Here is a 140931-nt window from a genome sequence, read left to right on the forward strand (position 1 = left end):
AAAAATATAGTATATCGGTAAATTTTCAGAATTTTGATATTCGTTTTTCGACGAATAAAAATCGTAATCAGCCAGATTTGGGATTGTAATGAAATTTAGAAAAAATAAAATTATTATATTTTAATTAAATGGACAAGGAAATAATTTGAAGAGGCGGTACCTAATAAATAGGAATGGTATATAGTAAAACCCGAAGAGAATGGTGAAAGGAGAGGATTTCAAAGACAAATCTGATGACTAGAAATAAAACACATTTTAATGTGATGTCTGATAAAGGCAAATTAATAATCTGTTCATCGGTTAAATAGTAGGTAGATTATTCTTTTTTTAGAAAAAAAGTTAATGTCATAAAAATTTAATAATTTTACATATTATTTCAATTTAATCACATTTTTTAATATTTTTCATAAAATTATATCAATTTTTATTTTATTTTTTCTAAATTTATATAGGGTATTAATGTGTCACTTATTTATTGATTACAAATGATTTAAAGATCATCAAATTGCAGGAATGAATTAAAGAGTTGGCCGAAAGCAAACGAAATCAAAATCAGAAATGAACCCATGAATGAGCAACCAATATAGGCAGAGAGAATCTGTATAGAGGTCAACTACTGTCACCACTATAAACCCTAAAATATCACTATGAGACAGCAAAAACCCTGCATAATTTCTTGGGACAAGTGTCATTGCTTTATCCACGTGTCTTCCTCCATTCTCCTCAATACCTAGCTCCCATTTCCTGTCCACAGTGGAATTTTGGGCCCACATTTGGCAGACATTTTGACGAAGTTGCATTAAAGCAAAAGGTTAATAAGTGCATATACACCCTTCAACTTGTAATAAATGAACCATTTGTATTTTAAACTCTGAATTTATATAATTAGACCTTTAAATTTGTAAAACCATTACAAATCTTAATGTATAAAAATTATTTATACGCATTTACAATTTTACGAATTGAATTATATTATTAAATTTTAGAAACTTAAATTTTATTATTAAAAATATGTATTGGATTTTTTTACTTTAAAGTAAAATTAATTATATAATTTTTTTCTAAAACAAATAACACATCTGAATAACCAAAAACTATGATTTATATGTTTGATATAAAAATAAATTTTATTTGAATCAAAATATATTAGATTAAATTTTTATTTTAATAAAAATTATATTTTTTATTCAAGATACCATGTGAAATGTTATTTATAAATAAAATAATTCCAGTAATAGATTAGATGTATTAATTTGTTTGAAATTAAAATATATTAATATATATGTATGTATATTATTCAAGTGATATATGTTTTAAATATTATTAGTAATAGAAATAGTCTACTTTTTGCTGGGAAAAAATCTTTTTTTAAAATTTTAATTATAACAGTATTCATCTTTTAAAATTTTACATAACGTATTTTTTTTAATTTTAAAAATATATTTTTTTGGTATATTTTTTTTATTATTTCTATGATACCATAGAAATAATAAAAAAAATATACCAAAAAAATATATTTATGGTGTAATTATGATATATTTATAATATTTTTATGGTGTACTTACAATGAGTAAACGCTAAATAAATAAATTATATTTATAAATATTTTATGAAATTGGTAATGAGCAATTCATGACATAGGATAGTTGGAGGAAAATATATTTTTTATTATTTAAATTGTATTTAAAAAAATTGATGATAGATAATTTACATACTTTTATAGTTAAGAAATTTTATTTTGTATACACAAAAGAGAATTTAAATAAAATCGTACTGCATAGCTATGATTTTTTTGGTGCGGGACCCACATGAGGATCTTTTGAAACAGACGTCTGTTTCACTGTTCCTCTGGTTTTTCGTTTATACCTCTGCCACTCAGTCTCTCGGATTCTCTCTACTTTTTTTTTTTTTTTGCTTTCTTTACTTTAATTTGTTTGCATTTCTTTTCTTTTCTAGTTTGATGATTAGTTTATGTAGTTTTCGAGTTAAAGAGAGACTTTGTTTTCTTTTGGGTCACATTTTACCAAAATCCAAGAAATAGTTTAAAGCTTCACTCTTCATTTTCACACCATAGTGTGTTTATGTCACTACAGTTTTTATATGTATGAATTATGATCTCACTCATCAAATTAAACAACGTTTGTTTGATTATGTTTTTGTCATTGATGTCTGTTCTTTATTTTAGCCAAGTTTAGTTTTTTTTTAGTTTTACTATAAATAAGCTCTTGGAAACAAAAAAAGGCTAAATTTTTCAGTATCAAGCTTTAAACAACTTTCTAATAATGCATCAATTTTAAGTTTTGAGCCTCACCCATTTAAAATTATGCCATTTATGGAATTGGGTAGTTTCTGGTTTGCTTTTTAGTGATAGTTAAACTATTTTTCATGATGCATTTGTTATTGAGGCATTAAGGGTTTGGTTTGTAAACTTGTTTGAATTTTGGACCTTTTGGCTGCTATGGAAAAGATTGAGGAGGCAAATAAGGCCGCAATTGAGAGCTGCCATAGAGTTATTGGGCTTCTGTGTCAACCTAGGAATCAAACTCAGTCTAAGAATTTGATGATGGAAACTGGAGAGGCTGTGTGTAAGTTTAAAAGAGTTGTGTCTCTTTTAAGTAATAGTTTAGGTCATGGAAAAGTGAAAAAGATGAGCAAATTTAGATCATCTTTGCCTCAGAATTTGTTTTTAGATAGTCCTAATTGTAGAACAATTTTGGCACCTAAACCCCTGCAAATGATTCCTGCTAATTTTCTTGAAAATCCCAATTTTCAAATGGAGTCATCAAAGTCTAAATCTTTTGTTGAAAATCCAGTTCTTGAAATGAACTTAAATGTTAGGAATTCTCTTCAAATTCCCCAAATAAAACCATCTCAGCCGTTCAATTTTCTCCAACAACAGCAGCAAATACAGAGGATACAGTTTCAGCAGCAGCAGCAAATGAGGTATCAAGCTGATATGATCTATTCCAGGAGTAATAGTGGAGTTAACCTTAGATTTGATGGCTCCAATTGCACTCCAGCAATCTCAACTTCAGGATCGTATATGTCATCTTTAAGCATGGATGGTGGTACTGTGACTAATTTTGATGGAGATTCTTCATTCCATTTGATTGGTGTACCTCAGTCGTCCAATCAAACGAGACGGAGGTGTTCCGGTAGAGGAGAAGATGGTAATGTCAAATGTGGCAGTACCGGTAAATGTCATTGTTCGAAGAGAAGGTGAGACTCGAACACTCTTGAAACTCCGAAACTTTTTATGTATAACTGTTTTTTGTTTCAGTGCAGTATAGCTTATTATGTTTGAAATTACTATTGTTTCAGGAAATTGAGGGTAAAGAGATCGATTAAGGTTCCTGCTATTAGTAACAAGGTGGCAGATATTCCTTCTGATGAGTATTCATGGAGAAAATATGGGCAAAAGCCTATTAAGGGCTCTCCACATCCTAGGTATTCATCTAACTCGAGCTTTTACTATAACGTAAATGCTGCTATTTGCATTGCACACACTTCATTTAATTAGCGTTTGCATTTTGGAAATTTGGCGTTTTAGACATGAAACTTCATTTTTTAGTCTAGGAGACCTTAAAATAACACTGTCTCGCTGTGTCCTTGTCCAATTGTCATGTTTTTCATATCTGTATCAGGGCTACATATGTAAACATTGTAAGAGCTATCTACGTTTAAGTAATTGCTTAATTGCTTAAGTAGATTTGAGTTATTCGTGTTAGAGAGAGAGAGAGAATATAATTTTGATTCAATTCAAAAAAAAAATTGATGATATTAACATGGCACAAGTACATTTGCAAACAAAATCGAAGCTGATGCTTGCTGGAAGTCGTAATTGGTCGGACAACAATGTTTGTCCGATTGTATTAAGCTATGTAGCGTGAAACAGAAAAGCTGAATCAAGAAATGTTGAAACCCGAATGATAGGTTTTAGAAGAATAGATCAAAAAGTATAGAGTTGCGATGTTTCAGGAATATTTTTAGCAAAGACAAAACTATGAAATGTAGCGTTCCAAAAAAAATTGTGCAAGATAGGTAATGAGACCACTTTAATGCAGGGGATACTACAAATGTAGCAGCCTGAGAGGTTGTCCAGCAAGGAAGCATGTCGAGAGATGCCTAGAAGATCCTTCGATGCTAATTGTCACTTACGAAGGTGAGCATAATCATTCCAGATTGCTGTTGACACAATCCACCCATACATAAAATTTCGATCAATCTCAGTCGAGCAAAGCTGGAAGCCTGTGTCTATTGTGAATTACTACTGTACATATAAAATGTGGATGTGGTTCGAGCCCGAGACTTGATTTTTCGGAGAAGATTTACGGTTAAATGACAGGAGTTAGTCCGGTTAGAGCTCGTTCTATATGGAATAGGGAATTAAAATTGTAAACCTATTTCCTTATATATTGAAGATTTTGTTCTTTTCACTAGTGATGTGCTTTATATTGCCATTGTATGTGCAGTATGACAGTTCCTTGTTTGGTTTAGCCAAATTTGTTGTGTTGTGTTTCTTCAACTCTTGCACGTTCTGTTTATGGACCCAGCCACGTAACGGTCTAACCAAATTAGTCTGCGTGATGGGTTGATTGAAGTTGGGCTCTCTTTCAACCACTTCATATAAGACTCAGTCTAATTCTAATATTTCATTTTCTAAATATGGTATATATAATACCCAATAATAGGAGCTAGTTCCCTTTAGTTAATTTTAATAATTAGCTAAATACAAAATGTTCACAACATGTGGGGTAATTGATCCTGAAGATCACTGAACTTTCGAGTTTTTTCATTGCAGTCACTAAACTATTTTTTTTTTCATTTTGATCACTGAACTTTCATTTTTTTTTATTTTGGGATTTTCCGGCCAAAATTGCTTAGGTGGCAGCCGGAATTAATTTTTTTAAACTTGAAAACTTGCCATATATGCATTATTTGATCTAAAATCTCATTTTCAAAGTGAAATTATGTATATATGATAAATTTTCAAAATAAAACTTGTAAAATCCGGTTGTCATATGTCAACTTCCGGCTGCCACCTAAGCATTTTTGACCTAAAATACTAAAAAGAAAAAAAAATGAAAGTTTAGTGATTAAAATGAAAAAAAAATATAGTTTAGTGACTAAAATGAAAAAACTCGAAAGTTCAGTGATGGTTAGGATCAATTACCCCAACATGTGACATATTTTGTTAATGTGAAATGGTGCAAAATGGCTGTAATGTATAGTCCCCGTCTCATATTGACACCTTATTATTAAAAATGGCACTTCTGTTACATTTCTGTTTAACGTCGTCTGGTTTTGTGTTCTTTTATTATTTTTCACAACGTTGGTAAAAATGAAGCCCAAAACGGGCTTGGGATTACTTAGACAATGAAAAGTCTGGCAGGCCCAGTCCGGCCCGAGACCGACTCATGAACAGGTCTAACTGCCACGGAGGAAGAGAAAGGGTCAGAAGAGAAACCACTATATGGTGATCGATTTTGTTTTAAGTACAAATAAATTTTGAAAAGATAAAAATAAATTTATATAAACTCTAAGATTAGATGAAGGTTAAGTCTGGGTTGCCGTAAAATTAAAGATAAATTAAAAATTAAGTTAGTGTTGAAAATAAATCCAGGTTTCGCCACTAAAAAGGCGGAATCGATCCTTAGGCCCTGATTTTGCCTCAGTTTATAGCTAGCGAATGCTTTGACTCCATGTTGTTCTATTGAGCCCATAAAATTTCATTCGACTGTCTCAACCTGCTTAAATCTAGAGTTACTTGTTTCATGCTTAGCCTTTTCACTCCATTACCACTTATACAACATTTTGTAAGCTCTGCAGACACTTTGATATTCTCCATAAATTTTTGTTTACAACGAGATAAAGTATCTTATAGAGATCGTTACGCTCTAGTGAAGAAAGAAATTATTGAATAATGTTATTGTTGGCTCCTGATCTTGCTTAAAATTTGGTGCACCCGGCCTTAATTATGCCCCAGTTTTCAACTAGTAAATGCTTAAACTATATGTTGTTCAGTTGAGCCCATAAACTTTCGTTCGATTGTCTTAACCTGCTTAAATCTCCAGTCACTTGTTTCATGCTTGGCCTTTTCGCTCCACTAATACTTATGCAACATTTTGCAAGCTCTGTAAACACTTTGATATTTCTTGTTTCATATTTGCTTAGAGCGAGACAAAGTATTTCCGAGAGATTATTACACTTTAGTGAAGAAATAAATATTGAATAATCTTATTGTCGGCTCTTGATCTTGCATTTGGATTTGGCTTCTCTCTGGTCAAAAGTTCAACAAGCACAACACCAGAACTATAAACATCGCTCTTCTCTGTTAAAGTGTCGATCATGAGATATTCAAGATCCAAGTAGCCGAATGTTCCTTATATTTTTACAGGCAGTGGCGCAACCAAAATTCTGACTCAGGGGCATAATTTTGTCATTTGGCTATTAAAAATAATTAAGTCCCACGACTTGTTGTTCAGTTATTTTTAAAAAAATTAAGTCCGATGGTGTGTCGTTCGGCTATTTAAAAATGACATTGTCTTTGGCTATATAAAATAAATAAGCTAAACGATATGTAAATTAATTATTTTTTAAAATTTATTATGGCTTTTGAAATAAATATGGGCCAAAAGTTGTTTGGCCCAATAAAAAAAATAAGAACGCATCGTTGAGTTCAGCGCTACAACCAGTTATGTCGTAGCCACTATGGCTGCTCCAAAATCTGTTCATGGGCCAGAGTACCTGTCTAGACCCATCCTCTAAGGGGCGGGCTTGGGTAGTATTTTTGTCCTAACCTTGGTCCGAGTTCGAGAAAATTCCGCTATTTTATGGGCGGGACCAGACTTCTACTTTGTATATTTTTACACGTAAGCTCAAAAAAGTCAGGCCCGAACCTGCAATAATAGAGTGTAGGACCCGATTTAAAACCGGACCGGACTTAGGCTTACTTATAAAATAAATAAGTCTGGTAGGCCCAACCTGATCCGAGCCCGATCCATGAACTGGTATAGCTGTCGCGGAAGAAGAGAAACTGCAAGGGGCGAAACCACCCTATGGCGACTGATTTTTTTTAAGTACAAATAAAATTTAAAAAGATAGAAAAAAAATTATAGAAAATTTAAGGTTAGATGGAGGTTAAGCCCGGGCTACCTTAAAATTAAAGGTAAATTAAAAATTAAGTCAAGGCTGAAAATAAATCCAAGTTCAGCTACTATAAATGAAAGTACCGGTCCTTAGGCCCTGCCTGCTTGCAGCTAGCAAATGCTATGATCCTATGTTGTTCTGTTGAGCCCATAAACTTTCATTCGACTGTCACAACATGTCTAAAACTTTAGTTACTTATTTCATGCTTAGCCTTTTCATGCCACTACCACTAATATAACATTTTGCAAACTCTGAAAACACTTTGATCATTTCTATTTCACATTTGCTTACAACGAGACAAAGTATTTCAGATAAAACGTTACGCTCTAGTGAGGAAAAATAATGTTACTGTTGGCTCCTGATCTTGCATTAATATTTGGCGCGCCCAGTCCTGGTTCTGCCTCTGTTTGCAACTATCAAATGCTTTGACTCTATGTTGTTACGTTGAGCCCATAAACTTTCATTCTACTATCTCAACGTGTTTAGATCTTCAGTCGTTTGTTTTATGCTTGACCTTTTCGCTCCACTAATACTTATGCAACATTTTGCAAACTCTGTAAACATTTTGATATTTTTTTCCACTCATTTTTGCTTACCGCACGACAAAGTATTTTAGAGAATTTGTTACACTCTAGTGAAGAAAGAAAGTACAAAGCACTAATTACTCTCTCGATTCACTAATTAGAAAAATCCAATTAAATCAATCATTAAATAAATAAGTCAATATCGCGTAATTACTAACCTTGTTAATCAATTCAACAACATTTATTAAAATATTTATTCGTTAATTCACTCGATTAACTCCTAGATTATTGATCACGGTCTATTTCAAATAACCTTTCACGAATCAATATTGAAAACACATGACATGGTTTAAATGATCAAATTAAATAAAAGATTAAAATTAATAAACAACATAGAATTGAAGCAACCACTCATAATTTAATATAATCAAAATCACATAGTTCAAACTATTAATTCCCAGTTTAGGATTTAGTTACTCATAATCCAAGAAAAATCAACAAATATTAGATAAAAAAATACGGTAAAAATAAAACAGAAAATATCAATCTCTCAATATAGGTCGTCGTCTGTTCATCGTCTCCGACAATAATCTCGTTGAATAATTATGATTCTCTAAGTAAAACTATGTAAAAACTATAATCTAACATTAATCTAAAGTTCATGTCTAAGTAAGAACTGAAAACCCCTTACTTTTATTTAGAAACCCCCTTTTTATAGCTTTTTTTTTTCGAATTTAGAGTTCTCAATTAAAATTAGATGAAATCTCAAAATTATTTTTTTGTAATCCATTACTATATTAGGAGCAAACTCAACTTTTTCCCTTGTTGGCAGTGAGGTGCGATAAGAGGAGTGATGAAACCTCCCATCGCACCTCCTAAAGGTTGCAAAATTATGATTGCAAGCGCGATGGGAGGTTTCGTCGCACCTTAGTGCCGGTTGTGTGATCATCAATTTTAAAATTGTATAACTTAATGTGGACACCTTGAAACGAGTTGGTTTTTTGATTTTATGAAAATCTTATGATGTCTATTTTATTTCTTATAAAGAAAATAAGTTCATTAAAAGTCTTTACGAATGCTAAAACATTCACTTAATGCAACAAGGTCAGGATTATAGTCAATTCTTTTCACAACTTTCCGCTTTACTTCGACTCCAACCGCGATAACTTCCAAACCTCTCCAGTCCACATCGATTTAGGCCGAGATCCCATGAATTACGTACGATAGTACCTGAAATTCTCACACAACAAATAATATTTGAAATGCTCAAATATGTCATTAAACACATATAGATGACTCCGAAATTATATAAAATATAGAAGTGTTCCTACACATATCACATTACGACATCAAAATTTGGAAGATGAATTGATGGTGCGATGTACCTCCAAAATTTATTAATTTAGTTTAAAAAGCTTGTCACGAAGTTCGTCCAACTAAGGATCAACTTATTTTGGTCCTTGGATATGAAATGAATATCTTTCCGGTTTTATTTGTAACGCTTTTAAGTTTGATAATTATTATTTATTTATTTTGATTTAAAAAAAAACAAAGATAGTATTTAGTCATGTTATTATGAGAACAGTCTAATGGTACATATAGATATAGATGTGATCAATTAAAAATCACTAATCATATGCAATTTTTTAACTACTACATCAAATTTTTTTTATCAAAAGTAGAACTGTTCTAGATTAGGTGTTAGTGAGGGTTAGTACAAATTTTTAATTCATTTAAATCAATGCAAACAACGGATTATGGAAAGTCGAGATCGAACCCCGACATAACGTAGAGCCTTACCAACTTGGTTAAGTGCTTTAGTTCAACATCAATTAAAATTCTCAATGAAGAAATTTCAATATGATTAGCTGCATTGAACTTGAATGCATGTATTGAGCATGTTCAACTTTAGTCAGTTTGCAACCAATCTTTCAATACCCAATTCTCACCCAAATTTCATGATTCTTGAACTAATCTGCTCATTTACAATTCTAGATTCACATTTCATTAAAAAATTAATATTTTCATTTCAAAATTTATCAATAAATCCCTCAACACTCCAAGTAACTCCTGAAAAACTTCACTCTGGACCATTCTCTCTTTAAATTCAAAATTCTTCCAATTCCCTCAACTAAAAAATACAAAAAAATACTCATCAGAAAGCTGAAGTCCTAAACTAAACAACCATCAAAACCTCATCAAAATCCATCAACTATAGCCTTAATTACATCGAATACAAATCAACTAAAAAACACACATAAAAAGTATAAAATCCTCCCTTATCTAAACCCCCCTCCAAAACATTACTTCAATCCAAGGCTTCACATTCTATTAATTATCCACCGTAAATAAGTTCACAATCTAATGGCCCATATTTAAATATCTTTCAAAAAGGATACCTATCCGCGTCACACTGATTTCAACCAATCAGAGCTCACCATTCTTTCTCTATATATACAATGTCCCTCTCTCTTACCGTTACTCACACAACAGTCTCTGTTTTACAATTCAGAAACCGCTTAATTCTTCACTGATTCAACTCGCTGAGTTAACTCAAATGGCGGATACCGTAGTTGCAAGTCCACCGCCGTCAAAGAAAGTCACTAAGAAGACGGCGGCGAAGGAGGTGAAATCCAAGAAGCCAACCACAGCTGCGGCGGCGAAGAAGGCGAAAACCGCTCGTGCTTATCCTTCATTTCTCGAGGTAATTGTGTATTGAAATCAAATTCTCAATTAGAAACCCTAGAATTGAATTAAAATGATCTAATTGTGTGATTTTTGCAGATGATAAGCGATGCGATTGTGACATTAAAGGAGAGAAATGGATCGAGTCAGTACGCGATCAACAAATTTATCGAAGAGAAGCACCGGAAAAACAATTTACCGGCGAATTTCAGGAAGCTGTTACTGATTCAGTTAAAGAAATTTGTTGCTTCTGATCGGCTTGTTAAAGTGAAAAGCTCGTTCAAGCTTCCATCGGCAAAATCATCTGCTAAAACTCCGGCGGTAGTTTCTTCCAAGCCGGCGGCTAAGGTTAAAGCTGTAGTGAAACCGAAAACCGCTGCTGCTAAGCCGAAAACCGCTGCTGCTAAGCCGAAAACTGCCAAAGTTGCTGCTAAGCCGAAGGCGAAAACCGTGGTTAAACCAAAGGCGGTTGCGGTTAAACCGAAGGCGAAGAGTGTAGCGAAACCAAAACCGGTTAAGGCTGTGAAAGCCAAGGCGACTCCGGTGAAGAGTATGAAGAAGTCGAAGAGCGTGAAGTCGCCGGCTAAGAAGAAGGCGAAGAAGTGAATTGTTGTGGTGTTTGTAGGGGCAGTGATGTAAATTTGTTTGGTTTTATTTGATAGGTGTAGATTGTAACAGATATGCTTATGTTTTTTAAGTTTTTTTTTTAAGATGAATGGAAAATTTTATTATTAATATCAAAATCTTAAGTTTCATTAATGTATAACAACGCTTGGTTCGTTTTCTTTAGCTGAGATTGAAAATTGTCCAATATCACGGCCTTCCAATGGTTTGAAATCTTCGTTTAAACCTACTGCAAATTCCTCCGGACGAACTCCTCCGCTTTTTAGATAATCACCAATCTGCATCGAATCAAATTAATTTTACTTAATTTTAGCAAATTATAAGCAAAATTGTAGATAATTTTTGTACATGAAATGAAGAAAATGGGAAGTTTCGAGTAAAATTGGTACATGATTAGCAAGAGCAATGCCGCTTAAAGCTGCGGATTCGAGATTTGAACCTAGCAACCAGTCTCCGCAAATACCAGCCCTTCCATGGGGATCGAATATGCACGGTACGCCTGGAGTGTTTGTCGGAAGAGCTGCACCCCTGCATTGTTAGTATTACCAGTCATTAGTTCAACATATATTGTGTTCTAATAGTTTTTCTAATCTAGAATCATTACCATAGTTGAACTCGACTATAGAATGGCGTTTTAAGCTTTAGTCCGAGTGCAGCTTCAACGCCCTCAAGCATTGTTGTCTTTACTCTCTCCCCTGTTGCAGTCGGTATGTTTTCCTGTACAATTCAAAAGTTGTCGCGAATTTTACTTTAATGGAACTTTAAATGAAAAACGATGAGTTTATGCAGAATCAAGGGAAGATAAATTTGTTGAGGCTCACCTGTGGGACCTTGTTCTTCTTCCCGAAAGCTGCGGTACTGAAAAAAGTCCAACAGTGAGGACTGCTACTCTTGGAGAATAGCTTCATAGTGTTGTTTCCCATCCATGATACAGCATCGACGCCTTTCACAAAGGCTCCTTCGAAGGGAGGTGCGCCACTTGGGATGGGAAGGGGATCATCAAATGCTGCAAGTAGGGCCCATATAGAGCTTAAATCTAGCTTCTGCAACAATGAGTGGCAGAAAGAGTTGCAAATGAATCAGCCAGGAGTAGAAGTTACTCTAGCCACAGCACAGGCTAAGTTACGCTGATTAGACATACCTTCATTTGTCTTGCAATTAATGGCAATCCTGATGAAGAAAGCAACCGATTTGCACATTTTCCTGTCAATTAGATAGACAAATTCATTTTACACAAATCCAAATGCAAAGGTCCAATTATAAACAAAACCGGCACATGTACAACTCAAATTAATAGTACATGAACATGTATCTGAAAATGGGTGGAACAGGTTTAAACAACCAAAAAACAATTAACTTTGGTCATAAGTTCTCAGCAATCCAACATGTTAAAATTGAACAGATGTAAAATGCTATCCGCTGTTTAAGCTAGTCCTATTCGGAAAAAAAAACACTTAAAAGGTAAATCTAGAAAGATACTGACAGTACATTTAAGCAGAACCACGAACATAGTAAATCATTACAGCTTTACAGAAGTCCTGAAACCAAGTGTTGTCACAAGTAGAGTTTATATTTTCCATTAAACAGTAAAAATATAGCCATCATAACTCATTCGAGTGTTGAATAACACACGTAAAACTGCAAGTGTTCAAGACTACAGCGAAGTTTAGCCAAAATAAAGCATATAAAAGTGCAAACATAGGCATTTAGTTACCATTATGTGCTATAACAATGACATCAAACTGGCCGCGGGGTACTCCATTCTCGCTCAAATGCCACATCCCATTAAATGGTTCGAGTTTACTAATCCAGCAAGGTCTCACCACGTTAACCATGGCAGTCTGCAACAAACATCCGGGATATGTTAGCACTTAGCAGCAATCAAGGATACAAAAAATTCGACATCTCCGATGAATGCCGGATAATTTAATTTGTAAATAAGATAGTGAAATAAACATTATATAACGAAACTCCAAAATTATCTGTTACATTTTAGTCCGATATCTTAATCTCTAAACCCGTTCCAACCTAAGCCTACCATCTTAGTTGCTTCCCTATATGTAGGAGGTCTTAAATAACCAAAAAACACATCATATTTGTCCATTATTCAATGATTTTTTTTACCTCAGACAGTAACGAGTCAGCAAGAGGACGCATTCCATTGACACCGATATATCTTGGAGTCGAGGAAGGTAACGCAACAAACTGGCCACCCACTTCAAGCTCCCCAATCGTACCATTCCATTGTCGAATCAAACCTTTGTCCAACCAACCATCAACTAACTCAGAAAATTGAGGATCACTCACTGTGAAGAACTGAGCCCCATGATCAAAAACTAGTGGATGAGGATCAATCACTCTAGTTGCCATTCTTCCTCCCAAACCATGGTTTCCCTGAATTAGCACAGCCTTATCAATAACCTTCATAATTGTAAATTTTAATCCTATTGCATTAACAACATTATTTCCACAAACTAAAACAAAGTAAGTAAGCATTTCTACAAACCAAATTGAGAACTTTACTAATCCCCATTTATTAACTAATTGAAAAATGTTAGAAAGATTAGAGCTTGATTCTTAATTCCTAGCTCATTGACATAAATAAGTAAAAAGACTGATGCTTTCATAAGCAAAATTACCAAGTATTAACACACAATTTTCTCAAATAACATACTATAAATTCCTAATTCCAAACTAGTTCTAAAGATAAACCTTAAAAGCCATTGAAAAACATAAGGCAAATAACAGAAACTAACTAACCAAACCGCACGAACCGTGTCGAAAACAGTAGACTTAACCCCTCTCTTCTCCAAGTTCAAAGCACAGGCAAGACCAGCCATGCCTCCACCAATAATTGCAACATGGGGATCCTCTGCAACAGTAGCAGAGAAGTTAACTTGTTCTTGGGTGAACGTTTTCTTGGTAATTGACCTTCTTGAAGTGCCATATGATGATTTCTTGCGGTTCTTGAACATGGGTCTTTTATTGTTTGTGTTCTTGTTTGGATTTGAAGTAGTGCAAGCTAGGATTAAGGTTCTTGAAGATGATGAAGTGGTTGAAGTTAAAGATGGCAAATGAATTTTAATGGGGTTTTGGTAAGTAATTAGAGAGGAGAGAAATGAGATGGAAGAGGGAGAGTGGAGAAAGCTGCTCATTTTTTATTTTCTGGTTTTGGAGGGAGATAAGAAATTAAGAACACTATTTGTAAGCTTAATGCCAGGGGCATTCTTGTCTAGATGGATACAAAAATTCTGGTGTTTTAGTATTAATTTTGTTTCAATTGTTTGATTGAGAAATTAGAATTATGGAAAGCTTACATCTCTTAGTGATGCAAGGCACGATATTTTGAATATGTTCATCATTGTTATCATAAAGTTGAACGAATAACGGGCAAACTCGGCTTTTAAATTTGTATTTCGGGATCAAATAAGTTATTTTTAACTTTTTTAATCAATTAAATATCCGAACATGTATTTCAGGGTCAAATAGAGCACTTTAATTAATTAGATTTTCAAATTTGTGTCTTGGGGGTCAAATAAATCCGCATTTGAAATATACATATTAGAGGTTATTTGACCTAAACCAAAAGAGTTTGAGATTTCATTAACTAAAAAGGTTAAATATGACTTATTTGATTCTGGAACACAAATTTGGAAATCTAATTGATTAAAAAGTTAAAAATAAATTATTTGATCTCGAGACACAAATTTGAGGGCTGTTGACCCTTTGTTCAAGGAACTAAACCTTGATGGCAATATTGTATCTTTTTCCCACACATTTCAGTCAGCAAAAGAAAAACTTAGCTTTAGAAGCAATTGAGCCTGAATGATTAACAATTTGCTGCAGATTTCTAATGTTGTCAATTCTGCAACCATTAAACTTCAGTGTTTGTACTTTGTGATTCAATTCACTCTTTATTTTTTATCTCGAATTTTTAGCCTAAGAAGCAGAGTTCGCAGTTATGATTCTTATGAACTTGAATCCCAAGATTGTTCATGACCAACGGAAGATTTTGCAAGCATGAAGCATGCGAAACCAACACCATGAAGCGAATTCAAATCTCTCAAGTACCAAGAGCGAAGTATCTTCGTGATGGATCCTCATGCTTCACGTTCGTGAAGTCTTCCAACACGAGCAATCATACCTCACACCTACGAGATTCAAGTTCGCACAAGCACAAGTAGTTTAGAATAAAGTAGACAGTTGCTAAATAAAACTATATTACAACATCATTCAGTCTGAGCAGCAGAAACATGTCAATTTACATCCTCGCCAGCAACAAAAAATAAATAGTAGATATTAAGTTACATCCTCAGCAAACTCATAGGCCTAAGCTAATAACAGCGTCGAACAAGCGGAGCTTTCAAGTGATTAAGATGAGCAAATACCACTTAAGTGAGCATCTATATCAGATCAAAACAACAAACTTAGTCCACAAAGGTACAATTAACTCTTGTTATATATATAACTTACAAAACATATACAATTTCACATTGACACAAACTGCTTAAGATGAAAGAATAATAATAATAATTAAAAAAAAGCAGGCTATTTCGTCTTGCAACATCCGATATGGTAATTAAGAGAAATCAAGATGTTTTCCCCACTTAAAAGAGTTAGTAAAACCCAGCTGTTTTATGACTCAACTGAGATGTCTCCATTTTGTTGCTCCATGATCTTGTCAGGAACTGATTTTTCTGTAGCATGTTCCTGTTTAGATCTGTCACTGACCTTGCGCGTGCCGTTAGCAGTCTGTGGACTGTTCTGAACCTTAGTTTTGGCCGAGGTGGGGGTTGTTGGGTCTTCTTTGCGGAAACCTATGCTGTGGCGTGCAAAATGTTTCCCCACTTCTTCCCTGGATGTCTGAGTTGCATCACTGCAGCTCTTTCTCCGGTTTAGGTTTAGTTTTGGTGACACTGGTCGAGTCAACGGCGCCTGCCACCAAATGAAAACAATCAGAAAATTATATTTGTGCATCTACTATTCCGTGACTCCGTCATTCATGCATGTTCTAAGCTACTGAATATGAGAAATATTTTCATCTTTTAACAGTTAAAAATATAGAAGGCCAAAGACACTACAGCTCAACGCTCTTTTTCATTATTTTATTCATATGTCTGTCATTTCTGCAATGAAGGACGCAATGGATTTACTCTTATAAATTTTAGCCTAAGCCAAATGCAAGGTGTATCCATAATCCCTCTTCTTTCTAACATTTTTTACCAAACCTACGCAACTGCAAGCTCAAAATGTGTCTAAACTCAGTTTGGTTAAAGGACGCATCCTACTCTGGAGATGAATCTTATTACATTGAAATATTGAAATGTCATTATAAACAATCCAGAATCCACTCATGTATCTGGTCCGTCCTACGCATCTGTGCAAAGTAAAGATAGCCTTTACCAGCCCTGCTTCTTTAAACTTTAAGTTCAACCTTACATGGAGGTGGAGGTAAGATAAACTTACCTTCTTAAATTCAACCTTAGGTGGAGGTGCCTCATAGTAGAAACTAGGAACCGGTTTGGCTTTAACCACCATATTCTTTCTAAGCAGCTTGATGGCTGCTTGTTGCTCCTCCTAAAATAAAAGGGGTGAGTTTAGGACGTATACGCACAATACATAAAAGGTACAAAAGTAAGGAATATACCTTGGACCTTGCCTCAGCCTGGTTTCGCTGTTCCTCCAAAGCTCGATGTTTTTCCCCTAATTTTGTGTAAAACTGGACGATGGAAATGAGAATAAGTAGAATATGAGATACAGTACAAACTCAGATCAAAAAAATTACAAGAACATGTTTCATATGAAAATTTCATGGAGAAAAATATACCTCTTTACGTCTTTCTGCACGTACAGCAGATTTAAAGGTAGGAGCTGTTCCGATTGTTACAGATTTCATTGTTCGCACTGACGCAGCGGTGCTGCACATAGCTAAGGACTACTAATCCAGATATGAAAAATACTGACTTCAAATGTAAAGTAATAAAAATTATAAGCAAACATTTTCTTCCTTTGTTTGGTACTCCAGACCAGAAAATGCAGCTAAAAATAAAATCCGAATATAGAATACACGAACTACAAAAGGATACGAGGAAGCCACAGACCAATTATCTTCTTCATCCGCAAGCTTCTTAATATCATGTTGCAACGGCTTCCTTGCTGTTGGAGGTGAAATTGGCTGAAATGAACAAAACTATTTAAAGATCGGTACCATATCAAAACGCAACTACATAAATACTAATTGAAGCAGGCAAAATTTCCGTTTAACTTTCCAAAATACAGATGCATTCACACCAAAAAACACTTGAAATTAATTCAATTATGTGCTATTTCAAACTTCTCATCTACAAACTAAACACCCGACCCCAACCTACGCAATGTTGAAAAAGTTTTTAAGAATTCCTCTGAGTAAAAGGAAAAGCCACCTCAGTAGACAGTAACAATGCAACACAACGCACATAAAATGATATTAGAACCACAAGGGAAAAATAGGGGGAAACATTAAAAATGCATACAGTGCTAATTGCTTGATGCATGGCATATGCAGTCAATTTTACAATTCCAAAATTTACCTGTTAAACCTTAATCAAATCTTGCAATAGATTTACTGAATACAAGTCAAAAGGTCTTAAAAAATTGTAGCAATATCAACCACAAAGGTCTTAAAATTTTCAATCACCTGTAAATTCTTTGTTGCAACAGGGGAGTTTGAATTATTTGCATTTGTCACGGCAGCTCTCTTTTCAGTTGCCAGAGCAAACGGTTGTGGCACGGTGTGCTGTCTCCGTCCATTCCTGGATCCAGCAGATTTCGATGCTGGAAAGGTTGAACTTTTGTCATCACTCGACTTTTGAGCACCAGGTTTTTCATTTTTACCCTCAGTCAGCTCACTATCAAAATTAGTGCTTTTCACACCGAGAACATCTTGCTTAAGATTCTGGTTCTCAACAACTGAATCTTGTACTGTATATTCCTTCTCCTCACAGTCGTTTGCTTCCGTGCTGCCTTCTGAAGTTTTGGGAAGAGCATTAACTTTATCATGAGAAACACTAATTGGCTTCAGTACAACACCATGCAGTTTTCTCTCCATTTTTCCATCCACAAGTTCCCTCCCCATCAAACTGCATGAAGAATTAGCTATTTAGCATCTAAATGTGAAGCAGGCGTTTTCGGCTTGTTAATGGACGATAAAGAATCATTTTGTGATAAAAAGAAAACAAAACGAAAAACACCCTATGATCTCAAAGAATCTTTGAATTCCATGAAATTTCAAGAAGTCAAAAATCATTGTACTGCTCTGATGAACATATATATATAGGAAAAGTGGATACTGCCAGTATTCTCGACTTCAATAAGCAATATCAAACACTTCTATTCACATCTAGTCAAGTTATTAAAGATGAAAATACAATTTCAAGATCGGAAGTGTTGATAGGAAACGAAAAATCCAAAAAGATGTAAAAAAAAAGAAGGAACGCCATGAAGCAAATAATTCACAGAAACGCGCACAGAATATGCTGGATCATGAGAATACAAAATTTAAAATAGAAGAACAAAAAACTTATGTGAAAATCACAAAAAAGTCACAGTTAAAATTCTATTTCTGCATATCCTGAGTTAACGTACATAAAGCTGTTCATTAGCCTACAACTTGTTTAAGTAGTATCTAATTTTACATTCCATGTTATAAAAAGGTGATTACATATTAAGTTATTCCTAGAATATGCAATCTTGACTATTTTCTGATTCTCCATGATGTGAGTGCAAAGAAGATACAGATCAAACCCATATAATTAGTAAAACTGAAGCAATCAAACATTAAACCTTAAAATGAAAGGAACAAGGTAAAAACAAATAAAATAGACAATAAAAATTCGTAAAAGACCCAATAAAAGGAAAACAAGAACAGTAACCAAAAGTCTCAAACTTTATATCAAAAACTGAAAATCTCCCACCATGAACAACCCAGAAAAGAAAAACACAAAAGATAAAATCTTTTAATTTGCAGCAATGAAAAACTAAGAACCCACCTCAAAAATTACAAAAACAAATGAAGAAAAAACAAAATTATTTCATAAACAGTGAGCTTAAACAGAAAAATAAAACATACCCAGAAAGCAAAAAACATTAACAAAACAAAAACAACCTTAGAAGATCAAACAAACCACATTTCTAAAACATGTTAATAATGAAAATGTGATTAAAAGATTAGCTTACAATTCCGGTCCGATCTGGCAGGATGTTGAGCTGCTTCTCTCTCTAAAATGTGTTTTGTTTATCTAATTTTATCTATCAACTTCTGTTGTTTCTCTCTCTATCTAAAAATAAAAAAGAATGCAAACCAAAATTCTGTGATTTTGCTTTTTAATAGCTAAAAAAAGTCTTGCTTTTAAATTGTTTTGTGTTTCGGTATTTATTTATGCTTACAGCAGTTTTTTCAGTTTTAACGCCGTTAAGTGACGGATACTCTTACCTTCTCATATTCTTGTTTTTAATTTGTTGTACTTTCCTTTTTTATCATTGGATCGCGATTAATTATTTTTTCCAAATGGGTTAATATTAGTTAAGTATTAGCTTCTATTTATCTGTAAATGTTACTACTTTCTTATCATGTTTTTGAATATTTGATGTGTTGTCTAAAATTTATTTTTAGACTCGTAATTAAAGTATAAATATTTCAATTTTAGTTGTATAATAAGTACAAATAAACCTATGAAAATTTTGTATAATAAACAAAGTAGTTTATCTCTAAAAATATAATTTGGTAATGACTATGTAATGTTCAAACTAATAAAATTTGCATTTAAATGTATCTCAATGATTATAATACAAAAAAATGATATTATATTAAATTTTGAATTGAAAACGGTTTCGATAAAGGAAAATATTTTTTAGATGATTGTAGTGTTTTGCAAAGCAGTTAGTATATAATTTATTTTTATGTAAGTAAGTCGATTTACAAATCAGATAGCATATATATTAACGAAGAATGTCCGTTTTTTTTAGATCGTCGAAATCAGTTTTATAATTATTTGAATTTTTTAATTCATGTAACTGCTTCTTCTGATTAGACTTATTAATATTATTAGAGATTAAAAAAATGTATTGAAAAATATAGATTCTTTCTTATTATGATGGGACGATGAGACTTTTCTTTTCCAGGGATGATGAGACTTAATTTCATACTTTACCTACCATTTACAATATTTATGCTTACTCACACGCACCATTACCTTGACTAACGGTAGTGGTGGTTATAGGCCAAATCTCATTTAAAAGGTATTATTATTATTTATTTATTTATAATATTAATTATAAGAAAATCAAATATGAGAACTTATTTAGAATTATCCTCAAATTATTCTACTTTTAGAAAATAATTACAAAAATTTGGATCATAAATAATTAACTATGTTCGATATCCAGTTTCATTAAATATTTACAAAAATATTTTTTAACTATCATTTTTTCACTTTAAATACACTATAAATAATAACATACTATAAATAAAATATAAATATACTCCTTCCGGTTTATAATATTTATCGCATTTGAAAAAATTTCTTGGTCCATAATATTTGTCACTTTAGCATTTTAAGAAATATTAATTGCTATTTTTTTAAAAAAATTCCCCCTATTAATTTATTGAAAGGATATAATAACACAAATAAAAATAGTACTAGTAATAAATATCAATAAATTTTAAAATAAGATTAATTCAGTAAAAGTGTTTATAACTTAAGACATATTAATTATTTTCTTAGTTATTATGCCACATAAAAATGCTACAAATATTATGGACCGAGAAGAGTACCATAAATAAACTATGTATACACCATCAAAACACCAACCAAAAAAAATAACATCAGAAAGAGTATTTTTAAAATTAAAAGAGAAATTTGAAAAATTAAAAAGGTATGGAGATGTAATTATTTATAAAAAGTGGGTACCGTGTAATTATTTTCCAAAAATACGGTATCTTGATAATTATCTCAACTTATTTTCTATTAGTATCAATATCATTTGAAAAAATATAAATTTATAAATTTTTTTACTAAATAATGTAATTATACCCTCAAGTTCAAATGAACTTGACGAGTCATGTTCACTAATCTATACCATTTATTATAAAATGAACGATGTAGATTAATTTTATTAAAATTGAATTATTTTTATATAATGAATGTTGAAGATTTGTTAAACATGACCCGTCAAGTTCATTTGAACTTGAAGAAATACCAATATGAAATTCAAACATCACAATATTTTGTGTGCTTCTTAAGGAATTTATGTTTCTACTAATTTATTATTTCTGGTATAGCATATGCAAGCAATGGTGTACTCTTGTTTCCTATAGATTAAAAATGTAACAACTGCATGCATGAATTTCTTACTAACTAATTTATTTGGATCAAACATGCTCAACACTAAAACATATTAATGCACGTACCAATATTCTTTAGGTGTAAGTAATAATCATATTTAATGTCAAACATTATATGTACTATCCTTACTAATATAAGTGGTTGCATCTCATAATAAAAACAATTGAAAGATAGAATAATATTTGGAGGTAGGTTTGGTCTCTTCATATTAGCTTCAACAAATCATTAAAATCCAGCAAGTTAGAAATAACTACTACAGTATTGGGTCGATAGATTTTTTTTATTACAATGGTAGAGGGAATCGTCCGACCTAAATAAATGTATTTAATTATGAGAATCTATAAAAGGCTTCAAGTTAATTTGTAGAGGTTTTAAAACAATTTAAATGTATTTATTTTAGGATTAATTGCAAATTAAATCACAAATTTTATATTAATTTGTAATTACAGCACGAACTTTTAAATTTGACAGTATCAATAACCAACTTTTAATTCTCCTGACAGGATATATTTAATTTCCAGACGTTTGTTTAACCCCACTGTCCATCAACTTTAAAAAAAATAGGACTTTAAAAAAAATAGGATTTTATGTCTAGTGTGTTAGGTAAAGAAAATGCATAAGATTTCAAATTATAGTCAAACTTATTTGGTCAAGTGTGAAAAAGATTCTGCTGAATTGTCTCTTTGATTCCAAGAAGAAAATTTCTGATGAAATGTGTTTGGATCTCGGGAAAAAGTAAGAAAATTAAAGCTTTCTCTCATCCTTAATGAGACCGATGGAATAATTACCACTTCACCAATTTGGGAGTGAAGAATTATTAAACTTGTAATTATTAAAAGACATATCTCATCTTAAAAAATTTATACTATACGTTTTTTATTTCTCCGGTCTCAAACAAAAATCGAGATTCATAAGGTTTTTATTTTTTTTACTTCTATTTAATTCTTTAAAAATAAAGTGAATGAAGAAAATACAGCCATATGTGCCAGTCCATAACTTGTTTAATCAACAAATGATAAATAATTATCACATTTTTAAATGCCATGTCAAAACATAATCTAATAGAAAGATTATAAATTGACTTGATTTTTAATGATGTATAATTTATAAATAAAAATAAAGTGATTGTAATTTATCTATTTTTATTAAAATAAAGACTTAATAATTGAAAAAAAGAAAGTTTAATAGTTCTAAAAGGTCATTTTTTAACTTTTTATAGATCTACTCAAAACCTGTAATCCTATTCAAATTTTATAATTTTGTTGTAAATCTATATAATTTTGTACAGTTAATTTAATTGGACCATTTTTTAACTCTTAAACACTAATTTTCTATTAAATTTATATATTAGCTCTTTATTTAACAAAATTAATTTTCATAATTGCCAAAATATAACTCTCAATTGAGAAAGATTCATAAACAACAACAAAATTAATTTAAATCTATCTATTTTTTTTAATGGTTGAATAAATAAAAAAAACAATTTTGAAACTCGGAATTAATAAAAAAGGATAAATGGATATTATACCGAGGTGACAAAAAGAAATAATTAAATTGATTAAAAAAAATTGGATAGATTTGTAGTGAAATTGTCAAATTGAAATAGATAGAGAAACTTTAAAAATTTCAGTTCATAAATTTATTAAATGTCAAAATATTTTGGCATTTTTAAACCATTAGGCTAAAATATAAAGGAATAGGGACTTGATGGATGAAAACGTATAGTATGTGGACCTTGAGATGTATTTTACCTTATAAAAAAAGTAAAGAGAGTGTATGTATGTGCATGTTCATTTGAAGCAACTTTGCTATGCAATATTTAAGAGCATTGATTAATTTGTAGGCAGAAAAATGGTGACAACATTTATAACAATTCTTTGGTGTAGAATGACATGAAATTAGAGCATGCATTTGATAAAATGTCAATGAATGTGTTGTACTAAAACATTTCTTCATTGACAAAACTTTAAATCAAAATCCATGATTATTAGTAATTAACAAAAATTTAAATCAAATTCATAATTGGTTAGGCAAATTTTGTGATCTAATATTTAATTAAGCCGCTGGAAATTTCAGTCTTCCTCAGATTTTTATTATTATTTAGAACATGAAATTTCTATCGGCTTATTAATTATTAGATTTCCAGTAAATTTATATTCATGTGTCAAATGAACTTGAAAACAACATAAAGAAACAGTTTATTTAACTTTTTTTATTAATAATATACTACATTAAAAGTTAAAAGTTAAAATTTGCTTTATTTCTATATTTTTATACATCGAAAGTGTTCACCGATGGAATTTTATTCCTTTTATCATCAAACTGATCACATAAATACACATTTTATTAAAGGCAGATTTTTAATACACATATATCTTAATCGGCATCTTAATCTTATCTTAGTAGTAGGGCACCACCACCATTCCAATAATGAAGATGCTCTTTGCAAATTTCTTAAAATTAAAACATGTATTAAAAGTTATGTAAATTATTTATTACACTAAAAAGAAAATTAAAAAAAAGTCTCTGTCGGGATCAATTTTAAATAAAAAGTTAAAAACCAAAATTAAGTTCATTAAAAAAGATAGATGCACGTTCCAAACAAAAGACAAAATTCCAACCAACCAAACATTACATTTGACCAAAATAAAAAAGCAAAACAAAGTACTAAAGTTTTTTTGTTGAACAATTGTATGAAAGGAATTTGGAACAGATTTGAAAATTTGGAAGCAGCTTAAAAAAGAAAATGAATGGTCCCATTTTAACATATAAAAAAGGGGACCAAATAGATTTTACTGGTCCAGCAATGGCCTGCTTTTTCTTCGATGGCGGTGGCCGGGGGAATTTGAGCAGCAATTGGCGGCAAACATTTTTGATTAACAAAAAGTGGACTACTGATTGTGCCTACACAAAGGTAGGTCCATCCATTCTTTTTGACCAAATATCGTAAAAAAATCAAACCTTTTATAAAAGTTTCACAAAAATACTGATCTTTATCGATTTTAACCAAAAACAGATTATTTGGTTTCAATTGTGACCAACTCTCAATTTGATTTCAATTTGCCTATGTGGTGCCTACGTGACATGCACATATATTGAAAGGTCAGGACTTTTGTGAAACCAAATAATCCATTTTTGGCCAAAATCGACAAAATTGAAAGGTCAAGACTTTTGTGAAACCAAATAATCAATTTTTGGCCAAAATCGACAAAATTGAAAGGGCAGGACATTTATGAAAGGTTTGACCTTTTTACAATATTTGGCCTTTCTTTTTTGTAAAAATAGAATTTTCCCATATTATTTATAATTAAATTAATAATTAGGCACCAATATAGCTCAAATAATATAAGCGTTGAACAATAAACTGCTAAAATCATGAGTTTAATTTTTCTTATAAGCCACAAAGAAACGATCCAATTGATCAAGATGCACAATGAGGGTTTTCCTCCCTAATAACAATAAAAATAATATTCTAAAAAACAATAAAAAAATAAAAAATTGGAAGTTTTTAAAAAATTTAAATACTATTATTTTAGAAAAAAGATCAAACCATAAAATAATGTATTTATAAATGTTGGAAGGTGTCAAAAGTCGGATTGGTTTCATTTTTTTCTGCTAAGCCCATCCGGTTTTCAGGGCTTTACCCTGACTAACACGGATCCGATCCGCATCGCGCAACTGACATGGTAGATGAGTCTGCCAGTGGAGATTTTCTGCATTTATAAAATTCTGAGACCTTAATTAAGCGATAACAAACCGTTTACCATTTGAACCAACCGCATTGGTGGATTGGTTTCATTTTGATTTCACTTAAACTCCATTAAGATTTTGCTGACTTTTAGAAAGTATAGTTTCACTATTTTTTGTTGAGTTTCAGAAAAATAGCAATAATAACATTTTCCTGCGGAATTTTTGACCTACTCCGAATAAGATTTGGTTTTTTGATTATTTTAATATGTTAAAGGCAATTAAATTCTATCTCCGTAAAATAAAAGTGTGAGTAAAAATGTAATTACTTTTAGGTTACGGTTTTAATATATAAACACTTAAACACCAAATTTTATTTAATCTTTAAATTGATATATAAAAAGTTCTTTTTTAAACAATTGTCAAATCTCGTTTAATTTTTATGTTCATGAATATGATTGGTTTTTTTTATCTTTTTTATTTCGTTTGTTATTCTTATTTAAAGTATATTTTATAATTTGGCTTAATACATATTTAACCTCCAAATTTTACCACTTTGTTTCATGCGACCTCTAAACTAATTTGTTGTTCTATTGAACCTCTTAACTATTTTTTTTGTTCTATTTAACCCCTAAACCTTACCACTTTATTTCATGCGATCTCTATACTAATTTTTTGTTCTATTTAACCCCTCAAATTATACTATTTGTTCTATTTTACCCCTTAACTAAATGTTTTTCCAATGAATATCTAAATTACTTTTTTTTACCCATTTAACCTCTCACACAATCTATTAATTTTAAAAAAGATATAAATATGTTTCTTACATTTAAAATAAAGAGCGATGTATTTTATTATTTATTTAAAAATTTATTTAAGGATTAATTGATTTAAAAATCATGAATTTTAGCGTGTTTTACAATTTAAACATAAACTTAAAAGATCCGTAATTGATTTGAAAAATTTAAAATTGCAAAAAATTAAGAGTTGACATCTTAAAATTTCTAAAATTTAGAAATTCGAATTAAATTTACGAAACACACTAAAATTTATAATTTTCTAAACAATTAGACATTCATTTAATATTATCAAAGTATAATAAATTTATATGTTTTATAAATATTGTTAACCAAAAGAGACAAACTCCTTTTATCATTGTTGAAATGTAAAAAAAATATTTACATATTCAAGAAGTAATCTCATTTAATTATTTGATTAACTTTAAATATATTTTATTTATTTCTATCATTTTCTTTTTAATTTATACTGTCGTCAACAATTTACAAAAATATTATTAAAATAATATATTTAAAAAAATCATATGTCATTGTATATAAATTAATTTATATGCTTTTAAACATTTATTCTAGATATAATATGTTTGAAAATTACACAATTGTATTTTTGAGCAGGTTAAATGGGTAAAAATTAAAAGTTTAGACGTGCAATAGACAAAAAGAATAGTTAAAGGGTTAAATAGAACAATTAGAATAGTTTCAGAGGTTAAATAGAGCAAAAAAATAGTTAAAAGGTGTAATGGAACATGAAATTAGTTCAAATGTCACAAGGAACAAAATGGTAATGTTTAGGGGCTATATAGAATAAAAAAATAGTTAAGAGGTCCAATGAAAAAAAGTTAGTTTAGAGATCGTATGGAACAGAGTGATAAAATTTAAGGGTTAAATAATATATTAAGCCTTTATAATTTCTTTCTAATTAATTGTTATTGTTTCAATTGTTTGACTGCGCATATAGATCTTACACAAATAAAATTCAGACACTTCTATTGTGATTTTCTTTTAAAGATAAAAATGCCATAATTGGCAGCTTGCTTCTTTCTCTAATTAATGAATCAAACTTTAAACATAATCATCAAATTTACTAATGGTGTAAGATAACAAATGCTAATGATAACCAATAAAATTTGAGTAAAATTAATTATCTTTCTAAATTAAAGTCGGATACCTTTGTGGGGTTATTGGATAAGCACTTGGAAATGTGGATGAAGCAACTCTTTCTATTAGCAACCCTACTTCTTTTAATTAAATAAATCATAATTAAAGGAATCTAGAAGTAGGAAAATTTAATTTAAAGATGGGCCCATTATCACAATCTAGTCTTGATCATCATGAAATAAGTTGATTTCACACTTAATTATAATTAATTATTCTCAGTGTCCTAGATAAGGATGTGATTAAGAAATGTGAACAGAAGGTCAATTTCCTTAAAATAAAATTAAAAGAGCTACAAAAACATAGTTAGGTTTGGGATTTCTAGGAAGAATTATTTTGGTAATTTGATAAATATATTTAGATTACCAGCCTACGACCATGTATTGAATTATATACTTATTAGATTTCTTGATTAAGTTATGTGAAATAGATCACATGAGTATATGTTTGGTTCGGAATAGGCTAAAGCTAAACTTAATTAATGTTAATTAGCGTGCTCTAAAGAGATAATTATAGTCAGTATGAAAAAAGTAGTATACTACTTTTTATTCTTTTTCTTTTTTAAGTTTTTCTAATCGTAGTTTTTGCTATAAAGCTAGGGTTTTAGTACAATGCTTCTGAATAAAATTTTAAGAACCGAACTTAACATTTGGTTAAACCGGATAGACCATGAATCAAAAGTCAATTTCTTTCAGCTTCTTTCTTAAAATATGGTCCAATCTCTTTAAATAAAAAAATCACATAATTAAAATTGTTGAACTGGTTAAATTTTAAAAATTTGTTCAGTTATTTATTTATTAGTTATAATATGATTTACTAGTTAAAATTTTTTGTGTGTGTTTAAATTATTATTTTTGTCAAAATATGTGTTTAAATTCAAACACCTAAAATTATATATACTATTTATATTTTTTGCTATTTAACTAGCTGAGCCGTTATTAATTAATTTTGAAAAAATTGATCTCGACTGCGTTAAAAAGGGAAATGCGGTAAAAAGAATGAATCGGACGTGTGCCAAGATAATTGGAAAAATCTCATTAGCAACACATTTATCAATTTATTATTTGAGTATGTGTATTTTTGTTTATTTTAAATTATGTTTTTTTATAATTATATCGACTGGGTATTTTTTTCTAATTAAATTTCAGTGATCAGTGTGTTAAATGAACAAAATTAAGCTCCATATCCCATATTTTCTTGTATTACGTTGTCATATTCACAAAAATGAATCATAGTGTATGAAAATAACATATTATTTTACAGGTGGTATTAAAATAGTAAATTCAATCAGAAATTTTAAAATTTACTTGTGGGGTTATTAATACTCCAGCCAATGATGGAAAACCAGTTAAAATATTTATTTGATATATTTTTAATAAGCCAAAACACTAATTTAAAAAATATCATACACTCAAAATAATAAATTCGGAAAAATTCAAACATCACTTATTTCATTTCATTTCAATATAAATTTGCTAACATATTGCTCGATTAAGTTCAATCTTAATCAACAAATAAAAATGGACCATATATATGACTATATTATTTGATTAATAAATATAAGATGTCTTGAAGTTTAGTCAAAATCAGGCATCAGAAGACCACACTATGACATGGAATAATTTTGTGATTATTCTTCTCTATATATAAATTATTATTTTTAATAATAATATAAAAGAGAAGGGGACACCAAATCTTATTTGCATAGGAAACTTCATGATTTTGTTGTTCTATACATATACAAATATTAATCTATCCGCAAAATTATTTGGACCATATAAATATCCCTTTGCATTGTGGGACCTTGCAAATTAACATCTATCATACTTTTGTTATTTTATTTTTGTATTTTTGTTCACGACAACTATGTTTTTATTATCTTTTGATTTTGCATTTATATAAGTTTAATTATAGAATCTTTATTCCTCGTCCATTATCCTTACTATTCAATTATAATAAAATGCAAAATTTCATATACATTGGTCGCACTCTAAATAATTAAAAGCAACGAAAAGAGTAAAAAAGAAACTTATAAAAAATAATAAAAAACAATTAATAGTAAAAAAAATAAATGAAATAAGACGATTATACAAAATATAAATACAACTAAAAATAACATGTGATTCGATGATTTGGGCGTGACGGACACTCTCTTTCACTTGATTTCGCCTCTAGACATGTCGTTCTGAACAATCGTTAACCAATTGTAGCCGAGTTATTTTTTTCCAATTAGCGACAGTTTTTTATTTAATTTTTATCAGTAATTTATTTCTGACTAAAATTTGAGGCGGACCTTTTACTCAGTGGAAACGGTTCCGTCAAAAAGCTTTTTTCATTTTTTTTTTCATCCAACATGTTTGAGGCGGACGTGGTCCATCAAAAATCGGATTTTCCTACTGGAAAATTCGTCGGAATCCGGCATTTCCTAGTATTGAAGAATAAAAATGCAAATATGTTTGCTCGAGAATTTTGCAAACATTTTTCTATAGAAATGAAACCAAAAGGTGTTTTGGTCAGAACTTGAGAAGACACGTTATAAATTTCTTCAAAGGTTTTATTTTATATTCGCAAAAACTCAACAATACAGAAATATAATACTTAAAGCAAAAGTCATATTTTGTGATGATGTATTTTCATTCGCAGACTTTCATTTTATAAGTCTTTCTTTTTCAAACAAATAATTTTTCATTAGTAACGTACGTTTCAAGTAATCTTGATTTATTAGTTTTAATCTCAAAAGTAAGCTCATATCACAGTCTATAGTTCATCATGAAATTTAGCTCTCTTAAGTTTTTCAGTTTCATAATATATATATGTATATATGTATTTTTATAAACATGCAAATTGTTTATATTTTGAAAAATTCTCTCAACAAGCATTTCAAAGAGACAATACATTGCTAGAATTCAGGGTCTTTAAACTTCCATATTATTTTATTTTGCTTCGAAAACTCTAATCATTTTAATTTAGCCACTAAGCTTTAAAATTACAAGCAACAAGCAGCTTGTATTTAGTAATTTTAGATCAATAAATTACATGACAACCAAATTTTTTCGCATAACGGGTAAAAAATTTGTTCTAGCACTAAAATAAAACAAATTAAGAATATAATACATATTATTTATGTGGCAAGATGTGAATTCTATATAATCTCAATTTGCTTCGAAACTGTCAAGAAATTTCTTGTTACTTATAATTTTAAAATTTATTATCTAATTTGAAATAAATTAAAGTTGTATGACCACAATGATATGATGCAAAAGTTTAGTGATTTCTAAAATTTATTAGACCTAAAGAGAGGCTTTAATTTTTGAGTCACTTGTTCTCTCTATTAAAAAGGTCATTTACTAAAGCTAATATGCTTTTTTTTCCCTTAATTCTTAAGATACTATTAAAGTTCTTCTAATTATTTAAATTAATCGCAATAGCTGAATGAGAACTAAGGTTTAGAGTTATTTAATTGAAAATGTGGGTTGTATGATATTCTTTTTAAAGAGAGAAGGCAGCATTAAATTTGAAAGCATCAAAAGCCAACCACTCATTAAAAGACATTTTATGTTCATTGAAACTGGTCTAAAAGTTTTCAACCCAAAAATACTCTTTTTAATTTTTTCTTTAAGGGTGGGATATATGTCCTAAAAACGTGCATTGTTTGAAAATTATATGAATTTGTCTAAATCTCCAGTTTCGGTGTTTGATTTTTTATATTTTTTTTATATTAATATTTCAACCTTTTTTAACATACCAAACATGTATTTTTAGCTTTTTTTTTCAGTAATGTCCTAAAAAAATAAAAAATCCCGATTTTTATTTAAACATTTGCATTATATTAATTAAAAAAATTAAATAATTGAATGTGCAATGGTATACCTGAACAAGTGAAATTAAAATGATAGGTCATATTAATAAATATAAAATTTATTTATTGAAAATGACCATTCAATAATTGATTGGGGATGTCTTTCAATTATTTTTTTTGGAATATTTTCATGAGGAAATTACACAATATACCCTAATTTATATATTCTTTTCAAAGATACTTTTCTAAAACTTTCACTTACAAGCGTGCTTACTTTTTAATTTTTCTTTTCCAAATATACGCCTTTTCTTCTGTCGTCTCTTTTCAATTTTTTCCGTTCTCTTTTCAACATCTGTTTCTTGCTGTCTTGCTTCAATTATCTTCGCCCTCATCTCCTTCAACCAATTGTTTCTTTTCCTTTACTCTGTAATTGTCTTTCTCAGTTAGGTTAATTCAGTCTTCACTTAGGTAAGAAAATTAGGTATTTTTGTTGTCTTTTGAAATTTATGATTTCACGCTTTTTTTGTTCTTAAATTATTGTATTAATTAGTTTTGTTTATTGATTGTCATTAATTTCATTTGAATGAAATCTGTTGCTAAATAACAAAAATCAAAACTCAAAAAAAAGGGGAAAATAAATATATGGCTGCCACAAAAAATAAGAACTGTTGATGTTTGATCCGGACTTAGAAGCGATTTAAAGACGAGTAAGATTATTGTTGATATTAGCTATGTCTATGTTTATTTGGTAAATTGGCTAAAGCTCTTTTTTTATTATTTTATAAATTAGATCATGTTATTTTATTTTATTGATCTCTGTAATTCCATTTTTCATTTTTTATTTTTAGAATTGCGTTTAGTTGTCAAAAGAATTCATAGAATTCAAAAATAATTAGCACATATTGGATTATTCATCTTTGAACTTCTAAATTTCTGCAATTTATGTCTCATATGAAATAGCCAAATTGAAGAGCTTAATTTTGATGCATACATTTAGAGGACTGTCGCAAGTCTTTAGTTTTTTTAGAATAGATTGTAAAGTAAAATTTCAGGATTGGCTTCTCAGTCTTATCTTATATCTTGGAGCTATTATTCATACTAACAACTTGTATTTGCACTTTATGGATGAAATTGACTTTTGTGGAACTTATGTTACTAAATGTAGTATTGATGCAGCATGTTGCTTGACAGTAGCTTGACAATAACTTAACAGTAGCTTGACAGTAGTTTAGTAGTAGCTTGACAGCGGGTCGACAATAGCTTGATTTTTACTTTCAATTTAAAAATATCAAGTAACTTTAGTACTCTTTTTTCATGAATATATGTGCAACACATCCCAAAGGCGCGCACTTATACCATGTGCTATACTTTAGATGTTTTGTGCATATCAATCCATCCTTGCAGGTTTCCATCTTTGATATTATTAATTATCGTGCAATTTAATCATATTTACATGAAATGTGTTAGGTTCTCAGCTCGTGAATTTGTTATTCTTACGTTAAACTGCTTTTAACTGTCTTTTTTTTAGTTTGACAATTATATGATAATGTGTTTATTTTCAGATGTCATTATATGCTTTCTGATCAAAATTTGATATTTAGCATGGTAGAAGGTATTGAATTTGTGTAATTGGAATCAAATAAAAATTTATACTCCTTTGTTCTTCTTTTTTTTTTATCTAGATGAACGTTGAATTTTGTTTTTTTTTTTCTTTCAGATATGTCATAATGTAATTAAACTTGAAGATTTGATTCAAATCGAAAAGTCCATATTACTTTATTCGGTGATCAATGGAAGCAAAGGAATAGAGAATGAGATTTAAAATTGACAAGTGATATTAATGTTATATGAAAATATATGTTTTCACATTTTTTATGTTTTAAAAATTGAAATTAGTTGGTGTATTTTTTTTTGCCAACAATATATTATCATATATTATATCTTTGATGTTGGTGAATTATGACCTTCTTTAGAGATTTATATGTATGTATAAAATTTGATTGGATCTCAATTTTTGTTGCTCGTTAGTAGATATTTTGTGGTTTGTTAGTTGCTTTCTCGTTGCTCTTTGATTGCTTTTTATTGTTAATTTGTTGTCTTTTTCTTGTTTGGTTGTTTGTAGGTTGCTCGTTTGTTATTTTTTAATTGTTTATTGATTGTTATTTGTATGGGATATAATTTTTTATGTTTTATTGATTTTTGTTACCAAGTGATATTATAAATTTATTTGATTGACCAGATGATCGTTGCTTCTCTACATCTGAATCAAATTAAATTTACATGAAATGAATAACTATCTAATGTTGTTTTAGAACATGATTTACACTCACCTTTATCTTAATCATTATTATACAATATACTGATATTTATAAAAACTAATATTAAATAAAATTATCACAATTCAATATTAATGTGTACGGTGATTTTTTTGTTAAATTTGACATTTTGCTAGAATAATTTATAATAATTAATATTTTTGATAAAAATATAATTTGACTTATCTATTAGTTCTAAAAGATAAAAAAAACATAAAAATATATTGAAAACATTTTAAATTTTAAAAAATTAAAAGGTTTATTTGGAAATATTACAGTTTTAAAAAATAGAAAAGAATATTTAAAAAAATGAATTAATAATTTTCAGCATGTTGGGTTCGAAAAAATAAAGTGCAAAAAATAAAATGAAATTAAATGAGAGGTGTTTCAAAAAATAAATGCAATATGTACAAATATTTCCAATAGTCAATTACTAAAAATAAAATAAAAATAAATGTATGCAAAAAATATATAGAAAAAAAAGTTATTGTATCAATCATTAGATAAATTATTACAATCGGGACGTTCTCATATTTTTTTTATCTTTTAATAAAAAATTAGTTAAAAGTAGAAATAATATTTTTGAAAGAATATATTAGAACAATAGAATTTAGAGGTGGTCACCATTTTGTCCAGCTTTTCTAAAGTTTAATTTTTTTGGCAACTGCAAATATTAGTTTTATAGAAAAGAAAAGTTAATATAGCAGGGGTTGATGAAAAAGCGTATATATGAATACATATTTTATGAAAAGGCGTATATGTGCAAGTGTTTAATCTGTAGCGTATAAAAGCTAATAGCTTCTCAGAAAAGGGTATTTATAAAAGAAGCCCAAATAATAATTAAATGACTTTTATGTTATTTTTACTTTAATAAAAAATTTAAAGAGATAAAAAAAGATAGTTTATTTTATAACATGACTAAAAATTTACAATTTCTTTGATTAAATAATGTTTGAGTATATTTTTTTAAGTTATAAACAAGAAAGAGTCTAAACATATAAAGACGTATGAATATTATAAAGGTTAAAAGAAAATTATAAATTATCTTTGTAGTTTTTATTGGTGAAGTTTTGGGAATACAAAAAAATTCAAGTCTTTAACAGTACCAAGAATAAATATTAATGGACTACATTTGCCAATTCAAATATGACAAAAGCATATAAGTGCTAAAAAATTAGGTGCAGCGAATATATATGATACACTTATTCAAACATTTATGGAGAAAGCCCTTTGTTATTAGAGAAAAGGTATATTTGCTATCTTTCAATCAAAAAAGGAGTAAATGTGCTAACTTTTTAATAGGAGAGTGTTTTTAAAAAGAACAAGCTAAAATCAAGCATTTATGTACAAAGCCCTATTTTCATTAACAAACCAAATTCCTGTAGTAGTAAAAGGCAATGGCGTGTATAGATTTTGGCTACTTCATTCACCGACATTTATTTTCCTCACGTGTGATCTTCCATTGAAGCCGTCCAATTTGTTCACAAAAAGAGAAGCCAATTCAAACCCAAAAACTTAGCCTCTATAAATTGATCTCTCGTTAATATGCTTTATTTGGGACCATATCACTTTTCACTACATCACTTATATATGCATTACATATTTTCGTTACCACTATATTAAATAAAAACAAATTTAATATTTTTTATATATTAACTCATTTTATATAAAGAATCTAAATTTCTTAAAACTCTTGTTTATTCTAATTGTCTATCAATTTGGGATGTAGAGAGCAGAATAATTGAAATCAATGATTGATGATTAGAAAGACGATTATATGCTATATCCTTTAGATTTTTCCCCTTCTTTCGATTCAAATTGTAACTCGAAACTTTTCAACATGGGTACTGCTAAAATCCAACTAAACTTAAAAATTAAATCATAACATAACTCTAGTTCAGCTTAATTTAACATTATAAAAAAATTAGGTTTTATCAATACAAACAATTTGATTAAATGTTAGTGTAAATCGAGTCGAAAAATTGAAATAATAAAGTTGAACAAAGTATTTAATTTGATTCAATTTAAAAGTGTCATATTTTTATATATTCAGTTTAATTTAATTTTAAAACCATGTAATTTTAACTTAGTGTTTATATTCGAATGCACAATCCTACTCCCCAGTTCTTAAATTCATTGATTAAAGGACATGACCAGCTGGTTCAACCGACTGAACCCCAATTCAACCAACTGTTTAGCCTAAATAACCCAAAATATAAATGTTCGGTCCAACTGGGTCGAACCATGTTGAACTGGAATAGCAATATTAAATCATCGGCGTAATCAAAAGTAAACTAGTTGAAGCGCCAATTGGACTATAAACCAGATAATTATGTCTAGTATTCTTTTTAAATTTCAGCTCAACTGGTTGCATTAAAATCCGTGAGCCGTACAAGTTTGGTTTTTCAAATAATACTTGAAAAAAAATATAGTAACAATTGAATGCAAGAGCTAGTTAGAGGTGAGCATGGACTGTATTGATTTGTAAATCGATCTGCAACCAGCATGGTTAAATTTAATCTGAAATATTCAAATCATGAACTGGTTTAAACCGGTCCCAAATCAGCATGGTCAAACATAGCCCTAAACCATTCAAATCCTGAACCAGGCCTTAACCGATCCAAAACCAAAAAGAGGCCCTAAACTAGAGTTGTAAATCCGAACCCGCTAGTTTCAAACCGGTCCGAAACCGCTTTTGGAGCGGTTGAGAGCCGGTTCTAATTTTTTTTGGGACAGTGAACAGTGTAAGATACTTGATCTAAAGCACATTAGCAGTTTCTTAATGTTCACAACCCAATAAACCAGCCCCATTTAGCCTGGGCCTCAAAACTCCAAAAACCTTGCTGAATCCACAACCATTTTAGCCCAAAAAGCCCAAGGAATATTTCTGAAGATTAAGCAAGGGGACGAATCCGTCATTTAATAATTAATGAAAGAGAAACCCGTTTAAATCTCTTTACCATGTCAACAACCTCTAAAAAGGCACCACGTGTAAGAATTCTAAATAAGGAACCGAACCATAAGTCGCGCCACTTTATAAAACCCCCATTAACGGTCTCCTCTACTTTCACGAACGCTCCTCTTTTCATCACCCCAAATTTCCCGCTCTATATCTCAAAACATTTCACCATTATCTTCTTCTAATCTTTACTCAGATTACCAAAACATAACGGAAAAAATGGCTGTTGAAACAGTTGCACCAACGCCGGCACCGTCGCCAACCCCCACACACGAAGAAGAACAGGCACAAGCACAAGAACTAGCACCTGAACCTAATAATAATATTGCAGAAACAATTGCAGCTGATAATGACGTGATCGCGGCCGCCGCGGTGGTCGTCGTCACGGCCGAGAACAATGGACATGCATTACAAAAGAAGAACAGAATTCAAGTTTCTAATACCAAGAAACCGCTTTTCTTTTATGTCAATCTTGCTAAGGTTTAGTTTTATTTTCATTTAAGAAATTTTTCTTGATTGTTTTTGGTTTGAGTTCTTCAATATAATGTGTTTATTTGATGGTTATAGAGGTATATACAACAACATAATGAGGTTGAGCTTTCTGCTTTGGGGATGGGTATGTTTTTTTTTTTCATGCATTCATTTTCTAATCATTTTCATTATGATTTTTTTAAATTATTTTTAGTGTACAAAATGTGTGTTAATAATAAGATTTAATGTTCAATTGAATGCAGCAATCACAACCGTTGTCACAATTGCTGAGATTTTGAAGAACAACGGATTAGCTACTGAGAAGAGTATATGCTCCGATTTCCCATTGTTAATATTATTCTTAATTTAACTCCGACCATATCTTAAAATAAATAATTATTTTGATAGAACGTTATTTTTTCTTGGAAATTGTATATTCTTATACAATTCAAGCGATTAATTTTACTCTTTTTTATATATCTTTTGCTTATTTCTTTATCCACGATTAAATTTTCTTACAATTAAATTTTCTCGTTGAAAACACAGAAGTCTTGACATCCACAGTAGGCATGAAAGATGAAAACAAAGGAAGATTAGTTCAAAAGGCGAAGGTATATATTTATATTCAAGTTTACATTTTTTATAATGCAAATTTGTGATTATTGATTAAAATTTATGTTTTTGAATTATAGATCGAGATAGTACTGGGAAAGTCTGAGAAATTTGACAGTTTGATGGAAGCTGCAAATCCGACAACGACAACAACAACAACCACCGAGGCAGAACCAGAAACCAAAGACAAAGAATGAGCAATTGGTGTGATATTTTTGTAGTTCTATGTCTGTCCACATATTTCTAATTTTTGTATCTTCAATTAATATATACAGTTTATAATTAATTAGGGGTACTGCACATATGTATGTGCCTAATTCTATTCATTTTTGTAATTTATTATCTTTCAGAATGATTGATTTTTGTTGGGTTGATATGAACTAAAACTTTTTTTCTATCTTTAAATCCAAATCTGCAATTATCATTTTGTCTGTACCCAGTTTTCTCATTATCAATCACTATTTTTTTGTGATAATATTATTTGTTCTTAATTGTTTCATTATGTTATTATGTTTTCTAATAGTCCTGCCACTAATTATATTAATTACTGATTTAATAATCGTTTGACGCTAAAATATACTTGGTATCTCTCATATTATAAGTGGTGTCGAATAATCAATATATCAAGCTGAAGCTCCAGATATCTTATTATTTACACACATTCACACGCAAATGCGTTTTTTTCTTCTATATAAATGGAAAGGGGAAGTGCTTGTACGAGAATTTAACTCATGATCTAGCAGTTTGTTGTGTAACGCTTATATAATTTGAGTTATAGTTATTGATGTTAGCCAGATCGATATACGCATTACTTAAAACACATAAACAATTGAATTGAATACGAGATCAAGAAACGGAACCTGATTTGGAAACTTCGAGTTCTTGATCCCTAGACGCCATCTTGATCTGAAGCTATGATCTTCTTCCTTATGATCTCAATCAAGAGATGACCCTATTCTCTATACTTTATGTTTCTTTAAGACTTTATAAGAAAACCAGAGAATACTTCTTATGAGATTAAGGAAGGGACCTAGCTATTTATACTACTTAAGGAGTTGAACGGGCTCCCATCAAAGCCCGTTAACTCCAGCCCGCACTTTATCCTCCACACACAAATTAAAGCCCAGTCCCTCTTTATTTGATCACACGGACTTAATAAAACACTGGCCCATTAACAAAGCCCACACTACGGAAGTCCATATCGGAATTAAAAAATTCCAACATTCTCCCACTTGGGCGATGTTAATGGTATAAAATATTTTTAGATATTTAAAAATATTTTAATATCAAAATATCTTTTCAAAATAGTTCTAGTATTTACCCAGCTCTAATAGGACTTTAAGTGTGGTAGTACGGTAAGATATAACAATGCTCACTTTATGATCAAATTCTGAATGCATTGTTTATCTTATCGGTCACCATGATTTCTTACTTCATGCAACACAAGTACGCATCAGAAATCATCCTTTATGACTTATAAAAAGTCTGTATGTCTTAAATTCTTTAAATCTCGAGATCTTTATGTATCACAAGACATACAATTAAGGCTTTCATTTTATGCCCCAAGCCTTTGCTTAAGATGATACGTGTCTTAAGACTTTCAATAATGACATGTCATTTCAACAATGTTTGCAAAGAAATCAACATTTCATACATAATAGCAAACATTCAACTAAATTTGTACCAATGCACAAACATACAACATTGTACCCACGTACAAAAACAACATTGTACTAACATACAATAAACAACATAAGTAGAACAACATTAGCCTCCCACTAAACTAAAGTATCAGAAAACTTCGACAACCCCATGCTAGCAACATGTTTTTGAAAAACATTAGGTCGAAGTCCCTTAGTTAAAGGATCAGCTATCATGTCATCGGTGCCGATATGTTCTACAATCACGTCACCTTTCTTAACCAGTTCTTTCAGTGTCAAATACTTTATTTCCATATGCTTAGACCCTGTGATATTCTTATTATTCTTCGCAAATAATACAGCCGGCAAATTATCACAGTACAACTGGATAGGTCTATATATGGAGTCAACAACGGAAAACTCCATAATAAGATTCTTTAACCAAGTTCCTTGTATAGCTGCTCCATAGCATGCTATAAACTCGGCTTGCATAGTGGAAGAAGACACTAATGTCTGTTTGACACTTTTCCACGAGACAGCCCCACCTGCTAGTTTATAAATATAACCTGATGTGGATTTTCTATCATCTGAACAACCAGCAAAATCTGAATCTGTGAATCCCACCAGTTCTAGATGTTCAGTTTTTCTATAAGTTAACATGTAATCTCTTGTCCCTTGAAGATATCTCAAAACTCTCTTAGCAGCAGTCCAGTGATCCTTTCCAGGATTAGATTGAAATCGTCCCAGAACACCAACTGCAAATGCAATATCCGGTCTAGTGCAGACTTGTGCATACATTAAGCTTCCAACTGCACTAGCATATGGTATTGCTTTCACAGATTCTCTCTCACCTTCATTCTTAGGACACTGTGCCAAGCTCAATTTATCACCTTTAGCAATAGGCACATCCCAAGACTTACAGTTATGCATATTAAATCTTTTTAATATGCGATCAATGTATGCTTCCTGAGAGAGACCTAAGAAGTTTTGAGATCTATTTCTATGAATTTTAATTCCAAGGACATATGATTCTTCCCCAAGATCTTTCATATCAAAATGACTTGACAAAAGTTGCTTTACCTCATGCAACATGTCCAGGTCATTACATGCAAGCAAAATATCATCTACATACAAAATGAGATAAATAAATTTACTCCCACTGATCTTGGTATATATGCATCTATCAACTTTGCTTTCAATAAAGCCCAAATTAGAGATTACGCAATCAAATTTTAGGTACCATTGACGGGAAGCTTGTTTCAAGCCATAAATAGACTTTTTAAGTCTACAAACAAGATGGGCTTGATCAACCTTATGAAAACCTGTAGGTTGTACCATATAGACCTCTTCATCAAGATCTCCATTTAGGAACGCGGTTTTGACATCCATCTGATGTAGCTCTAAATCAAAATGAGCTACTATTGCCATGATCACTCTAAATGTATCTTTAGAAGATACAGGAGAAAAAGTTTCATTAAAATCAATTCCTTCCCTCTGAGTGAATCCCTTAGCAACCAACCTTGCCTTAAACCTCTCTATTTTTCCTTTGGAGTCCTTTTTGGTCTTATAAACCCATTTACAACAAACGGGTTTACAGCCTTCAGGTAACTCAACAAGTTCCCAAACGTCATTATCACACATAGATTGCATTTCATCCTTCATTGCATTTCTCCATAAATCAGACTGAGGACTAGAAACAGCCTCTTCATAAGTTAATGGATCAATTAAATGGCCAATATCATAATCCTGTTCACCTAGATAAACCACATAATCCGGAGGAATAGCAGACCGTCTTGCCCTAGTTGATTTACGCAGCGGAACTATATCCTGTGTTGGTGGAGTTACTTGAGGCACTGGTTCATGAATGTGCTCTTCCACTACTGGATCAACAACAGGAGTAATATCAACATCTTTGGGTATAGGTATATGAATAACCTCAGGCTGCTTTTCTTTATATATGGTTTCAGGATTGTTTAAATCATCAGCCACATCAAATTCCAAAAACTTAGCTGTCGGTGATTCCACAATTCTAGAACCTCCCTCTCTACAATAAAACTTGTAGCCTTTAGAGAAGTCTGAATACCCTATGAAATAGCAACGAGTGGACCTTGATTGCAATTTAATTTCAGTGGGATTATAAAGACGTACTTCTGAAGGACATCCCCATACTCGGAAGTGATTTAAACTAGGTTTCCGTCCAGTCCACAATTCAAAAGGAGTTTTAATCACGGACTTACTAGGGACTCTATTAAGAATATAAACTGCAGTCTTAATAGCCTCGCCCCATAAGTAATCCGGAAGATTAGTTCTAGACATCATGCACCTAATCATATCTTTAAGGGTGCGATTTCGCCTTTCGGCTACACCATTCTGTTCAGGGCTACCTGGCATAGTAAACTGAGTTACTATTCCACATTCTTCCAAAAACCTGGCAAATGGTCCTTTTATTTGACCATTAACACCATGTTTACCATAAAACTCACCACCCCGGTCAGACCTAACAATCTTGATAACTTTTCCCAGCTGTTTTTCGACTTCAGTCTTAAAGATCTTAAATTTATTAAGAGCTTCAGACTTTTCTTTAATCAAATACAGATATCCATATCGGGAAAAATCATCAATGAAAGTAATGAAATACTTATTATTGCATATTGTGGGTGAATAAGGTCCACTAATGTCTGTATGAATCAACTCCAAAAGGTCCAAGCTACGAATAGATCCTTTTTTCTTTATTTTGGTTAATTTTCCCCTACAACAATCAACACATGTTTCTAGGTCACTGAAGTCAAGGGTAGGCAGAATATCAACTTTAATCAGCCTTTGAACCCTATCCCTAGAAATATGGCCAAGTCTTTTATGCCATAACATGGACGATTTATCTTTAGATAAGGGCCTTTTAGCAACAACATTTTCAACATTACACAAAGTGGTACAGATGTTATCTGAATCATAACAGAGTCTATACAAACCATATGACAAAACACAACGACATACTACTTTTGAGTTATAAGAGATATTTATACAACCAGATCTTATCTCAAAAGAGTAGCCAAGTTCGTCTAGTATAGAAACTGATATTAAGTTCCGTCTAAAAGACGGTACATACAAAACATCTTTCAAAATGAGTTCAAAACCGGAGCCTAGTTTCAAAGAAACGTCTCCAACAAACTCTACATCCACTTTGGCGTTGTTGCCAACCACAAGCGCTAACTCATCCTTATTTGGTTTCCTCTTGTTTGTGAACCCCTGTAATGTGAAAACAACATGTTTAGTTGCTCCACTATCTAACCACCAAGAACCTGATGTGATATCGATAAAATTGGATTCACATAATACAAGAGCCAAAGAGTTACTTGTATGCTTGCGTTTTTCTAACCAAACTTTAAATTTAAGGCAGTCAGCTTTCTTATGACCTTTCTTCTTACAAAAGAAGCATGTTAATTCTTTCTTAAGGACACCTTTAGAACTACCCACAGCACTAGACTGACCGGTTTCTTTAGGAGCAAAAGTCTTAGATTTCTTACCTTTCCTTTTGTATTGACCCTGAGAGACAAAAAGAGCTGTATTGTTACGCTCTGCCTTTATTTTTTCTTCCTCAGCAACACATATGGAAATGAAATCATTGACATTCCATGGAACCTCCCGAGAATTATAAGTGGTTATAAGCGTTCCAAACTCATGTGGTAGAGTGTTCAATGCTTGATGAACTATACAAGCATCAGGAAGAACAATGTCTAGATTTTTCAACTTATTTTGAATGTGAACCATCGTTAGGATGTACTCCCTAATACTTCCAACACCAGTATACTTCATGGAATATAATTTCTTCAGAAAAGTACCTATTTCAGCATTGATTGACACTTTGTATCTCGAGGATACAGCTTCTAGGAAATTCTTTGCAATAGTGGTGTCAGGAAGACCACTCAGCAAATGTTCCGGAATCGACCTCTTTATAGTCAAATAGCACATGCGATTTGTCTTATACCAGGTCGTATAGATTTCCTTATCCACATCAGAACTAGCATTAGTGAGCTCATCAGGCTTAGGAACTTTCAATGCAATATCAATATCTGCTAATTCCATAGCCAGCTCAATGTCTCTCTTCCAAGTTTTGAAGTTAGAACCATTCAACATTACAATCGTGACAGTATTGTTGTTGACCGAAAAGGTGACTGAAAAAATAAACAATGTAACACTTTATTTTTAGCACAATTTAGAACAATTAAATGCTCCAAGCCACAAAAGAGCATAATCCGGAAAATTTTAACGCATCACTATATAAACACCTTTGGGCAGAATACACAGCATGCAATAAAAAATTTCCATATATAGAGTGGATCTGAAAATTTAGCAATTTTCGTAAATTTACCACCTTTGGGTGAATAAACCACTTAGACAACTTCATTTTCAATCATACTATATATATCATCTTAAATCTAACATATAATAAACACCTTTGGGCAGAATATTATATATTTAATTTAAGACATCTCTAAAACCATGTAGGACCTTTAATTTATTAAAAATCTAGGAAAAATAGGCCACTTTGGTGACTACAATTTTCCACCAAATTTGAAATAAATTACTACATCGAGATACCCTTTATATTGTTCTATAAAAATTTATTTATTTATTATGATTTTAATCCTCATGAACATGGGGCCTTTATTGTTCTAAAATCATAATTCTTAAGTTACATTGTTGATTTTACTATATGAGAATTAAAAAATTCTCCTTTATAATGACAATTTTATGCCCCATGCATATATAAATTAATGAGATACCAATATATCTCTTTAATTGTCATAAACTTTAATTATTTTGACTTAATAGTCAAATTAGGATGAATTTGGATTAAAAGTTTTAAATTTGGACTAAACTGCAAGTTTTTCTATACTAAATTGGAAAAAAATAAACTTCATGAGAAATTTGGTAAAAAACCAAAATACCAGGAACTAATCTGGATAATTGTCCAAATCCAGGACTTAAATATAACAAAATAAAGTTTATAGAAAATTTAGTAAAAGTCCAAAACTTCAGGGACTAAACTAGACAATTATCCAATTCCAGAAAATTCCCACCGAATGCGTGTGCACCACGCGCGCGTGGTCAACACACGCTCTTATCCTTCACACGCGTGTTGGACACGCGCGTCTTCTTCCTGCTCAAGCGGTGCAGCTTGCACCGTACCCCAAGAAACAAAAAACTTGCAGAAACCATTTTAAGCCAAAACTTGATAAAAACTCAACCAGATATAATCCAATTCCACCCAAATCTTCATTTAATTAATCTAACAAATTTATGTGCTAAAGAAAATAGATTAATTAACAATAAATTCAATGAATTTGAATTTAAATATATTCAATTCAATTCTTCAATTTTCTTAACTTAATGAAAATCAAAACGGTTTTAATAACACGCATCCCAGCTCCGATACCAAATGTTAGCCAGATCGATATACGCATTACTTAAAACACATAAACAATTGAATTGAATACGAGATCAAGAAACGGAACCTGATTTGGAAACTTCGAGTTCTTGATCCCTAGACGCCATCTTGATCTGAAGCTATGATCTTCTTCCTTATGATCTCAATCAAGAGATGACCCTATTCTCTATACTTTATGTTTCTTATGAGATTAAGGAAGGGACCTAGCTATTTATACTACTTAAGGAGTTGAACGGGCTCCCATCAAAGCCCGTTAACTCCAGCCCGCACTTTATCCTCCACACACAAATTAAAGCCCAGTCCCTTTTTATTTGATCACACGGACTTATTAAAACACTGGCCCATTAACAAAGCCCACACTACGGAAGTCCATATCGGAATTAAAAAATTCCAACAATTGATGCAAATGCTAATTAAACTTGAGCGTAAATCACTTCAATTTGTGGTTAAATATTATAAATTAATCTAATTAGAATTGTCAATTTAATCAATTTTTAGCAATTCTTCCCTATTTTTTTTATTTCTTCCTATAGTTTAAGCAAATTCGATTATATGTATCTATACGCAAAATGGTATACATACTAGTAAGCATTCTGTTAAGATTGTAGATTCAATTTTTCTATCAGTGCTCTCCTCTCTAATAATTTAAAAAAAGTAATTGTATTTTTTTTTGGAGAAAATTACACACTTATTATAAAACCGGTGTTTGTTTTCTCTAATGGCCACTTGCTAAATTTTTTACATTTTCTGTCACTTTTTGGTTTACAGTTAATGACTCATTTGTTGTATTTATTTCATTAACTATCATCTTCTCCTTCAACAAACACGTGTACATATTTCTTCATTCTTAATTCTTCTCACTTTTTACTTTTTTCTATTATTTCTTGTTTCCTTTCATCGGTTGCTTTTTCCTCTATCTATTTCTACAATTTTGCTGTTGAAACAGAGGTAAAGTATTACGATCCAGAGCTGTTCATCAGAGGGCTCTATTAGATGCTTTGGCGGAAGAAATGACTGCGGATTCATGCATAATCTCCTATATCTATGGTATTGAATCGAAAACTTGGAGAATCTGTCGAAATTTGGTGCCAAAAACAGTTCTTCAGGGATTCCAAACATTTTGTTTATTTCTCCGGTGAAGGGTAATTTAGGGATCAGGGTAATAACTATTGTATTTCTTTTCATGGTGAATGTCTTTTTCTCCGGTGCAGGCAGTGGCTAAGGCAATTTTGATGGTTAAGGGTAAGTGACAATGTATGTAGATTTTTCTATATTGTTAGACGGGTTTTTTTGGGTTAATGATATGATGGGTGCGATGAATTTTATGAAAGGAGTTTGCTTTTCAATTTTTGGTTCATTTAGGTACAATTATATGTTGACGAAAATTCTAATTTCATAATGAAAATTGTAACAAAGTTTTTGCTAATATTTGTTTTTCTGCTAAATGGTGTATCGTTGATATATCAATATTGTGTACATATATAGTTGGATTCATATGTATCAATTCAACTCCATAATGTGATTCACTTTAGCATAAAAGAGTGATACTTAGCACTGGTATATGAATTATAAAGTTGTTTGTAATATGTATTATTTATGTATCTGAAATGTATCATGTATTAATAATGTGTCAAAAACATATAAAAAATAGATCATTTGTGACATGTGATGATCTAAGTGGAATCGTAGAATGTTATGTTTTTTTAGAAATTATGAGTCACATGTATACTGTTTTTCAGATGTATCTTATCTGTTTAATAGATGTATCTGAAATGTATTATTTTTATATTTTCGTATGTATTATATGATGTTCATTACTCTTTTTTTGTTCAATGATTTTTCTTTTCTGTTTTGTAGATGGATGGTTTCGTCAATATTTTTTACAAGAAGTTTAGACTACCATCTTTATTCGGAAGAATGTAGCTTTCCGAAAAATGTAGCTGAGTTAGTTCTAAGATGTATCTCTACTGTTTTTTAGATGTATCTGTAATATTTTTAAAATGTACATGATTTGTTTTTGAGATGTATCTGGATTAGTTCTGAGATTTAGTTTGTTTTGTAAATATTTACATTTCTGATATAAACTCGTATGTGTAAGATTAACTTCAACTAATGATAAATTTAATGAAGGCATTATATAATTATTTGTTCAGTTTATTTTGTATATACATATTGGATACATAAATGATATATCGTATATACACCACTGATACATGGTAGATAAATTGCTGATACATCATAGATACACAATTAATACATCGTAAATACATATTTTTATTTTTTTGATTATTTTAATAAAATAAATTTTATAGATACATCATAGGTTATAATTTATAAAATCATATGCTCTTATCAACTATATATTGCTTGATTTGTTTTAAACTTTTAGCTATCTCTAACTAAAATTTAAGTTGTTTCAGTTTTTATGTATATGTTATTACATACATCAACGATACATTATATATATACAACATTGATACATTGTTGATACATCATAAATACACTATTTATTATAACTTCTCGAATCAGTCTCCAACCCATAATAATTATTTTCAACGATTAAATTTTGAAGAGACTGATACATTGTAGATACATCACCGATACATTATTTTCAATAAAAAAAGTTTTCTATCTCTATTTAAAGAATCCATTTTGACAAAACCACATTCTCAACTAATCCAAGTTTTTGGGTTCTTGGAGACCTGAAACAGATTCATCCAATAATAAAAATTTAGTACAATTGCCTAATTAGTGAAATTTGTTGATTAATTAACCAAATAAAATCGTAAAAACTGAAATTGAGTTGCAAATATGTTCAGATACATCAATGATACATAATAGATACATAAATGATACATGTTTAAGTAATTCTGACACACTGACACGCGCCGACGCGTGACTGGCGCACATTTCTGACACGCGTGTCAGACGCGTTACTGACGCGTTTTGACGCGTTTTTACAGCTGTTGACAGCTGTTTAACATGTTTTTCTTGACTTTTCTTTTACTTTTAAGTGTGCCATGTGTCTACTATTTAGTGGTTGGCTATAAAATGTAAACTTTCTCCTTATTTTGTCATGAATGTAAAGAAATTGGGTTTTGGCTATTTGTGTAATATTTGATTTATTTTGGAATATTTTTGTTTTTTTCTCTTTTTTTTGCTTTGTACATGTATAAAACTTTAATTTAAATAATGATCTAATTACCAAAAAACCATCCACATTATAGTCTCTCTTCAATTACACGTAACTTTAGAGCATCTCCAATGGCCTCTTTAAAATTGATAAACTCTCTAATTTAAAGAGTTTTGTCAATAAATTAAAGTCCAATGAACTCTCTAAAACGCAAATTTATAATAGAGAGTGAAAATGATTCTCTACATATGGAGAGCCATTTTCACTCTAAATTTCAAATTTTAAAATAAGTTGGTTATTTTTTATTTAAAATGTATTATTTTAAATTTTCACATTTAAAAACTGAATAAATAAAGTAATATTATTAATATTTTTTATTTTTTAATATTTTTATAAAAAAATAAAATAAAGCAAAGAGTCAATATTAGAGAGTCTATTGAAGTAAAACTAAATATATTACTCTTTATATTAAAGATACTCTTTATTTTAATAAATATGCTCTTTAAAATAAAGATTACCATTGGAGATGCTCTTACAATTTTGTCTATTACTCCCAAATTCATATATTTAAACTCCAATTCAACCTTCAATATCAAATTGACCCTTTTTTACTTAAAAAAATTGTCAATTTAATCCTTTACTGCATTTAATGTTGTAAATAAAAAAATCGTTCTTCCCCATAAATTCAAATAATAATACGGTATTGAAAAAAAATCAAATACGCTATTGAAACAATTGTCAAATGATAGAGAAAATTAGATGAATTTAATAACGTAAATATCACACTTAGAATCAATTTTTTTATTATAATGTATTAGAAATATAATTAAAATTATACTACGTACGGTGGTACAATAGACCCTCTAATAATTAATACTCAAGAAATTAATAATTATAATAATTAATAAATTTTAGGAAACCATCTTCAATATTACGTCCTATATAATATTTAATAAATTAATAATTCTAATAATTAATAAATTTTTAATCCATTATGTCTAATAATTATTAGAAGGTTAACTGTATTTAAATACTTTTTCTTCAATTTAAGTGCCAATATGCCCCCTCAATTTGTAAGTAATAGGCAATTAACACATAAATTAACTTTGTGAACAAATCAATACACGAACTTGGTGATTATGGGCAATTTGCCACCTTAATTTGTAAGTTAATTGTCTCTTAAATTGACAATTTGTCCATTTAATTTGTAAGTTAATTTGCCAAAATGGGCTAATTGTTTATAATTACCAAATTCGTGTATTGATTTGCTAATAAAGTTAATTTATGTGTTAATTGCCCATTAATTACAAGTTGAAGGGACACATTGCTACTTAAGTCCTTTTTTCTTGGGACGATGACAAAAGTACCTAAAATTTTAAAAATATTTACAAAAGTACCTGTAAACTTTTTTTATTTACAAAAATACGACTGATTTAAAGTTAATTACAAAAGTATCAAAAAATGAAAATTAATTACAAAAGTACGATTTGTATAATGTCGGTATAATTATGGTATAATTTTGAAATATTAAAACTATAAATCAGATAATTTAAAAATAATATTTGGTTTATTATTGGTATAATTTCAGTATATTTTTGATATATTGATTATAAATTTTTATATATATTTTCTAGTTGATAACATGTATTTTTTTTATGTGTATTTTTCACTATAGTTGGTAATGAACTAGAAAATTTGTATACTCTTGGTATACTGATGGTATAATTTTGGTATATTATTAATTTAATTTTCAGTATACGATTTGATGTAATTTTGGTAAATTTTTATTTAATATTAATAAAATCTCAGTATGTATAATGTTGGTATAATTTTGGTACAATGTTGATATAATGTTAGTTTATTAGTATACTAACATTATACCCACAATATACACCGTATGTTTGATATTATTTTTTATTTTTTTGTATTTTTGTAAATATTATTAATATTTTTGTAAATAAAAAAAGTCAACATATATTTTTGTAATTATTTTCATTTTTTTGGTAAATGGTGTAATTTTCTCTTTTTTCTTTAGAAGAGCCCAACTTAAAAATGTAGGGTTTGCTAGGTCCATTAGCCAGAAACAAATCCACACAAAACAAAAGGACCTCCATGCAAATAAAGGTTTCATAAGGGCCACAAAACAAAAAACAGTGAACACCACCCCCTAATATTTTATCACTTGTTAAACTCATCCGCAATCGTTGTAGCCCTATAAACCCTCGAAACCTCTTTATCTTTCAAATCTTTTTCGCACCACCTTCAATTCTCCTCCTTAATTTCATTCCTTGTAAGTTAATTTAATCTAATTTTCTTTCCATGAACAGTTGTTTTTGTTAGGGTTTTGTTTATTTTTGTTTTATGAAATTTTATCAGCTGCTTGTCATACTTGTTTTAGTGGTGATTTAGTGTTTTTAGCTTTGACCCGTTCATGGGGGTTTCTCTAATTTTAATTTTATGTTTGTTTTTTATTTAAAAAATCGTAGTTTTTTTTGAGTTTGCTGAGGGAATGGTAATTTTAGGGTTTGTTAATAATGATGTGCTTTACGAGTATTGGATTTCTTATGCTTAATCATGTTGTAATTTATGGGCATATATTATTTAAAATAAATATAATATGTTGTTTTGTCACTGAGTTAAATGTGTTTTCTTAAAGTCGTGTTGTATATGTCGAGATTGAAATAAAAAGGATGCAGAAGTAGGGATGCCTTCTTAGTGAATTCATTTGTTGTTTATGCCAAAATCTTTGCTTAATTCGTTTTATTTGGACGAATGAATTTTTTCATTATCTATTATATCGTTATTATTGGCCATATGCGGAACCTCAAGTGCAACTTCTGTATCTGCATGCTAAGGATAGAGGCCTGACACTTTTATGAGCCTCTTTCCTTCTGTGTTACATGAAGGATTTTAAATTTTACATGACTTTCAGTTCAGTCCATTTTGTTTGCTGATTGACTGCTTATAATTATGTAAAAAGTAAATGGTAAAGTTTCTTGTTTTGAGTGAATTTTTTTAACACTAAAATTAAAGTGAGAACTGTGTGGAGAATTAGTTTATTTTATCATTTCATTTCTTTTCGTTAATATTGCACTGAGAGAGTTTCTTATTGTTATGTTTCTGTTCTGTGCAGTACAGCACTCATGGAAGAAGTCAACCAAAGCATTATTGAGCATGGTGTGGATCAAGTGGAAAATAATGACGTGGATCATGATATAGATGATGGCTTGGATGAGGCTGTAGATCATGTATTGAATCATACTGCAGACCATGGTGTGGATCATGCAGTAGACCATAGTATGGATCATGCCGTTGATCATGGTGTAGATGATCTTATTGATCAGGGCGTGGAGCATACTGTCGATGAAGGCCTGGATCATGCTATCGATCAGGGTTTAGTTGTAGAACATAATGTGGATGATGATATTGATCAGAGTGTGGAACATGGTATGGAGCAGAATATAGATCATGCTGTAGAGCATGACATTGACCATGCGGCAGATCAATTGGCTGAAAATTATCAGGCTTCCCAAAAAGGAAATGATGCAGATACAGTTGCTGGAGCTGTTGAAAAAAAGTGGCCTGGATGGCCTGGGGAGAGTGTATTCCGGATGCTGGTCCCTGCACAAAAAGTCGGTAGTATAATTGGACGCAAAGGGGAGTTTATTAAAAAAATAGTCGAGGAAACAAGAGCGCGCATTAAGATACTCGACGGACCTCAAGGGACAACAGAAAGAGCTGTAAGTTTGTTTGTAGTTTCTTCATTTATACATTTTAGTATATAGCTAGAGATAGGCTGGTGGGAGAGCATTTGTTGATGTCAACTTTCTAATATATCAGCATTCAGGCATCTTTCTATCTTTTGTTTGTTTATTTTGTTCTTTTGTTTGCTCTCTCTTTGTTGGAAGTATGCACTTAAATTTGTAGCCTTTGCAAAATGTTTTTCTGGGGTTTACTAAGCTATTTTTAAGATTTCAAAGTTCCTGTCTTTATAATTTGTGTGATTGAAGCTGTGAGCTTGCCACTTCTACAAATTTGGCTCTTTTCCTTGTTCATTTTAAGTGAGAATTATTGATTTTTAGGGGTTTTTTAATGGTGTAAACTGCCTGCATTATGATTGGAACGTGTCATTCGTTTGACGTAATAAACTTGTAGATAGACTTAATCTTCTTAACTATAAAGAAAAACCAAGTAATAAGAATAATAAAGTATGACCGCAAAATGTGCTCAGATATAAAGATAACTTCTAATTAAAATATAGATATGCTAACTTTCACTAGTATGAAACATGGGAGTAAAAGAAATCACAAATTTAATAATTAAAGCTATAAGCTTATAACATAATAGCAAGAAAGATCAATCTAATAAAAAGCTATAATACTTTTATCTCAAAAAATAGAATAATGTATATCGTTGTCAGATATTATATTCCAATGTTTCTCATTTGACCTTGAGATTCTTGGTGGCTGGCCAGATAATGTGTAATTGAAAGTTATTTAAGTATCTTAGGTGTAGAGTTGTGTAAATGGTCTGTACAGTTAAAAGTATAGTTCTGCAGTCTGTTGCTTATTAAGTATGGGATCTTAGCGAAGAGGTCATTCTTGGAGAGTTAACATATGTTGGAAAATTAATATACCATCAAAGAATCATTTATTGAAATTCATAAATGGACAGAAGAGAAAGAGGAACCTAATCAAGAGAAATCCAGAAAATGATAGATTCCTTTTATTGCAATAACAAAAATGAGTCTGTGCAGGTTCTGTCCGCAAATTTTAAAGGAATCAATCATCATTTAGTACCCCAAATTTGAAGACCCAAAGATCCAGATTGCAGGGGTCCACATTGAGCTTACAAGGTGGTGAAATGTCATTTGAATAAACTGACACCTTGTACGAACCACTGAATCAAGAAGTTCTGCATTCCTCTGGTAACTTCAGAAACTGGATGGTTGATGTCTTGACGCAGATTGTAAAACCATATACTTAGCCTCTAATCAATAGCATTAAAGCACACTGAAAAAGCTGTAAGCACCTAAGTGCTGCCTAAATAATTATCAATATGCTTACAAAAGTCAAGTATTAAAGCATCTGAAAGTAAATAACTAACTTTACACACTAAATACTAAAAACTTGTAGTCTATTGTATTCCTTTTTAGTGGCAAGATTCCAAATTTAATGATGTGGTGGAGTTGATAAATAAGTATGTTAAGATGACAAAACCTATAAACTCATAATAATTATTGTCTGAAATGTAATAAGCTACTGATGAATGACTAACCATCAACTCTGTTAAAATTTTCTTTTTTTTCTTTTGGCCTTTTGTTACTATCACTCAGATTTGCCAACTCAAGTCCTCAACCAAGTCAACTTTTCAATCATATAATTACCTCAGCAGTTCTTATTACTGATGTTATTTTTTATTTTTTTAAAGGTCATGGTATCCGGCAAGGAAGAACCTGATTCTGCTCTTCCACCTTCAATGGATGGCCTTTTGAGAGTCCACAAACGCATTGTTGATGGGTTGGATGGTGATTCTCCTTATGTTCCCTCAGGCGCAGGAACCAAGGTTTCAACCAGGCTATTAGTACCAGCCTCACAAGCAGGAAGTTTGATTGGTAAACAAGGAGGAACAGTCAAATCCATCCAGGAAGCATCTAGTTGTGTAGTTAGAGTTCTTGGATCAGGTTTTCCCATAAACACTTTTTGTCTTTTTCATTCTTCTTATTTCAAAGTATATCCGCTGGGTACTTATCTGCTTAGGCTTCATCCCTTTGCTTCTTCTGTCCAAACACTGGTTATTAATTTTGTAAAATTGAGAACAGTTTGATGGATATTGTCCATGTTTCCACCTGGCCCTTGCCTTGTCATGTAACTGGTTGCTTCATCTGTTAATTCTAGAGCCATGTGTTACTTAGTTTGGTCCTAACATATCAAAATCATCATATTCATTGTCTTTATTCTAATTGCCTTCCATTTTGATTTTGTTTTCCAGATCCCGGTGATATAGAAATTAGTTTTTTGACTTGTCCTTATCTCGTACAAATTTGAACTTTTTTTGTGTAAATGCTTTGTGACTTTTTATCTGTAAAATTGTTGCAGAAGATCTTCCAGTTTTTGCTCTCCAAGATGATAGAGTTGTAGAAGTTCTGGGGGATGCAGCTGGTGTGCACAAAGCAATAGAGCTAATTGCATCTCATCTGAGGAAGTTTTTAGTTGATCGGAGTATAATCCCATTATTTGAAATGCAGGTAAGCAGCTTCTTAATGAAAGTGTGATGATACTATTTGGACTTCTTTGGCACGCTACCTCAGTTGGGATACTGATTTAATAATCTTGCTTTTGCAGATGCAAATGCCTCATCCTCCGCAGATGGAGCACATACCACCTCATCAATCATGGGGTCCACCACAAGGTATTCCTCCAAATGCAGGTGGAGGTCACGGTTATGGTAATCAATATATGCCACCGCCGCGGCAAGTTGAGAACTACTATCCTCCTGCTGAGTTGCCGCCTCCTATGGAAAAACAACCTCATCAAGGCATATCTGCCTATGGAAGAGAAGCTCCCATGGGTGGCCATGGACCATCAAATACTCAAGCAGCGCCATCAATGATCACGCAGGTTGTTTTTTATTCAGCTTTCTCTCCTTTTCCTTGCTTAACTGGGAACCTTACTTGATGAAATGATGTGGAAAATGTAGTGCTGCTTTTTCGCTGACAAAGCAAGTTTATAGGGTTTAGTGCCCTTATCGACTTTAATATTTTCATAAAACCAAATTATATATCATTTCCTATTATACTTTTGAACAAAACATAATGATGGGTTTTGTGGTTTTTGCAGATTACACAGCAGATGCAAATTCAATTATCTTTTGCTGATGCTGTTATCGGGACAGCTGGTGCAAATATAAGCTATATTCGTCGTGCTAGTGGGGCAACTGTTACTATACAAGAATCTAGAGGTGCTCCTGGAGAGATGACAGTTGAAATCAGTGGATCTGCTGCACAGGTCCAAACTGCTCAGCAGCTGATACAGGTATATATATAACCTTCAATCTCAAGTGTTGATGTTAACATTACTTCATTATTACTTGCTTTCTGATAATGCCCATGTATTTTACAGAATTTCATGGCTGAAGCTGGAGCACCAGCTCCAACCCCAACCCCTGCAGTTGGCTCTGCAGACCAAGGATATAATCCTTATGCTGCTCACAGTTCTGTATATACGTCCCCTGCGTCCAATCCAGGTCATGCTGGAGGTTATGGCTCAGTCTATGGTACAAACTATGGATATTAGGTTCGAACCCCTTTATTTCGGCTTGGTCATCATTTGAACAATGTAATATCATCTGGTTAGCTGTTAGATTTACCAAATAATGTCAGGACATTTTTAATGTTGTAATTTTCTTTTTGTTAGATTGGTTGTTAGAATGATTAGATTGGTTGTGTGCATTAGGCTAACCTTAGGGTTGCCAATACATTATTTAACGTTTTTTTGCGGCTCTGTTGGAGATAAAGAGTTCTATATGATATCTTTTTGGCTTTGCTCTATGAGCGCATTCATTTACAAAGTTATGCATGTGTTGTGGATAAGCTAAGCTAGGCTGCATATCATATTGATAAGCTATGTGAAACTTCATTTAATTAATGCTTGTCCCTTCGGAAAAATGTTGGAATTTCGACTTAATAGACTCGAAACTTCATATTGAACATAAGAAATTTTAAATTATTGGATTCTAAACTTCAAATTTAACATAATTTTTTTTTAAATAATATTGTTTTGCTGTGTCCAAGTCTATCTATGTTTGTGCTACATAGCTGATAAGTGTAGAAACATCGAAATGTATAAAATATAGATCTTTTTGAAGTAAGAGCTAATTCTTCGTACTTACAAAATCACAAAGCTTTACCAAGTTAAATAAGTAAGAACTGTTCCCTAAAAAAAAATTATTCTTCTTGCTCATAAAATCACAAAACTTTACTAAGTTAAATAATTTCTAAATAGAAAAGATCAATTGAATAGAATAAACTTTTTCTTAATTCATCAATTTTCATTAAATCGAATATGAAATAATTATATTTGTAAAAAGTTCAGAAAAATTCGAAGATTAAATCCAATGACCTGACATGTAACATATAACATGTTGCTTGTTTCGCGGATCTACTTATGAAAATAAAAACTAAATTATCAATTGTTTCGCTAATTAAATGCATTTCTTAATCAAAATCATTCACCACCCGCAAACTGATTTCTAATATTAAAAACTACAACTATGAAATCTGATTCAACACCACCTGACAAATCGTTCATTAAAAATGCACAACAGGTTACTCACAAAAAAGTTCAACCACCTTTTTACAAAGAAATGATAAAAGTAAATTTAAAAAAAAATATAATAAATAAAATACAATATTGAAAAAAAAAACTATAGCCTAATTTTTCATCTTCGTTGAAAACATTTCAGTGTATCTTCGATTCTTGATTCACCTTGGATATATAATAAATTTTAATCCATTAAGAAAAAAATGAAAAGTGGACTACTTATTATTTTTATCAAATTAAACAACATAAAGAAAAAGATGGCTACCATCAACAACAAAATTAGACCGTTGACGATAGCTGGAAAAAAAATATGAAAAAAAACTATTAATTTCTAGAATTTTTTTTAGAGAGAAGAAAAAGAGTTTTTATTATTATAATTAATTGAATAGAATAGAATAACTTAAATTGAAATTTATAGCGGCAAGACTAAAAATAAGTTAATTTAAACTGGATTTATAACAAAAGCTTTTATTAACTGACTGACAAAGAGAATAAATAAAAGTGTCTACTTGCAAACTGATAGCTATTACAAACTACAAGAATACTACAAAGCTACAACTACTTTACACAGAAGGGATCAATTACAATAAATTAAAACCATTCTCACAGTTACAAATCAGATGGGCGCTGCACATGTTGTTCTAAAATGTCCCGTCTGATTACACCGGCTACAATGCACAACTCGTTTTACGCGACCTCGGTCTTCTGCTCGGACTCGCTTTTTCCTCGGGCGTCCTGGGGGACGAAGTGATTTTGGGGGATTAATGATAACCTCAACAGCCTTACTACAGTTTGGATCACCATCAGACATCTCCCTCCAGAGACTTTTATCTGGAATTGGATGAATAGTTTGTGAGTATGTTTTTCGATACGTTGCTACTGTAAAACAACTCTCCGTAAACCGATGCACATTCTGCCTGCAAGAGAGGAGTGCTGCCACAGCATGTGCACAGGGTAAACCATACAGCTGCCATCCCCGACAAAGGCAACACCGGTTCCTAATATCTACAATATTTGTTCCCTCGTGAGAGATAACTTCGAATTCAGCTTCATTAGCACGAAGCACCTGATAAGTGTGTGCACGCTCAAGAGCCTCCGCGACACGCCTTTCAGCAGAAGGCACGAGTATTGATGTCCACTGCATGCTGGTCTCTCGGCGTTCATTGAACCAAGTCATTAGTTGCCTCCTAATGCATTCCATCATCTGGATTATTGGAAGACCAGATGCTTCCAAAATCCAACTGTTTAAAGCCTCAACAATATTAGCTGTCAATTGCCCGAATCGAGTCCCTTCGAAATAGGCAGTTGCCCAAAGCCGAGGTGGAATTCTCCTTATCCAATATGCAGCATCTTGTGATATCTCCTCAATCTCTAAAATTTTAGCCTCAAATTCAATGACGGTCAGAGCATGAGCAGCTTCCCAAAGAAGGTTGACAAGCATTGTATTATTAAACTCTTTACGGAAACTTTCACTTAAATGCCGCATGCAAAATCCATGAAAAGCAGTTGGGAAATTTGTTTCTACTCCATCAACAATGCCCTTCTGTCGATCAGACAATATTGTAAGCCGTGGCATGTTTTCTGTATTAATCTCAAGGAGGTTATGAAGTTCAGACAGAAACCACATCCAATTTTCATCATTTTCCTCGTCAATTACACCAAATGCCAAAGGAAAAAGAGCACCATCCCCATCAAAGCCAGTAGCAAGTAGCAATGTACCAAGGTACTTGCTTTTCAAAAATGTTCGATCCAGCCCAAGGAGAGGTCGGCAAGCATTTAGAAAACCGTAAATTGATGCCTGAAATGAGATGAAGAGACGCTGGAAGCAATTATCTGCTGGGTTTCCATACACAGATGCAATACTCCCAGGGTTTGTCCGCTTAACCTGATCACAATATGGCGGAAGCAAGCGATACCCTTCTTCAAAAGATCCACGCATGGCAGCCATAATGCGTTCCTTGCCTCTCCAAGCTTGCTTGTATGACAGAGTGATACCATGTACCCGATGAATCTCTTCTAATATCTCCTTTGGTTTGTAATTTGGGTTCTCCTTTAGTCGTTGCTCCACTGAGGTAGCTACCCACTGGACTGAGGCTTGCTGGTGGCCAAGATGAGAAATTCCTCCACATGCATGGCTCTCATGGATAGTCCTGATTGTGAAAGTTGGAACCCCTGGCAGCTTTGCTGCATGTATCCGCCAGGGACATCCCTCACTTGCACATTTTGCAGTGAAACGAGTCTTGTCGGATTTAATAGTCTGCATTTCAAAGTGAAGAGCAATTGCTGTGTCCCTCAATGCCCTGCGACAGCTGATGACATCTGGAAATTCTTGTCCAACTGACAGCTCATAGTTAGGGGCTATAGCAAGAGTACGAGCTTGAATGACAGGAGAATGTACTACAAGCTGGGACTGGTCAATGGACAAATCCTGATCCGGTTCCATGCCCATTTCCTGGCTCTGGGCCACAGCTAGTTCCAGGTTTTCATCAAGTTCTTGGCTCTCGGAAACAGCCAGTTCGTTGTTCTCCAATAAAGCTAACTCGTGGTTTTGTCCAGGAAGGGGCAGCTCATGAGCACCCTCGTCAGATTTACGATCCATACCTAAATCTTCATCGTGTGAATAACTATGAACAGCATCCCCTTCATGGTCATCACTTTGCCCCAAATCCAATTCATGGTCATGGGGATTTCCTAAACCCAGCTCATGGTCATGGCTCTGCCCCAAACCCAAATGATGCTCGTGCGCTTGACCCAATTCCAAATCATGATTCTGACTGAGACCCAAATTATGATTATGTCCTAAGACCAATTGTTGATTTTGCCTAATCCCTAAATTGTGACTTTCCCCAAGTATCAACTCATGGTTTGCCATTGCATTAACTGATCCTGATATTTCAACAATCTTAAAAAGTCAGCCTTCAGACTCAACCAGTTTGCAAATCAATGTCAACAATACTGATCTAGTTGCTGTATTGCCACATTCCTGCAGCGAAAAATACATCCGCAAGTTATAGAGAGTTTGTAACACATCTTTCACATCCATACATTGATCTCAAAGGCAAATGGCTTACATAAACAGAAACTCGGACAAAGAAATGGCGAGAAGAACATCACGTTTTCACTTTGAGACTGTAAGTCCCCAGCTACAAGTAATAAAATTTTAAATACTAACCTAAAAAATGACTCCTAATAAATGACTCCAAATACAACTCTTACTAACAACCAAAGCTAAGCCAAGTAACGGTGAGAAACTAACTCAACTACCAGTGTCCCCATTACATAATTTTCCATTAAGCATTTCATTTCCAAAGCTATGGGGCCAAAAAACCAGCTACACAAATAAATTTCAAACACTTCAAATATCTAAAATAAACAACAAAACAACTGATGGGCATTCGAGAAAATTACACAAACACAATTCAAAACACTAAAGAAGTTACCTTTACATCAAACTGCTTCAAGAACTCAACCAAAACCCTAGCTTTAAACTCATGAGTTTAACCTTAAAAGAAACAAACTTCAACAACAAAACCCAGAAAATATGAACTGGGTACCATCAAAAGTTAGGTACAGACATGGGTACAGAACAGATCGAACTAATTGGATTGAATTGTAAATTTTTGAAATTGGGGGTGTTATTTTGTTCAAGAAATGTGAAAATTGAGGGATGAAAAAACGAGAATTTGAAAAGTGGCGGGTAAAATGGAGATGGAGGAGAAGATCGGAAAAGAAAAAAATTGAAAAGAGGGGAAAGGGCAGCGAAGAGGAAAGGTATGGAATTGGGAGTAAGGGCAGAAGAGGGAGTTTAGGGTTTGAAGGGTGTTCAAGGCAAATACAGATTTTTATCTTTGACAGAAAATAGGGGTATTTATGTCTTTCTCAAATTTCAAGGGTGTTTTTTTCTTTTGGGTTTTTTTGGAATTACTGTTTTATTCTCACATTTTGGGTCTTACATTAAAATGAGAAATGGGCAATATTGTCTTCTCTTGGGCCTCATATGAATCACATTGTTTTTTATGAAATTAAAAAGGAGGTTTAATCTTTTTCTAATTCCAACTTTTATTAAATCGAATATGAAACATTTATATTTATATAAAATTAAAAAATATAAAAATTAAATCAATGGTTTGATATAAAATAGACAAAATACCGGCTGATTTGCAGATTTATTTACGAAAATTAAAATTATATTACTTCCGTTTCGCTAATAAAATACAGTTTTCGATCAAAATTTTCTATCACCCGCTAATTTCTGATATTAGAAATTACAATTTTGGCATTTGATTCAACCACCATTCATCTGACTAATTAAAAAGAGACAAGAAATCTTTCACAATAAAAACATTAAACATTTTACAAAATAAAGATAAAACTAAACTTAAAGAAAAACAATATATAAAACTCAATAAAACTACTATAATCCACAAACTATTTCATCTTTGTTGATGAAAATTTTTCAGTATATCTTCAGTTCTTGATTCATCTTGAATATACGCTTCGTCGATTTATTTTAATTCATCAAAATAAAAAGTATAAAATTGACTATTTATTATTTTATCAAATTAAGACTTATGTTTTTTCTTTCAAATTATAAGAGGTTAATGTTCTTGACTTTTTTTTCTCCTTCAAAATTTATGATTTTTAATAATTCATTACTATAGTTTTAGAGTCCAGAAGAATCAATGTCCAGTCTATTTTTTGTTTATTTAGGTGAAATCCTTCGCTAATACTTGTTTGGAATCTGGATGCACGTAACCATCATTGATGGTATAAATTAATACTTGTTTCAAACCTTTTGGATGAAAATAACCATCATTGATGGTATAAATCAATGTGTATTGCTTTAATGTTAAAAATACACTTTTGATGATGAATCCATCCATAGTAATACCTAGCACAAATAATGTTTATTTTCTTGTTTAGAAAAGATGTAACACCTTAGTCATGTCTTGATTTTATACAGTGGTGAGAAAAATAACCATCCGCCTAATTAACCGACCGAACTGATAAATTTCGGTCAGTTCGGTTTTATTAAAATGGTTGATTTGGTTTGTAAATAATAAAATTTGATTATTCAGTTATTGATTCGGTTTTAATTTTAAATTATCCAAATTAATTAAACCGACCGAATTAACCGAAATTTTGAAAAAATCTGAATTATTTTGATTTTTTTGCCATAATTCGTCGATTTTAACCGAACCGGCTGAATTAACCGATTTATTCGTTCGAAACTAAATTTTTTCTTATCTTATTTGGTCGATTCGGTTTTCGGTTAAAAACTTTGACTTGGTCGGTTCGGTTAATGCTATTGGTCGAACAGTTAATTTGATTAAGAGGATGTCGGTTCGATTTCGACCGAATCGACCGAATGCTCACCCCTAGATGCAATTGTGGTATCTTAAACATTGTGAAGACTAATTTGTCTAACGATCATGTGATAACATTCTTAAGAAGATTGACTGATGCATTTATTGTCCTGATAATACAAATTTTAATGATGGAATCTTTTACCAATGATTAACAAAGCATTTGTAATGGTTATATAATAGGCCTAATCACTCAAAAACCCCTCACCTTTAGACTTTTTTTCAATTCCACCCCGACGTTGAAAAATTGTCAATTTTACCCACTTTTGAATTTTCCGTTTACAATTGTACCCCAATTTTTTAATTTTTGTTAATTTTTTTACTTAAATGATGAAATCATTCAATTAACTAAGTTTAAAGATGAAATTAAATTCTTTTTTCTTCAAAAAAGTACAAATAAATCCTTTATTATTAAAAACTAACTAAAAACCATAATCAAATTAACACTAATTTAAATTTTTAATTAATTTAACTAAATTTAAATAAATTTTAAAAACATACAATTAATATATGCTAGACATGGAGGATGTTTTTAAATTTTTTTCCAAGTAAAAAAGACGTTAATTTAATATTTCAGGGTACAATTGAAACACAAAAATGCAAAATAGGGTAAAATTGACAAATTTTCAACGTCAGGGTATAGTTGAAAAGGGGCTAAAAGGTCGGGTTTTTTTTAAGACATTAGGCCTATATAATATGAAAGACAACTACCTCTGTTCTTTTTTGTTTGTCCATTTTTAATAAAACACACATATTAAAAAAGTCATTAGAACTTCATATAAATGACTAAATAACCTTATATTGATAAATTAAAAGTTTATAGTTAATAAATGTTATATCTACTTCACTAACTAAAGTAAAGGGTAATAAAAATAATTAAAATTTATCATTAAAACTTGTAATGAACAAATATTTTGAATTAATTTTTTTTTGGTCTAATATCTCAAAAACCCCTGACCTTTTAGCCGCTTTTCAATTCTACCCTGACGTTGAAAACTGGTCAATTTTACCCTATTTTGCATTTTTTCGTCTCAATTGTACCCTAATTTCATAATTTTTCACTATTTATGACGAAATCATTTAATTAACTAACTTTAAAGATAAAATTAAATTTATTTCCATTCAAAAAAATACAAATAAGTCTTTTATTTTTAAAAACTAACTAAAAACCATAATAAAATTAAAACCAATTTAAATTCTTAATTAATTTAACTAAATCTAAATAAATTTTCAACATATACAATTAATATATGCTAGATATGGAGAACGTTTTTTAATTTTTTCCAAACGAAAAAAACGTCAATTTAATATTTCAGGGTACAATTGAAACACAAAAATGCAAAATAGGGTAAAATTGACCAGTTTTCAACGTCAGGGTAGGATTGAAAGGATTCTAAAAGATCGGGATTTTTTGAGGCTTTAGACCTTTTTTTTAAAAGACAATTAAAAGGGAAGAGTGGGAGTATATGGTACATCCTTTATGATTCTAATATTTTTATGGCAAAAGGAAATTTTGATGATGATTTGTGTCAAACTATAAATCAGATCTCTACAAACGTATCTTGTATTATGTTTCTTTTTAATTGAATAATGGGTTCATTTTAAAAGAACAATGGATCTTTTGAAATATAAAGAGAAATTTGATGATATTCATATAGGAGATACCAACCAGGTCAACATCCATGAAAAGACGAGGTCAACACGGTTCAGCATCTACAAAATTAAGAAAAACTAATCACAATTTTGATACTGATTTGTGAAGTTAACGACAAAAATATTAAGCAATTTTAGTCAATATCATTCAGCTCAAATTTCCCGCACTAATATTTTTAATCTCAACAATTATCTAACTACCCAATAATATTAAATATACATTAACTAAAAATCTTATATAACTCAACTTTTATAAATTCTAATAAATGAAACTACAACTTTCATGAAATTCTAATAAATGAAATTATTACAATCTATATTAGTTTTTGAATTTAAATATTGAATCTATTATCCAAAAAAAAGAAAACCATATTTATAAGATTTTTTTATCAAATTTTTAAGTTCATCATTAAAAATTAGATAATATATTTAAGTAGCTTATTGATTGATTTGATCCATATCCATATATGCTAACAAGTTTATTTGATTCAAATATTTTTTGAATTAATATTTTTTTTACAAGTGTTAAATTTTTTTATCTTTAAATAATAAAAATAAAAGAATAAAAAAATTTAAATTTGAACTCGAAATACAATTACTAAAAAGAATAAATAATTTTTTTTAAATAAAGCATGTAACATTTATTTTATACATGAAATAATTTAGGTCAAATTCATCTTGAGGTCCTTATAATTTCATCGTTTTGTTTATTTGGTTCTTTTCTCAAAAGTGTGTGTTCATTATGTCCTTATAATCACATATTTGATTTAATAGGTCATTTTTTAGACAGAATATGTATGTGTGTATTCAATCTACTTTACCATTACCATGTGGTAAATGATAAAATGAGTTTGGATTGATGAGTTAAATTTTTTTATTTTATAAATTTATGTATTTTGATTTTTTTATTTATTTGGTCTCTATATTTTTAAATTTTTATTTATCTGGCCCCTCTTTAAATCCGGTCCCTATTTAAAAAAATTAAAATATAAAAATTATATAAAAATAAATTTTTTAAAAAATCATATAAAAAAACAGTAAAAAAAAAGGAACCTCAAGATGAATTTGGCCAATAATTTATGTTTAGCATTATCCCAAATATAAAAGAAAGTGACAGTTAATTCTAGCGGGAAGCTTTTCTGTTACATTTATTTTGGAATAATACCACATCAAACCCAAACCAAAAGTTATTTTTTTCCAACTTTTTTTCTCAAAGTATAATTTTATAAAACTTTCGGTAACATATCAAGAAGCCGACTTTTTGGCATTGTCGGCGTGGAGTTCCACTTTTGTTTTTGTGTTTTTTCTAATTTAATAATGCCATTGTCTGATTACAACGTGCACAGTTGTCTTATATCCTTAAAATAACTGCAAATTCTTCAAACTATCTGTAACTAAAGCAAAATAAAGCTGGTCTCTTTACTGGGTATTTTGTTTTTGTTTCAATTTTGTACTGTCTGAATTTCAGATTTCTGTTACATGGATTATTTCTTGCGTTGAATTAGCAATTGGGTGGCTCTGGTTTTTGACTTTATTTGCTTCTGATCAGGTGAATTTTGCTAGTTCTTTTCGATCATGATTTGTGATTTTGTCTTTTTGTTTTTTGTTTTTTTATGAATTTTATTGTTGGTTTCCTGTTGGGTTTTTGATTTGTGATTCTGGGTTTATGTTAAATCATGATCTTTTGATCTTATGTATATGAATTGATTTGTTTTTTTGTAAATTTGTCATCTTTTTAGCTCAGCTTCTGATTTAGAGTTATCATGTATTTGTTGAATTGTTGGTATGTTAGATTTAGTTGATCATGTAAGCTTGGATTTTGGCTTTGTCTTGTTTGTTTGTTTCCTAAGAAATGGGCATTTGCCCCTTTAAAATTTCTGCTTTCTATCATGCAGTTTTTAGATCATGCATAATTGCTTTATATAGATGTCAAATTTTATGGAAATGTTTTTATTTTCATCTTTTGTGGGATGTGAATTATTTAGTTTCCTATTAGGACATACGTTTTTGTTGGTTTGCTGCCTTCTAGTTGAAATTATGCTATGTGTTTCATATACAGTTGGAGCCAATTTAATGTTAGAAATGTTTGCATTAGCTTGTAATTTGGAAGCATAGGCCTCTGTTTTCACAAGTTCTGAGAAAAATGCATCGGTGTTTAGTTTTCAGATATTGGTATATTATAACTAAGGTTCTCACTTAGGAACTCTTAATGGGGGTATTGGTTTGGTCCCCACCGGAAATGGTCCTGTATGAATTGAGCTGTGAGTTCTAAAGAAAGATAGAGATTTTCGTTTTATATTAAGTAACTTTCTTGTTTGAAATGGGTGTCATTCACCGCGGAGGAGAAGTTTTTCTCTCTCTCGTGTTCTGATCAAGTTTCTTTGTTGAAGTGTGTACTTATTTGCATTTGAGATACTCATATGCTCTTCATTTATTTCATTGTTTGATTTTAAATTTACTTCTTTATTTGACTGATGTGGATACAGTTTTGCTTTGGATCATAGAGCATTTTGGGAGGGATTGGAGGTTGCCTATTTCATTCCGTCAGTATCTCGTTTTCTTGAATCACTTAATCTTGCTGGACCATGGATGCCAGCGGGATTTTATCTGTTAAATCACAGATGAAATGCCGCAGTATTGGGACTGCTTTGGCATCTGCAGTTCTTGAATGGTTCCTAATCTGTTTGCTCTTTATTGAAGCTTTTTTTTCTTACTTAATCACAAAATTTGCCTGCTACTATAAACTGCAAACACCTTGCTTGCTATGCACGCGACTGGATCATATTTTGGGCAATAAAAAATTAAAATATTATTGCGATCTGATGTGCGGCAAGCATAAGTTGGAAATCTCATCTTTAGTTCTTTGCCATGCTCACAACAAACTTGCTGATGTCCATGGAATGTGCGAACGCTGCCTTTTTTCATTCGCTACAATCAACAAATCTAATGCTGAAACATACAGATTATTGGTGGGAAAATTGGGGGAGGGTTGTGGTTTTGGTTCAAATGAGGATCATTTACTTGGAGATCACACTCCTAGGACCCAATATTGTTCTTGTTGTGATGAACCGTGGATTCCAAAAGGATATGGCCAAAGCCTGATGCAGAATGATATAATTGGTTCTGAAGCTGCTGAATTTGATGCCCGTTTATCAGCTGCTGCTGAATTTGATGCCCGTTTATCAGCTGCTGCTGAATTTGATGCCTGTTTATCAGGTACTGCTGTATGTGTCCAGGAAAACTCGCATAAGATTGAACGATCTATACCCGTCATAGTTACTCGTGAAAGAAGTATTATTGAGTTTGATAGCCTACCTCACATCGGGTACACAGAGCTTAAGGTCAATTCCGATACTGAATCTGAAGTCCTATTTTCGGACGATGATGATAATGCAAATGCTCAAAGCCGTGCAATTAATCCCGAAGAAGACGTTTCAGTTAGATGTGTGCAGACAGAGCCTCAAATTATCAGTCTGCATGATGATCCAACTTCAGAAAATTTGATAGATTCAGTTGCTGCACTTCAAACTCCGATATCAATCCCGCATTTACAATCAGCATTTGTCAACTTTCATGACATTACATCCATATCACCTATAATTTCAATAGGGCACGGTTTGGAAGAACTTCAATGGCAACAAGCGGATAACAAATTTGATCCTTCTGCTGTCCCTGAGCTTATTTCGCTTGATGAAATTTCTCCATCATCAATTGCTAAAGAAACTCCAGTTGAAGAAGCAAAAGGGATCGACCACAGTTCCGTAGATGGTGTTATTCCATCATTGGATGCTAAAGAAACTCCGGTTGAAGAACCAAAAGGGATCGACCACAGTTCCATACATGGTGTTACTCCATCATTGAATGCTAAAGAAACTCCGGTTGAAGAACCAAAAGGGATCGACCACAGTTCCGTAGATGGTGTTACTCCATCATTGGATGCTAAAGAAACTCCGGTTGAAGAACCAAAAGGGATCGACCACAGTTCCGTAGATGGTGTTACTCCATCATTGGATGCTAAAGAAACTCTGGTTGAAGAACCAAAAGAGATCGACCTCAGTTCCGTAGATGGTGTTACTCCATCATTGGATGCTAAAGAAACTCCGGTTGAAGAACCAAAAGGGATCGACCACAGTTCCGTAGATGGTGTTACTCCATCATTGGATGCTAAAGAAACTCCGGTTGAAGAACCAAAAGGGATCGACCACAGTTCTGTAGATGGTGTTACTCCATTATTGGATTCTAAAGAAACTCTTGAGGAAGCATCAAAAGAAAGCATACTTGCAGCAGAGGACATTCTCATTCCTCCACCATCAGTTGCCAGAGAAACTCCTGTGGAAGATACAGAGTCGAGCAAGCTTACTTCTGTAGATGATGTTCATCCAAAATCAGATAGAAAACCACCCCTTACTCTAATTTCAACAGGGAGCCAGCTTATTTCACTTGTTGATTTTCTTCCATCCTCGGGCGGAGCAGAAACTCCAATTCAAGGATTACAAGGAAGTTGTAAGTTTCGTTATCTTTCTTCATCCTCTTACTCTGTGTGTGTATCTGAAACAAGCATGTTATCATACACCTATTTGAATCTTTTAGTTCAGAAAGTAAAATAATTTAGTTTCTTAGGACTTGAAATTTGATTTTAGTTTGTTTCAACTTTTAAGAGAACTGTATATTGATGATTTGGCCATGAAGTTACATTTTTTCTCTATGTAGAAAATAATTTACACACATTTTTTTTTCAGTTTTGAATTTCATTACCTTATAACTACGTTATTGCAGGTATAATTATATTTACAGATACTTTTTGAAGTACATTTGCTCTTTATCTTTTATGCCTATTCAAGCTGAAATATATTGCATGATTTCAAGATGTTTCATATAAAACTTGATGGAATTTTATTTCAATTAAGTATCTTGTTTAAACAACAAATAAGTTAAGGGAGAACCTCACAACTGTCTGCATTCATTTGGATATAGATTCCTTATATACAATGTCTTTCCTCCTTGAGTTTCGTATAAACTATAAAGCACGGTTCTGTAAGATGAATAATTTTATAGGGTGCCACAGAATTCAGTTTTTTTAAATGGCTCTGATCAACAAACTAATTTTTTTAATGTGTTATTTCACAGGCTTTACTAAAAGTGAGGAAATTTGGGAAACTGCTGTAACAGATGGTGAGGAAATAAGCAAGATGGGGAATAGATCAGCTACAGTGAACGAAACAGCTTCAGAAACAAATATTGTTTCTGGCGACAATGGTCATCAAGCACCAAACTTGTTGGAGCTTGGCGATGCTTATAAGCTAGCTATTGGCAATAGGGGTAGACAATTTTCTGGTGCACTTGCAGAACAATGGATTGGAAAGGACTCTTCAAGACTTACCGATGATTTGAGGATATTATTTTCTCAAGTATCTTCTGCTCGAGAACTGACAATGAATGATGCTAGTCCTAGAGTTCCCGTGAGTCCCCACCTGTCTAGCCTTAGCGACGAAACAAAAAATCTTGACTCTTCTAATGCGATAGGAATCCATTTACTTCAAAGGAGAATCTCGCTCGAGAGAAATGAGTCTGGTCTATCAATGGACGGGAGTATCGTCGGTGAAATTGAAGGTGAAAGTGCAGTTGATCGTTTGAAGAGGCAGATCGAGCATGATAAGAAGTTGTTGACGGCTTTATACAAGGAAGTTGAAGAAGAAAGAAATGCATCTGCAGTTTCTACGAATCAAGCAATGGCGATGATTACTCGACTGCAGGAAGAGAAAGCAACTCTTCAGATGGAAGCGTTGCAGTACTTAAGAATGATGGAAGAGCAATCCGAGTATGATATGGAAGCATTACAGAGAACAAACGACCTTCTCTCCGAGAGAGAGAAAGAAATTCAAGATTTACAAGCGGAGATTGAATTTTACAGGAACAACCAAAGTGAATTATTATGGGAAAATCCAGATAACTCTCACCAAGTTAGAGGAAGACATATGTCGTCTGCGGATAAAAATGTGGGGACCTCCGTTGACAATGCAGTCTTAAATTTTGATGATGAAAGAGAATATATTTTAGAGTGCTTGAAGAAATTGGAAAATAGGATTTTTCTGTACTCTAATAATCAAATAAATATGGTTAATGGTGAGCATACTGGAAACGAAGTGAATGCGGTAAATAGCAAATTGGGATTTCAAATAAATTGCGAAGTAGATGAAAACGATAAAGGAAATGGTCCCGAGTCGATTGAGAAGTCTGATTTGATTCGTAATGCATATAATGAAATGTTCCACAGTGGTCAGAGCACTCCTCTACCCACTGGAGGGGTTGATTTAGATTTACTTGCCGATGAAGTTTCCGATCTGAATGAGAGGTTGAAGGCCCTTGAATCCGATAGGAGCTTTATTGAGCACAGTATCAACTCAATCCGTATCGGAGACGAGGGACTACAATTCATTGAAGAAATCGCAGCTTATCTCAAAGAATTGCGAAGCATCAGAATAAGAGGAACGGACTAAACCATTGCGTAAATCTTCAAGTACAATCATCAGAAATGTAAGTATTACTGTACTGAGTGAAAATTAGTTATGATTTATTTAATCTAATTTGCTTAAGAAAATTAAGAAGCTCACAATTGTATTTTTTGATTTCTCAGATGCGTCAGAATTAAACAAGACAAGCACATGATCCAGAAAGTAGAAAATATATACTGTGAATTGAAGATTGGCATTGAAATGTACAGATTTTCTTAGTTTGTTTGTTTGTTTGTTTTCACATTTTATGCTTAGATTCTTTTGTTTGCTAATTCTTGATTTTGGGTGTGATTAGTGAGTGATTTGTACAAGAGCTAATTTTTGTGTATAGGCGAGTGTTATTTGACAATAAAATAGCAATTAAAGGACCAATGGGAGTTGGTCCAAGTGGTAAGCGGCTTGGTATCGCTTAAGCAAGGTCTCGGGTTCGAGTCCTTGTGAATGCAGAAAATTCCCACTGGAAGACTCACCCACCATGCCAGGTGCGCGACACGGGTCGGATCCGGATTAGTCAGGGCGAAGCCTTGGAAACCGGATGGGCTTACCAAAAAAAAAAAAAAAATAGCAATTAAAGGTAATTGTTCATTGTGATTTTCTTATTCAGAATTTACAACTGATCTGTGTAGGCGTGGTGTTTTAAAAACCGAACCGGTGGCCGAACCGGTGAGGCCACCGGTTTCCGGTTCAACCGGTTGAACCGGTTCAATGACCGGTTCAACCGGTTTGATAAATTTAAAATTTTTTTAAAAAAAATCTAATTCACCGGTTTTTTACCGGTTCAATCCGGTTCAACATCCGGTTTTTTTACCGGTTCAATCCGGTTCAACCGGTCCAACCCGGTCCAACCAAAAGATCCGGTTTTCGCAGTTTTAGACCGGACCAGTGGCCGGTTCGCGGTTCAACCGGCCGACCGGCCGGTCCGGTTCGGTTTTTAAAACACTGCATGAGCATTAAACTGTTAAAACCGAATATCTGAATTGAATCAATCGAATTGCAATATAAAATGAAATTTGGAAACAACAATTATAACCGCATAATCAAACCAAACCAAATAGGAGAATTTGGAAACAATAACTACAAAAATGAAATCTGTGCCTAAATTTCTGTTCCCTGCTTCTTCACATTCTTTACAAAAATGAAAAAAGAAAAGAATACTTTGAATCCTAAACCAACCAAAGAATTTAACAAGAGATGATATTAGTTCCGTAGCTAATTGCTTTAAGACTCGAATCGGACATATTTGTCATCCATTTTCGAGGGCGATTTGATTCCGCTAATATATTATAAGCATAAGAAGGCCATCTAACATCCATGCCACATGAACTCGTTACGCCCATTCTAATCAACTTCTGTGTCCTTTCAAGAGCTACCAGACTCGAAAATGTCGAAAAACTGTTACCGACAAACACATCAGCCCTCAAGCACACTTCATAGTCTATTGCTGATTGAATCAAATACGGATACTTGCTGTAGATTCCATCTATACCCAGTTTTTTCTTCTCGTAAGGAATTAAACCGTCGTTCCAACCCGCGAGTATAGAAGGATCTTCAAGAAGACTATCGGCCACCGCTAGATAAACAACGGTAGGAGGTTTGATTCCTGCAATGTTACCTACACGCTCGATTATCTCCTCCTTGCTACTACATATTTGACTCATGTTTGATCTTCGCTCCAAATTTTTACAGTGGATCATCCAATCTATTTCGATCCTCATATGAACTGCTACGTAAGGCGCTGGCTGCACTAAACCATCCGAATCCAAACTGTTTTTAGCTGAGTCGATCAATCCGTTCCCTATATCTCTAATCTTTGATACCACTCTAGATGCTTCCATTTCTATTTCTTCAACCAAAACTAAACATTCAAAGATCCTAGCATAGTCCTTAACTGGCCAATGATCATGCCATAAAAACGGGTTTTTCCCGACTATCCGAATCACCTCGTAGGCATCATATGGCTCCTGACTAAACTGTGTTAACTGATCCATATCCCTTTCCACTGTCCACTTCCTTCCACTTCCTTTCTGAATCTCGTATACTCCGGTTTGATTTCTAATATCCGAATACTCGCCTAACTGTACGAACCCTTTACAGAGCGAATTGAACCTCTGAAACTGAAAAACCTTATCAAACGAAATAGGCTGCAACTTATCTATTTCCTTATAGAACAACGAAGCACTCAAGCTAGGCATTAAAAGAGTTCGATTCAACATTCTAGCAGTAAGACATGATCTAGCAAATGCTATCTTTTGATTATTCAATCCCCAAACAATCTGAGGAACCTCTAAAAACTTATCCTTACGAATTCCGCAATCTGATAGAAAGCGATTAGGAATCAAATCGAGATTCTCCTGATTGATCCTACAATAACTAAGAACCAACATTGTAACAACCAACAAAGCAAGACATGTGCATGTTACCGAATCCAAATTTCTGCCACAGATTGGATGCTTAAAATTAGAGTGCATGTTCATTTATGATTCAAGAAACCAAAATCAAAAACATTCTTGTTGATGGATCCAAAGAACTGCAAAACCAAAGCAAAAAAATATCATCAGAACAAACAAGAACTAGAATGTTTTTATATATCAACTAAATTGAATACAATTACCAATTCAAAGAGCTCAGAGAAGAAACCACCAAAGAATTTTATTATATGAAACAACAGACATTCTAAAAACAATGAATTACAGAGGAAACTGGAAAGAAACAAGAAAAATTTGAAGCTTTGCACATGAAACTTGTTGATCTTTTAATGAATTATTGAAAACATAGCAAGTGGTTGTATTATGAAGAATCCCACATGTAGAAGCCAACTAATAATTATCATTTTTTTTTGGTTTAAAAAGGTTCAAGAATGTTAAGTCAACTTAAAACGCTCGGTAAAACGTGTTAAAGAAACCGAACTTGACTCGGCTAGAAAATCATTTGGTAAATTGGTTTTATTTTAGACATGAATCTTGTTCTCATAACAATAACTTTGAACAAAATTCAGATGAAGATGATGATCATATTCATGCATGGACATGCCTGGATTTGAATTACCTTGAACCAAAATAAAACCAACAACCCATATCACAGAAAACAAAGGACACGTCAGATTTTGTTCATCAGAATAGCAATTAAATAAAAGACTACGGCAAATCAATTTTTATTTATTATTTATTTAGGATTAAACAAGAAAAGGGTTTTGGCGGTTGGGGAGAGCTGATCTGGCAGATTCATGTGGTGGTTTGCTTTTATTTTCGGCTTAATAACAAAGAAAATCTCACCTTTTAGCCCCTTTTCAGTTGCACCCCTACGTTACAATTTGTCGGTTGCACCCTAATTTGCATTTTTGGGTTTCAATTCCACCTCAAAATTAAATTGGACTTTTTTCACTCGGAAAAAATTCATAAAAACTCTTATAAAATACCTATTTGAACTCTTTTTCACATAAAAAGTTAAAAATGGATGACTTATTTTAACTTTTTTCAAATGAAAAAGAGATCAATTTAGTACTTGAGGGTGGAATTGAAAACTAAAGGTGTGAATTAGAGTGTAACTGACAAAATTGCAATGTCAGAGTGCATTTGAAAAGGAGCTAAAAGGTGAGTTTTTTTTTTGGTGATTAAACCTTTATTTTGCAATTTTATCAAAAATAATTCATTAAATAGAAAACAAATAATATAAGGACTTATTGACTAATAAATTTTAAAGAGGGATCAAATAAATTTAATGGGTTAAGCATTTGTTTCTGAATCAAAAAATTAAACAAAGAATTACTTTTACCCTGAATTTGCAAAATCGGCTCAAAACCCCCCTATGCTGATATGACACCTTAATTGGAGGGTAATTTTCTAATTAATCATAATTTAATTTAATCAATCACATTTAAATAGTAAATACTAATTAATCATAATCAACCCTAATTAATCTAGGACTTTTTTTGAACTTTTTAAAAAAAATCAATTTTTTTTAATTTCCGGCGAGGTTTGTTTGATTTTTTAAAAAGTTAAAATAATTTTCCGTTGTTTTAGTAAAAATATAAAATTTGGGAGTTGATTTGTTATATATACACATTTTGTTGGTTAATTTTTTATACAATATTTTAAATTAAAGAGATTAAATTATTTTTTTTTAAATATTAATTTATAATGTTAAAAAAATAGAATCATTTTAAATTTTTTGCCATAAAAAACCATTTAAGGAAAAAAAATCACCATAAAAATCGGAGAGTGTCTCTCACTCTCTTGTGTGAGAGTGGAAAGGGGGTATTTGACCCGATTTTGCCAAATTCAGTAAAAGTGATCCAATTTTTTTATTTTGGACTTTTTGATATTTTTGTTAAAAGTTGAGGGGGTAAAGTGATCTTTGTTAAAAAAAATTTGCACCCCTCTAAAGACAAAACCCTAATTTTTTTAATTTTTATTGAAGCGGCAAGCTCAAACTTTTCCGGCAGCTCTAACTCTACTCTCCGGTCTCACTTGACAATGCTGCTTCAACAAACACCGTCAAAACTACTCGTCACCAGTTCCTCCGACTTCAGCTCCGCCTTCCCAAAGCGTAAAAATAGCATTTGCTTCTTAATGGACAAACACAAAGACAGACGGTTTAATCCAATTTTGATTTGCAGAGCTTCGGGAAACTCCCATGAAACCTCATCTATCAGGTAACTTTCATTAATTTCGAGTTAATTGTATTTGGGGAATTGGAGGCATGAACATTGAATTTTGTGTGTTTGTTTTGCAGTAAAAATGAGGAGTGTTCTGTACATGGAGTATCCGAGATTACTGTGGGTGTTCTGGGTGGTGGTCAGTTGGGTCGTATGCTGTGTCAAGCAGCTTCACAAATGGCTATTAAAGTAATGGTTTTGGACCCACTTGAGAATTGCCCAGCTAGCTCTCTTGCTTATCATCATATGGTTGGCAGCTTTGATGATAGTGCCACAGTTGAGGAATTTGCTAAAAGGTTCATAGTTTGTACTGTTTTTATGGATTTATGTTGAATTGACTGTTCTTTGAGAGTTTGTATTCGAAAGGCTGATTGATTATTAATAGTTAGATGTGGAGTGTTGACTGTTGAGATTGAACATGTTGATGTTGCTACGTTGGAGAAACTTGAGAAGGAAGGGGTTGATTGCCAACCTAAAGCTGCTACTGTTCGAATTATCCAAGTATGTCTTCCTCTTCTTCTTCTTTAAGTTTTATAGCTGAACATAATATTCAATTCTGAGTATGCTCCCTTGCTGCCATTTATGAGTCATTTACAATGCTTTCTGAAGCATATAAATGTAACTTTGTTGATGGAGTTTATAGTTACGATTTGACCGTTGGGTATTTTAAAGTTCATTCGGGTGATTTTAAGTGTGGGACTGAATGATTTGATATGTTTTACATTAATAGTCTTCGACAATAGACGGCCTTTATTTAATATGCCTAGAAAATCCGAAAGAAATATTACCCATTATGTTTGTTTATTTATAAATTATAATTAGAACCAAAACATGATGTTTTAGAACATGATTTACGATGCAACTTTTTCCTTGCATCTGTCAGGATAAATATCTTCAGAAGGTTCATTTTTCTCGCCATGGAATTCCTCTTCCTGAGTTCATGCAGGTTGGTAATGGTACTTGTTGACATTATTTATATATCTGAAGGATATTACGGAAGTCACTTGCAGTTGTCATTATTGATAGGTTTAGTTCATTCCAATTCGCTGGTTTTGAACTCTGATTTATACAGATCGATGATTTAGAAAGTGCAAAAAGAGCAGGTGATTTATATGGCTATCCTCTTATGCTTAAGAGCAGAAGGTTAGCCTATGATGGGCGTGGAAATGCAGTTGCTAAAAGTGAAGTAGACCTTTCTTCTGCCGTCGCTGGTAAGATGCTCAGGCTTAAGTATTCTAAGTGTAGAAATTTCTTATAACCTTTTTTTAAATCGATTATTGAGCCATGCAATGCTGTATTTTAAATAAATGTGTTAAATTTTAGAATTCTTTTTCTCCAATAGATTGCCATTGTGCACGTTAAGGATCTTTTTGTTCAACATCTATGGCTAATAAGAAGGTCCTTCAGTATTCAAAAAAAGAATGCAATTGCTATATAGCGTGGTTATAGCCAATCAAAACAAAATATCTCACCCACTTCAGTTCCCCCCCTCCCCCTCAAATTATGTGTTACAAAGACAAAATTTCAGTTTGACCCATTGTTTATTGTTCGTTTTATGCGTTCTATGTGAGAATTAGTCACGATGAGTGTTATGTCTTATTAACTTCTATGTTTTTTGTTTCTGCAGCTCTTGGCGGTTTTGATCGTGGTTTGTATGTTGAGAAATGGGCACCTTTCATAAAAGAATTAGCGGTCATTGTCGCAAGAGGCAGAGACAATTCTATTTTGTGCTATCCTGTTGTTGAAACCATTCACAAGTAAGATATATGTTCTGTATTTGCGTGTTTTTGTTACTGATGCTGTTATTATTTATGTATTAAAAAAAATTTCTTTCATATATTTGTAACCAATCAGAATTGTCGCAGGGAAAGCATTTGTCACATAGTCAAGGCACCTGCGAATGTTCCATGGAAGGTCAAGAAACTTGCAACTGATGTTGCACATAAGGCTATTAGTTCATTAGAAGGTGCAGGTGTGTTTGCAGTTGAGCTATTTTTGACAAGTGATGGTCAGGTTAAGATTCATTCTCTTTTAATCTTATCTGCTCGGTGCATTTTTTATTTTTAGTAACACGTTTCTCCGAACTAATTTATGATTTTTGTTTGCCTTTAATAGATTTTGCTCAATGAAGTAGCTCCTAGACCTCATAATAGCGGTCATCACACAATTGAATCCTGCTATACCTCACAGTATGAACAGCATCTGCGGGCTGTTGTAGGTCTTCCACTTGGCGATCCTTCGATGAAGACTCCTGCTTCTATCATGTACAATTTACTGGGTGAAGATGATGTTAGTTGCTTTCTTTTTCAGATTTAATTTTTTTTCTTGCAAATTGAAAGATTGAACAGCTCTAGTGAGTTGTTTGGTGCAATATCTTTCTAGTTCAACTAAAGCTGTGAATTCTCATGGATTATGCTTCTGTATCTAATCTAATTTATACAAACTCAGAGTGAAAGTATATGGTATTTGAGCACTCATAGGTTAAGAAGTGTGCCATTTCAAAATCAATGAACATAAGTTGCTCGACTTCAGTTAACAGTTAATTATAATGCTAATATTTATGCTTTCAGGGAGAGCCTGGTTTCCACTTGGCTCATCAACTGATTGGAAGAGCATTGAACATACAAGGGGCTAGTGTTCATTGGTATGATAAGTCAGGTAAGTTTCTTCTTAGCCTTTATTTATATATATTCCAATCTCCTCTTTCTTCTCTTTTTTTATCCATTGTCAATTTGATTCTCCAGAAATGAGAAAGCAACGAAAAATGGGCCATATCACCATTGTAGGACCTTCTTTGGGCATAGTGGAAGCAAGACTAGATTCAATGTTGAAGGAAGAAGATTCTGCTAGTCAATCTGGAGGTAAGTTATTCCAACTGACTTGATAACAAAGTCGCTGCAGTTGATAGCACATGATCTTGATAGAACAAGAAAATTTAACGCAACTTTTAAAACTAGCTGTGAGGTTTTTATTGTTTGCTTATGTAAGTTAAGGAGGCCTTCAAATACAGATATGGTGCTCTCTTATGAAGTTGGATCAAATGTTTAGAATTTCCTTTTTAAGAGGAAAATAACTTCTTTCTTTTTTCTGCTTTCCCCAAAGAGTGGTTAAAAAACTCTTACTTAATTTCAAATTTTGCCTTATTCCTCTTTGTCAAGTTTCCCGGTTGTGTTTCATTATGTCTAGATGCATTCTTTATTGTTGCGCTTAGAAGAGTGGTCTTGTTTAATCAATCAAAGATTCAAAATAACCTCAAAATGTAAAGTTATTTGGTTTCCGAACTGGTCATATTAGTATGTGTCGTGTAGTAGTGTTGAGACATAATTCAAGATTTGCGGTATCAGACACATGTATTTGGCAAGTTATTATACTTTGCGGAAATTCTTAATCAGTAATTTTTTATCTGTAGCAAAAATTGTCTTTTATCTTTCAGGCTGACCAAATTGTAATGGTTTTCCAAAATGCAGTTTTACCGCGTGTTGGCATCATTATGGGCTCTGATTCAGATCTTCCTATCATGAAGGAGGCTGCAAGGATTTTGAATATGTTCAATGTGCCTAATGAGGTAAATTTGATTTTATTGCAGTTTTCCTTTTCAAATTCATGTCCTAATATTAGTTTAGTGTTTACCTTTTCCAATCAAATTATTACCTGGTGTTGATAGGTAAGAATAATATCAGCTCACCGGACTCCAGACATGATGTTCTCTTATGCCTCATCTGCTCGAGATCGAGGGGTTCAGCTTATCATTGCTGGTGCTGGTGGTGCAGCTCACTTACCGGGTCAGTTATAAATACAATGTACCGACTTTCTGCATAATCATTTATAGTGATGGCTTTAACTTCAATGTTGGTTGGATTTTCAGGTATGGTAGCATCACTAACTCCTTTACCTGTTATTGGAGTCCCCGTGCGTCTTTCCACGTTGGACGGAATGGATTCACTCCTTTCAATTGTGCAGGTATAGTGTAATGTTATCCCTCTAGTTCTAATAGTAGTTTCTTAAACAGTACAAATTGAAGCTAAGACAAACCATATCATCTAGTCCTAATGTTAGTACAAATATTTCGTTTTGAGGATACTCTCGATGCAAGGGTGTTCAAGAACCGAACCAATTCGTTCATTTTGGTTTGACATTATAAAAAGATTTCAGTTTTCCGGTTTTGTTTGGTTTTGAACTTAGAAAAACTCAGTTCAGTTTTGGTACAATTACAAACCGAACCACAAAAAGTCCATTGAACTGATAGGTTTGGATAAAAGAATTTACATCTTTGTAAATTTTCAGTTTGATTTAACTAAAAATAATTATGTTAACTAAAATAATTTCAGTTCAGTTTGCTTACGTGTAAACTTACTAAAAAAAAATTCTTTTTTTTGTTTCGGTTTTGTTTTAAGTGTGAAACAAGTTCAGTTCTGTTTTGGTACAAACCAAACCGCAATAAGTAAACCAAATAAAAAAAAACTCCCTTGATTTGACTTTTCAGTTCAGTTTGGTTTGAAAATTTATACATACTAATAAATTCAGTTTGTTTTGATTTAAGATAAATGTAAAATGTTGGTTCGGTTCAGTTTGATTCGAATGCACACCCTAAATGCATGTCATATTTGCAAGAGAATGATGACATAACTCTATTTTTCTCACATCTCTCATTGGAACCTTTCTGTACTTTTGATATTGTTCACCTGTAATGCTGCAGATGCCGCGGGGTGTTCCTGTTGCGACTGTCGCAATAAACAACGCGACAAATGCAGGTTTGTTGGCCGTACGGATGTTAGGGATAAGCGATCCTGACTTGTGGATAAGGTTATCTCTCTATCTTATCGGTTATCACCAATAATGTAAGTTTTAACGTGTAATTGAAGTTTTCCTTATGCCCTATTTGCTGTTGTTTTTAGAATGACCCAATATCAAGAAGACACCAGAGATGAAGTTATGAAAAAAGCGGAGAAATTGCAGCGTGATGGCTGGGAATCTTATTTGAACCCTTGAGCTCAACAATTTTAAACCACTTTGTGGTGTTGAATCTGTGAACTTGGTTCCACATGCAGAAGAACTTAAACTCAACAAGAGGATGATGAGTCGGTGAGCATGTCTGATACAAAATTTTGTACCAACATTGGGGCGGCATTCTGCAGTGTACCAGTTTTTCAAATGATAGATCTAGGAAAATTCTTATTTATATTGGATATTGATGTATCATATTCATTTATAATTTATTTTTCTCACATTATGAAAATGAATTTTATGTGAATGTGAGTTCTTAAAGACTTGGGTTAGGCAAGAAATTTCTGACAGAATTAGGGATGTGCCCCACCAAATGGAATTAATCAAAAAATGAAGTGTTTACAAATTTATCTTTTGTATTTACTAACGAGCTATAACTCAAATAGTGTAAACGCTGTTAAAGTTGTGGGTTCAATTCCTCTCATAAGTGTTTTTTCTTTTTCAATTATCAAAAAAGAAAAATCTTTTATATTTGAATTAATCATAAAATTATTCAAAAATAATAAAAATCTGAACTAAATTTTAAATTTTCATATTTATCTAATAAAAATCTTAACTTTTATGATTTTATTTTGCTATAAAAAATACCCTAGATACTTATTTCATAATTCAAAGATAGATTGTTGACATAGAATGGATAAAATGAATTTTTTTACGTGTTGAATGAAAATTTAAGGTGTTATGTGAATTTTTTTCTTTGTTTGAAAATGTGTTTTTTGGAAAAATTTGGCCTCTTTAGGCCATTTTTACAGTTTTTCCTTTTTAAAAATAAAAATAAAATATATTTTCATAAAATTGAGCTGAACGGAATAGAGTTTCATTTTTTATTCTCTTTCAAAAACTAATTGGTTGTGGTATTTTTGTTATTCAATCAAAATACTGAATACACGGCCGGACAGTAGGATCTTGGTTTGGTTTCATAATGTGAAAAAAGAAGTTGGCCAACAAAATACCTTAAAATGACTGCTTCAACTCTTGAATTGCATCAAAGTTTTTTTCTTATGGATTGTTTATTACTCAAAAGGCTCGTGTCTTTGATTTAGACCATCGCCATTCAACCTTCAATTCCGCGGCTTAAAGTCAACAATTATTTCACTCATTACCAAAAGTCATCGGTCGAACCCATTTTTTTAAATTCATATATAATGCATGCAAATGCAATAGCTTTGCCACATAACATAACATTAAACACATTAAAAATCTCCATCTTATTCATTTTCAGTTTCTTATCGGAGCATCGAACGACGACGCATTATGGGATATTTTAGAAGTTATGTGCCGATAATAGTAGTATTCGTTCTTATTTTAGTGGCGGCTCGGGTCGAACGGACAATGGCGGTGAGGCCATTATTAGAGGAGAAAATAAATCTTAAGTTACAATCTCTAGCAAGGGGTAAAGTACCGTCGTCTGGTGCATCTTCATGCACGAATATTCCGAGAGTCGGCCGCGGCGGCAAGTGCCCGTTAAATGAAATGCACATTGCCGGCCATGTTCATCATGTTCATGCTTAATCTGAAATTGTTTCTATTGTTAAAGATACTCAAAATCAATATTCAAGCTCTTGATATCATTTCAATTATTTGGAGCAAATCCGCTACGGCTAGCTGTGAATTAAACTAAAATTGATGTTAATTCTTTTTGATTTTTAGTTATTCATATATGAACTTGATTTGTTATATGTATGAGAAATTCAACAATTTTTTTGAAGAGAATTATAGTTGACAATTTAATTTTTGTTTTAGGTCTATATGTTTGACCATTTTTATTTAAGAAATATATATAATCAGCAATTGAGTGAAAGTTTTGACTATTTTGGTTCTACATATGCATACTAATTTAAAATAAGACTTATTTCAGCGTGTTGAGTACTTACTGCAGATGACTTTGATGTCATGGAGTTGAACATAATATCAAACTTCAAAACTATTGTTTGAGAATTCGATAGCTATCCATGCACATCCAAATTTTATACAAGTATTTACGGGAGTTTAAATACCATAGGTCACTAAACTTACTTGTTATTACATAAAGGGTGTTAAACTTCATTTTGTAATAAAAAATTATTGAACTATATTTTCTATTACAAAAAAAATTATGTTGTTATAATAAAGATAATGAACTTCTCATGAATTACAAAAAGATCAATGAAATATACCTTCTATCGTAAAAAGGTCACTGACCTATGTATTTTTTTATAATTTTAGCTTGCCGCATAAGTAACAACGCTGCATTTTAGCGTGAAAATGATGCGTTCTAAACTATAGAAAATACAAATAATGCAACAAATACTCCAATAAAGAAATGTCCAAATATATTCAAGAAACACCCTAGACTTAAAACTCAATTTTAAATAAAAATACATTAATGCATGCTAGTATATAATTTGCTGTCGTATGAAAAATTGTGGTGAGTAGCAATTTGAATGAATTGAACTTGGAATGTTTTGAACTTAACATCCACAAGTTGAAGCTTTTCTCTGGACTCTTAAGCTAGAGAAATTGAACTAGTTACAGTTTAGCCTAATTAGCCAAAATAAATGGATAATTTTATATAAAATTATTTTCTTTTAGGGACGATGACAAAAGTACCTAAAATTTTAAAAATATTTACAAAAGTACCTGTAAACTTTTTTTATTTACAAAAATACGACTGATTTAAAATTAATTACAAAAGTACCAAAAAATAAAAATTAATTACAAAAGTACGATTTGTATAATGTCGGTATAATTATGGTATAATTTTAGAATATTAAAACTATAAATAAGATAATTTAAAAATAATATATGGTTTATTATTGGTATAATTTCAGTATATTTTCAGTATATTAATTATAAATTTTTATATATATTTTCTAGTTGATAACATGTATATTTTTTTTATATGTATTTTTCACTATAGTTGGTAATGAACTAGAGAATTTGTATATTGTTGGTATAATTTTAGTATATCGTTAGGTTAATATTTAGTATGCGATGTGGTGTAATGTTGATGTAATAATAAAATTTCAATATATTTTGATGTGTACACTCTTGGTATATTGTTGGTATAATTTTGGTATATTATTAATTTAATTTTTAGTAAATGATTTGATGTAATTTTGGTAAATTTTTATTTAATATTAATAAAATCTCAGTATGTATAATGTTGGTATAATTTTGGTATAATATTGATATAATGTTAGTTTATTAGTATACTGACATTATACGCACAGTATACACCGTATGTTTGATATTATTTTTTATTTTTTTGTACTTTTGTAAATATTATTAATATTTTTGTAAATGAAAAAAGTCAACATGTACTTTTATAATTATTTTCATTTTTTTTGGTAAATGGTGTAATTTCCTCTTTCTTTTATGAGACTGTTTACAGAAACCTAAAATTTTACTTAAAATATATTTTTTATTTTTTTATAAAAAATAGATTTTACTGGTTCTTTTGATAGGTCTGTGGTAGATTTTAAATAGTAAAAAAAAAAGAACTTCTATAAGCACACTTTATATATTTATAAAATCACCATATTTATACTAAATTATAATTACCACTTTTTAAATTTTTATAATTACATAACCGTTTAAAAATTATCTTTATTTTATTAGATAATTATAATTTTTTATAATTAGATTTATAATTTGTAAAATATGAATTTTCGTGATACGTCATCCTCCGGTCTCCACGTCAGCTATAAACGAATTTTTCGATAATAATATTGTTATTAAAATTAAAAATAAACAAAATTAATAATTTAAAGCTCGTGATAAAATTATAATTTATTTTAAAGGTATTAATTTTATGTATAATTAACTTTTAAAAAGAAGATAATAGGGTAATAATTTCCTCAAACAAATCAATAGATTGGATTAACTGAACAAGTGAAGAATCATAAAAAAAAGGCTTTATCCGTCTAGAGATTTCTGTACTTTATACTTTTTTCAGAAGTTCTTATACTTAATTTTTGTATGATCTACTATGTAATACCCTGTAAGTTCAGGTGCCGTTTAGTGCAACGTGTCCGGCAGAGAAGGACCGGAGTTGCAGAGATAAAGATATTGGATATTAAAGAAAAGGATAATATGGAGTAAGACGTATATGTTTGAGGATTAGAATAAGAAAATAAGGAAAAATATCAAGAAAAGTTACAAACTAGAGTTCAGGGACTAAAGTGGTAATTTAACCAGTTAAGTCCGAAAATGGAATTATTTCGCCAAGGTCCGCGAAATGTTTTATAGTATTGGTGGTAAAAGTTTCAGGTCAATCGGAGACCTTTTAAAATTTGGACGCGGATTCATTTTGGGCTAAATTGTAAATTTTGAAGAATTCAAGGACCAAAGTGCAAATTAGCCAATTTAGCCCCGAGAATAGAAATTGGAAGATTATCGACGGAAATAATTATTTTTGGAGTAGTATTATTTATTGGGATATAAATAATACGTAAACATTCGAGTTTAAATGAATAAATAACCGTTTAGTTAAAATTGAAAGTTTAAAAGAGAAATGGTTTAAGCTAAAGAAATGAAGGATTAAAGTGGCAAATTTGCCAAACTATATATATGTTTCCTTAAGAATAAGGAATGATCAGAAGGTTAAAGAAACAGAGAAAGGAAGAAGAAAGTGGCGATCGATACGTTTCGCCGCCGTTTCGCCGTTCGACGTCCGATTCGAGTGATTCAAGCGGCGATTTCTTCAGAATTGAAAGCTCTATCATCTCCGGTTATCAAATTAAGGTAAGAGATCGGGTTTTGGTATGAAAATGATGGTTTGTTGGCTGTTTTAAGTTAGGATTAAGTTTAAGTTGAAATTTGACGTTTTTAAGGTTTTTATGGCGTTTTTGAAGAAACCGAGATATGGGTATTGAGTGTGGGTGTGTGAAGCACGTCGGGGTTGTGGCGAAACCCCGGAAAATCTGATTTCCGGGGCTGTGCACGTGGTACACGACCGTGTACCACGGGTGCCCGAACGTGTACTTGAAGTACACGAACGTGCACCTAGCAAGGTACACGAACGTGTACCTGAAGTACACGAACGTGCACTTTTCCTGGTGCACGAACGTGTACTAAAAGTACACGAACGTGTACTCTTGAGGTGCACGAACGTGTACTTGGTTTTACGATCGTGCACCCACTAAAACGCAAACCCGTGCACCCCAATTCGCCCCCACGCGTATACAAACTATAATTGACCTAAGTGTTTGACGTTTAGAGTAATTGGACGTGAAAAGACGGGTTTCGGACTTTGAGAATCACGTCTAACTATTAACGATTTATCAGACGTGTCAGCGAGTAGTGAAGTCAGTAGAGGCGGACTAGCGAGAGCGTACTATCAGATCGATCATATCATTTCTTGGATTGCGGTCACTGTGAGTTAAACTTTACTTTGAGTATTATTACGCAATAGATAGTTTTTATATTATAAGTATAATATTAAACTACATCGCATGCTATAGTATTTTATCGATAGAAATGAATTTGTGCATCGTATCGAATATATATAGATTGTGAAAACTAGTATATGATCCGGGGGAAACAAGCTACCTATTGGGTGTCAATAGGCTGTGTGATCACCAGCGTCCGGGTAAGTCATAGATAGAGATTTCATGGGTCGTTTATCATACTTGTTTGTGCATGCGATACAAGGCCTATCTGGTTGAACTATCCCGGGGCTTGTATCTGCGAGTCGACTGGTTGAACTATCCCGGACTCATATCGATCGATCGATCGTTAAATGTTGTGATGGTGTTCAGTATGCATGCTAAGAGACTAGGGTTTCGATCGGATCAAATGCTTGAAGTATAATATGTTTGTATATATGTGTTTTGTTTTAAACGCGATGTTATTTTCTATAATACCTTAGTAATGTGTTTTCTCACTCAGTATTTCCCCAAATACTGACCCCTCACATTGATGTTTTTCAGGTGTATAGAGTCGGATCAGACAGACCGTCTTTGGTGTGCTGGGTACAAGTCCCCTTGGTGCTGCAGTAGTATATGTGTGACGAGTCTTAGCCTAGTATAGTTAGGTCTTATAGGTTGTGTACGTGTTTAATGTTTGTTTGATGTGACATCTTTTGGTTGTCAGTTTTTGTATTGATCGATAGATGGGCTAGTACGTACCAGTTACGGAAGTGAAATGCCCACTATGATTGTATCGATGATGTGTCTATATATGATGTTATGTTATGATTGTAAACGTGTCTTTCTTATTATATGTCTATGGATAGTTGTGTTTGCGTTTCCGCGAAAAAGTTAGAGTGGTTTTAGGCTTGCTACGGGTTTCGGAGCTACCACTCCCATTCCCTAGCGCCGGTCTCGGCTCAATAATTTGGGTCGTGACAAAGTTGGTATCAGAGCAGTTGGTCCAGTTACCTCTGCTAATATGTGATTTGAGTGCAGTTGGTCCATGATACCACTGCAAGTCTGTGATTGATGTTTGTTTGTTCCTAGGTATTAGGTCATTAGACTAAGCTAGGAACTACTGCAGCTATAGAATTGAGCCATGTCTGATCCAAGTCGTTTGTATTATTTGTTTTAAGATCGAGCTGATTGATTGTGAATTTTTGATTGATTGAGAATTCTTGTTTGTTTCATTATGATAAGTATGATCGATGGATTGTGAAATTCTTGTTTGTTTCATTATGACAAGTATGATCGATGGATTGTGAAACCTTTGTTTGTTTCTTTGCGAAATACGTATACGATGTATAGATGGTATCGAAATCGAATTATCGAAATGTCGAGATGTGCATGAAGAAGAAGTATGAAGTTACAGAAGTGGAAGAACCTACCGTGTACAGAGTTTAAATGTCTAGAGAACTTACAAAACTCGAAGTTTAAAACTTTTTGAAAGTTGTTTGTGTAAACGATTTTGAAAACATAGTTGTGCCTAGACCCGCGATAGTCATCGATAAGTGCCACGACATTGATAGAAGTGCATCACTACATATATCTGTACATACATCAATAGGACATGCATCATATGCATTATGTTCGGACGAAAAGGTGAGATGTGGCAACTCTTTGGGGATGAGAGACGTCATCACCCTAGTGCACAATTTTGTTAAAATGAAAATGAAATTTGATTTAAAGTTCAAAATGAATCGTTTTATCGAAAGAGTTTTGAAAGAGTTTTGTTTTCATGTAAGTATACCTAGACCAGAACTCTGTGACGGAAGTGAAGTGCTCGCGAGCCAGCTGCGATCAAGACCAAGAAGCGAATGAATACGTATCGTTGCGAAAATATAGACGTTATGCTTATAGGATATGAACTTAGTTTCGAGTTAACGAGCTAGTATATAGTTAAGATCGTGAATACGTTGGACAGTGATATGTACCTGATTAGTGATGTGTTAGAAAGTAAGTATTTCTTTGACGGGATGTCAAAGATCTTAAACAAGGATATAAGAGAAGAAGTGGATATGAAGGATGAAGTTTGTATAAGAGAAATAAATGATAGATGTACGTGAATAGCGGAATGAAAATGATTGGATGGTGAACTAGGACGTTCATATTGTATGATAGGAGTATGAAAAGAGGATAGTTGAGTATAGGAATCGATTTATAGTTTATGCTTTGAAGATAGAAGATTGCCCTTATGATAAGATGAGGTGGATATTGTGTGATATTAGAAAGACGTCGGATTTAATAAGGATATCGGCGATAGATGTACAAGGATAGGAGCGACGAGTCAAGAAAGCGTGTGATGGAATACAAAGTACATAGTATTGAATGTTAAATAAGGAACAAATGAAAAGGGTCAAGGGTTTAAGATAAGTAAAAAGGTTGTATGAAAATTCGAGGACGAATTTTTATAAGGGGGGAAGAATGTAATACCCTGTAAGTTCAGGTGCCGTTTAGTGCAACGTGTCCGGCAGAGAAGGACCGGAGTTGCAGAGATAAAGATATTGGATATTAAAGAAAAGGATAATATGGAGTAAGACGTATATGTTTGAGGATTAGAATAAGAAAATAAGGAAAAATATCAAGAAAAGTTACAAACTAGAGTTCAGGGACTAAAGTGGTAATTTAACCAGTTAAGTCCGAAAATGGAATTATTTCGCCAAGGTCCGCGAAATGTTTTATAGTATTGGTGGTAAAAGTTTCAGGTCAATCGGAGACCTTTTAAAATTTGGACGCGGATTCATTTTGGGCTAAATTGTAAATTTTGAAGAATTCAAGGACCAAAGTGCAAATTAGCCAATTTAGCCCCGAGAATAGAAATTGGAAGATTATCGACGGAAATAATTATTTTTGGAGTAGTATTATTTATTGGGATATAAATAATACGTAAACATTCGAGTTTAAATGAATAAATAACCGTTTAGTTAAAATTGAAAGTTTAAAAGAGAAATGGTTTAAGCTAAAGAAATGAAGGATTAAAGTGGCAAATTTGCCAAACTATATATATGTTTCCTTAAGAATAAGGAATGATCAGAAGGTTAAAGAAACAGAGAAAGGAAGAAGAAAGTGGCGATCGATACGTTTCGCCGCCGTTTCGCCGTTCGACGTCCGATTCGAGTGATTCAAGCGGCGATTTCTTCAGAATTGAAAGCTCTATCATCTCCGGTTATCAAATTAAGGTAAGAGATCGGGTTTTGGTATGAAAATGATGGTTTGTTGGCTGTTTTAAGTTAGGATTAAGTTTAAGTTGAAATTTGACGTTTTTAAGGTTTTTATGGAGTTTTTGAAGAAACCGAGATATGGGTATTGAGTGTGGGTGTGTGAAGCACGTCGGGGTTGTGGCGAAACCCCGGAAAATCTGATTTCCGGGGCTGTGCACGTGGTACACGACCGTGTACCACGGGTGCCCGAACGTGTACTTGAAGTACACGAACGTGCACCTAGCAAGGTACACGAACGTGTACCTGAAGTACACGAACGTGCACTTTTCCTGGTGCACGAACGTGTACTAAAAGTACACGAACGTGTACTCTTGAGGTGCACGAACGTGTACTTGGTTTTACGATCGTGCACCCACTAAAACGCAAACCCGTGCACCCCAATTCGCCCCCACGCGTATACAAACTATAATTGACCTAAGTGTTTGACGTTTAGAGTAATTGGACGTGAAAAGACGGGTTTCGGACTTTGAGAATCACGTCTAACTATTAACGATTTATCAGACGTGTCAGCGAGTAGTGAAGTCAGTAGAGGCGGACTAGCGAGAGCGTACTATCAGATCGATCATATCATTTCTTGGATTGCGGTCACTGTGAGTTAAACTTTACTTTGAGTATTATTACGCAATAGATAGTTTTTATATTATAAGTATAATATTAAACTACATCGCATGCTATAGTATTTTATCGATAGAAATGAATTTGTGCATCGTATCGAATATATATAGATTGTGAAAACTAGTATATGATCCGGGGGAAACAAGCTACCTATTGGGTGTCAATAGGCTGTGTGATCACCAGCGTCCGGGTAAGTCATAGATAGAGATTTCATGGGTCGTTTATCATACTTGTTTGTGCATGCGATACAAGGCCTATCTGGTTGAACTATCCCGGGGCTTGTATCTGCGAGTCGACTGGTTGAACTATCCCGGACTCATATCGATCGATCGATCGTTAAATGTTGTGATGGTGTTCAGTATGCATGCTAAGAGACTAGGGTTTCGATCGGATCAAATGCTTGAAGTATAATATGTTTGTATATATGTGTTTTGTTTTAAACGCGATGTTATTTTCTATAATACCTTAGTAATGTGTTTTCTCACTCAGTATTTCCCCAAATACTGACCCCTCACATTGATGTTTTTCAGGTGTATAGAGTCGGATCAGACAGACCGTCTTTGGTGTGCTGGGTACAAGTCCCCTTGGTGCTGCAGTAGTATATGTGTGACGAGTCTTAGCCTAGTATAGTTAGGTCTTATAGGTTGTGTACGTGTTTAATGTTTGTTTGATGTGACATCTTTTGGTTGTCAGTTTTTGTATTGATCGATAGATGGGCTAGTACGTACCAGTTACGGAAGTGAAATGCCCACTATGATTGTATCGATGATGTGTCTATATATGATGTTATGTTATGATTGTAAACGTGTCTTTCTTATTATATGTCTATGGATAGTTGTGTTTGCGTTTCCGCGAAAAAGTTAGAGTGGTTTTAGGCTTGCTACGGGTTTCGGAGCTACCACTCCCATTCCCTAGCGCCGGTCTCGGCTCAATAATTTGGGTCGTGACATACTACCTCTATTTATCTTTTTTTTTTGACAATCGAATAATCTTTCATTAATAATAAAGAGCAGTTACAGGTGCAAGAACTCAGAAAAGGCATAACCGTTTCTAATGACCTGACATGGAACAAGATATAAACCTTGATTCGCAGATCGCCTTACAAAATAAATCAAAATTACATAACTGCTCTAATAAGATCCAATCCTTTTCTGTCTAACGGAAGACTCACAAACTCTTCATAAAAAACAACAAATCTTTCATATAAAAAAACATCAAAACTTTCAAAAAAGAAAAACAATCGCTGTTAAATAATTATCAAAAAAAATTAATATAACCTAACGATTTTATCTTCAATCTTTGAAGGTTTTGATCCATCTCTGATTTGTATTTGTATATATATTGAAATTGATGTGTCTTGTCGATAGGTTTACCAACCAAAATGAAAAAGATGAAAAGGAGTCGGTCATTTATTTTATTTTAAAGCAATAAAAAAGAAATGGCTACCGCCAACGGAAAAAATAAACCATTGATGGCAGGCGAAGCAAAAAACAAAAGAAAAAACGCTTGACGGCTAGAGTTTTCTATTTGAGAGAGAGGGGAGAGGAAACCGCTACTTCTATTTATCTATTTTCGATTTTCAAGTTTTTTTAAAAAAAAATCCAGTCTCTTTACTTACAATTTTTGTTTCCTCCAGTAATATAAAAAGACTGAAAAAAAATTCAAAAAAAAAAACTCGAAAAATAAAAAATAAATAAGTAGAAGAATTAGATAATATAAAAATAAAATATAAGGACCTTTGAAAAAATTGTGAAGTATAAAAATCTCTAGATGGATTTGGCCAAAAAAAAAAAGTGAAGAATGGATCCATTAAAATCATACTATTTGCTTTAGCATTTAGCTGAAATTTAATAGTATAAGACAAGAGGATGGTGGTCATAATTGCTAGAGCAGAGACAAGTAGAAAGAGTAAAATGTACATGGCAAAATGAAATGCAGAAAAATAAACATGAAAATGGCAAAAAAATGAATAGTGAAACAAGTAGAAAAGAACATGTGAGTTGTGTCATAGCTTAAAATTAGACACAAGGTACAATAAAAATACTTCAAATTATTTATAAATAATATATAATATCTTTTATTTTATTTTTACTATTTGGGCTTTAATATTTTAAATAGTATAAATACATTTTATTTAAAAAAAATATAAAAGTAACTAAAGGTGCAAGGATTCAAGTGGTAGAAAATAAACTAAAAGAATTTAAAAATGATTTTTTCGAAAATTTAAAGAGATTGTTTGCAATGTATAAAATTGTTGAGAAAATAATTATTCTTTTTTTTTTGAAAAAAAAATAAAAGAAAAAATATTACTTTTATCCTTAAAATAATGAACAAAACACAACACTTATCCTAAGAAATAAATGAGCTGTCCAAAAATGAACCCAAAACCTAGGCATTATGTATGTATTGGCACTCTTTTCAACTAGCTTCAATCCCCATCACACTGGAACCACTTTTTTATTTTTATTTTTTTATTTCATGCAAAACACTGCGTAGATGCTTCAAACAAAATAATTAGAGGCAGAAGGGTATTTATTCCTTCTCGCATTTCGAGCATCTTATTTATTGTACATTGCATTGGTTATTGTACTATTTAATAATACTAGTAGTATCAAATTTAAAAACAGCTTAGTCAAAAACAAATATTAATAGTAGTAGTATCAAATTTAAAACAGCTTAGTTAACATTTGTTGATCGATTTTTAAAAAATGAGCATGCAAACTCTTTCACATTCCGCAACAAACAGCCAGTCTAGATGGAGTTGTTTTCGAAGAAGAATACAAGTAATCTCACGTTAAATTATTAAAAAAAACTAGCTTATAAATGAAGGTTAAAGCTATTTAGTGAAAACAATCAATTTAGTAGTAAATTTTAACTTCATTGTTTATTCCTCTGCACCAAAACTTATAGAACCATACAATAAGATAGTAATATCTAAAAATTATGCAAAAATAAACAGTCTTTGAAACAAAGAAAAGAGTAAGGCTGTAGATAAATTGAACCAAACCGAAATGTGTAGTGTTCATATTTAGCTTGTTTTTTTTTATGAATCATATTTAGCTTGTTATATGAGCAAAATGTTTATAATGGTTCATGTTCGTTTGATATTTGGATGGGTATTTATATGCTATGTTTATTAATAGTTTATAGTGTTTATATTCGACTCGTATTCAACTCGTGTTTGTTCATTTAATTGCTAAATAGAGGTCTTGCACGAGTTCATTTAGCATCCAAACGTGTGAACACATATTCAGCTCTTCTAGCATCTAAACAAACGAACACGACCTCTCATTTAGCGTATAAACAAACGAACACGAGTTGAAAACAAGCTCGGTTTATTTAGCGTCTAAACAAACAAACACGAGCAGAATACGAACTCAGCTTATTTAGCGTATAAACAAACGAACACGAGTTGAAAACGAGCTCGGTTTATTTAGCGTCTAAACAAACAAAGATGAGCAGAATACGAACTCAGCTCATTTAGCGTTTAAACAAACAAACAAGAGCGTGGATCATTTCACGTCTAAATAAAAAAACACTAGCTCAACACGAACCATACTTAGATTCATTTTTAGAGTTAGAAGCTTATGAAACTATAAGGATAAAAAAATATATGACTGTCCTGATTTTTGTATAATTAAATTTGAACACATTGTTTAGAATACGAACGAGTACGAATCGAACTCTTACGGAGATGAACGTTGGAACCGCATAACAAAAATGAAGCGCGTGAAGGGCCATAAATGAAGAGAAAAACAGAAATAGAAGTAGGGACAAGGAAGCAGGCAGACATAGTTGGATGAAGTGAATAGAAAAGACAGGTTTGGAATTTTACCCTAACCACCCATCATGTTTGGGTCTGTGGGAGCATCACCAAACTCAATCATTTTGACCCATTGCTATTATTTTGGTATCTTTCTCTTCAATTTGTTAGGTGAGAGGTCTTATCAATTTTGTTGGGGTTTTAAAGCTATGGTTTGCTTATTCTTAGCTATGTGTGTGTGCTGAGTTGAAGAGTGCAATAAGATTCCTCAGCCAAAATTGGGGTCAGTTTGACCTCTCTTTTTATCTGTAGCCACTCAGAAATGGACTGTACTGCACTTGTATTGTATGCAGCATGTGAACCTCGGGTCCCATTCTCCTACCTATGTTATGCTTCCTTTCAAGATTAAATCATTCATATTTCCCAACTTTTGTTCAATAATTCTCTATCTCTTATCTTGCACCAAACTATGCTTCATAAAACTCCAGAATGGGAACTCATTACCTTTGAATTATGAATTCAATCATGATTATAGTTTTGTTTATGAAATGAGTGTACTCTCTTATATCTTATGCTCATTTTGTTCCAACAAAAAATGGAGTTCAATAAAATTTATTAAATTAAAATTGTCTCTTTAGATTTATTAAATTTATCAATTTTTCTACACTCTCTTATATGTTATGCTTCATTTTAAGATTAAAAAGTCATTTATGCCCTTCAAATTTGACTCAACGATCAATAAAACTTTAACACTGAAAAGGTTCAAATATTCCTGTAACATTTTTAAAAATGAACAATCAAGCCTTCAAATTTCGACAACTAGACCTCTCAATTGCGACAAGCAAGCACCTAACGTCTTATTGTAAGTCACAATGGAGGTCTGTTTGTGCATTTTTTAAGATATTGGGATTATATTTGAATTTTTTTTTAGAAATTGAGAGTTTACTTGATCCTGAAAATAAACTTTAAAAATACAAATGATCTTTTTTTTGAAAAAATGGAAATAATAATTTAAAATAAATAAAGTAAAATATAAAAAAACTGTCAGGATTGAGCTAGCCTAGAATGGTTAAAGTAGCCTTAGATTACATAGGACATACGGCAGCAACCTGGCATTGGCATATACACTCTAATTTGACCTACTCTATTACATCTTTTCTCATTTTCTTACTTATGTCCTTCACTTTCGTCCCTATTGAAATGCTTCTGCTCTGAGTACTGTTATTTATCAGGGGCATAACTGCCCAAAGAATTTTCAGTACTGTTATGGAAACAGTGTTTTTTGACTAGTTACAGAAACAGTGTTAGTTCTCCAGTTTTTTATTTGCAGGATTTAACGTCGTTAATATCTTGACAGAAATTCTGAGTCAAGTATCTTACTGTCTGAAAAATAATAAAATTTTAAGACAGCTAACAGTAAACAACAAATTGGTGTAATTATTGATTTTTTTAAGATATGGTTTTTGTAATCATTGTACTATAACCCCCAAATGCATGAGTGACAACCAAATCTTTTTATTTAGGCCATCTTATTATATAATATCAACATCACGTGATTACATCTAAATCACAAACTTTAAATTACTTTTAGTATTTTAGACGCTGCTTTGAATTTAAATAGAGAGATTATATTTATAATTTTTTTGAAATAAAATCAAATTAAACTTAAACAATTAGTTTAAACAAAAATTAGAATTATACTAGTAGTAATTAGTGAGAAGAGCGTAGGGGAATGTGTTTGGAGAGGATTGAAATTGAACTGACGCAGGTAAAAGAATCTGATGCCGAATTACTACGTCACTTGCATTAAAAATGCTGCTCATGCTTCAGCTGTTTATCTGTACTGGCTAGTTTTTTTTTTTTTTTTTTCGAAATCTGTACTAGCTAGTAATTCATAAAAATTATTTTAAAATTCACCACTATTAAAAGCTTATAATAAAGCTTCATTATTAAAAAATTAAATTATTTATAATTAATAAATTTTTTGTAACTCTTTTTAAAAATATATTTATTTCTATTTTTATAGAGGACATATTAACTATTTTTTTTGGTAAGCCCATCCAGTTTCCAAAGTTTCGCCCTGACTAATCCGGATCCGATCCGCGTCGCTCACCTGGCATGGTGGATGAGTCTACCAGTGAGAATTTTCTGCATTCACAAGCACTTGAACCCGAGACATTGTTTAAGCGATACCAAACCGCTTACCACTTGTACCAACCCCAATTGGTAACATATTAACTTTTATCTTTATAGAAAAGAGTAGAAATTTATTTATTTAACGGAAAGATTTAATACAAAAAGAATATTAATATTTACCAACGGAATTTGGTTCAAGTGATTAGCGGCTTGATATCGTTTAAGTAAGATCTCAAGTTCCAGTCTTGTGAATGCAGAAAATTCCTGCCGGCAGAGTCACCCACTTGTCAGATGCGTGACGCGGGTCGATCCGGATTATTCAGGGTAAAACTTTGGAAACCGGATGAATAACAGAAAAAAAACGTTAGTATTTTTAAAATGATTTACTGATGTATAATAAAAATAGTAAAAAAGAGTTAAAACTTAAAACACAGGCGGTCCAAGACGAGAGTGATGTTAAATGTGAGAGCATCCCCACCACCATGACCATGACCATGACCATTAGCATTGCCATTTACCAGCCTCGCTCTCTTTCTAATTCTGACCACTTCATGTATGTCTTGTCCTTTCTCCTTAATCACGTGACGCCTCTCCCACACAATATTATATTCCCATAAAAAAAAAAAACTCTCCCTTTTACTCATATAAATCATCATAATATCTTACAGAGAGCTACATTACATTACATTAATTACACTGTCTCTTACTCACTCCTCCTCTCTCTGTCTGAATATCTGTCTGTTTGAGCGCAAGAAATTTACTCACCCAGAAAGCGAAATCAGACACTCTATCTATCTCTATAAGTAAAGAAAAAAAATGCAGCAGCACCTGATGCAGATGCAGCCCATGATGGCCGCTTATTATCCTAACAACGTCACCACTGATCATATTCAACAGGTTTGCTCAATCTTCTTAACTCAATCCTTGTGTTTCTGCTCTCTTTTTTGCTGAGTCTGGTCCATTTTTAAGGATGTTCTGTTGCTTTTTATACCTCAGTGGCACCTTTTTTTCTTTTTGTTGCGTAAAGGTTGTTTATTTTTTATGTGTGTAAGATGGTTTTTCATGATTTTTATTCTGTTACTCAGATTTTTGGTCGTTTCTGGTAACTGGGTAGTTCTTCTTTGTACTATTTTCTTTTCTTCTCATCACCAATAAATGGGTAGCTGCCTATATTTTACTGCTCCTTTCTGACATTTCTCATCTCCAGTTTTTTTTATTTGTATATTCCTGTATGTAATCCTGCAACTTTTCTACTCGATAACTTTTCCAGCAGCAGAAGATTTAGAATATGTTTAGTACTTGTTGTTCCATATCCTTGCCTGCTTTTTTGTTAAGCATGTCATTGATTTTCAGCAGAAAAAACTTGGCTTTTGGTGCTGTATATTCAAAGTGTTGCTGCCTGTGAATGATATATGTCATTCTCTTATTGCACAATGGATTGTTGTTAGTGGTTCAGTCAATCTTGGGTTTTTATGTTGGTGGATCTCATTAATTACTCATTATGGAGTTACTTGTTTTTCCTGTCTCTTTCTGTTCTTGCTAATGTTCTACTAAATGATTAGCTAGCTACATTGCATAAAATAAACAATGTATGTAGAGTTTAGCCCTTAACATTCAAATAGCATAATGGGTACATCACATAGACTTAAGAACTGAGATTTATTGTCTTGGTCTTTAGAGCAAGCAAGTCTTGAAGTTTCAGTTTCTTAAGGTTTCCTTGTGGAAACAAAATTATCATCAAGGCCATAAAAAGATGACTAGAAACACTAAAAGGATCAAAACTGAAACATTCATAAATTGTTTCAAGTGAATGGTTCTGTTCACTAATCTGGCTAGATGGTTTTAGGACCTGAAGAAGCCACTAATTGAAACTGTTGGTTCCCCCTTTAATTACTATGGGAAGGCCTAATCGAACCTGATACCGTGGATTCAAATTACGGGTAAACGAAATGCTAGAATGCGGAAACGGATACATGAGAGGGTGTTTTTGAGAATTTGAGTAAAGATCATACTGAGTTTGATGGAGCTTTCTTATAAAATTATGAATATCTAAGTACTGACCTTTTCTTGTCATTGGTAGTCATTATCAGGATATATGGATACATTAAGAGTAGTCCATAGGCAGTATTTCTTGACATTTTTGGATGGTCCTTTCTAAATCTTGTCTATATGATTTATAATCATTTAATTTTGTTTAGATAAATTACTCATGTGGTCCTATCTTGATATGCAATATCTTTCTGAAGTGGTCCTTCTGTCTAATAAACGTTTCTACATTTTTCATGACATTGTATTGTGCCCTTGCAATGAATTTTCACTTGGAGACTAACATGGGATTGTCTATATACTGAAATGTACGAAAACGCATCTCGTTAATGAATGCTATGGACTTTTGTTGATCCCTCATTGGCTTCTTCTGCTAAAGTAAATTTGCAAACTGCAAAGTACTAATTTAGCTTACATATATGTAAATGCTTTGTGATTTCAACCTCCTTGGAGCTCTAGGAAAATCGCTAAATTAACCGGAGAATATGTACAATGTTAAAGATTTAAGGATTTTTATTCTAAATTGTTTGACCCATTTTACATTTTTCTGGCTTATAAACAATTTGGCATGCGACCAAAGTTGTGATTTGCAGCTTTCGCACTGTCTGTTCAAGTTTTGTAACACTATTTGCCCACATCTAATCATGTGCATATCTTAATTTTCTGCCTGTTCTTTCTTTGTGCATGCAGTATCTGGATGAAAACAAATCATTGATTTTAAAGATTGTTGAAAGCCAGAATTCGGGGAAAATCAGTGAATGCGCAGAGTAAGAACTGTTCTTTTCTGAGTTCAAATTGGAGTTTTCCATTTTGCATCTTGTCTTGTTATAGGAATTTCATATTCACTATGCCTGGTCCATTCATGAAATTGAATTCATATTAACTGTCTCTATAATTTCAGATTAACAGAAACAATAACTAGTTTCAGAAACTCTTTTCTGTTGTACAATGAGATTTTAATACATATTGAATCATGAGTAATTAAAATAATTACATGATCATTGAAGACGTGAAAGAAAAAGAACAGAATAGGCCTTTTTGTCCTAAGTATTGCAGCTGTTTGTATTGAGAAAAGATTATTTGTTTGTTGCAGGAACCAGGCTAGGTTACAAAGAAACCTTATGTACCTGGCTGCAATTGCCGATTCTCAACCCCAACCTCCTACCATGCATTCTCAGGTATATATGTTTGTTTGAAACGTATTTGTATCTGAATTCGATATTAATTTGGTATCTTTTAGTACTTACAAACTATCCAGAGGCAGGTTAAATCATCCTAAAGTTGCATGTAAACTTCTCAAGTCCTGCGTTTTCGTTTGTGTTTTGTTTTTGTTTTCGCCTACAAAAATAATTATAAACTCTGAAACTCTATTTTTATCACCTTTTCTTGTAAAATATATTGTTTTGTTGTTTCCATTCATGACATTTTCTTTATAACATTTCTGTTTCTGTGCTACATAAAATCATCAAATGCAATATCACAATTACTGATTTTATATTGGTAAATTTCCTGCAGTTTTCTTCTAGTGGCATTATGCAGCCAGGAGCACACTATATGCAGCACCAACAAGCTCAGCAGATGACACCACAATCTCTTATGGCAGCAAGATCCTCTATGATGTACACTCAACAGCAATTTGCAGCACTACAGCAACAACAGGCCTTGCACAGCCAGCTCGGAATGAGCTCTGGTGGAAGTTCAGGGCTCCACATGCTGCAAAGTGAGGCCAGCACTGCAGGAGGCAGCGGCGGAGGAGCTCTCGGGATAGGGTCCGGGTTTCCTGATTTCAGCCGCGATGCTAGCGGCAGAATTGGTGGTGGAAGCAAGCAAGATATGGGGAGTGCAGGATCCGGTGAGGGACGAGGTGGCAGCTCTGGAGGCCAAGGCAGCGACGGTGGCGAAACTCTTTACTTAAAATCAAATGATGATGGGAATTAAAGATCAGAGTTCGACAAATTATGATTTGGTAACTACCCTAGAATTTAGTCAGGAAGTTAATTTAGAGAGAAGAAGAAAAAAGAAAACGGAAATCAGGAACTTGCTTGCGTAGAAAGCTATGTTGTTTTGAAGTGGTTAGACTTGTGAATGCTATGCTAGTGTATCATAGGTTACATTTTGATCTACTTTGTTCTTCATCATTTTTATTTTTCTCGAGAAACAAACAAGAAACAGAACTAAAATCACACAAAAACATGATTAGTATTATTAAAATCAAAGAATCCTTCTGAAACATTTTTCCAAAAGAAACTATCTTCTACGCTTTCTAACGAAGAAGACGACGTATAGCTCGAAAACACATCGTCCGTAATGTCACTCTCAATCTTCAAACTTGGAGTTTCAATGCTAGGACCTTGGCTAGTTTCATTACTATGATCATCACAAGCAAAATCTAAAACTTTGGAATCTTTGCCAGTCAATTCTTGAACAATTGCTCGAAAATCGGAAGCATTCGTTGCTCGAAACAATGTTGGATTAGAAATATAAGTAATCTTGATTGGTTTTTTCTTGTTCTTGATAGGTTTTATACTCTTACCAAGATTTTCTTGAAAATGTTGCTTACTAGAGCCAGTAATCTTGCCCATTTTGGATTAATATGTAAAGATTAGAGAAAACTAATTTTGGATTGTATTTTTGGTGATTGAGTGGTTTGATTTGCAAGATTATATAGGGAATGAAATGGAATAATTAGAGACCGAGTTTCCAAGAAATAATGGTGATTTTGAAAGAAGAAGACAAAAATGGAAAAAAGAACAAGATGATGACTGGAGAAATATGTGCTAGACTTTCTAAAATGGCTGCCTATAAATCATCATTTTCACTTTCATGTTTGAGACTAATTAATTATAAAACAATGATTGTGACAAAAATAACTAACATTTTTTGCTGCAGTCCTTAGAGTAGCTAATAGCCAATGGCCATAATGATTTTGGCTATCATTATAAGAGAAAGGGGAAGTTATTATTTCATTTTTTAGCCTAACATTTTTTTTGTCAAAATGGTATGCATGCATGTATTAAATGATTATAATAAGTAGCGGAATCAGAAAATAAAGATAAGAGAGCCAAAAAATCACCGGAAAAGGAGAGAGAATGAAACGATTAAAAAACATTAATACCGAAAAGAATGAAAAATTAATGAGAAGTAGCTGATAATTGACGGTCATATATAGTAAACGATCATAATAAGTAAATCAGGAAATTAAAAAAAAAGAGAAAAAAGAAAAAATAGTTAGTGATTGTGGAAGGAATGTTGATAGAACAATTAAAAATATTAACATTATAAAAAACAATTAAAGATAATCGATGATTAACCGCTAAAATTATATCATTTTACTTTTATCTCCTAATGATAATTGTCACGACGTATTTTTTAAAATGTGAAATGTTTGTTAGATAATATACTTAAAATTATGATGACTTGATAATCAATATAAAATTTTAAACTTTTGAAATTATGACGAGATTATAGAACTCATGTCAATATCCTAGCTACATCAAATTAATAATAAAATTGACATTCATAAAGATAGTCCCATTTCTGGTAGAGAATTTGAAAAGGTATTCCTCGTCTTCCCAGCAATTTCTTAGAAAATTGGAAAATTTAAAAAATTATACTTAAATGTGTGATCAATTAACCACGATTTTGCAGCCATAAACCTTCACAGAACCTAACTAAACTTTCCCAATGGCTCATGCCGCCCTACCAAAAATTGATGTATTGTATCATAATAAATATAGTATTTGTTAATCTGCCCTACTAGAAATAAATTTGGTATCTTTTAGCCTAATTGTAGATTTTAAGGATGACACTTGAACTATTTAAAAGTTAAAATCCCCATCAACATTCACAATTTTATCTAAATCCAAATCCAAATTCAAAGTATTTAATTTTAGGCACATGTGCCTCCAAAATATGAATATTTTAATTAATTTTTGATGTATATAATATAGCCACTAACTGTGGGCAGTGTATGTCATTGTTAAAGTAGTTAAATTAACATGACGTTTGTTGATTTTTGTGTTTGCACAAATTTATTTATTTTTAATAGACAAATTTATACAATTAACTTTTTTTGGCAAACTATAATAATTATATTTTTATGGTTAATGCTAATATTTTCTTTGCTATAAATTATAAAGCCCCGTTTGAATTGGTAGATTTTGTAAAAATAAAATTTATAAATTTTACACAATCTATAAATTTCATAAAAATTCATCGTGCGGAAATTCATAGAATGTGAGAGTCCTCTATATTCTCCAAAATTCGTTATTTAATTTTCCATCTATTAGATGAAAAAGTTGAAATTCATCATTTTTAATAAATGATGGATTGTTACAATTTAAATATATTTTATATTTTATACGTATGGTAAAATATATAAATTATCGATCTACATTCTATAAATTTTAAAATCCATAATCCAAACGGTCCTGAATATAGATATATCACGTGTAACTAGTTAGAGTCAAGGTCAATAATATTGTTATAGAAATGTTGGATTAATTGTAGAAAATAAGGATATATTTTGGACTAAAACTTGGTGACACATACTCTACAGACCCACGGATTATTGAAATTGGAATATGCTTAAATTGAACTTTTGGAATTGTTAAATTTGGTTGACAAATTACTAATGTTATGGAAGCTTCCTTGACATAAAATAGTGTTATGTTCAAATTTATTTTAAATGAATAACATAAAGAACTTCAATACCTTATATTATGCGACTAGCTTTTTAACATATCCATATGTTCTTCATATCTCTTGATCTAGAAGGCTTTCTTTCTTTGGGATACTTGATATTTAAATGTCTTAAAAACTACTGAACTTTTAACATTTTTTCAATTCCATCCTAATTTTATAAAGTTATCAAATTTACTCTATTTTGTATTTTGTATTTTCGACTTTCAATTTTTATCCTAAATTTTCAATTTGGAGCGATTTTTTTGCTCGAGGGATGAAACCATTCAAAAAAAAATTAAATCTCATGGTAAAATTGTAAAAAACAATATAATGTAAAGATGTTTTTAGAAAAATCAAATTAATTAATAAATATTTTTTCAGTAGATTAAATATTTATATGATATTTAAAATGTAATTAAGGTCATAAACAAATTGCATTAAAAATTGAATTATAGAAAATTATTTTAGAATAAACGTGTAGACATTAAATTAGTAATTTTCTATTTTAGGGTGGGGGATGAAAATTAAAAAAGAATAAAGAATAAATCTCGACTCAAAAAATTCAATAAATTACTAATAATTTTGTCTTCATCTTAATAATTAACTTAGCTTAATTAATTTTAAATAAATATTTGATTATATTACTAATAACATCATTTTTATCGACACTTAATACAATTTACGGATTAATTCTTTATACCATCATGCCAATTTTAATATTGAAATGAAAGATCATCTGTTCATATGTTCAGTTTTGTGTATTATAATGACCATATTTTTTCTAAACATTTAACAATATTGTAATTTATGTTCTTAAATTTAAGTTCAAATTTTAATTTTATCTCAACTAACTCCGAAGCAAAGTGAGAGTTATTTTACTAGTACTATATAACTTCCGTACAAAAATTAGTGCATTATATCACATATCAATACAAATTTTGTAGTTATTTAAATTTGAATTAGAACTTTATCTTCCGTAAGAGATTCAAAATTAATTGGAATATAATTTTTTTAAAAAGGCTGCTCCATTTATTCGATATGTGAGTCTTAAGTTCGATTCACTCTCCCTTTATTATAAGAAATTGAGCTAGAATTGGTGTTAATATAAAATTGAGCTAAAATAGTGAAATTAATTTTCTTGATTAAATTTATAAAAATCAAAATTATATGAATTATGTCAATTACAATGAAGATATTTTTAAATTAATTTTCAAATATAAGACAATACTATATAAATAAAATCTGAAATTTAGACATGTAAGAATCACAATAATTTGTAATGTTTTTAAATTTCCTTCTAATTCCACCATAGGAAGATAAAACAAATTGATTTATTTATATCTGCATTAAACATATTGAGCAAAGAGTTTAACTAATTAAACTGAAATTCACATAAAGCTTTCTGCAAAAATCTCTCTCCATAAGAAACTATCAGTCCTTCCTAATGAAGAAGATGAATTAATTATGCCATCCAAACTACTAATTTTTTCACATTTAGTAGTAATTAGTTGTTTGGAAGGACTAGATTGCAAAATATTATCAAAATCTTTGGAATTTTTGCCAGTCAATTCTTGAACAATTGCTCGAAACTCAGAAGCATTGGTAACTTTAAACAATGTTGGGCTCGAAATATAAGTAATCTTGATCGGTTTTTTGTTGTTTTTGGTGGGTCTAAGTAGTGTTTTTGGCTGATGTTGCAAGAATTGCTTATTGCTAAGCTTGCCCATTTGGCTTGAGATTAGTGATTAATCTTGAAGATTAGAGAAACTAATTAATAGTTTTTGGCTGATGATTTGTTCTTGTAAGTGCAGTGTTTTTATATAGAGAATGGGAGTAGATGGAGTGAATTTCCAAGAAGTGAGAATTTATACTAATTTGGAAAACCAAAGTGACGATTACTAATTTTTGTGGCAATAATTAATTTAGCATTCTATAATGGCTGCCTGCCTAATTAATTATTATATTTTTTTAATTCACCTTAATTATTATATAAAATATACCATATGATATTATTTTTTTGTGTGATAATGCATATTTCATTAATGGAGTAATAGAATTAAGACTTTATTAAATATTAACTAAAAAGGTATATTTAAAAAAGTACAAAAAAATCAAATAATAAATAATAAAATTAGTATTTATTGAATTAAATTAAATTTAAAACTAAATTAATAAAATAGATGGACCCCGTTGATCAATAAGTAGAGACAACGGTAAAATAAACAATTCATATTCATATTTAATAAAATATCATGTATATGTTATATATCACCCACATCAGCAGAGGAAACAGTAAAATAATAATCTGTTAAAAGATGATTTATTATATCATTTTTAATGACGTCAAGTACCATTTTACAATAAAAAATTATTAAAATCAAAGGTCATATGTGTATATATTTTTTCCCCAAAGATAGATAACGTCAAGGTAATATTATAATACATTAGTATAAATTAAATGTCAATTTTAAAAAAAAATCACAGATTAGACATACCAGTTGTCGTATTGAATATTATTGTCGTCGTAAAGTAACTTGAAAAGATCTCGTGCACCCTTTACGATATTAATTGGTTTAGTCTTCAGCCAAAAACTATTAATTAGCTTTTTTTATTTTATAATATACTTCAATCAAACTCCAAAAAAACCCTAAATATAAAAAAAAAATTGAATTTGAAGTTTGATTAATCGTCAAAAAGTTTTGAACAGTTCAAAGATTTACATACTCAAACTTAAATATCATAAAAACACACACAAAAAACACATTAATCTCTAGGATCATAATTTTTTTATTAAAAAACCCATAAAACAGAAATAAATATATATGTATCAGCAAAAAAACTGTAATTTCCAACCTAACTTGAAAATCGCAACCTTTTCACTGAAAAAACAAAAAATTTAATTAGTTTTTTAGAGAGCATACATTTTTTTAGAGAGAAGTAAAAGAAGCATCGCTAAACTTTCATATATCGAATAAAAGATCAACCTGGTCTTTAAACTTGTATCTCAAAATTAAATATATTATTTTTTATTTTTTAGTTAATTACGTTTCCAAAATTGTATTTTGGGGTCAATAGATTATTTTAATCAACTATATCATCAAATTTGTATCTTATATTCAAATAAGTACACGTTTGAAGTATATATATGAGAGTTATTTGACTTAAATTAAGAGAGTTTTTGATCTAATTGATTAAAAAGTTTAAAATAATTTATTTGACCTTAAAATATAAATTTAAAAATATAATAAACTAAAAAGAAATTAAAAATAATTTATTTAATCCTGAGATATAATTTTCAGAGTCTGACTCGAGTTCACCCTTTGTTGATTGTATACTTAGACATTAATAAACAAAGAGAGAGTTATCATGGTCTCTAAATCTATACATCAAAATCAATTAACGTAACACTTGCCAGTTCTAATTGATTAAGAGTATTTTTTTGTAGAGAAAATTACAGGAAGGTATACCATAATTAATAGTTTGGTACTCCTTATTTTAAAAGTCTATTTAATGGTTTCTGTTAACTATTAGGTTTCTCCATTAATTTTAACATTTACTTTAAAACGATTTGGCAACCCACTTTTAATTTTGTGAATGATTTAATCCCTCTCTTTTAATTTTATTAAACGATTTAGTCCCTCACTTATAAACGATTTAGTATCCGAGTTTTAATCCGTTAAACGATTTGATCCCTCAAATAACCAGAAAGATCTCTTAGTTAATGGAATTAAAACTGAAGGACCACTAAATAAACTTTTGAAATATGGGATACCAAACTGTTAATTATAATATAGCTCAAGGGCCTATAGAAGAATAAGAAGAGAAATTAGAGAGAGAAAAACAAGTCCGAAGAGAGAGAAAGACTTGGGCAGTGATTAAACACAAACCACAAATTGGCGCGAAAGCAAAGGGAACTAAAACCGAACTCAACGGCCCTTTTTCATGACTCTCTCTCCCTTCCATACCCTTCATTCACTCCAAACATTTACTCTTTTCCTTTTCCTTCACATTTTCTTTTACTGGGTTTCATTTCTTGTACTGATTCAATCGCTGGGCTGTATTTTTTTTTACATACCCTGAATCGTTAGGTTTTGATCCACGTCCGTTTTCGGAAGGGTATATGATCGATCAATGTTAAGTTTTTGTGTGATCAATGGGATCATGAATGTGGAAGAATTTCGAGAGCTACAAATAATTAAGACGGTTCAATTTCAAAAGTTTGTTATGCAAATGGAACTTGTCTAATCACCAGCTTAGCTTGGATTCAAAATCCCCAATAAAATGGTACGTGAATTAATGCTTTAAATTGTACCATTGAACTTTTTTTTATTTCTTACCGGTAATTTGTAATTGTTGCCCGTGATTTACTTTTAATGGATTCCAATTTTGCATGAAAAGAAGTGAAATTGCACTGCTAAGATTCGTATCAGGAAATGGGGAAGAATCTGATGGTTATTGTGTTAAATATTTTGGTGATTAAGTAGTAAGATTTAATTAGGATAGATGGTAATTTCATTTAAGATGTTTTAGATCATAGATCATATACTAAATGAGCAATTCTAGACAGGAAGGAAGGTACTATCTTTTTACCACTCACTTGAAATAGTTTATAATAAAGTATAACTTGACAACTATGTAGCATGAAAACTAAATGCTGAAATAGAAAACGTTAAGTTTCGAGCATTCCAAAAAATTGGAAATAGAACTCCGAAACATTGGACTCAAAACTTTACGTGCAACTTAACTTGACAGAAATGCTGAAAATGTTACGAATTAGCACCATGTGGCGATAATTTTGTTTTTGTAGTTACCCTTTAGTTTTAAGTAAACAGTAGAGTAATGCTTGGTGCATGCTTCTGCAGGGAACTACAGTGAATATCATTGAAGGTTCTCATGTCTGGGTCGAAGACTCGGCCCTGGCCTGGATGGATGGGCAGGTGTTAAAGATTACTGGAAAAGATGCTGAAATTGAGACTTCAGCTGGGAAAAAGGTACATTCTGCTAATAAATTTAGGAAATATTGCAACTTTTGGACTCTACAAGCTTTCATATTATTTGGTTCATGCTTGAATATATATAGTATGCCGAACGTGGTTCAAAGTTCAAACTAACCCTATGAAATATTGTTTTCATTTATCCTGTTTTCTGAATTTGTCTTTCCTATTATCGGTAAAATTTAAGGTTACGGCTGCCTTGTCGAAAATTTATCCCAAAGACATGGAAGCGCCTTCTGGCGGGGTTGATGATATGACAAAGCTTTCTTATTTGCATGAGCCTGGAGTTCTGGAGAATCTAAAAACCAGATATGAACTCAATGAAATCTATGTAAGTTTACTTTTCCAAGCTTGATAATAATCGAAAGCTACTGTAACTTTTTGCCTCAATGATCCATTCAATAACATGTAATTCTTATTTTTGTCTCAGACATACACTGGAAATATTCTTATTGCCATTAATCCATTTCAAAGACTGCCTCATATCTATGATGCTCATATGATGCAACAATACAAAGGAGCACCATTTGGAGAGCTAAGTCCTCATGTTTTTGCAGTAGCTGATGTTGCATACAGGTTATTCCTTTTACCATCTTGGGTCTCATTACCTTCTTTTAAGATATGAACGCTCAATTGCAATGCTTTACTAAAAACAGGGCAATGATCAACGAACGGAAAAGCAATGCCATTTTGGTCAGTGGTGAAAGTGGTGCAGGTAAAACTGAGACCACAAAAATGCTTATGAGGTACCTTGCCTTTTTAGGTGGTCGAGCAGCTACTGAAGGACGAACAGTTGAACAGCAAGTTCTTGAAGTATGTTATCAAATTTGGCTTTTGTTCTTAGTATTGATATTATGCATGACGACCCTTTTGTTTCTCATATGAACTCTGACAAGGTTTTTATATAATTTGCAGTCCAATCCAGTCCTTGAAGCTTTTGGGAATGCTAAAACGGTTAGAAATAATAATTCCAGGTGAGACATTTCACTTCGATCAAGGAAATGTCAACTCTAATCTCCTCCCAGTCAATGCATTAAACCTATAAGAGATGATAAACAAATTTTCTGCACAAAGTTTTTTTAAAATTTTCTAAAATGATGAACCATAATCTCATGTAATCAGCCTCTAAACATTTCATTGATGGGATGTGTTGGTCATTTGACATTGATGTTCTCCTGCAATTAATACTGGTGCAGCCGTTTTGGTAAATTTGTTGAGATCCAGTTTGATAAGCAAGGAAGAATTTCAGGAGCTGCCATCAGAACCTACCTTTTAGAGAGATCTCGTGTTTGCCAAGTTTCTGATCCCGAGCGCAACTACCATTGCTTTTACCTTCTTTGTGCTGCACCACAAGAGGTAACTTTTTGAAACGGGAACTTTTGATTTGATCCATGTGATGAACTTGTTGCTAAAATAGTTGGTATTGTCAGGAAATTGAAAAGTATAAGTTGGGAAACCCAAAATCGTTTCACTATCTTAACCAGTCGAATTGCTATGAACTGGTTGGTGTAAATGACGCCCATGATTACCTAGCCACGAGAAGAGCTATGGATATAGTTGGAATAACTGCAAAGCAACAGGTACAGCCTGCATACAAGCATGATTTTGACTGCCAATGTAAAAGTAGGACAAGCATCTTACTCTCTTTCTCTCACACAGGATGCAATTTTCAGAGTTGTTGCTGCCATCCTTCATCTCGGCAATATTGAGTTTACTAAGGGAAAGGAGGTTGATTCATCAGTACCGAAAAATGACCAGGCCAAATTTCATCTTAAAATGACAGCAGAACTACTCATGTAGGAGTTCTATTTTCACACCACCGGCGTAATGATGCTTTAATACTTTTGGTTTTATAGAGATAACTGCAGACTTTTGTTTTTGTTTCAGGTGTGATCCTGTAGGCTTAGAAGATGCATTATGCAAGCGTGTTATGATCACGCCTGAGGAGGTTATTAAGCGAAGTTTGGATCCTCAAAGTGCAACAGTTAGCAGAGATGGTTTAGCTAAGACAATTTATTCACGGTTGTTTGACTGGTAAGACAATTTTGTTTAGACATATAATAATTAATTAATTAATCCTGACAAGTACAATTAAGATAAGAGTTTTAATACTAGCATAATGCTAATTGTTCGTCTGTTTATGGTTAGGCTTGTGGATACAATTAATAACTCCATTGGACAAGATCATAATTCAAATTGTCTGATTGGAGTCCTTGATATCTATGGCTTTGAAAGCTTTAAGACCAACAGGTATGTGGTAACAAAACTGCATAAAAATATGTATTCGAAAACGATGCAGATATTATTCTCCTCTATTTACTGCTGAAAACTGCTCATAAAGTTTGCAATTTATATTCTTGCTGCTGCAGTTTCGAGCAGTTCTGTATTAATTTCACAAATGAGAAGTTGCAGCAGCATTTCAACCAGGTAATTATCACACATCATGTCCTCCACTTAGATAATATTATTAATTACATTACGTTTTATCTCAAGTTCTTTCGCAATGACTTTCAGCACGTATTCAAAATGGAACAAGAAGAATATACTAAAGAACAAATCGATTGGAGTTATATTGAGTTTGTTGATAATCAAGATGTTTTAGATCTTATTGAAAAGGTTATTCCTCTGCTTCCACATTAAATACTAGTCCTTGAGCATAATATCCCATAGTTCATATCCCTGACTATGGATGCATTACATTTCCATTACTTCTGGTGATTTTATGTTCATTCTGTGCTTTGAATTTACTTTTTTTTTTGTACCTGCTTTGAATTTACTTAGTTAGTACTCGAAGTATTTACATTTTTCCTATCTCCGTATCTTGCAGAAACCTGGGGGCATAATTGCACTTCTTGATGAAGCTTGGTATGATAAATCTAGTTTTTTTTACTTGACTTTTTTTTATACTTCTCAAAGAACATTGTTATATCTGCTAATTATTATTTGCTTAGTTTTTCTTCAGACTACCTTCAGCCTATTAATTCTTAATAAAAGCTTTTAACTTGTTGATCAGATCAGTTTTATCATTCAACTTAATGCTTTCCCACCTTGTTTTTGCAGCATGTTCCCGAAGTCAACACATGAAACATTTTCGAACAAGCTATATCAAACATTTAAAGCTCACAAGCGTTTCATCAAACCAAAATTGTCCCGAACAGATTTTACAGTTGCTCATTATGCTGGAGAGGTATGATTTCTATAACATTGTGCTGCATGATCTGCTAATACGTCCACATTATGTTCCTTACTTTTTTCTTAAGGTCCTGATCAGTTTATTCTTTTTTGTTTCTCCAGGTCTTGTATCAATCTGACCATTTTTTGGATAAGAACAAAGACTACGTGGTTCCTGAACATCAGGATTTGTTGAGTGTTTCTACATGTCCATTTGTAGCAGGCCTTTTCCCTCAACTGCCAGATGAGACAAGCAAATCTTCCAAGTTCTCGTCAATTGGTTCTCGTTTTAAGGCAATTTTCTTTCTGTTGTTTATAGACAATAGTTGCAGTTTTTCTCTTACGAGGCATGTTTAGTAATCCTATATACACATATTTACCATACAGTCTCATTTCTCTTATTGCAACGGGTTTGTCTATTCTCACAACTGAAAAATATTAATGTTCCATATCATAAATGGTGCAGCTTCAACTACAGCAACTGATGGAAACATTAAGCTCTACTGAACCTCACTATATTAGATGTGTAAAGCCAAACAACTTGCTCAAACCTGCCATATTTGAAAATGTCAACATCATGCAACAACTGCGATGTGGTGTAAGTACGATTTTAGCATTTTGCTCTAAACCAAACAACTTAAGCCTGATTCTTACTACTGATTGGTTAATATCTCTCGTCTGCTTGTCCATACAGGGTGTTTTAGAAGCAATCAGAATCAGTTGTGCTGGATACCCTACTCGAAAACCTTTCTTTGAATTTATAAATCGGTTCGGGCTTCTTGCTACTGAGGCTTTGGAAGGAAAGTAAGTACCTTGTCGGAGGATAGGTTTTAATAAGCTGACTTGAAAAGTTCAACCAGACTGAATTTGTTCTTAAACTTTGCTAAATATGCACAAATGTTTGTGTATTTATTCATTGTAAACTATTATGAGCAGCTATGATGAAAAGGTTGCTTGCAAAAAGATTCTGGAAAAGAAGGGGCTTCAAGGATTCCAGGTAATACAGAAGCTTCTTTGCTTCCTTTAATATGTCTGATAGCCTGATCATTTGAAATTGTGTTAGCAATTAAAATGGAATATGAATGGAATTTGTTGCATATTATGCCTGGTCAGTGTAAATGTGTCAAAAAAGGAAGGTTCATGCATTCAGCTATAGGCATTTCGTTGAAAGTCACTTGTTGAATAACCCTGAAATCGCTTCCAGATAGGCAAAACAAAGGTATTCTTAAGGGCCGGTCAAATGGCTGAACTAGATGCACGGAGAACTGAGGTCCTAAGCAATGCAGCAAAAACTATCCAGCGCCGCGTACGAACTCACTGTGCTCGTAAAAGGTTTTTCGCATTGCGAAAGGCTACCATATTCGTTCAGGCAGTATGGAGAGGTGATTCGTCGTACAAGATCATAGACAGATCTGTTGTTCATTTTTTTTTTCAATTGCAACTGCTATCAGCTTCCATGCTAAACTTTTCTCTTGTCAAATTCATATAAATATAGGAAGACTAGCATGCAAACTGTTTGAGGACCTGAGAAGGGAAGCTTCTGCTCTGAAAATTCAGAAGCATGTACGCAAGTATGAAGCCAGAAAATCCTACAAGAAACTCCACGCCTCGGCGCTTCTCTTCCAAACGAGTTTAAGAGCATTAGCCGCTCGTAAGGAATTTAGATTTAGGAAGCAAAGTAAAGCTGCAATTATTATTCAGGTTTTGTTCTTGAATACATTACATTCCTTACTCAACGTGGTATATCTGGTTGTCAAAAAAAACTAATCATTTGCTTGAAATAACAAAGTGCAGACTCGTTGGCGTTGTCATAAAGCTTTTTCGTACTACAAGAGGCTCAACAGAGGAGTAATTGTCTCGCAAACCAGATGGAGAGGGAAAGTTGCCAGGAAGGAGCTTAGGAAGCTTAAAATGGTTAGTACGGCCTAGTCATTTTTCTAAAGAGTCCTAAACGATTCTTATCTACCGATCATTAATAGTGTCAATGAGTGCATTGGTTTCAAGCCATTGTTCTGTCATTCAAAGAGTGGAGTTGGTCAGAACAGAATGCCTACATATATTCTTGCATGGTTTCTCTTTCTTTGTAAAATACTCCCTATTTTAAACTGCAATGACATTTGCTTCCAATTCTCTGCAGGAAGCAAGGGAAACAGGTGCATTAAAAGAAGCAAAAAATAAGCTAGAGAAACAAGTAGAGGAACTCACTTGGCGTTTGCAGCTGGAAAAGCGATTAAGGGTAAATTGTGTTCTCTTGGCATTTTTCAATGATAATATTTGTCATATTCTGCGTCTCTGAAATGTAGTGCTGCTTATATATAATGGTTGATGATTACATACTCATGCGGAAAGCTTTAAACCATGTATGCAGACTGACCTGGAAGAGGCAAAAACACAGGAAGCAGCGAAATTTCAGAATTCAATCGAAGAAATGCATAAGAAGATAGAAGAATCAAACACTTTGCTAGTAAAGGAACGAGAGGAACGAGAGGCTGCTAAGAAAGCTATTGAAGAAGCACCTCCTGTTATTAAAGAAACTCAAGTACTTATTGAAGATACCAAGAAAATCGAGTCTCTAACTGAAGAAGTTGAAAACCTTAAGGTTAGTTGCAGTCAAGTTACTGAATCAAATATAAAATACCAAAATCCTTTCTTTACAGGATGTATTTTACTCCTTGTTGGAACAATGCTTCTTTTTCAAAGTTGAAAAAGAAACTAAGAAATGGAATGATTCTGCAGAAAATTGAAATCTCATATAGTTGATTTTGGCTTTCGTATTTTGCACCAATAGGCATCATTGGATTCTGAGAAACAAAGAGCTGATGAACACAGAAAGAAATACAATGAAGCCCAAGGATCCAGTGAGGAGAAACAGAAAAAATTAGAAGATTCAGAGAAAAAGGTTCAGCAGCTTCAGGAATCTTTGCAGAGGTAGTGTACATCTGCTATGCATTTTGATGTCATGTACTTTTGTGCCGAAATATAGTTATTAGTAAATAGTGAATTATAACTAGTATGATATTTTGGGCTGAAAAGTTGCTCTATTTACAAAATTTCATATGTAAGTAACCAGCTCTTATAATTTTGTATTAGGCTAGAAGAGAAGCTTTCCAATTTAGAATCAGAGAATCAAGTTTTGCGGCAACAGGCTGTGTCCATGGCACCTAATAAGTTCCTCTCAGGACGCTCCAGATCAATTATGCAGGTGCTTTAATTTGATGAATTTGACATATTTAACTTTAAAATTACTTCTACTTTTACCCAAGAAGACCTAAGCTTTTAAATCCTTGATGCTTGGCAGCGTGCTGAAAGTCACATTCCAATGGAAGCAAAGGCAAGCTTGGTAAGCATAGTTTCTTTAAGAGGACACAATAATGTCCAAATAAAAACCAGAATTTTCCATTTTTCAGTCACTTCAAGTGCTCTCTGAGTTTTTGTACTTATTAAATGGATCAGGAGCTGCATAGCGCTTCAGTAAACCACAGGGATATGTCTGAAGTAGATGACAAACCGCAAAAATCGCTAAATGAAAAACAACAGGAGAACCAGGAGTTGCTCATTCGCTGTATTGCACAACATCTAGGGTTTTCAGGGAATAGACCAACTGCTGCATGTATCATATACAAATGCCTTTTGCAGTGGAGATCATTTGAAGTTGAGAGGACTAGCGTCTTTGACAGGATAATTCAGACCATAGGCAATTCTATTGAGGTTTGAGATGCTAAACCTTACATGTTAGCATTAATATAATAGTATCCATGTTTTTTTCTTCTACCTAAAAAAAAATAAAAAAATCTGACTCTTTTAACATAATATTGTCGTTTGGATATCAGAACCAGGACAACAATGATGTATTAGCGTACTGGTTATCCAACGCATCAACACTTCTCTTGCTACTGCAACGGACATTGAAGGCAAGTGGTGCGGCAGGAATGGCTCCTCAACGTCGGCGATCATCATCAGCTACTTTGTTTGGAAGAATGACACAGGTAAACATAAGTGCATAATATTTTCTTCTGTTCTGGAGTGTAATGAGAGATCTCATATTTAACTAATTTAGGGGAGTCCTTTTTTTTTTCCTTAAATTTGTTTAGAGTTTCCGAGGAGCTCCACAAGGAGTCAATCTTTCCTTGATCAATGGCAGCATTAACGGAGGAGTAGACACTTTGCGGCAAGTTGAAGCCAAATACCCAGCTTTGCTGTTCAAGCAGCAGCTTACAGCATATGTAGAAAAAATTTACGGAATGATTCGAGATAATCTGAAGAAAGAAATTTCTCCTTTGCTTGGATTGTGCATCCAGGTAGATGATACATGTAGTACAAATAACAAAATTGTTACGTGAAACAGTCCTTCTTCATTTCTTTCCATAATTTGTTTTGAGTTACCTAAATAACTATCTACTTAAATTATGATCAACATAGGCACCAAGAACATCCCGAGCAAGCTTAGTTAAGGGAGTACGTTCAGTTGCTAATACGGCAGCCCAGCAAGCATTGATTGCTCATTGGCAAGGGATTGTGAAGAGCCTTGGAAACTTCTTAAACACTTTGAAAGCAAACCATGTAAGTGAAACTTCTTTCTGTTTCCTCCATTGCAAGTTTATAAATGCTGTAGTCTATGAAACTGCAGACTGGCAATTTGCAAATCAGATTTTAAGCCAACTTGCTTTGAGAGATGAAATCAGATAGCTAGAAAACTGCCTTTTCCTCTTAATTTTTCAACGAAAAAAGATGTAGTGAACAATTGAACATGACACTATATGAGCGTAATCCACATAGTAAAAATACTTTTTTCTCCATTAATTTTCATTTGTATCCTTTTCAGGTACCACCATTTTTAGTTCGTAAGGTGTTCACACAAATCTTTTCGTTCATCAATGTTCAACTATTCAACAGGTACTCATTGTTACATTTCTATTCCGGTTGCTTCTTAATTTGAAATTATAGCATGGCTCGAACCCGAACAATTTGCTTATTAGTTTGCCTATACTCTTCCTTTGCAGTCTTCTACTAAGGCGAGAATGCTGTTCATTTAGCAATGGTGAATATGTTAAAGCCGGATTGGCTGAACTGGAACATTGGTGTTACAAGGCGACAGATGAGGTACTTCGTCCGCTCCTATTTAGACGCTCAGCCTGTAGCGTAGACAATTACACATTTTCTGGCTAACTATCTTTTATAAATGCAGTATGCAGGTTCAGCATGGGATGAACTCAAGCATATAAGACAAGCAATCGGGTTTCTGGTATTTTTCTATTATTATTATAATCTATTTATCAGTTCTTTAATATTACAAGTTATGACATGAAATTTAAAGTAACAGAAATCATGATTTTTACCATTTTGGTGTAGGTCATACATCAAAAACCAAAGAAAACGTTAGACGAAATAAGCCACGACCTGTGTCCGGTGAGTGATACATATCAATAGATATTGAGAGAAATATGATTCCTCGTGAATGATCATATTTGCCACATTGTAATGGATCTAATTATTCGTTCTTATTGCAGGTTCTCAGTATACAGCAGCTTTACCGGATAAGTACAATGTACTGGGACGACAAGTATGGAACCCACAGTGTGTCATCAGAAGTAAGTTCTTCAGCAATTTCATTATATCTGCTGAAGCACAAAATGACTGCTGGATTTTCTCAACTGAATGGTTTTCTCTAGGTTATATCCAATATGAGGGTGCTGATGACAGAAGATTCCAATAACGCCGTTAGTAGTTCTTTCCTGTTAGATGACGATTCAAGGTTCGAACTCTCGAGCAAATTCTTCATTTTCCTGTTATATTTCAAGGCTAATTGATGATATCATTTTAACTCACAAGGTCCCTTATTCATTTTCCTGTTGCAGCATTCCATTTTCAGTGGATGACTTATCCAAGTCAATGGAACAAATCGACATAGCTGATGTTGAACCTCCGCCTCTAATCCGTGAAAATTCAGGATTTAGTTTCTTGCTGCCACGTGCAGATTAAACACGAGCACTTCAGAATCAATCCATGCATTAAGTTTGCTGATATAGAGAGTTGTAAAGTGGCTATACAAAATCTTCAATCTGGGATCATGATCTTGTGGGGTTTGTTCAGCATTAATTTTGCATTACATTAGAAGTTCCTTCTGATTTTAATTTAACTTTTTTTTTCTGAGTTAATTTTAGCAGATAATTTTGTATGTAGAAGGGAAGGATGTTTTTTTCTCCCTGACCAATGTAATGAGACTATTATTTTTTGTACAAGTAGCTGATGTAAGAAAAATAAATAAACAAGAGCATATATTATTCTTTTTCTGATGTATTTAAAATGGATCTTTGCTTTGCCTATATCAAATCTAACATATATATGAATTTTCTGTTCCATTCAGTTTGGTTTGTTTTTTTGGTTCGATTCGGTTTTACCTTTTTTTCTTATTTTTAATAATTTATTTCAATTTTTAAAATTAAAAACCTAAATAAATCAAAATAGATATTACATTATTATACATTTCTATATTAATTTAAATTTATGAGTTTGGTTCAACTCATAAATTCAGTCAGTTCGGCTCTATATTAACACATTTGAATTATTTAATCTATAATTTTTTTCTCCAATCGAACTAATATATACTTATAATTCACTTCTTTTCTATAACTACTATTTGAAAATGGCTTAATCACCAAAAACCCCCCCACCTTTTAGCCCCTTTCCAAATGCACCCTGACGTTGCAATTTTGTCAATTGCACCCTAATTCGCACCTTTGGTTTTCAATTCCACCCTCAAGTACTAAATTGATCTCTTTTTCATTTGAAAAAAGTTAAAATAAGTCATCAATTTTTAACTTATTTATGTGAAAAAGAGTTCAAACGAGTACTTTATAAGGGTTTTTATGAATTTTTCCCGAATGAAAAAAGTCCAATTTGATTTTAAGGGTGGAATTGAAACCCAAATGTGCGAATTAGGGTGCAACTGACAAAATTGCAACGTCAGGGTGCAACTGAAAAGGGTCTAAAAGGTGAGGGTTTTTTTGGTGATTAAGCCTTTGAAAATTGATAATTTTGAGTTTTCATTTTTCTTTACAGTTTAGTCATCATGTGTTCCTTAAATCAATTCTGATTACTAAAGTACAAATATCTCAATGTTAATTTTTAAACAACAGGAATCAAATTACATATTAAGGCAAATCTCAGGTGTGCTTTATAATTAAATTCAAGCAAAGAGTCAACCCGGCCATAGAACTTGTGTCTCAAGATCAAATAAATTACTTTTTACCTTTTCAATCAATTAGATCCCATAACTTGCGTTTCATAGTTAAATAACTTACTTTTAACTTTTAGATTCAAAATTTGTGTCACGGGATCAAATAATCCATAATCTCTATACATCAAACGCGTGACTTATCTGACTCGAGACACAAGTTTATGGACCTAAGTGACTAAAAAAGTTAGAAGTGATTTGTTTGATTCCGAGACATAAATTTGAGGGCCGATTTTACTCCTTTCATTAACCCTCCCTACACCTGGGTAGTTACTTTACAGTTGCTACAAATGGTTTTGACAGGACTTCTGATTTTAAATTTTCAAGAATTTAAATATGAAAAGTTTGATATTATAACTTAATTAAAAGACAGAATTGGGATTAAGGGAAATATTAAGAAAAAGTCATAAAAATTAAGTTCGAGTCCCAAATTGGTAATTAACCAGTTAATTCTCGGGAATTACAAATAAAAGGTTATTGACGGGAAATAATAATTATGGATTAGTATTATTTATTTGAGTATAAATAATACGCTCGTATTTGAGTTATTATCGATTAGTTAAATTAGAAAATTTAAAAGAGAATTGGTTTAAGATAAAGAAATGAAGGATTAAAAGGATAATTAACCAAGTATATATATATATATATATATATATATATATATATATATATATATATATATATGAATTAATGGAATCAGAACAATCCAGAAAGAAGGAGAAAATGCATCAGACAAAGGAAAAATGGCGATCAACTTCGGTTCGATGCCGTTTCTTCGTTTCTCGACGGAATTGCACGTTCTTTATATCGATTTGTTCGGAATTCAATCGAATATTTTTGGCTGCATATGGTTTTATATTAATGTTTATTAGTAGATTTTGCGAGCTCTTTCAGTTTAAAACTGACCCCGTTGTTTTATCCATTTTTAAGGTGAATAGTTTTTGTGTAAATGATTTCCAATCCTGTTTCTGAAAATTTGTCTGTTTTGTAATAAAGTACAATATTTTTAAAACTCTAGCGCTGCAGAAGGAGTAGTAATACTATTATGGATTTCTTGTCCGGCTTTTACTAGAACTTGTGATGCCGTTAAAACTCTGACTTATTATATTTTAATAAATGTAAGCATGTACAATTAACTGCGCAATTATGTTTGCGGCATGTGTTTATGAATGATATTACGGAACGGGGCGATATGATATATGAATACGATGTTTAATGTCTAAGTTTTTACATGTGATTTAAACCGGTTTTATGGAAACGAGTTTAAAACATTATAATCGGTTAAATTTTCTTGCAAAGAATTTATGGTAAAAGTTAGTCTTGCTACGAGTTTCGGAGCAATCACTCTCATTCCCTAGCATCGGTTCTGTTCCGAAAAATCAGATCGTGACATCTGAACCATTTTTAGATCTAGTATAGGCGATGGACATCATTCTGCTAAGATCGTGAGTTCATTTACTTCCCGCAAACCCTTTCCCACCCCGATTATCAAAAAAGAAAAAAAATATCACAATGTTGATTTTGAAACAACACGAATCAAACTACATATTAAGGCAAATCTCAGGTGTGCATTATATTTAACCCTCACTGCACCCCGGGTAGTTACTTTACAGTTGCTACAACTGGTCCTGACCCGGCTTCTAATTGGATCCGGCCCTAACCCTATTCAGGGAACTGGAGGAGCTCATACTCAACCATCAAATAATTTTCAAAAATAATAAAAAAGAGATCAAATTAAAGATTAGTTATGTTATGAATTAACAAGCAAAAATACAATTAAAATAATTCCTTTCTGAGAATTCAGATCGAACATCAAGATGTGGTTCAAGATTTACAATTATAAAATGATGATTTTCTTGGTTTTTCTACTCATGGGTCACTGCAATTCAATTGAATTTGCTTCACATTCATCTTCAACTGACACCACCATGCACACCAATAACTGGGCTGTTTTAGTCTGCACCTCTCGTTTCTGGTAAATTCAACTCATACCCATTTGTTAAAATCTCTTCAATTTGTTAAAGTTTTCATCTTTCTTGAATTATGGCCGATTGGGTGTAATTTCATTGTTGATTGTAATTGGAGTTTGTTATTCTGTTAATTCAGGTTTAATTACAGACACATGGCTAATACTTTATCTTTATATAGGTAAGGACTTGATAGTTTTTTTGGATTAAAGTTTCAATCTTCATTGCTAACGCTCGAGTTTCTTTAAATTCATTTTTTGGATCAATATGTCAATCTTTGTTTTATGTTCTCTTATAATTTGTTTTTTTCATTTGGGAAATTTTCTTTGTTTTTTGCAGGACAGTTAAGAGACTAGGAATACCTGATGAGAGAATAATACTTATGTTGGCTGATGATATGGCTTGTAATGCTAGGAATAAGTACCCTGCCCAAGTATTCAATAATGAGAATCATAGACTTAATTTATATGGAGATAATGTTGAGGTCAGTTTGGTTTTCCATTAGCTATTTTCTGTCCTTTTTGTGTTGCTTTTTGTTCCATTTTGTTGGTTTTCGATCATACGTTAGTTAGGCAGAAAGTTGTAGAAGATTGTATCTTTAAGCAGGGTAACTCTTTCGTGTTCATGTCTGAAAGTCATGTACTTCAGTGGAGCTGTCTGTATAAATGAGAGATAAAAGCTTTACTTCATTTGGCCTGATGTTTGATTAGTAGTCTATCTATCATCAGGACCGGATGTTTAGGTTAAGGTACAAAAAAGGTCATTGGTATTGATTTTTTTTTAAAATCACATGCTTAAAGAATATCACGGTTTAAAATGATATAGTTTTCAGCAACTATAAATTTCTCGGTTAATGTGCTCAACGGTTGCTTTCTGTTACTTACATAATCTTATTTGTGCTCTCTTTGCATTGTACAAGTCAGGGTTAGTTGTAACATCATTTAGATTCGTTCTTTCTCATTCCATAACGCCTGCGTCAAGTATAGCATTTAGTATTATGCTATATCGTCTTTCTTCCTTAGCAAATCAAACTGAAGTCTTGTTTATTTGTGTTTATAATGAAGTGAGAGCAATTTTTTGCTTTAGATCAAATGGCAGCTGAAAGACTTATCAAGATTTATTTTCCTTAAAAGACCCTGATTTGTTGAGCTACAATGCCTCAGGTAGATTACCGAGGGTATGAAGTGACAGTTGAAAATTTCTTGCGGGTTTTAACGGGGCGCCATGCTGCTTCTGTTCCAAGATCAAAGCGTCTTTTAAGTGATGAAGGAAGTCACATTCTCGTGTACATGACAGGACACGGTGGAGATGAATTCTTGAAGTTTCAGGATTCTGAAGAGCTCCAAAGCCACGATTTAGCTGATGCTGTGAAGCAAATGAAGGAAAAGCGTAGGTGGGATTGCTTTTAAATTCATGCTTATTGATGCTGTTATTTGAGAATATTTAATGCCATCAGGCTATAACAGTCTGATAGGTTCTATACTTTAAAAAAAAAATTGCACTATCTATATCAGTTTCTGGACTTTTAGGTGCATTAGTTTTGGTATCTATGATTGCTGATGGACTATCGTGGTTGATGTGATAATCTAGGTTTAAGGAACTTCTGATAATGGTGGACACTTGCCAAGCTGCCACTCTATTTAACCAGGTGATTAATCTTCTCTACTGGATGTTATTTAATGTTTATAGTTTATGCAGATATAATGCAATCAATTTTTTTGGTACTTCATAAAGATTCTCAGTCATAAATCATAGTATAATATCAGCAATTTTATTTTGTGTGAATTTGCTATTGTTTTATATGAAGTCAATTGGTAATTAAAAAAATTAGGAAAATATGTTTTATGGTTAAACTAGCTCATTCTTGTGACTCCTGTAAGTAGAATAATATATAGTCCACAAGAGAGTAGATTTTAATACTGATGCAAGGGCATGTTGTTTTTCAGCTTCACTCCCCTGGTGTTTTGGCTATTGGAAGCAGCATGAAAGGAGAGAATTCATATTCACACCATTTGGACTCCGATGTGAGTGTGTGCGGATTGATCACATTTCCCATTTTGTGCTTCCTTTAGAAACGAGTGCTAGACGTTGCATTTTTGTTTTGATTTTGCTTCACTTCGAGGTTCGTAAGTTCCTTTTACTGACACGTGCCCTGTTATTTCTTCAAAGGTTGGTGTTTCTGTTGTGGATCGTTTTACTTTCTACACTCTTGCATTCTTTGAGAGGCTAAGCATTTATGCCAATTCTTCATTGAGCAGGTAATTATACAGGACATTAAACCTGTTCAATTTTCTTTAGTATCTGGCGGTTCTTCTCTGATGGAGATTTGATCATTTTACTTATGCGGGGAATAGGAAAGAGTTTGCCTTTGAAATGTGTTGTTTCATTTTATTGGTCCATTGCGTTGGAGGGATGGTTCAGTTCATTCAAAAAGAACAATACCTGCTACTCTTGAATCACGTTCATTTTGACCATAAACCTAATATCGGTTTATTGTTTTGCAGTCTTTTTACTTCATATGATCCAAATACACTGATGTCAACTGCATATTACCGAACAGATCTATACCAGCGACAGCTGGAACAGGTACTAAGTGCTGAACGACAAACTATTATAGTCAAATTAATATATCATGCTTGATTTACTGTACTCGAAAAGTAGCAGCAGGCCGTAACTATTATTGGCATCCTCTCTCTGTCTAGGTACCCGTGACAAACTTTTTTGGTTCAGTCATGGAAACTATACATACTGATTCTCCTTATATAGTTCATCAAAGAAAAACACGGAACACAGTTGAAACTAAAGAACCATTGGATAAATCGGTTGAACATGGCGAGAGAAGGACACTGATAAATTCAAATGTTCAGGATCAGAGTACTGGAATTAAGACGGAGGTAATTCATTCACATCCCCATGTATGAAAATCTGTTCAAATTGATTTTATGCATTGGTTATGCGTAAATATCTGAGAAACATGCTGCAGGGTTGCCCTTTTACGCGAATGTGGAACACTGTAAACAGCAAGGTCGAAAGAATTGAAAATATCGATTCTTTGGTGAACTATGGTCTGGTAATGATCCTTCCAATTCTAGTAGTTTCCGTACGGCTGTCATCTTGAAGGATGGAAAGAAGCATCTTCTGTTCGACCCTCTCCGTCCAGGCACTCGAGCTGCCTGCCAAATTCTTTAAATCCGGTCATGTCGGATCTTCATGGTGCCGTTGCGTTATGACTCCATAACTGCGGAATCAGTTATGTGTACCATCTTGTACCATTTTGCAATTCCTGTATCATGTTTCATTCTTGTATTGTAACATTAGTATTAGGAAATGGCAATGCAAGTCTCTATCTTGATTCTTAAGCTATTATGCATTAGAAGCTTAGCTAGTTGTGTGCTTATAAAAGAGAATCCTTTTCAACTGCTATTATTGGTCTAATTATTATTGAGATATATGAAAGAAAAACGAGCAAAGGGTCAACGCGCCCCCTAAACTTGTGACACGGGGTCATCTAACCCAATTTATACTTTTTTGAGCAACTAACTCCAAAACTCTTCATTTTTGGGTCAAATAACCCCATAATTTATATTTTTATTTTAAAAAATAGATTTTAGAATAATTATATCGCAACAATTAGGGAAATATCTAATTACCTTTTTGCATCCATCGCCTCCGATTTATATTTTACACATTTTAAAAATATAATTATGGGTTATTTGACCCAAAATTGAAGAGTTTTGGGGTTAGTTGCTCAAAAAAGTATAAATTGGGTTAGATGGCCCCGTGTTACAAGTTTAGGGGGCGCGTTGACCCTTTGTTCAAAGAAAAACTATAGTCTAATCGTACATAAGTTTTGGTGCTTATTTTTTTGGTTTGCTCATTTTTTCTATTTTTTTTAGTGTTTAAAATCAAACCAAACTAAACAGTAATATCTTTTTTCAATTTTAAATTTGATTCCGATTAGTTATTCATTTGTTGCACACTTCAAATTAGCACGAAAACAGATACGGAAAAACCAGACACTAGAACACGGACATGATGAAATGGTGTTATTTAAAAAAAAAATTGTTAAAATGAAGTTTCGTATCTGAAACATCACTGACACTATTCCGAAACGAAAAATATTGATTGATTGAAAGATAATTATAAAAAAATAAAAATTTAGTGGCAATTGACTAAAATGTGCAAATAAAAAGCAATTTTTCCAAATACAAAAAGACCAATTATTGTCTAAGTTCATGTGGGCTCGACAGGGAAAGCTAGCTCACGCATTAAACTCAATGAAGCCCACCGTTTTGATTTCTTTGCTGTCCGAATGTCTGTAAGATAATTTATGAGTGAAACCCGTGAAGACGAAAGAAGCAGATTCAGCAACAAATAGATGATGATGCGTTACAAAGAGGTAATTACTTCTTCATTTGACTGTAACTTTGTTCAAGAAAAGACTGCAACTTTAAGATCTTTCACTTTTAACACATTTTGATTTGCAGGAAAAAGAAGTAAAGAAGGAAACTTTTAGGAAGTATCTTGAATCTAGTGGTGTTCTTGATTCTCTCACTAAAGGTTTTGCTTTTTTTTTTTCCTATGTTCTTTGTTATCACTTATCATTTTTATGAAATTTTGTTTCTTTCTTGAATTTGTGTTGTTTATGTAGTTTTGGTTGCATTGTATGAGCAGAATGAGAAGCCTTCCTCTGCCCTTGAGTAAGTCTCAGCTTCTTTGGATATTTTGAAGTAAATGTATAGTGATGTGTTCTATTTGCCACTTTGATTATGTCTTTATTTTCTTATTAAATGCCTTTCTTGGGGGCATGTCATTTTCTTATATGATTATGATCCTTAATTGCATTTGGCAATATTTTCTGTTGAAATGTTTTCTTTGATAATAACAAAAAATAATTAGTTTGGGCCAATGTTTGTCTTTATTGTTTTTGTTTTGTCATAGATACTGTAAATCATACACATATGCCTGTGCAGCCAACAGTTCATTGTATTTGCTTTGGGACTATTTCTAGATCATGTCATATTATGAGTACCATAGTGCTTAACTGAATCAAAAGTTAAGAGAAGTGGTTAAGCAGGCGTTCAAATTGGAGAAAATCCAAGGACAATGTGGTTAAATTAAACTAAATTAGACTCATGTTACCGGCTTTGGGCTACGTGCCAACCGTGTCACGTCTTGGTTAGGTTTGTTGATTTAAGTAGCCTTTTAACAGACTGGGTTTTCTAGAAACAGATTGCAGTATTCCCTGTTTAATTTTTGGACTTCCATATTAGTGGCGTTACACCAAATGAATGCAAGAATGTATTGTATAGCTAAACAGATGCTTGCTTTTTAACAGATTTATTCAACAAAAGTTAGGGGGTCCAAGTTTGTCCGAGTATGAAACGCTGCAAGCGGAAATGATAGATTTGCAAACCAAGTACGATGATCTTTCAGCAAAACACCAAGATATTTGCAAAGAGGTGAGACACATTGTGCCATAATCTAGCGGTTTTCTCTAACACAAACAGTGATGTATGCTTGACATTTTAAAATGGATACGAGTTTCTTCTAGAATTTGGAGTAATGCCTTGAGTGATTATGCTGCATTCTTTAGGGTCCATGTCCTTTCAAACTTTAGTCTCAATATAAGTGGCATTTCAAAATCCATTCTTGTTTGAACCCTATCTCTGTCGTGTTAATTCTGGTGGAGTAGTAGCGGATCAGTAAACAGCTGGCATGGGCATGAAACATTAAACGTAAATTCATTTGCTGTCTTTTCCTTTGTTTTACTCCCAAAATGAAACTTCTTACCTCGAAAATGACCTTACTTGAAAAAATATGGTAATTGAGATGAAGAAACGATGAGGATTGTAAAACCGTACGAGTAGCAGTGATAGCTTGCCAGGATTGTTATGCAAACACGATATAGTTGGTGATGATATCGTTGAGGCTATTTAATATTTCCTGCAAAAATGAATGTATGATTGTTATTTGAAAATTAGTATTCCTTTGTTTGTTTTTATTGATTCCCACATATTCTTTTGGCTGCTATCTTAATTTATTTTCTGTTATGTTGCAGTTGGAGGAACTTAAGACCTTGCATGACATCACATCTGATACAGAAGAAAACGGCAAGGGCAATGCAGCCAAGGATGAAATTCCAAACTGATTTTGTAAATTTGCTGTACTGAATGAAACACTTACTTGATTGTGTATCATTTTGCCTATGTTTGTTTGTTCATATGTTTTATTAGTCTTCTATTGACATGATCGACTCGTCATTTTTTTACGAACAAAGGTATTGGGTCATTGTGGCATATGAACGCGTTTATTTTGTACAATTTGGGAATTATTTGATTTAAAGTTGAAGAGTATTTTGTCCCTAATTGATTAAAATTATTAAATGTGAGTTAATTAATCTTGTTGCACGAGTTCATGAACAGCATTCAGCAATAATCCTCTTCCTTTTTTTACTTTACCCCTCATTCTTTATTTTTCATGATATGCTTAGTAGGGGTGTGTATTAAGTTCAATTTGAATCCTAAACTTTAATTTTTTTTAAAAAAAAATGTGAGACAGAATTGGACCAATTTTCTTGGTGTTATGTATGCATTGTGCTTATTTTAATTACAACGGAAGTTTCATAAAGCGCAGTGAGATCTCTCTCAGAAGAATTCATTCTTATGAGGATAGTTCATTATAAATTCGGTTGTAAATAATTATTAAATATTTTTTTTATAAATTTGAGTTGATATACTTACTTTTCCATAAAATTTTAGTTTAGAAAAAAATATTTTATTCTAGTAATGCGCAAAATAAATTTTAATTTTTTACTCGTTATTCCCTTGTAAACACTTCAATTTTAAACATTTACTTCATTTTATAAAGACTAGATTTTTGACAAACAAAATGATCTGACATGAAAACCAAAAGTAAATCACATTTACATGATTTTTTTTTAGTAAATTCAGATATTTATTTCCTTCTTCAAAATCATGAACCGTACACTCTAATCCCTTAACGGCTAATGCCAACATTGAATTTATTAACCGCCAAAAAAACCAATCTAAAACACACGTGGTCTTAACATTACTATTCTCTAAATAAATAAAAAATTTAACAAAAAGTTTAGAGATTTTTTTATTAGATTCTGGAAAGTCAAGATGAAGTCATCAAGTGATAGAATCAAACAATCCAACGGCTGATAATCAACACCATAGAAACCCAATCTAGATTCTTGTAAGAACCCGATCAAATCCATAATCCAACGACTGAAATTCACTGAATCACTGCCCTTTTTCTTTATATAGAATTTTGAGAAAAACCCTAAAAATATAATTTAAAATATCAGTTCTATCCAAAATAAAAAAAAAATTAAGAAAAAAGAAAAGAAAATATCTGATGGAAATGGAGCCTAATGATACCCACCACCATCACCACTTCACCTCTTCTTACTTCACCAACACCACCACTGCCACAGCTCCTCCGGCCACCACTGCACCTTCTAATACCAATGGCCTTCTTCCACCGGCGCAGCCTCATGATACTGGCGGTGGAGGGGCCCACATGGTTTATCCACACTCAGTGGGGCCATCTACGGCGGCAGTGAGTAGTGCACCGGTTGAGTCACCGAGGAGGAAGCGTGGTCGTCCGAGGAAGTATGGGACGCCGGAGCAAGCTTTGGCGGCGAAGAAAACGGCGTCGTCTACATCGAATTCTGCTGCTAGAGAAAAAAGAGAAGCTGCTGCTGCTGCTGGCGGTGGAGGTGGTTCTTCCCCTTCGTATTCAAGTTCTTCAAAAAAGTCTCAACAGTCGGTTGCTTTTGGTGGGTTCTTTTATTGGGTTTTATGAATTTTATTTAAAGTTATGTTCTTTGCAATTTCCTTACTTGAATTGTTGTGTTTTTATTGTTTGGTCTAATGGTCTAAGCCTCAGCCATCATGGTGTCATGTTCGCCGGTTCAAATCCCGGCTACTCCATTTCTAATAAATGGAGTGGTTGGGATTGGGCTGCCGGCTATGTGGACTTGTGGTCGGTCCACATTCCAGGGTTTGACAGTGATCTGGGCTTCGGCTCGGGGTAGTGAGTCCTCATCACCAAAAAGAAAATTGCAAAGTTTTGACCTTTTTTGTGGTGAATGTGAATTTCTGGTTAGATTGCAAATTTTAGTTGATTTTGAGGATTTGTTTGTTGGTCTTTTTGAATTTACATGTTGAATTTATGAGGGATAGTTAGTTCTATGGTGTGTGTAGCAGTAGCAGTTGTGTTGTTCTTGGATTACATTTATTAGTTGATTGTAAGATTTATTGTTTGTTATGTTATTTGGTTTTTAACCATCATTAGGTGTTTCTTTGTTTCATTTGTTATTGGATTGTTGACATCATATTGACTTTTTCGCACTTTTTTCCCTATTTAATGGAGTTTGATGTGATGAGAAATGAAAAGAATAAAGCAGCAAAGTAAATTTTTATGTACCAATGAGCTATAGCTCAAACAGTATAAATGCTGGGCAGCAAATTGTTAGGTCATGGGTTCAAATCCTCCTACAAGGATTCTCCCTCCCCAATTATCAAAAAAAATAAAAAATTATGTAGCTTTGGTCGTTTTTTATATTATGTAATGGTTATACCTGAATGAGAAAATGCCTTGCTTCTATTATCTTGTGAAGTTTTATTGAGAGAAGGTTAGGAACACTTAAATATATTTTGAATGTTTGAAAGATGTCAGGTGGTCGGTTGAATTTCACCTGCTTATCTTGCTAGTTAAATTGGGTGTTCGTAACTAGTTACAAACTTTTTTGTTGGATATTATCTTTTGTTCAAAGTCTTGGAATATGCTGTTTCAACCAGTTGATTAATAATATGCTTAAATGAGAACAAAGTGGATTCTACAACATGTTAAGTTTTAAATATGATGTTAATGTTGCTGAGATTCTCTGCTTTTGATTTATTGGATTGAACTTGCATCTTTAAAAATCTTTCAAGTTGCTCATTGTCATTTATACATTGATAGTTGGATAATGACCTTATATTCTGACATAATTTTATCATTCCAGTTTAATTGTTCTATACGATGTGTAGCATCATGTATGAAGCAATGTCAATTTCCATTTCTGGGTGTATGTTTGATTAAATGCATTTAGTTTCACAATTCTCAATTGAATTGTAAACATGTTTTCAAGAACTAAGATATTATGCTTATTGGTTGTTGCAGGCAATGCAGGGCAAGGTTTTACTCCTCATATTATATCTGCATCTGCTGGCGAGGTATGAATTTTTTTTAATCTTTAATGATAGTGTTATTTTTTCTGACTGCTTAGGGTACCATGTGAAAATGTACTTATTTTTATAAGTTTTTGTGTGTATATCTTTTTGTATAGCATGCTTTGATTATGCTTTTGATATTAAGTGATTGGATGAATTTTCTGAATATATAGTGAAGATTTTTTGGAAGTGAAATAACGTTAATAGTTAGACTACTTTAAATTTTGATGTCTTGTTTGATGTCTCTTACATATATGCTTTCTAGTCAGTTGCTTGAGTTCTTAGCTTTGTCCTTTAGGGAATTGATTTAGATTTTTAGAAGGTACTGATGACATTTTTATTGCTTTTTCTGCTAATCTGTAGTGCGCACATAATGCAAATTATTGTTATTGACTTATATTAGCTTTACATTTTCTCTGGGTGTTTAAGAACATTATTGGAGTCTGAAAACATGTGATATCGGCAGTTGTTTTGTAATGCTAACTTCATGACATGATGATGAATGAAAGTATTTCCTTGTTTTTCTATGGTTGTGATGGCATTGACATATAAAATGATAATCGCTACAGAAAGAATTATCTAGAACTATTACTATTATCTAGAACTATTACTATTATTGACATATAAAATGATATATCTTGTTGAAAAAATTACTTATTGCTGCCGTTAAATATGCATCAGGTTTACCATACGTAGTCTCCTAAATTTCTTATACAACTGAAAATCATGACTACTTTACTTGGTTTTTCCCTTTCATCAACTAGATAGCTAGAAGAAGATCTTTCTTCACTTGATATGCTAGAAGAGATGTCCTCTTGATTGCTTATATATTTTCATGGTTGAGAATGACTGAGTATCTGAGGAAGTTTTGTGAAGTTGTGATGGAAATTGATGTTCTGTAGTACCACACTAAAAGTAAGGGATGCTTATATGGGTAATTAGTGCTATAAACCCAAATTTATTTTGGTAGTTCTCAACAGTATTCATTGCATTTTAGATCTCATTCCAGCTTTTATGAACTACTTGTTGTCTCATCATGTGGGATCAGATGTAGACAGTACAGTATATATCTTTTAGCTAATACTATAGCTAAAAGGTATTTTGATTTTCAGACAGACTTTGGAATTGCCTTGGTAGCTATATTGCAATTTCTGTTGTAGATACTGTGCTTATTGTACTTCGTCGATTTGTATCTCTCTTTTCTTCACCTTTTCTGTTTTCTAAACAGGCACTATTTACCTTTCATTATGCAGGTTTTTGTTCATTGTACATTAGATGTTGATATCCTGCATATGAAAATATAAGCCATTTAACACGTCCATTTGGATTTGACTATAAGAACTTAGGCATGTTTAAATACTGATGTATGTTCTGTGTTTATTGACTGTCTCTCCATTCATTTCTTTCTAACATAGTTTATGGATGCACTAGAGGATGTAGATCAGAAAATTATGATGTTCATGCAAGCCATGAAATATGTATTAGCATAATTTGTGGATGCCCTGCAGGACGTAAGTCAGAAAGTTATGATGTTCATGCAACAAAGTAGGCGTGAAATTTGTATTTTGTCTGCATCTGGTTCGATTTCAAATGCATCTATTCGCCAGCCAGCAACTTCAGGAGGCAGCATTACATATGAGGTAGTTGTTTGCATGCACATGCAATTTTTAAGTTTCAGAACCTATTTATTTTCAGATAGGGACGTTATTGCTGTACAAATAGAAATTTATTGGATGAAGATATTCAAAACTAATGCGTGAACAATTATTTGGTTTCTTGTCGTTTTTATTAAAATGAAAAAAAAATCATTTGTGGAAAAATTTATGTTTTTGACATCCAAATCATGCTATTCGAATACACTACAAAATTTGCACCGTAACTCCAGAAATTATTATTCATTTGGGAATATTCTGCGGAACTAGGTGAAAGTATAAGACAAGTGCTTATTTGGACATACAAAGTCAAGTTTGTTAAGCAGCTGATGTATTTCTGGCCCAGGGATATTTAGAATTCTCAGTGACTGGGAAGCACAAAATATTGCTTAGTAAATTAGTATTTTTTGTGATCTTTTGGACAATCACTCAATGCATAAAATCTCAATTAGCTATTTGCCGAAGAGATCACTACTTTATCTGACTTTATTGTTTGTGTTAATAAGAATGCTATTTAAATATAAAGAGAATTGAATGTTAATTCACAATATGATACACTATCTAAATAATTGCTTTCTGCATGCATACACCAGGGCCGGTTTGAGATCATTTCACTCTCGGGATCATATGTGCGCACTGATACTGGAGGCAGATCAGGAGGACTTAGTGTATGTCTTTCTAGTACTGATGGTCAGATTGTTGGAGGGGGAATTGGTGGACCTCTAATAGCTGGTGGCCCTGTTCAGGTTTGTCTTTATGTTAGTGACGAGAAATCTGATGACTGTCTTAAGACCAATGACACGTGTAAACATGTGCTTGTCCTTGTGGAAATTATTTGCCGATATTTAAGTAGGATGAGCAGATATTTGATATCGATGATTTAGTAGTCAGCTATGTACAGGTCATTGTTGGTACATTCATGATCGACAACAAGAAGGATGTTGTATCTGGAGTACAAGTTGATGCTTCCACCAACAAGTTGCCTTCACCAGTTGGGGGAGCCACAGTGTCGAACATGGGCTTTGGTAATCCTGTTGACCTATCCGGGAGGAATCCATACAGGGGAAATGATGATCATCAAACAATCGGAGGAAATCCTTTCATGATAAATCCTAGGAATATGCATGATTGGAGGAGCGGTCCAGAAGCTCGAGTCACCCCTCCATTTGATTTGACAGGTGAATTATCCGTCAAAAAGTAAGAGATAGATATGAGAGATAGAAAGACTGACGTTCAGCCGTTTCTTTTTTCAGGAAGAACAGGTCATGCAGGACGGCAATCTTCCGAAAATGGGGACTATGAACAGTTCCCAGACTAACGGACTATTTTCGGATCCAACATCTTTCCAGACGACACAGGTACTTAGACAAGAGAAACACATGTACGAGTACGGCGTTTTTTCCACCCCCTCTTGGAGTGTAACATCATATATCTGTACAGATCACTTGCACACTTTTTTTTCGCTTTGTTAATTATGCTTTCTAAAATGATGCTCAGAATTCAAAGTGTCTGTCAACCTTAACAATTTCTTAGTTCATGTGTATCATCATAATATTTTCTACTCAAATTCGCATCCTGAAGTGTCACCGGCTGATACGCATTTCCTTCCCGTAAATTTGTGGTTGATGGAAAAACTGTGTACCCTTCTCCGCTATTTGATCGGATTGTACGATCAGCACATACAATCTGTCATACGGTGTAGAAGGGCATTTCGAGCCGTGCCGAGAATGTATGTTGTTCTTCTGCATTTAATTGCAGAGGAAGTCAAATATTGTATACACTAAATCAATTATTTGACTTGACATCAACCAGCATGTGAATGTGACTTATTGAGGACTAGTGGCCATGTCAACATATTGGTGGTGGTAGGGAAGATTTGTCATGGATAATGGAATTTGCCTATTCAGGAAAAAAAAACTCAATCAACATCTATTTATAGGTATGTCTTCACTAATTTAGTTTAATTTTTAGTCCACAAGTACAAATAAACTCTCTTTTTAATGGCAAACTATGTTGCATGAAAATTCTTTGAATATTATGTATCATTGCTGGGCAAGGTTCTTGTATTATGTATTTTCGTTTATCAAGTCATATAAATCAATTGAAATTCACCGGGTATATTTTTTATTATTTTTTTCTTAATTATTAAGTCTTTATCTTAATATAAATGGAAAAATTACAATAATACGCTAATTAACGTTCATAATTTATGCATGAGCTGTGAAAGTAATTTACACATCATTAAAAATTAAGTTAAATATTTTAACTTGGGTTTTAATAGTGTGTATATTCTTTTTTATGTTGATTAACAAATGATTAATCTTGATTAAGTATGACGTAAAGGATGATGTGTCATTTCAATGAAGAGATGAATCATACAGTAAAAATAATTTTCTCCAGAAAATATAATTCCACGTATCCATGTCACGTGCACCATGTGATCAGTTTTCTTTTCTTTTTGAAAAACAACTGTGAGACAGAGTCAACTCGAACGGGTCAAATTCTAACTGCCATACTTTATGTAACGGTCGGGATTTCCACGTAAGCACGTACGTTGGATTTAGGAGATTAACGTCGGTACTAACAAAATACGTACCTTGAGATCTACGCCAATAGATTAGAAAATCTCCCTATCCAACGGTTCAAATTTAAGGATGCTTCTACTAATGTTAGATTTACTTTACACACGTATAGATTTTGGTAGATTTTCTATGTAGCCTAGTAGCTAGGGCCTATGAGTGATCATTTTTCATTGAATTAATTAGAGGTGGGAAAAAAAACCGACCAAATCGAATCAAAATCGAAAAATTAAATTAAAAAATATGATTAATTGCTCAAAACAGTTTAGGTTTAGGTTTGATATATTCAAATCTTATGGTTAATGGTTTAAGTTTATTATTTACTAAAAATTACATTTAACCGATTAACTGATGTATAAATAATTTATATATATTTTTTAAAATTGTATGTACATAATATACCAAAATGTTTGAAATAAAATATTTTTTCAATCTAATTTTCTTATTTTTTAAAACAAATAAAATATAATTATTATTTCACTTCCTTCGGTCCATAATATTTGTCGCATTTAGCTTTAACACAAGAACTAAGAAATCAATTTATATGTCTAAATTTGTAAACACTTTTACTAATTTAACCTACATTGAAACTTGTTTACATTTATAACTAACATTTTTATTTGTTTATTGTATTGGTTCGATAAATTAATAGGGGGTAAACATGAAATATAGCAATTAATGCTCTCTTGATATTATAACATGACAAATATTATGGACAAAAAAATTTTCTCAAATGTGACAAATATTATGGACCGGAGGGAGTATTAGGTATAACTAAAATTTGATTTCAAAAATTTAAATTTGTTAAATTTTATCTTTTTATGGTCATATGATTAAAAACCATAAAATTAAAAATTCAAACCATTATAAATGGTTAATCTGTTATATGGTTAACCATTTGATATTTTAAATTTTAAAAACTATAATATAATGAATCGGTTTATAAATAACACTCATGAAACGGTTTACAAATAACGCTCACAACCTTGTTAATCGGTCCATGTCCATCTTTAGAATTAACTGTATTGTTATTTAATTGATCGATCAATTAAATTATTTGAATTGATGAAATTATGGAAATTTAAAATCAAACTAAGCGAATAAGTCGGTTAATTCAGTTAAGCTGATTAATATATAAAAAAATAGAATAAAAATATACAGTTTATTCAGGTAACTGAATATTCTAAAAATTTAACTATGATTAAATTGAAATCTTTCATAAGTTGAACTGACCAAACTATTAAATTAACAAAAAAAATTTAACCGAATTAACCAAAAAAATCGGTTAATTTGGTTTGGTTAATATTTGCTCACCTCTATTAAAAATTATAGTACTTGTTATTTTATAAAAAAAAAAACAAGTCATTTACATTATCATATACAATCCACTACAATACTAGTGATAATAAACTTTGAAACTTTACACTATAAATTTCAAAATATAAAATAAATTAACAAAATAAATAATTTTTTTTGATGAAAAATAAAATAAATAATTTATTTTAGTGGCACTATTAATTTTTTTGTTATGATTTTTTTAATAATTATTATTTCTTTTTACTTGTATTTCGAAAACTGAAATTCTAATTAACAATTATCTTTAATCTATAGGGTTTGCATATTATTTTAGTTAATTTTTTAATAAAGTTAATTACAATTAGTATGTACTCGAATTATTTTATCAATTATAATTTTTTAATAATTAGAAGCATCGATTGAATTTTTGATTTTTACTATATTAATATAAAAATAAATATATCAAAAATTCATTAAATGATAAAAAATAAAAAATAAAGTATATTTAGAAATTAAAACATAAAGATATTATAATTATAGTATTCCAAAATTTATAGTTATTTTTAAAAAATATGAAAAAAGGTGATATGAATATGAATCATACGATAGATTGATGGAATTATTTTTTTATATTTTATTCTATTTTGTGGGGCATAAAAATATAAACAAAAAATAAATAAATTAGGAGAGCGTCCAGATTCTCTTCACATACAATGTGTGGGAACCACATGCTTAAACTCTCAGTAAAATGTTGACAAATTACAAAAATTAACCAAATTCAGACAGGTACCACTTTTTTTTCGGTTCTTTCTTTCTAATTTCTTCTCACTGATGTTAGAGAGAGAAACAAAATTAGAATCTAGAGAGAGAAAGATGTGTGTCTCTAATTAGTAATAACAATACCATCTTTTTTTCTGACATTTTTTTTAACTACTCCCCTGTAAGAATTAACAGTGGTTTTTTTTTAAAAAATTTCATTTTTTGAAGTGGTTTTCGAATCTTTGATGGGTTTTTGGTTTCTGGGTTGATCAAAGATTTTGAAATTTATGGTGTTAAGAATCTAAAATTTGTGTTCTTTATCATTGGAATATGATAATTAAGCTTGCATTTGTTTTTGGCCGGTTTGAGGCGCATGAGAGACACAAGGTTTGTTATTTTATTTACTTTTTTCTGTTCTTATACTTGTATTTATTTTAATCCATGTTGCTGATTGTTTTTTGTTTTAAATTGCTTGGAAATAACAGGATTACTACAGAAATAAGCAGTCATTGAGGGCCTAGCTTGTAAGATCTTGAAATTTACTTGATGGAGTTTTGTTTTTGATTGCAAATAAGATCTTGTGGAGGTTTTTGCAATGAGTGGCGGCTTTGTAAGGCCATGGAAGATGTAAATTTATTTAGTTTTTTTCTATAGCTGTAAATTATAGCTTGAGGAGTTGACAAGAATGTGTTGAGCTGGTGTTAAGTTAGGTGCAATGTTAAGAACATTAGCTCCTGGGTTCTTAGTCATAGCTTGCCTTATGATCTCGGTCTCTGCCATCGATAATGAGTTTGCGAATTGTAACTGTGATGATGAGGGGTTATGGAGCATACAAAGCATTCTAGAGTGTCAAAGAGTGAGTGATGTGTTGATTGCAGTAGCGTATTTTTCGATTCCTATTGAGCTTCTTTACTTTATTAGCTGCTCGAATTTTCCGTTTAAATGGGTTCTTCTTCAGTTTATTGCGTTTATAGTCCTTTGTGGATTGACTCATTTGCTCAATGCTTGGACTTATTATGGGCCGCATTCGTTTCAACTGATGCTGTCACTCACCATTGCTAAATTGCTTACTGCTTTGGTTTCATGTGCAACTGCGATTACCCTTTTGACTTTGATTCCTCTGCTTCTTAAATGGAAAGTGAGGGAGATTTTCTTGACGCAAAATGTGTTGGAGTTAGATCAAGAAGTTGGTATTATGAAGAAGCAGAAGGAAGCAAGTTTGCATGTTCGTATGTTAACTCGAGAAATTAGGAAGTCGCTTGATAAGCATAACATATTGTATACGACTTTAGTTGAGCTTTCTAAGACGTTGGATTTGCACAATTGTGCTGTGTGGATGCCAAATGAGAATAGAATGGAGATGAATCTCACCCATGAGTTGAAACCAACTTCTAAAAGTTATCATTTTTCTATTCCCGTCACTGACCCTGATGTGTTAGAGATAAAAGGCAGCAAGGGGGTGAAGATTTTGAGGCCGAATGCAGCAATTGGCGCTGCAAGTGGTGGTGGCTCTGAGGAGGCAGGTGCTGTGGCTGCAATTCGGATGCCTATGCTTCGGGTTTCAAATTTTAAAGGAGGGACACCTGAACTAGTGGAAACTTCTTATGCTATACTGGTTTTGGTTCTTCCGAACATGAATTCCAGGGTTTGGAACTTCGATGAAATGGAAATAGTGGAGTGTGTAGCTGATCAGGTGGCTGTCGCTTTATCTCATGCTTCAGTGCTTGAAGAATCTCAAATAATGAGAGAGAAGTTAAGTGAGCAAAATCGTGCTTTGCAGCAAGCTAAGAAGAATGCAATGATGGCAAGCCAGGCAAGGAACTCATTTCAGAAGGTGATGAGTCATGGAATGAGGAGGCCCATGCACTCAATCTTGGGCCTGCTTTCTATGTTCCAAGATGATAGCATGAGCTTTCAACAGAAGATTATCATTGATACTTTGATAAAATCCAGCAATGTTCTTTCCGCTCTGATTAATGATGTGATGGAGATTTCAGCGAAAGATAATGGAAGATTTCCATTAGAAATGAGGCCATTCCGGCTGCACTCCATGCTCAAGGAGGCTTCTTGCCTTGCTAAGTGCTTTTGTGTGTACAAAGGTTTTAGTTTTGAAATTGATGTTCAGAGTTCTTTGCCTGATTTAGTTAATGGAGATGAACGAAGAGCTTTCCAAGTGATCCTACATATGGTTGGATATCTTCTAAACATCAATGATGGTGGTGGAACAGTAGTATTTCGGGTTTCTTCAGAGAGTGGCAGTCAGGGAAAGAATGATAGAATGATGGGCATGTGGAAATCAAATGCACCGGAGGAGTTTGTTTCTATAAAATTTGAGATTGAGATCAGGGAGAGGAATACTTCAGCAGACGGACCGTTTTCAGCCACACATTCTTCTGGGAGGAGGCAAAACAATGATGAAGTCAAGGAAGGCTTGAGCTTTAGTATGTGCAAAAAGCTTGTGCAGGTGAGCTCCATGAAACTATTACCCATATCTAATCATTTCTTTCTGGTCAGTTTGTTGCACTATCCATAAATTTGATGGGGGCAGACGACCCATAGGACCGAACTTTTGCGTTCTTCTTTGATATATAAAGATGAACACTACTCTTGTTTACTGCAGTGGAGGATACTTGGGGTAAATTGAGCAGCTTGCGGTAGAAAGTTCCCGTTTTCTAGTTTCTTTCATGAATTGTTCGTGTGTTTTGAATAGCAATTACATAGAAAGCATTTTGATGTCGCGGTAGATACTTAAGCTTGTTTTCTGCTGATTCTGCATCTAGGCTCATCCAGACAGAAATTAGTGAATCATTCATATTACATCGGTATTGCTTAAACTTGTTGATTATTCGTTTAGATAGGAACTTTTGGTTTTCGGTAAGTCAGGCTTATAGGTTTTCCGGCTAGCCTATAATAGTCACAAAGATGGGATATAGAAAGTATAGCCATATGAACGGATAAACTATGAACGAACTATCTAAATTTCATCTATAAATTTTGAGTTCGTTAGCATTTGAAGGCCTTCATCAATGTTTTGCTTTTTGTTGCTGATGTTACTTTATTTGCACCCTATTTGTCTCAACATAATGAAAATAAGTTTCATTTTTGCAGATGATGCAAGGTAATATTTGGATTTCTCATAATTCTCTGGGTCTTGCTCAGAGCATGACTCTGGTTCTAAGGTTTCAAATCCGGCCTTCTTACGGAAGAGGAATATATGCCCCTGGAACTACCTCAGACCAACCAAGTTCTAATTCTCTGTTTAGAGGCCTTCGGGTTATACTTGCGGATGACGACGACGTAAACAGAACTGTAACGAAGAAGCTGCTCGGGAAATTAGGCTGTGAAGTAACCGCTGTTTCTTCTGGGTTTGAATGTCTCAGTGCTATTACTTCTTCTGAAAATTCTTTCGGAGTGGTTGTTTTGGATCTTCAGATGCCGGAAATGGACGGTTTTGAAGTGGCAATGAGAATCCGAAAGTTCCGAAGTCGTAATTGGCCATTGATTATAGCCTTGACTGCAAGTGCTGAGGATCATATTTGGGAGAGATGCCTGCAGATGGGAATGAATGGAGTGATTAGAAAACCTGTTCTTTTACAAGGGATGGCTGACGAGCTTCGTAGAGCTTTACAAAGGGCGGGTGATGGTGGATTATGAAGAGCGAGTGTCGTCGTGATGAGCAAGTTGCGAAATATGATCCCGCATCGTTTTTATCTCTTATCCTAAGATTGTTTGGGGTCCCAGAACTCATAATCATCTTGCCTTGAAGGTGCAGCATCAAAAGCATTTATACTCATTGGTATACGAAAAATGTAAACTGTCACTTTCTTGCTAACCAAACATTGAGCTAGAACTTCATTGAACATATTATAACTTGCTGTCCAATTAGTCATATTGTCTTCTAATAGTTCAAAGGAAACTTGAATATCATTCATACAGATTAGTTCTTTTTCTTATTGCCATTTTTTAGCTGCCATTTTTTTTAAAAGCTCTAGCTGCCATCTTTAATTTTCTTGATCTTCAATTTTCTCTTTTCTGCTAAAATTTTCCTTGAAAATTGAACCAAATTTAATTAACTAAAAAATTAACTATCCTTGAAAATCGAATCAAATTGAATTAACCAACAATTTTAAAAAAAATAACTATAACCAAAAGTCAAACCAAACTAAAATTCCGGTTTGGTTTCAGTCGGTTAATTCGGGTATAACCGAATACTTCATGCTTTTAAATGTGCATTACACTCATCGTAGGTCCGTAACATGCATGAATTTAAATTTTCGTTTATCTAAAACATATCAGTCTAATGGGGCACATCATCAACTTAAATGAGGAACGTGTAAATAAAAATTTAAAAGTAGCAGGACATATTAAATAAAAAGTTAATGAATGTATTATATAAATAAAAAAATTGAAAAGTACAAGGATTTTTCATCATCTATGCAAAACAACTAATTACTTTTTTTTAACGAGATGTTCACAAATTCCGTCCATATATATGTTTATCAATTTGATTTTTCAAATGATGAAAAAAAAATTGATTTTTAAATATGAAAAAGTAGTAAATTTTGTTGGGCTTAGGTTTATAAACCCAGCACAACAGACAGAAATGGGCTGCTATTATCTGAGTGACATGCAGAAATAGACTGCCACTTCCCAATACTTGAACACCGCCGTCTCGTCTCCGACAGAAGCATAAACATGAACCAACAAACAGAAACAGAAACAGAAACGAACTACTTCTCCAAAGATTTTGAATGGGAAACGCTTCAACAACAAATAGAAACCAATCCTTCTTTCAAATTCCATTTACTTCCTTTCATTTCATCTCCTACAAATCAAGAACAAGAAACCGGTGATTCCAAGGCGTGGCAGAGGTTCCATATCCGCCACTCCACCGGAAAATTCTTCAAGGTAGTGATTCTAATACCATTTTAGCTTATTTTTCTAATAAGCAAAGAAAGAAAATAAATTGGTTAATTGCAGGAGAGAAAATACTTATTGAAGGAGTTTCCCGAGTTAGTTTCTTGCCAAGATTTTCCTAAAGTTTTAGAGGTTGGCTGTGGCAATGGCAGTTCTGTAATTCCAATCTTACGGTATTTTTCGTACTCATTTCTTGATTTTTAGGTGGTCTTGGTGCGTATCTATGGTATTCGTGCAACAAACCAACAAGACGCTAGTCATGTTGCAATATTTGATAATAATAAGAAAAAGTAATATTTAATGATTCTCTCTATATGACGTGGCACAACCGTTGAAGGAGATAAATACTCATATTTTATTCTTGTTAATTTCTTGAAATTTTTGTTGAATTTTGGAACTCAGTGTATCTTGTTGTTGTTGTTTTGTTTTTGGTTTTAGTGGCAACAAAAGCATATATGTTTATGCTTGTGATTGTAGCAATGAGACACTCGGTAGAGCAAAAGCCATTGTTGATGCTTCTGATATAGTCTCTGTACAACAACGGTTTAAGGCTTTCTATGCTGATTTTGCTGTCACTGGATTTCCTAAGTGGTTGCTTTGCCATTCTTGCCGGGGAGTTCTCCCTCAAAAGCAGTCGGAATGCTTGTCTTCAGGTTGCCTTTAAAAAAAAATTGTTGATCCTTTAGTTTTAATAGCAATTTATGGAGTGTTACAAACCATGCATTCGTCTTCAGATGTTAAAGAGAAAAGTACAACAGATGTAATTGGATCATGCTCGTTGGGAGAAGGTAGTTGTTGCATTGGTGGAGTTGATTTTGTTACCTTGGTATGTCTGCTTCTCTAAAGTTAATTACAATTGGAACATTGAGATGTATCATCCAAATTGTTAAACAAAATGAGGTTGGTTAGAAATTTAGAATTGTGTATACCGAGGATATTAACTTATTTTATGAGGGGTTGAGTTATGGATTTTGATATAAAAAATCTAATGTATTGCTGATTCATAGCCTATTCTGTTGAACTTAATTATTCACTTGAAATCTATGGTTAAAATGACTCTTTCTCTAGATATATAATAGCTTATTGAGAAAATAAAATTCAAGGACTTCGCTTTGGAAATTTCTTTGAGAAATTAGGATTTGCACATTTAGAATTCTCAGTTAGTGCCAAGCAATGATGCCAGTGCCTTTTGTTTTAAGATTATATGCGTTCCCCAGCTATGTTCCTTACCTTTAAATTTTTGCAGTCTAACACGTGAATGGTAAGTATTATACATATAAAGAAAGAATATGATAATATTTTCATCACATTTACAATTCTGGATTATAACCGAGATCCTTTTTAGACCTTATAGAAAGTGAAATTATGATGCTGAATTACCTCTCTTTTTCCTTGCAAATTATGTCAGATATTTACATTATCAGCTGTGCCACTTAAAAGGATGCCAACAGCTATCTCTGATTGCCTTTCTGTATTGAAGCCTGGCGGCCTACTCTTGTTTAGGGATTATGGTAAGAAGACAATAATCATGTATTCCTGCTTTAAGAAATTTTTATAATTAATTGTACGAGTAACAGACAACCTCGTGTATCTTTAAGCATATAATTAATTGCACGAGTAACAGACAACCTCATGTATCTTTAAGCATATCTAAATTCTTTACATCTATTTATTTCATTCCTTCAAGTGTTTTCTGCACGTGCTGACAAATGTTCAGTTTGATGAAATGTAGGTCTCTATGATATGACCATGCTGCGATTTGAGCCACACAAAAGAGTGGGGTTCCGAGAATACATGCGAGGTGATGGTACTCGCTCTTATTTCTTCTCTTTAGAGACTGTTAGGGATCTTTTTGTTGGTGCAGGCTTCGTTGAGGTACTACCTATTGTTATTCTCTTCCAATATTTAGTTTTTGAAAATAATTCTTGTTACAGTGAGATTTCCTTATCAGTTGATTGATATTATTTCTACATTCTACTGGCCAAAGTAACTGGAACTATAAAACAAGAATCTTTCAAACTGCTTGTTGTTGAAATAGTTATTGAATTCTCGTACTTCATAATCCTTGAGTTTATTTATTTAGTTTCTGATCGAACCATAGGAGTAGAATTGGACTGCTTTTACTGTTTTCAAATGCCAGCTGAGAATAAGTTCAACTGTGCAATTATGTTCATGCAGCTCGAGCTCGAGTATTGCTGTGTTAATTCTGTGAACCGCCGAAAAGGGAAGAGCATGCAAAGGGTTTGGGTTCATGGGAAGTTCCAGAAGCCCATATGAAGCAGCACTAAAATATATATTCTTTCTTTAAGGTACGATTTAATGAAAATGAATATACTTGTTCTCCAAAATACACTTCTTTGTTGGGATTC

At 32.4% G+C, this 140931-nt stretch overlaps 18 protein-coding genes across 26 annotated transcripts in view; 13 read left to right on the forward strand and 5 right to left on the reverse strand.

Annotated features, from left to right (window-relative positions):
• The first annotated feature begins 1895 nt into the window (after nt 1–1895).
• Nucleotides 1896–4436, forward strand: LOC126671246 (probable WRKY transcription factor 39). Its single transcript, XM_050365003.2, has 3 exons — nt 1896–3219; nt 3322–3447; nt 4065–4436. Exons 1-3 carry the CDS (start codon nt 2459–2461, stop codon nt 4210–4212), a joined length of 1035 nt encoding a protein of 344 aa, XP_050220960.1. The 5' UTR covers nt 1896–2458; the 3' UTR covers nt 4213–4436.
• A 5708-nt stretch (nt 4437–10144) lies between these two features.
• Nucleotides 10145–11113, forward strand: LOC126673579 (histone H1-like). Its single transcript, XM_050367778.2, has 2 exons — nt 10145–10377; nt 10458–11113. Exons 1-2 carry the CDS (start codon nt 10231–10233, stop codon nt 10962–10964), a joined length of 654 nt encoding a protein of 217 aa, XP_050223735.1. The 5' UTR covers nt 10145–10230; the 3' UTR covers nt 10965–11113.
• Nucleotides 11071–14199, reverse strand: LOC126673578 (uncharacterized). The gene is made up of 8 exons (XM_050367776.2): nt 13757–14199; nt 13107–13376; nt 12697–12823; nt 12124–12185; nt 11804–12025; nt 11587–11699; nt 11372–11510; nt 11071–11260 (listed from the first exon to the last, which is right to left on the reverse strand). Exons 1-8 carry the CDS (start codon nt 14135–14137, stop codon nt 11114–11116), a joined length of 1461 nt encoding a protein of 486 aa, XP_050223733.1. The 5' UTR covers nt 14138–14199; the 3' UTR covers nt 11071–11113.
• A 1160-nt stretch (nt 14200–15359) lies between these two features.
• On the reverse strand, nt 15360–19350 carry LOC126674285 (protein WVD2-like 2). Its single transcript, XM_050368714.2, has 7 exons — nt 19197–19350; nt 17659–18100; nt 17069–17157; nt 16810–16900; nt 16630–16701; nt 16449–16559; nt 15360–15917 (listed from the first exon to the last, which is right to left on the reverse strand). Exons 2-7 carry the CDS (start codon nt 18094–18096, stop codon nt 15618–15620), a joined length of 1101 nt encoding a protein of 366 aa, XP_050224671.1. The 5' UTR covers nt 18097–18100; nt 19197–19350; the 3' UTR covers nt 15360–15617.
• Nucleotides 19351–36178: 16828 nt separating this feature from the next.
• LOC126674346 (uncharacterized protein At2g34160) lies at nt 36179–37556 on the forward strand. Its single transcript, XM_050368782.2, has 5 exons — nt 36179–36556; nt 36644–36692; nt 36811–36873; nt 37094–37158; nt 37240–37556. The coding sequence occupies exons 1-5, from the start codon at nt 36296–36298 to the stop codon at nt 37354–37356; spliced, it is 555 nt and encodes a 184-aa protein (XP_050224739.1). The 5' UTR covers nt 36179–36295; the 3' UTR covers nt 37357–37556.
• Nucleotides 37557–49535: 11979 nt separating this feature from the next.
• LOC126673499 (flowering locus K homology domain) lies at nt 49536–54930 on the forward strand. 2 transcript variants are annotated; one of them, XM_050367667.2, is made up of 7 exons: nt 49536–49671; nt 50520–51121; nt 52812–53064; nt 53480–53628; nt 53726–54001; nt 54221–54415; nt 54503–54930. In XM_050367667.2, the coding sequence occupies exons 2-7, from the start codon at nt 50525–50527 to the stop codon at nt 54674–54676; spliced, it is 1644 nt and encodes a 547-aa protein (XP_050223624.1). In that variant the 5' UTR covers nt 49536–49671; nt 50520–50524; the 3' UTR covers nt 54677–54930. The 2 variants fall into 2 exon arrangements, with proteins under 2 accessions (XP_050223624.1, XP_050223623.1); XM_050367666.2 differs by having other exon boundaries at nt 49537–49671; nt 50515–51121.
• Nucleotides 54931–56150: 1220 nt separating this feature from the next.
• On the reverse strand, nt 56151–59566 carry LOC126674305 (uncharacterized). Its single transcript, XM_050368738.1, has 2 exons — nt 59143–59566; nt 56151–58685 (listed from the first exon to the last, which is right to left on the reverse strand). Exon 2 carries the CDS (start codon nt 58572–58574, stop codon nt 56319–56321), a length of 2256 nt encoding a protein of 751 aa, XP_050224695.1. The 5' UTR covers nt 58575–58685; nt 59143–59566; the 3' UTR covers nt 56151–56318.
• A 4387-nt stretch (nt 59567–63953) lies between these two features.
• LOC126675456 (myosin-binding protein 1) lies at nt 63954–69600 on the forward strand. Its single transcript, XM_050370096.2, has 4 exons — nt 63954–64270; nt 65208–67224; nt 67849–69255; nt 69356–69600. The coding sequence occupies exons 2-3, from the start codon at nt 65307–65309 to the stop codon at nt 69216–69218; spliced, it is 3288 nt and encodes a 1095-aa protein (XP_050226053.1). The 5' UTR covers nt 63954–64270; nt 65208–65306; the 3' UTR covers nt 69219–69255; nt 69356–69600.
• A 637-nt stretch (nt 69601–70237) lies between these two features.
• On the reverse strand, nt 70238–72383 carry LOC126675458 (O-fucosyltransferase 23-like). Of its 2 annotated transcripts, none has more exons than XM_050370100.2 (2): nt 72279–72383; nt 70238–71760 (listed from the first exon to the last, which is right to left on the reverse strand). In XM_050370100.2, the coding sequence occupies exon 2, from the start codon at nt 71705–71707 to the stop codon at nt 70415–70417; it is 1293 nt and encodes a 430-aa protein (XP_050226057.1). In that variant the 5' UTR covers nt 71708–71760; nt 72279–72383; the 3' UTR covers nt 70238–70414. The 2 variants fall into 2 exon arrangements, with proteins under 2 accessions (XP_050226057.1, XP_050226056.1); XM_050370099.2 differs by lacking the exon at nt 72279–72383 and adding an exon at nt 71845–72196.
• A 1221-nt stretch (nt 72384–73604) lies between these two features.
• LOC126675457 (phosphoribosylaminoimidazole carboxylase, chloroplastic) lies at nt 73605–79138 on the forward strand. Of its 2 annotated transcripts, XM_050370097.2 has the most exons (15): nt 73605–73884; nt 73965–74183; nt 74277–74388; nt 74771–74833; nt 74960–75098; nt 75515–75644; nt 75753–75900; nt 76003–76176; nt 76458–76545; nt 76632–76748; nt 77355–77452; nt 77552–77669; nt 77753–77847; nt 78584–78690; nt 78783–79138. In XM_050370097.2, exons 1-15 carry the CDS (start codon nt 73706–73708, stop codon nt 78874–78876), a joined length of 1881 nt encoding a protein of 626 aa, XP_050226054.1. In that variant the 5' UTR covers nt 73605–73705; the 3' UTR covers nt 78877–79138. The 2 variants fall into 2 exon arrangements, with proteins under 2 accessions (XP_050226054.1, XP_050226055.1); XM_050370098.2 differs by lacking the exon at nt 73605–73884 and having other exon boundaries at nt 74042–74183; nt 74273–74388.
• Nucleotides 79139–94693: 15555 nt separating this feature from the next.
• Nucleotides 94694–98188, forward strand: LOC126675287 (GRF1-interacting factor 1). The gene is made up of 4 exons (XM_050369901.2): nt 94694–94916; nt 96756–96832; nt 97159–97243; nt 97581–98188. Exons 1-4 carry the CDS (start codon nt 94836–94838, stop codon nt 98001–98003), a joined length of 666 nt encoding a protein of 221 aa, XP_050225858.1. The 5' UTR covers nt 94694–94835; the 3' UTR covers nt 98004–98188.
• A 52-nt stretch (nt 98189–98240) lies between these two features.
• Nucleotides 98241–98816, reverse strand: LOC126675288 (uncharacterized). The gene has a single exon (XM_050369902.2). It carries the CDS (start codon nt 98645–98647, stop codon nt 98246–98248), a length of 402 nt encoding a protein of 133 aa, XP_050225859.1. The 5' UTR covers nt 98648–98816; the 3' UTR covers nt 98241–98245.
• A 5785-nt stretch (nt 98817–104601) lies between these two features.
• On the forward strand, nt 104602–115221 carry LOC126674536 (myosin-11). 2 transcript variants are annotated; one of them, XM_050368997.2, is made up of 38 exons: nt 104602–105032; nt 105611–105739; nt 105930–106073; nt 106173–106318; nt 106399–106555; nt 106658–106716; nt 106939–107098; nt 107173–107322; nt 107402–107538; nt 107630–107776; nt 107891–107992; nt 108112–108169; nt 108257–108358; nt 108570–108607; nt 108803–108929; nt 109037–109207; nt 109380–109511; nt 109608–109717; nt 109850–109910; nt 110118–110295; nt 110409–110614; nt 110708–110827; nt 111051–111149; nt 111282–111512; nt 111702–111841; nt 112004–112115; nt 112212–112253; nt 112367–112621; nt 112744–112899; nt 113005–113211; nt 113333–113473; nt 113736–113806; nt 113914–114013; nt 114099–114155; nt 114263–114319; nt 114421–114501; nt 114583–114665; nt 114769–115221. In XM_050368997.2, exons 1-38 carry the CDS (start codon nt 105030–105032, stop codon nt 114890–114892), a joined length of 4593 nt encoding a protein of 1530 aa, XP_050224954.1. In that variant the 5' UTR covers nt 104602–105029; the 3' UTR covers nt 114893–115221. The 2 variants fall into 2 exon arrangements, with proteins under 2 accessions (XP_050224954.1, XP_050224953.1); XM_050368996.2 differs by lacking the exon at nt 104602–105032 and having other exon boundaries at nt 105599–105739.
• A 2607-nt stretch (nt 115222–117828) lies between these two features.
• On the forward strand, nt 117829–121537 carry LOC126675322 (uncharacterized). The gene is made up of 10 exons (XM_050369943.2): nt 117829–118122; nt 118254–118295; nt 118454–118598; nt 119278–119507; nt 119705–119762; nt 120061–120138; nt 120284–120372; nt 120619–120700; nt 120817–121008; nt 121098–121537. Exons 1-10 carry the CDS (start codon nt 117965–117967, stop codon nt 121230–121232), a joined length of 1209 nt encoding a protein of 402 aa, XP_050225900.1. The 5' UTR covers nt 117829–117964; the 3' UTR covers nt 121233–121537.
• Nucleotides 121538–122384: 847 nt separating this feature from the next.
• LOC126671470 (uncharacterized) lies at nt 122385–124470 on the forward strand. The gene is made up of 5 exons (XM_050365238.2): nt 122385–122513; nt 122602–122674; nt 122766–122814; nt 123453–123576; nt 124176–124470. Exons 1-5 carry the CDS (start codon nt 122493–122495, stop codon nt 124263–124265), a joined length of 357 nt encoding a protein of 118 aa, XP_050221195.1. The 5' UTR covers nt 122385–122492; the 3' UTR covers nt 124266–124470.
• A 957-nt stretch (nt 124471–125427) lies between these two features.
• On the forward strand, nt 125428–130578 carry LOC126673679 (AT-hook motif nuclear-localized protein 14). Its single transcript, XM_050367912.2, has 6 exons — nt 125428–125921; nt 127310–127362; nt 128868–128999; nt 129605–129757; nt 129913–130189; nt 130265–130578. Exons 1-6 carry the CDS (start codon nt 125498–125500, stop codon nt 130327–130329), a joined length of 1104 nt encoding a protein of 367 aa, XP_050223869.1. The 5' UTR covers nt 125428–125497; the 3' UTR covers nt 130330–130578.
• A 3086-nt stretch (nt 130579–133664) lies between these two features.
• LOC126673516 (protein EIN4) lies at nt 133665–137580 on the forward strand. The gene is made up of 3 exons (XM_050367686.2): nt 133665–134032; nt 134131–136109; nt 136754–137580. Exons 2-3 carry the CDS (start codon nt 134361–134363, stop codon nt 137297–137299), a joined length of 2295 nt encoding a protein of 764 aa, XP_050223643.1. The 5' UTR covers nt 133665–134032; nt 134131–134360; the 3' UTR covers nt 137300–137580.
• Nucleotides 137581–138244: 664 nt separating this feature from the next.
• LOC126671982 (uncharacterized) overlaps nt 138245–140931 on the forward strand; it is a 7701-nt gene continuing 5014 nt past the window's right edge. For all 5 annotated transcript variants that reach the window (XR_007639212.2, XR_007639213.2, XR_007639211.2 and 2 more), the window contains exons 1-7: nt 138245–138553; nt 138626–138735; nt 139001–139215; nt 139297–139388; nt 139971–140073; nt 140295–140437; nt 140741–140871. Coding sequence is in view for 1 of the 5 variants with exons in the window: in XM_050365830.2 (XP_050221787.1) it covers nt 138341–138553; nt 138626–138735; nt 139001–139215; nt 139297–139388; nt 139971–140073; nt 140295–140437; nt 140741–140839 (975 nt within the window). In the remaining 4 variants the exon portion in view is untranslated. The remainder of the gene's footprint in view (nt 138554–138625; nt 138736–139000; nt 139216–139296; nt 139389–139970; nt 140074–140294; nt 140438–140740; nt 140872–140931) is intronic.

This window comes from Mercurialis annua, linkage group LG3 (assembly GCF_937616625.2).
Source record: "Mercurialis annua linkage group LG3, ddMerAnnu1.2, whole genome shotgun sequence".
Classification (NCBI taxonomy): domain Eukaryota; kingdom Viridiplantae; phylum Streptophyta; class Magnoliopsida; order Malpighiales; family Euphorbiaceae; genus Mercurialis; species Mercurialis annua.

Bases quoted from the DNA above. Each gene is read 5' to 3' on its own strand.
- LOC126671470 (XM_050365238.2), top strand. From the start codon at position 122,493: ATGATGATGCGTTACAAAGAG. The intron at 122,675-122,765 runs GTTTTGCTTTTT...TTGTTTATGTAG, and splicing joins TCTTGATTCTCTCACTAAAG to TTTTGGTTGCATTGTATGAG. The intron at 123,577-124,175 runs GTGAGACACATT...GTTATGTTGCAG, and splicing joins ACCAAGATATTTGCAAAGAG to TTGGAGGAACTTAAGACCTT.
- LOC126675458 (XM_050370100.2), bottom strand. From the start codon at position 71,707: ATGAACATGCACTCTAATTTTAAGCATCCAATCTGTGGCAGAAATTTG.
- LOC126674285 (XM_050368714.2), bottom strand. From the start codon at position 18,096: ATGGGGAGGGAACTTGTGGATGGAAAAATGGAGAGAAAACTGCATGGT. The intron at 16,702-16,809 runs GTATATTTTTCT...TCCATCGTCCAG, and splicing joins GTGCAGAAAGACGTAAAGAG to TTTTACACAAAATTAGGGGA. The intron at 16,560-16,629 runs GTATATTCCTTA...CTTTTATTTTAG, and splicing joins AGGCTGAGGCAAGGTCCAAG to GAGGAGCAACAAGCAGCCAT.
- LOC126674536 (XM_050368996.2), top strand. From the start codon at position 105,599: ATGCTTCTGCAGGGAACTACAGTGAATATCATTGAAGGTTCTCATGTC. The intron at 109,718-109,849 runs GTAAGTACCTTG...TATTATGAGCAG, and splicing joins ACTGAGGCTTTGGAAGGAAA to CTATGATGAAAAGGTTGCTT. The intron at 114,156-114,262 runs GTATTTTTCTAT...ATTTTGGTGTAG, and splicing joins GACAAGCAATCGGGTTTCTG to GTCATACATCAAAAACCAAA.
- LOC126673516 (XM_050367686.2), top strand. From the start codon at position 134,361: ATGTTAAGAACATTAGCTCCTGGGTTCTTAGTCATAGCTTGCCTTATG. The intron at 136,110-136,753 runs GTGAGCTCCATG...TCATTTTTGCAG, and splicing joins TGTGCAAAAAGCTTGTGCAG to ATGATGCAAGGTAATATTTG.
- LOC126675457 (XM_050370097.2), top strand. From the start codon at position 73,706: ATGCTGCTTCAACAAACACCGTCAAAACTACTCGTCACCAGTTCCTCC. The intron at 73,885-73,964 runs GTAACTTTCATT...TTTGTTTTGCAG, and splicing joins CATGAAACCTCATCTATCAG to TAAAAATGAGGAGTGTTCTG. The intron at 76,177-76,457 runs GTTAGTTGCTTT...TTATGCTTTCAG, and splicing joins ATTTACTGGGTGAAGATGAT to GGAGAGCCTGGTTTCCACTT.
- LOC126673679 (XM_050367912.2), top strand. From the start codon at position 125,498: ATGGAAATGGAGCCTAATGATACCCACCACCATCACCACTTCACCTCT. The intron at 125,922-127,309 runs GTGGGTTCTTTT...TGGTTGTTGCAG, and splicing joins TCAACAGTCGGTTGCTTTTG to GCAATGCAGGGCAAGGTTTT. The intron at 127,363-128,867 runs GTATGAATTTTT...GATGCCCTGCAG, and splicing joins TATCTGCATCTGCTGGCGAG to GACGTAAGTCAGAAAGTTAT.
- LOC126673499 (XM_050367667.2), top strand. From the start codon at position 50,525: ATGGAAGAAGTCAACCAAAGCATTATTGAGCATGGTGTGGATCAAGTG. The intron at 51,122-52,811 runs GTAAGTTTGTTT...ATTTTTTTAAAG, and splicing joins AAGGGACAACAGAAAGAGCT to GTCATGGTATCCGGCAAGGA. The intron at 53,629-53,725 runs GTAAGCAGCTTC...TTGCTTTTGCAG, and splicing joins TCCCATTATTTGAAATGCAG to ATGCAAATGCCTCATCCTCC.
- LOC126673579 (XM_050367778.2), top strand. From the start codon at position 10,231: ATGGCGGATACCGTAGTTGCAAGTCCACCGCCGTCAAAGAAAGTCACT. The intron at 10,378-10,457 runs GTAATTGTGTAT...TGATTTTTGCAG, and splicing joins CTTATCCTTCATTTCTCGAG to ATGATAAGCGATGCGATTGT.
- LOC126675322 (XM_050369943.2), top strand. From the start codon at position 117,965: ATGTGGTTCAAGATTTACAATTATAAAATGATGATTTTCTTGGTTTTT. The intron at 118,296-118,453 runs GTAAGGACTTGA...TGTTTTTTGCAG, and splicing joins AATACTTTATCTTTATATAG to GACAGTTAAGAGACTAGGAA. The intron at 120,701-120,816 runs GTACTAAGTGCT...CTCTCTGTCTAG, and splicing joins ACCAGCGACAGCTGGAACAG to GTACCCGTGACAAACTTTTT.
- LOC126671246 (XM_050365003.2), top strand. From the start codon at position 2,459: ATGGAAAAGATTGAGGAGGCAAATAAGGCCGCAATTGAGAGCTGCCAT. The intron at 3,220-3,321 runs GTGAGACTCGAA...CTATTGTTTCAG, and splicing joins TGTCATTGTTCGAAGAGAAG to GAAATTGAGGGTAAAGAGAT. The intron at 3,448-4,064 runs GTATTCATCTAA...ACTTTAATGCAG, and splicing joins AAGGGCTCTCCACATCCTAG to GGGATACTACAAATGTAGCA.
- LOC126674346 (XM_050368782.2), top strand. From the start codon at position 36,296: ATGGCTGTTGAAACAGTTGCACCAACGCCGGCACCGTCGCCAACCCCC. The intron at 36,557-36,643 runs GTTTAGTTTTAT...TGATGGTTATAG, and splicing joins TTTATGTCAATCTTGCTAAG to AGGTATATACAACAACATAA. The intron at 36,693-36,810 runs GTATGTTTTTTT...AATTGAATGCAG, and splicing joins GCTTTCTGCTTTGGGGATGG to CAATCACAACCGTTGTCACA.
- LOC126675288 (XM_050369902.2), bottom strand. From the start codon at position 98,647: ATGGGCAAGATTACTGGCTCTAGTAAGCAACATTTTCAAGAAAATCTT.
- LOC126673578 (XM_050367776.2), bottom strand. From the start codon at position 14,137: ATGAGCAGCTTTCTCCACTCTCCCTCTTCCATCTCATTTCTCTCCTCT. The intron at 12,824-13,106 runs GTAAAAAAAATC...TGTTTGTTGCAG, and splicing joins CTGACTCGTTACTGTCTGAG to ACTGCCATGGTTAACGTGGT. The intron at 12,186-12,696 runs GTAACTAAATGC...TCTAATTGACAG, and splicing joins CATTGTTATAGCACATAATG to GAAAATGTGCAAATCGGTTG.
- LOC126675456 (XM_050370096.2), top strand. From the start codon at position 65,307: ATGGATGCCAGCGGGATTTTATCTGTTAAATCACAGATGAAATGCCGC. The intron at 67,225-67,848 runs GTAAGTTTCGTT...GTTATTTCACAG, and splicing joins TCAAGGATTACAAGGAAGTT to GCTTTACTAAAAGTGAGGAA.
- LOC126675287 (XM_050369901.2), top strand. From the start codon at position 94,836: ATGCAGCAGCACCTGATGCAGATGCAGCCCATGATGGCCGCTTATTAT. The intron at 94,917-96,755 runs GTTTGCTCAATC...TTGTGCATGCAG, and splicing joins CCACTGATCATATTCAACAG to TATCTGGATGAAAACAAATC. The intron at 96,833-97,158 runs GTAAGAACTGTT...TGTTTGTTGCAG, and splicing joins AAAATCAGTGAATGCGCAGA to GAACCAGGCTAGGTTACAAA.
- LOC126674305 (XM_050368738.1), bottom strand. From the start codon at position 58,574: ATGGCAAACCATGAGTTGATACTTGGGGAAAGTCACAATTTAGGGATT.